This window comes from Urocitellus parryii, chromosome 3, assembly GCF_045843805.1.
Source record: "Urocitellus parryii isolate mUroPar1 chromosome 3, mUroPar1.hap1, whole genome shotgun sequence".
NCBI lineage: Eukaryota > Metazoa > Chordata > Mammalia > Rodentia > Sciuridae > Urocitellus > Urocitellus parryii.
The window spans coordinates 151,413,486-151,534,507 of NC_135533.1; the positions used below are offsets into that span (position 1 = coordinate 151,413,486).

Sequence of the window (121,022 nt, forward strand, 5' to 3'; positions counted from 1 at the left end):
ATGGATGGGTGGATGGATGGATGGGTGGGTGGATGGATGGGTGGGTGATGGATGGATGGAAGGATGGATAGGTGATGGGTGGGTGGGTAGGTGATGGGTGGTAGGTGGATGTAGTGGATGACTAAATGAGAGAGGAAAACATAGAAAGATGAAAACAGTCTTGACTATTGTGCATTCTACGAGTTGGGGAAGGAGGCAAATAAGTTTCTGTGGAGGCCAGGAAAATGTCAGAGACCTGCCTGCGAGACCTTGATCCTGCCTCTCAGTGCCTGACGAGATGTTGGAATCTTCTGGAAACGGATCAGTTCCTTCAGTGAATCATCTAGAGGAGGTGTTCGGGAACTCAGTGCCTCACAGGACTAGGACGGGTCACTCCCCACCAGGCCTCCATACAGTCCCCTGCCAGGGTCTCCTCAGAACTCCAGCTCTTCATCCTCCCTGTCCACAAGGTGAAGTCCAGCGATGACAACTATCACCTCCACCACAGTGACCACAGCACTGTCATCACCACCATCGTTGCCACCGTAACTATTGATATGGCTCCCACCGCCATTATTGTTTCCTAGTATAGGGAAGTACGATGGAACGCAAGGTTGGGCCACCTCTGGCCACCTCGTAGGGCCTCTGTCACCCTGAAGGAACGAGGCCTCGCATCAGCTCCAGAGGGTCTCTTGGAAGAGGCCAGTTCTAGTGACACGTCAAAGGTGGCTGGGGACAGAGTGCTTTCAAGGGACAGGGCAGCGGGACTCTTTCTGCCCTGGTTGACGGGTCCTCTACATTGACTTGGATCTGGACTGTGCCTGGCCCTCGGGGTCCCACCTATGCAGGTCCACCAGGCTCCGGGGAGCCTGGTGCAGGAGGCCGAGCCTCCGACGGACACCCCCAGCCTGAGGAGCAGGCTCCCTGGTGAGCATTGATTGTTCATCACCAGCGGCGACAGTCGAGCTGGGCAGTTCACGTTGAGTCCTTGTTAACAGAGCAGCAGGAGATGTTTCACCCTTCCCTCTGAAAAAGCAAGAAGAGAAAACGCAAAGGTGTCATCACGGGGGGAGGCCGAGGGCTGAGGCCAGCCTTCCGGGGGACAGAGCAGAGGCTGCCGGAGTTGAGGAGCCAGCGCTCAGGTGCCCCCCACGTGGTCAGGGCCTCCTTCCCACACACAGGCCAGGAGGAGAGCCAGGCCTGGAGGATGGTGTCCGTGGCGCCCTCTTAAAAAGCCTGTGAAACTGGACGTGCCCATCATTGCGGCCTCCTATGGGCTTTCCGTAACTGTAACACATTTCCCAGAATATCAACAGGAAAGGTTGACTGGGCTCACCGCTGCAGAAGTGTCTGTCCCTGGTCTCTTTGGCCCTGTGGACTTTGGGCCTGCGGCAGAGAGCGTTTGGGAGGAAGCTGCTCACCTCCCGATGGCCAAGAAGCGAACGAGAGAGAGGGAGAGACCCAGGTCCCCCTGTCCTCATTGGGGCACATTCCTAATGACCCCACAACTCCCAGTGGCCCTACCTTTTAAAGGTTCTCCCCCTCCCAATAATTCCCAGGGCTGGGGACCCCAGAGGCCTTGGCGGACACTTATCCAGACCACAGCAAGACTGATCAAGTGAAGATTATAAGACGTCCGTTTCAGAGGAGTACTAGGCAGCTAGGAAAAAGGAGGCAGCATTCTGTGAGAAGAAGGTAGGACCAGTTAGCGCAGTGGTGTGCTACCACCGATGTTCAGGAAGCCATCTCTGTGGTCCATGTGCAGTCGTGGCGGGGGTGGCTTGGTGGTAAAGTGCTTGCTCAGCATCCCAGGACCTTGGGTTCCATCCTCAGTACCTCGAGGAAAACAAAGACCAAAGATATTGAAGGGTTTGTGCAAAGAGTCACACCAAAAAGACCATTCACAGTGGCGCTCTCTGGCGAGCGGGATTACAGAACTTTTGATCTTCATCTCCTGTACTTTTGTAATTTACTTGCCTTTTTTCTGGGTGTAATATTACTTTGATAATTTTAGAAGATGAAACATAGTAAACATTCGTTTGAAAAGGGATACACCACAATTTCCCTTTAGATCCTTCTCCATTGCTGGAATTTTTTTTTTCAACCAACCATTAGGTCTTTAAATATGAATGCAACCCAGAGTTTAAAAACAAAAACCAGGAAAAAAAAAATCTTGGCTTTGGTGTCAAGCAGACCTGATTCTTGTTCTTAAATCTTTCCTTGGCTCGCTGGGTGACGTTAGGCAAATCACTTGACCTCTCTGAGTACCAGTTTCCCCGTTCAGTAAAATTGGATCTTAATGGGAAGTAGAGAGCAAGCCTGCGGTGAAGAGTAGCTTTATCATGATAATGATTATCCTCCCCTCAAGGGAGAGAGCGAACCCTCCTGTGTCATCCTCCAGGGTGAATTAACGTCATCCTCGCCACAGACTCTGAGAAGCTATTTACAATGTTGTAGACGGGGTCCCGAGGAAGTTTCTAGAAATGCAATTCAGTTAGAAATGAGATCTTGGGTGGAGACCCTGGGGGTGTAGAAACAGGGGCCGGGACATTTTACAAGCGTTTGAACTTGACATTTATACCCAGGGCTATTCTGCACCCGGCCCCACCTCCACTTGGTGACAGTAACCTTCCTCTGGGAGATTATCCCACCCCGTCCCCTGCACAGAGGTGGCCTGGTCCCAATGCCTGAGGCATTGTCCAGCCACAGGGAGAGTTCAGGGGCCAGATCATGGCTACCAAGGGCCAACTCTAGAGAAAGAAAAGGTCCTCCTCCCCCTGCACTTGAGCCTGAGATATAGGTGCGGTCAGCCTAGAGCTGCCAGAAGCCACCCTCAGAGCCTAATGAAGCCAATACTGTCAAAGATGGATCTGAGGGACAGACCTGGTGACAACTGGAACAAGCCCCTGATCACACTGTGCCTGAAGCTGTCTCTTTGGAATTTTTTTTTTTTTCATGTAGGAACCATCATTCTCCAGACATTTAGTTTTTCTATCGCTTGCCCCCCCCCCAAAAAAAAAGTTAAATGATGTATTTAGTTATAAAACCAGTTAGGAATCACATCAAAGGCACTTTGACAGAAACATTTGAAATCAAAAGTTAGGGCTGATAGCCACTGTCTTATCTCAGGTCTGCATCCAATTTACTTCTATTTGGCTTTGGTTGCGCAGTATCAAGAAGATCTCGAGGCACGGTGAGTGTCTGGTGTAGGGCTTCGGAGCCAGACTTCAGAGAAGGACCATCTGAGTGGAAGTACTCAGAAGCTGTGGGTTGTGGGAGAAGTTGCTTGACCTCTCTGAGCCTCGGTTTCCTAGCCCTGATTTCACTGGATGGTTGGGAGAAGCTGAGGGGATCTACGTGAAAACATTGAGCTAGCGCCTGCCACCTGGTTTGGGAAGACTCTCATTAACATTCTGCCACATTCACTGTCTCTGGAGCACCTGGGTGCCACCCTGGGCTGACAGCGTCCCCAGAATGAAACCTCTGCTAAGTCGGCTTCATTGATAAGCCTTCGGGGTGGGCAGGGAGCACCCTCATAAGACACCCTCGCCACTGCGCACCTCCGGCTTCAGGCATGGCTGACAGTGACCTCCGAACTCGCTGGCCGGGGATGGGGAATCGCTAGAGAAGTTTTGGGGACATGAGTTGAGCTCCGCCTGGGGACCGGGCCGGCCTTGAGCAGGAACAGGGGGCTGGGGGAGGCTGAGCTCCCCACCAACTCAGGTGGCCACCCACACACCATCTTGCTGAGGACACTCTCTGCCAGTCTCCGGGGAACGGTTGTCATTTTTAAAAGAAGGTCCAAGGTCAACACTTAGTGCTAAGGAGTGGTTTCTAAGGGGACCCTTGGGCACCTTTGTATCTTCCCTGTCCCATGGGGGCAGAGTAAGGGGAAGGGACACGCCCCGCCCATCTCCCTCCGGGGGGCTTCAGACCACGGCAACAGTACTGAAGAGGCCAGGTAAGCCGCAGACATGGGATCTCATTTCTTCTCACCTGGGGAGAGGTTTGGAGGTGGACAGTCCTGCCCATTATCCTCCCACATTCCCACACATTCACCAGGACTCCTAGGCCTGCTCCACCCACAGACTGGAGAGCAGAGGCGGGTACCAGGGACAGGGAGGCAGGTCAGTGGAGTGGTCTGCACAGACAGCCCGCGGTCCTCTGTGCTGGGAGACGGCATGGGAATAGCAACCGTAGGCCCTGGAAGGTCCCAGCCGCCTGGAACAGAGGAAGATCTCTCCGCTGAGCATTCTCTGTGCCTAATGAGGATGGCGGCATTGATTAATGCCTGCTGGGCGGCGCACCTGGCTCAGCCCTCCCTGAATTTCTGCGGGGCGGTAGGGAGCCTCACTTGGCCATTTTGATACGAAGCTTGAAGCTCAGAGGAGCAAAATCTGTCGCCCAAACGGCGGCGGGCGGCCTGGCTGGGCTCGGAGGTCCTCCCGCCTCCTGCCACCCCTCCTCCCTAGGCCTCCCCAGACCTCCAAAGTGGGTTCCTGCCCATTTCACAGGCAGGGAAACAGAGGTCCCCAGAGGCACCCTGGACCTAGCCCCTAGTATCAGGCCGATCAGGACCCCCCTGCCCAGTGCCGGGGACCTCCAGTCCTGGGGACTCCCCTGTCCTTGTGACCTGGCTGAGGAGACAGACGGGGTCCTCGGGGGTCCATTTCCGGCTCAGGGGACAGTGTGCACCGTGGAGGAAGCAGGCTGCAGACCCCCTCTTCCTTTGCAGCCCCAGAATCTCTCCCCCACCCCCACAGGTGCCACTGCGGTAGCAGATGAATCATTATGTCCTTCTCTTTAAGTGACATGGAAAATGCTCGAAAAATGAAAAGCCACACACGTCATTTGTGTTGGATGTGTGTGTGTCGCTCTCAACAAAGTCCTCAAGGACTGTGAGTTGTGGGAGAAGTTGCTTGACCTCTCTGAGCCTCGGGATTGAACCTAGGACTCCCCAGCCTCAGGTTCAATTCAGGCCTCCATCCTGGAGGCTGGCAAGGCTCACCAGGGGACGAATGGGCCCTTCCTGCCCCACCCACCCCACACACCTCCCCTGGCCCTCTGCTCCTCCCCGGCCCCCTCACCCCTCTTTTCTCTCTTCCCAGAGAGCCCTGTGGGTGCCCTGCGCAGACAGGCCCTTTATAAAGCCATGTTTACTGCAAGGTTCTGCCTGAGCTCAGAGCTGCGCCAAGCGCGATAGTAACTGAAGGCTGATTACTGATCCATGTAGATCTAGGATGAGGCAGGCCTGGGAAGGGCCTTTGGTCCAGACTTTGCTCCATGCCTCAGAGAAGGCAGGTGCTCCAGCCCTCCGGGGCTCAGCCCGTGTCCAGACAAGGCCTGGGCAGTGGCCACAAGGGGTGGTGTGGGTTGGCAATTAGACCCTGGCTCACCGGCCTCCGGGAAACAGTAGTGGGAAAGGAGACTAGCTTTGCTATGATCATTCCTGGTCTTGTTGCCCCACCGTGGCTGGTGCCTGCCTTCTCCCAGGCAGGGTGCAGGGTTCACAGAGATGGATGGATTTCTCCCAGTGCTTGGGCTAGGGGAGGTACATATGTCCTCATGCAGAGAGAAATGATAGCCAGACTCCAAGTGCAGAAGTGGGACTTCCAAGGCTACGTCCGCAAAGACACTGCGGCCTCTGTCAATTCTCTCTTTGATCGTTTGCTTCGGGGGAAGCCAGCCGCCATATTGTGAGGACCCTCAAGCAGCCCCGTGGAGTCTCCTCACATGGGGGAAAATGAAGAGTCACCTGGGGGACTGGATCCTCCAACCCCCAGATTAGGTTTCCGATGGCTGCAGCCCCGACCAGCATCATGACGGCAACCTCAGCAGACTCCAAGCCAGGACCTCTCCAGTAAGCCACTCCAGCTGCTCAACCCACAGAAACGCTCAGATACTAAATATTTATTATGTGAAGTCCCTCGTTTTTAGAGTAATAATTAACTCATGCAACCTCCAGGGGAAAGGACACATAAAGAAGTCTGATAAATAGGGAACACAAATTATCATGGCAAGAACATGTCTCGTCAGTCAGGCATGGTGGTGCATGCCTGTAATCCCAGCAACTCAGGAGACGGAGGCAGGAGGATCAAAAGTTCAAGACCAGGACTTGCAATTTAGCAAGAACCTCACAACTTAGCGAGATCCTGTGTTGAAATTTAAAAAAACACAAAAAGGGCTAGGTATGTAGCTCAGTGGCCAAGTGCCTGTGGGTTCAATCCCTAGTTTGAAAAGAAAGGCCATAGAGTCACAAAATTATGTTTTATCTATCTATCCATCTATGTATCTATCTATCTGTCTAATATATAGATACACTGATTGATATAGATATGGATATAATGATGATATACATTTTATACATGATAAAATCACAATAAATGTGAATGAGTTAAATTCATTAATTAAAAGAACAAATATTATTCTCTTCTTTTTTCATAATAATCCCATAAGATAGGCATTATTATACCCACTTTACAGATAAAGAAGTTGAGGCTTAAAATAGGCAAGAAAGTTGCCCAATCCATCCCAATTCAAGAGTGGTAGGATTGGGATTCAAACCCAGGCTCTTCCGACTGTACAGCCCAAAGACTTTTAACACCATACTGTATTATTATCCCCTTTGGGTAGAAACGGAAGCAGAGACTCAGAAAGGGTGAGTGACTTTGCCAGTGACTTTGCAAGTTGATTCAAAGGTAGAGACAGAGCCAGGCATCCGGCTTCTTATCTGGTGTCTGCCCAATGGCCTTTGGAGTTCTGCGATCAAACACATAGATGTCAGGGGTCCTGTGTCTCCCTGCTGGTTTAGGACAGCTGAGCCCCTTGACCATGGCCAGAGACACCCTATGAGGCCAGGGGGTAGGGCCTCCTCCGGGGAGGATGCCTGCACAAAGCAATATGCAGGGGTGCAGGGCCAGCGGGGTGGCTCGATGCATTGAGCTGAGCTCCAGTAATTACATCAAGGCCAGCAGTGTAATTTGTATCTGGGTGATGAATGTCTGTGTTTTCGGGCCTGATTGCCCTATTTACATTTGGAATTTGCTGATCTATTATTAATGTCTCCTGGAGGCCAAGATGATGTTTATGCAGCTGGGGAGCCCCAAGCCCCTGGATCCAGGGGGATCGCTCTTAGGTCCTGGCTACCCAGAGCTCACACCACTCCCTCCTTGTGTGACCCTGGCCTTCCCACGGCTCTCTTCAACCTACTGGCAGGGAGGCTGGCCTGGACTGAGATCTGCCACCTTGTCAAGATCTGTACACTCACTCTGATGTGCATACACTCAGGCAGGGCAATTGCACACACACTCACAGGTACACAGCCACCCGCATCCTGTATACCCACAGCACCTGCACGCTAACATGTTGTACATGAAATGCATGTGCATGGGTGTGCAAAGCCCATGTGTTCGTGCACAGCCAGGTGTGTACACATGCACATGCACCCCAGCCTTATACCTGCCACGCTGGGAGCAGCCCAACAGACTGCCAAGGTCTCCTGACCTGAGTGATAGTGGCTGGATCCATGGACATGGGCCCAGATGGCGTCACCCAACTGTGCCACTTACCAGCTGTGTGACCTGGAGCAGTTTACTTCACCACTCTGTGCACTTCATCTCTCCTTAGGTAAGATGGGGATGCTCACCTCACCCATCTCACAGGATGGTTGTGAGGCTCAAATGAGTTCGTGGAGCCCACTTCCTGGTGCACGGTAAGCCCCAGACACCTACTTGCTACGTCATTACTTATTGTCACTTACGTGCCTTTAAGGTAGTGGTCCTTTTGTTGAAGGGATCAACATACTCTTTTCCACACCCATGTAACCACACAAGTGCACACGAATGCGTGCACACACACAGTCCCCTGCCTTTCCCTGCCCCTCTTCCACAACCTTCCATCCATCAAGCTCCGCCCACCGTCTCCTCCCCCTGAACCCTCACACCTCCGGGTCCACCTTGAGGCTGCCGTCAGGGGGACAGTGCTGCACGTGCAGTCCCTAAGCTAAGAATCAGAACCAAGCTGTGCCTACCATGGGCATGTTGGCAGCAGGACCCTGGGGTCATGCTAAGCCTCAGTTTCACGGGGGTGGGGTGAGGGTGGGATGGGGGTGGCGACTGCTCTTGGGTGGATGGCCACTAGTGGGGGCGCAGAGCGGAGGAGGTCAGCGTGCTCTTTCCCTGGGCTGAGCCCTGCTGGGAACAGGTTGTGGGGGAGTGACTGCACTGTCATGCAAATGAGCATGCAAATTAAGTTGGTTCCCTGAGACAGGGAAGCCAGAGACCCCCTCCCTTCTCCACCCAGCTGTTTGCTTAAAGGCGCAGCAGCTGCAGAAGAGCGCTGGGCAGGGAATCCTGAGACGTGTTCCATGGATAGTAAGCACAAGGACAGTGTATTGCAATCATACCCCACTCGCACACGCAGGGACACCCGCACTCTTCTCTGTTGACTTCATGCAAACATGGGCATGCACCCACGAACATGCGGATGCCCCAGGCGCAGCCCCGCCGAAGAGCTGGAACTTGGAGGAGGTGTCACTGTGTAGCCTGGCCTGAGTCTCTGCACCTCTTTAAGCCTCAGTTTCCATCCTTGTAAAATGCAACCAGCCACAGCTGTCCCCTACTTGGTTGTAGTGAGACTGAATGAGGCAATGGATGGCCACGGTGCTTGGTATACAGGAAGCACTTAATAAATGGCAGCCGTATTATAAGGGAAACCAGGGGTACTCCACCATTGAGCTACATGCCTCCCCCAGGGGCCGCTTTTTATTTTGAGACAGGATCTCACTAAAGTGCCCAGGCTGGCCTGGAACTGGAGATCCTCCTGCCTCAGCCTCCTGAGTAGCTGGGATTACAAGAGTTAGCCACCTGGCCCCCCTTCCAATCCGTTTAGATCTCTTGTCAGGTCCTCGTAGGCAGGAAGTGGAGACAAAACTCAGGCTCAAGGTCACCAGGACGCGAACTTGGGTCTGTTTGACTCTGGCCTTTAGTCTCTGAGCTCCGGTGTCTCCCCAGGGAAGGAAAGCACAGAGATGTGGGTTTGCACACGGCTCCTGGGGACCCTGGGAAGGAGCTCGTGGCCCGGGGAGCCACAGCAAGAATGCCCTCTGCGCCCTCCAGAAAAGGCCCCGCCCGGTCTTCCCGCCAGGCAGGGGAAGGTCGGCTGCAAGCACATTAAATAAGGCCATAAATTTGTCATGAAGGTCTGGAAATGAACGGAGCCTTTATCATTTATGGATGGAATAATTAAGCCACTACTCTCAGCGGGCTCACCCAGGCCTGCGTTTGGATGCCAGGCGCTGCCAGCAGATGAGCTGGGGACCAATTTGGAGCCTTCGCTTGTCAACCCCTAACCCAGAGGCTCTCACACCAGCCCTGGGGCGCCGAGTCTCCGCCTGCGGCCAGTGCTCTTCAATAGGGCTGCCCCGCCCCCATGATGTCATAAAAGCCTCGGCCAATCCCAGGGAGACTCCTACCTGACGCCCCGCCCACGTGTGGGCGTGCCCACCTCCTTAGAGGTGGTGGGATGGGCTCCTTGGGACCCAGAGAGGCCCAGAGAAGTGAAAGGGATTTGTGGGGAATTTGGCCCAACCTGGGTTCCAGTTGTAACTCCGTCATGCTTCGGCTGTGTGTTTCCGGGCTAATCACTTCTCATCTCTGAGTCATATGCCTATAATCCCCATGGCTCAGGAGGCTGAGGCAGGAGGATCACGAGTTCAAAGCCAGCCTCAGCAACTTAGCAAGGCCCTAAGCAACTCAGTGAGTCCCTGTCTCTGAATAAAATACAAAATAGGACTGGGGATGGGGCTCAGTGGTCAAGTTTCCCTGAGTTCAATCCTGGTACCCGCCTCTTCCCACGAGTAAAAGGGTAAAACAGACAGGTGTGGTAGCGTGCCCCTGGAATACCAGCGACTCAGGGACTGAGGCAGAAGGATCCCTAGTTCGAGGCCAGCCTCAGCAATTTAGCAAGGCCCTAAGCAAGTTTATGAGACCATGCCTCAACAACAACAACAAAAAAAAAAAAAAAAAAAAGAAAGAAAAGAAAAGAAAGAAAGAAAGAAAAAATTTAAAAATGCCCCTGGGTTCAATCCCCTGCACAAAACAAAACCATGGCCAAAATAATGTCTCATGGGTTGTATGTGGGATCAAGTTAAATAATAACTATAAAATACTCTGTGAGGGTATGGCATGCAGTACTACTCCACAGATCCAATATCTCATTGCTTTCTCCCAACGGAAAGGTCAGGCAGTACTTCAGAGTTCAGAGAGGCAATGAGACCTGACTAAGGCTGCACAGCAAGTGAGCACCTTCTGGCTTTCCTCTGGCTGGTCAGCTGTCACTCAAGACCGGGCTCAGCCCATTTCCCAACAGAAGACTGAGGCCTGCGTCCCTTCCCTGCGCCCAGGTCAGTAGAGAAGAGAGATCACGGTAAAGGGGATCATAATTGGGAACCTCTCTAGAGCTCTGGCCGTGGGCTGGACACGGGCCTAGGTGCTGGGCAGTCATGATTCCATTTTGTTCTCCAAGCCACCGTCAGAAGTGGGCATCATTGCTTTTCTTCCCATTTTGAAGGTGAAGAAATTGAGGCTTTTGCTTGCTCAGCCCCTTGAGCTGAGCCACTCGGTCAACAAGTGGGATTTGGGGGATCCCTGGGCCCCGGGGGTGCTGGGCCTGGGGAAGACGGTGACTCAAAGACTGTTTGGACTGTGGGCTCCTGCCACAGGGGGAGCTCTGGCTTGGATGTCCATCCTCCCTGAATGGGTTGGAGCCTCGTGTCTCACAGACGGGAAGACTGAGGTGCAGCCACAGCACTCCCTCGGCCCCTGTTTCCTGGGCTCCAAGCCATCCCGGGTGGACACCAGGGTTGGTGGGCTCAGAGGTGGCCTCTGCCACCTGCCGGGGGGAAAGGTCTCACCGTGGGCGCCTTCTCACCCCACCTACCCTCCGTCGCTATGGCAACCGCGCAGGTGAGCCTCGTGGCTGCTAATCCTCTAATTACCAGCCACCTCTTCAATCGGCTGTAATTACTTTGGGGACACAGTTAACCTCTCATTAGGAACGCACGGCCGCTTTCTCCAAAAGCGCAGCAGTGACATGCCTAGTAATTTACCGCCCCGGCTCCCGGGGCCGCTTTGTGTTTAACTCGGGCACCATCGCATCCCTGTCATTACTCCAGCCTGGTTGTCATGACGATTAATCATTCAATCCCTCATCAGCAACTTTTGCCAAATGTCACCCGGCTCCCGATCAAAATCCATCCTGCGGCCCGACACTGGGGGACTAATGACTTGGAAATAGGCTTCCCGGTTCCCGAGAGCCTTTCCCCCAAGACCCGCCTTCAGCCCCCTCCAGGAGAGGGAGAGGGGGAGCCGAGCCCCGGGGGGCAGGCTGGGGGCTGGGGGCTTCCTGGGTGCCAGGTGCCTGAGGGACACGGGTAGGCTTCACCTGGTGGAGACCCACTTCCTGGGAGGGAGAAAGTGAGGTTTGGGGGAGCTGAGATGCTTACCCTGGCTCCAGGACGGAGCTCTTTCCACTAGACCTTGAGCCTCTGCACAGCAGCGTCCCTCCAGCCCGAGTCCTGCATCGAGCTGGTCCAGGACGCTCAGGGCACAGAGCCTTAGGACAACCCTGGCTGATCCACAGTCCGGAGCCCAGGCCGGGGCCAGCAGCTGACTGTCACAACACCTGTGCCTGAGCAACCCGCAGCCACACTGCCTCACAGCACCTCAGGATCCCGAGGGAGGAGATGGAGATTGTTAGCAGTCAGGCCAGGAAATTGTCTGCACTGAGAAATTCTTTTTTTTTTTTTTCTTTTTGGTCCTGAGGATTGAGCTCAGGGGCACTGACCCCCGAGCCCCATCCCCAGCCCTATTTTGCGTTTTATTTCGAGACAGGGTCTCACTGAGTGGCTGAGGGCCTCACTTTTGCTGAGGCTGGCTTTGAACTCAAGATCCTCCTGCCTCAGCCTCCTGAGCCACTGGGATGACAGGCGTGCGTCATTGTGCCCGGCTTCGCTGAGATCTTTGGCCTAGGCTCTTGGGGCTTCATGCTGGACGTCAGTGTGTGAATTGCTCCTCTAACACATTTCCCTCGGCTTCCCCCACATCCCTATTCTGTGGACGGGAACCCGGAGGCCCAGGGAGTTCCAGAGCAAGGCAGGGAGGGGACCACAGGTTCCCGCAGGAGAGATCACCAGCCAAGGAGGGTGGCGCAGGCTGCAGGCTGCGGGGTGCACCACTCCCAGTTTTTTTGAGGACAAGGACATGCCGGGCACCCCTCTCTGGGTCCTGCTAGATGAAGGGGGACATTTTTTTTCTCCTTCACAAAGGCCTCCATCCCCGGGTCCCCAGGCTCCGGAGGACATGCAGCCCTCCCACCCCGCTCCTCCCAGGACGGTCCCGGGCTGCGCCACCAGCCTGTGAGACGTGATGACGGCACGTGGAAAAGGCATTAGCAGACTGTCACAGCAGCCACACGGTATCAGCACACGGCTCCGTCTTCATCCTGCGGTCACCACAGTCCCCGGGCTGCGTGCTTCCCAAGGGGTCGTCTCCAAGGTCCAGGCTGCAGAAGTCTCCCGATGGGGACGACAGGGTGGGGACGGCGGAGGGATTCGACTCCCAGAGGCCTGGAGATGCTGCGTGGCTCTGGGAAGGCTCAGCAAAGAGCTGAGCGGTTCACCTGGCTCCGCGGAACCTTCTGTAGGGGAGGAACTGACCTTTATCTGGCAGCGAATCCTGTGCCAGGTGCCCTTGAATGTCACCTTGCGTATACCCCATCGCCACACCCAGAAATGCCATCCCCCACTCCTTCACCGAGGCTCAGAGGGGAAAAGTGACCTGCCAGGGTCCTTTCAGCAACTGAGTGACAGCTCTGCCACACGCCTATAGCCTCAGTGACTCGGGAGGCTGAGGCAGGAGGATCTCGAGTTTAAAGCCAGCCTCAGCAAAAGTGAGGCCCTAAGCCACTCAGGGAGGCCCTGTCTCTAAATAAAATACAAAATAGGGCTGGGGATGGGGCTCAGGGGTCGAGGATCCCTGGGTTCAATCCCTGGTACCCACCCCCAGGAAAAAAAAAAATCAAATTAAGACCCATGGTCCCAGAACTTGGCCTTTTCCATGTGTAATGTTGCCGGCTTGGAAAATGCTTTGATTGGCTTTCTGCCAATAGGTGACATAGCCTTGAAAGTAATTCCCTAAAACCTCCAGCCCACAGGAAGTTACTGGCCCCTGAGCTCTGCTCAGCAGGGCTTCCAATGGCCCCCTGTAGTCACAACGTAGCAGTGAGTGAGATGATAAGAAATATTTTGCATTTCCATCCAAGTTGTCCTCTGATTCTTTGTAACAAACCCACCAGGGGAAAAGGAACCATTAGGTGTATTTGAGACAGTTCAGAACTAAGGCCCAGAGAGGGAAAGCAACTTGTCCAAGGCTCCACAGCAAGTCTGGCGAAGAAGCCGGATGAACTACCTTTATCTCCTAGTTCATCCCCAGACCTGGTTATTTTCCACAAGCCCCCTGAGAAAGATGTCCTGGAGCCGGTGCTGGGGAGAAGGAGCAGGCAGACATTCACGGGGTGCTTCCTGCCCTCCCACCTGCCTGGTGGGCGGTGTGACCTATGCTTTATCTAAAGGCCTCCAGACAGCAGGATGGGCAGCCTCTGACGGGTGAGCAAATCCCTGGCTGAGCGGGTCATATTTTATCCAGGACACCACCTGCCAGCTCATTTGCTCACAGACACAGGTGCTTCATCTGGGAGGAATTAGCGGTGACTTAGCCCAGAGACCCGGGCGGACAGAGGGGGTGGGGCGGGGGGGGGTGCTGTGTGGGAGGTCCCCAGCTCCTGCCAGGCCCCTTAGTTAGGGCTGCTCAGGAGCCAGAGCAGGAGTCAAGGCCCTGAGGCAGGGGCCTCGCTGAGTCAGGGGAAGCCCATCCCGGGGCCCAGCCTCATCCAGATTCTGCAAGTTCCCCAAGGCTGGGTGCCAAGATCCCCGTTTCCTGAAGGTTCCCAAGTTTTCCTCTTACTCTGCCAACAGTAATGATCTCGTAAATGGACCAGCCCCAGGGCAAGTGTTGATGCCCACGACCTCAGATACGTTGCCTCCTTTAATCCAAACCAAGAAACAGCGTGCGTTTATAAATGCCCAGTCTACATATGGAGAAACTGAGGCTCAGAAACACAGAGACACTGGCCATATGGAGTATGGGACCCCAGGCTCTCTGTTTCAGATCTCTCCTCCCTAGCAGGACCTAGTGCCACTCCCAGGCTGGTCTCCAAACCCTAACCTTTGGTTTTTTTCAAAGATTATTTACTTGTTTATCTAATTTGCTTTTCTTTCTTTCTTCAAAATATATTTTTTTTCCTGTAGTGCTAGGGATGGAATCCAGGGCCTCACCCATGCTAGGCTAGTGCTCTCCCTCTGAGCTACACCCCCACGTCCTTTTTATGTTTTATTTTGAGACAAGGGCTCGCCAAGTTGCTGAGGCTGGCCTCCAACTTGTGATCCTCCTGCCTCAGCCTCCCAAGGACCTGGGATCATAGGCGTGTGCCCCCGTGCCTGGCTTCCAAATAATTTTTTAATTTCAGATTTGCATTATATAAACGGTACAGTTTCCAAACACTCCGCACCCATTTCCCCTGTTATTGACATCTAACATTGGAATGGTCCGTTGGTCATAGGAATGGACCCATCTTGATGTGTGCTTGGTTGGCCCAGGACACATCTGCCCTCTGTCCCTCCTCCCCCTTCCCCTCGGCTCTCCCTGGGGATCTCTGTGTCATACTTGAGCTCATCCCCTCCTCCGCTGCACCTTCTAAAGGACTCTGGCTCGGTCCTTCCTTGGTTTATCAGCTTTTCCCCAAACAATCTGCTCGCAGGCCGTCTCATTCCACGGGGTCTTAACAGACAATCCTCTTAAAATAGTTTCTGGAAGCGAAGCATTTGAGGCCCCAGGGTCAGAGACTGGATCTGGACTGCAGGACGCGTCAGATCGTCCAAGGTGCTGATGATGGGAGTCGGTTAAATTAACCCCGGAGCCCCATCCCCAGCCCTTTCTATATTTTATTGGGAGACAGGGTCTCACTGAGCTGCTGAGGGCCTCGATAAGTTGCTGAGGCTGGCCTTGAACTTGCGATCCTCCTGCCTCGGCCTCCTGGGTCGCTGGGACGACAGGCATGTGGCCTGGCGAATGTAAGTGTCTGTACCCCTGGATTTCCCCAAGGCCCCGGGTCTGCAGCCCCTCGGTCGACCTTCATGCTGGGCTCCAGCAGGTCGGTGGGAAATGACAGACACCTTGAGGGACCTGGGAAGAGGGAGGCAACAGCCCAGGACGGTCACACCTCTGCATCCCTGCTCCCAGCTCCAGGACAGTCACACCTCTGCATCCCTGCTCCCAGCTCCAGGGGGCTCCCAGCTGACACAGGGCAGGACCCAGACAAAGCAGAATCCCAGGAAGCCAAGAGCAGGGCGACTTGAGGCCAGATGTGCCCTGTTCATGTCTGTGCCCGCCCTGGTGAGAGTGCGTGTGCGCACGTTTAAAGATAGAGCGTGTTTGATATAGCTGCCTGGGTCGCTTCCAGAAAACGATTTGAAGTAGTTGACATTAAAAAAAAAAGATGCTGCCTAGTTAAAATGACAGCATTAAAATTAGAAATAAAATAAAATACAAGGTCTAAGTATAAAGGGAACTGAGCGCAGAGTGGTTGCTGGCTCTCACCTCTGCAGGGGGAGCCCGGGAAAGGCCGGTGCGCTCAGGCAGGGGTGAGCAGTGTGCACCCCAAAGGGCTTCGCTCTCCGCCTGGCTTCTCCCTGCTGTTCCTAGTCGTACAAGATCCACCTGTTCCCCTGGATGGTATTTAAAAGAGCCAACGGCTATGGCACACACCTGGCATCCCAGCTACTTGGGAGGCTGAGGAGGGAGGATCGCCTGTTTGAGGCTACCCTGGGCAAATTAACAAAAAGTAAAAAAGTGGTGGTGTGCCCCTGGGTGAACTGTCCAGTATGGTGTGTGTGTGTGTGGGGGGGGGATTAATTATTTAAAAAGCACCTTTTTGCCAGGTATGGTGGCTGGTGCACACCTGTAATCACAGCAACTTGGAGGCTGAGGCAGGAGGATTGGCAAGTTCAAAGCTAGCCTCAGCAACTTAGCAAGGCCCTGTCTCAAAATAAAAAATTAAATTAAATTAAAAAAAAAAACAGTCTTAGGATGTGGCTCAATGGAGACTGATGGATTGATTCAATCTCAGGTTCAATCCCCAGTACCAAAAATATAAAAAGCACCTTCTATTTATTTCTTTATTCATTTTAGAATGTATTTGTTTTTTCCTACCAGCATCGGAGAAGATAAATGACATCAGAAAACCTACCAAGGTAAATGAGAGCATCTATGTGTAAAGTGATCCTGAGCTTCCTAGCAGCCATGGGAAAAGAGAAAACAGGTTGGTTTTCCTTGTATGATTTTAACTAGGAGACTTTTTTTTTTTTTAAATGTTAAAAAGCAAAGCACAAAGTAAGTAAAACCATGAGCTTTTGAGAAAGAGATTATCCTCGGGTGCTGCATCCTGAGTGCATGTTCTCTGGAGCCTTCCAGATTCCACACGGCATGGAACGGCTTTGGTCAGAGTGAGGAATCAGCTTCTGGACCACAGATTGGCCTTCCCCCTGATTCTCTCTCACATCAGCCCTCTGACTGCTCAGGGCTCCAATCAGCCTGGGCACTGGGGGCAGTTCTGGGGAAAGAGTGATTTCATCAGACTTGATCCAGACTCCAAGCCTCGGTGATCCCAGGGCAGAGGGTGGATGTCCTCTGCCAGTTGCAGCAGATAGGACCCTAGCACCCTTGGGAACCTCTCCCCGAGGCTCAGGGTCCCACCAGGGAGGCCAGGCCTTTAGTTTCTTTCTGGAAAGGCACAGTCGGGGCCGTTACCAACCCGAGAAGGCCTCCGTCAAATCAGCTAGGATGAGTCTTCATGTCGGTCAATCAAGACTCTCAAGTCCTGCCGCTTCAAAGGCACAAGCCTCCAGGGAGGCTGAGGCAGGAGGATGGCAAGTTCAAGGCCAGCCTCGGCAATTTAGACAGGCCTTCAGCCACCGATTGAGACCCTGTTTCAAAAAACAAAAAAACTCAAGTCCTGGGTCTGTCACTAGCTGTGTGACCCTGGGTCAGTCTCCGGGCCTCCTGAGGCTCAGCTCCCTCGCGGGTGACATGGGGACAGTCACTTCCCCTCGGGGTGGCTGACGGCCTTGGTGGTGTAGGACTCAGCAGAGTCGATCCCAGTTCCCTCACTTTCTTCTTCTCTGCTGGTCCTGTGCCCTGTGCCCTGACGGCCCCCTGTGGGAGAGCAGAGCCGGATGAGGAAGGACGGGCAAGTGTGTGTGAGCAGGTTTGTGGGGGTCGGGTCCCTGGTTCTATCCAGGCCCAAAGGGCCCCGTGGCCCCGAAGCCGAGGCACTGCCCTGAGGGCGGCTCTGCCTGTGGCCTGTGGTCCTCGGGCCTGGCCTGGCTTTGCCGTGGGGAGGGAGAGGGCCCCACCTGGTTCTGAATATCTAGGCCGGTGCCAGGAAATAAGGCCCAAAGTGTCCCCAGTGCGTGTCACGGGCCCACGTGGCCGCACACATGACGCCCTTCCACAGTCCCGGAGCTCTGGAGTGGAAGAGCTGTTATGGTCCCCGTGCTGGAGAGGAGGAATCCGAGGCCGGAGGAGCCGGTGGAGGGCACACACAGAGCTGGGATGTGGACCGAGGGCGGGTTTATTCTGGAGCCCGAGCTCTTTCTGTGGTGTCACAGGGGACTCAGGCCGTGCTCAGGGATCTGAAGGTGGGAGCAGGTCCAGGGGTGCCGTTATCCAGGTTGTGCACTGCCCAAGGACGCCTGGTTAAGGAGGAGGGGTTGGTGGTCAACCGCACTCGAAATCCAGCCCGAGGTCCACTACCAAAGCTGGTGCCAAGCGCCTTCAGCGGTCTGGATCCAGGGCGGTCCAGAGCCACTTGTCCTCAATTCCTCATCCTCCCCGTCCCTCCACCCCAGCCTGATTAATTCCCCCGAATCTGCCCTGGCACAGTGACCCAGGACCCACTGATTGGCACTTAGAAACCTGACAGAGAGCACTGGAGTCCAGGGCTGGGCTGGGTGAACTGCCACACCCAGACTCAGGACAGACGGAGGGGCCTCTCCTCAACACCTCCGGCTAACCCAGCTCTCGGCTGTGTGACTTGGAGCAAGTTGTCTCCCTCTCTGGTCCTGGCATCCAGATTCCTACAGAAGTATCCAAACGGGGTCAGGCCTCCAGCCTCAGAGCCTCAGTTCCCCCACCTTCAGCCCCATCCAAACTGCCCAGTTCCAGTGGCCTTGAACCGACCGTCTGGAGGGAGGGGTAGGCATCACAGCTGGGCGTGCGAACGTCCGTTTATTACAGATCTTATTGCTATAAAGGACGTGGAGCGCCCGATTTGAACTCCTAGTGGCCTCGGGTCTTTATTGTCCATCCTGCAGTGCCCGTGGGTGCTCCTCCAGTGTCTCTATTGGCTTTTACCCATCTCTGGTATCAGGAGCCATCGGACGGCTGGAGGTGATGGACAGCGCAGGGCGCGGGCCTGAGTCCTGGCCCGTGTTCTCACCTCGGTGTTGACAGGAACTGAAAGTGACAGGACGGACAGGGACGTCAGAGCTTCACCCATTCATCCCTCGTGAGCGACCTCTTCCCTGAATTGCATGATGGCCTTTGAGCACTGAAAAAAATATCTCCTTGATTTCTTTTTTTGGGGTGTGTGTGTGTGTGTGTGTGTGTGTGCGCGAGCTCTTCACCTGCAGTGACCCTAAGACATGCCTTATAAGTTTAATCTCTGCTGTCGACATTTTCTCCATTACTTTCTAAGCTCAGGCCGTTGACCCAGCCAGGCACCGGGCCCTGGTTTGCAGGCCACCAGTTGCTGTGGTGTGAATATTCTGGGTTCACACCACCAGCATGGGGGCAGTGGGTGATAGAGACGGATAACGGCGAGGACGTGGGTCATGGCGAAATGGAGTCAAACACTGGGAAATTGCCCGGCGAGGTGGCCCATACCTATGATCCCAGCAACTCAGGAGGCTGGGGCAGGAGGATCGCCAGGTCAAACCAGCCTCAGCAATGGTGAGGCCCTGTCCCTAAATAAAGTACAAAACAGGGCTGGAGATGGGGCTCCGTGGTTAAGCATCTCTGGGTTTAATCCCTGATACCAAAATGAGAAAAGAGAGAGAGAGAAAGAGAAGTAAACCCCAGGCTTATCCAGAAAAAGTGTGGAGAGAGCCGCACCCAGACACGTGGTTAGAGCAGGGCTGGTGCGCAGCAGACGGTCCCTGGACAGCGGCTGGGTGAGGGTGAGTCAGGAGGGGATGCGGCCTTGTGCACTTGTTGATCCTGCACACCCCGTACGTAGAGGGAACTGTTTTCTCTTTCATATTTTCAGCCTTATAAAGCATCATTCACATTCAACAAAATTGACTGACTTTAAGCTCCTATTTTTGATGAGTTTTCCTACAGTGAACACCACCCCGGGCACAAGGGGGAACACTTCCCCCCAATTTCTGCCCCCCTGGGGTCCCAGCTTGGCCTCTTTCTGAGTTCCAACCCTAAGAAAGGAAGTGGGCAGACCCCTGGCTCCCTGGAGGGCTGCCGAGGCACCCGAGTGCCCCTGAGAAGGACCTGGTCACCCCTGCAGAGTGTGAGGGTCCCCCTGTGGCCAATCAGGGAAGAGATGCTCAGAGACGGGCAGGACTAGGCCAAGGTCACACAGCTCAGACCTGGGGAAAGCTGGGACTCCTCCTCCTCCTCCCCGGAGCTCAGCTACGGAGCTGCCTGGAGGTCCTGCAAGATTCAGGGCGAGCCGGGAAGAAGACACCGGGAAGAGGTCAAGCCACTGGGGATGAAGGGACACCGCTGGGCAGGGACACCCTGTCTACTCCCTGGGGGAGAGCGGGGAGCCGGAGCGCCCCCATTTCTCTGGACGACGTCCACCTCCTCGCTGCCCCTGTGAGCAAGCCCCAGCTGGCTTCAGGGTAGGAACAGACTCAGGGCCCCCCAGCAGGGGAGACCTTGGGGTGGGAGGAAGGGATCCTGTAGGTTCTGGAAACCCCTGATGTCCCCACGGCTGGGCTCGAGGACGCCAGACAGCAGCCTCTGGCTGTCCCAGATCACGAGAGACGGAGGGAGACCAGGGAGGCCCGGGGTGCACCTGGGGCCAGGGGAGGTCCCCCCTGCCACTCACCTGGGCAAGGAGGAGGCCCCCAGGCCCTGGCCAGGGCTCCCAGGCTCAGAGGCCTGTTGGAGGGGGGCTGAGGGGCGCTGCCTACCAGGAGGGGACTTCAAAGAGTCCCCTAATCCCTGTGACATTTCCAGACCCAAGAGTTTGCTTTCTTACGCTGCAGATCAAAGCTCAGAGCTTTACAAACAACCCTCCATAAAAGCCCAGGGTTAGTGGAGTTGCACCAAAAGTCAAGCATTTGGGGCAGGAGAGAGGATCAGGGACTAGCTAGCCCCCAGCCCTGCTCTGTGTCACCGGATGTCCCCCACCTCAAACCCCCGGGTGAGCCAAGAGCTGGAAGGCCAGAAGGCAGGAGCCTGGGTGGCCTGGGTGGGACTTGAAGCCCCACAGCCACTCCCTGCAACGCCTTGACACACCTCCTGGAGCTGGCCGTCCATTCATCTCACACTGGTCACTTGTTCACCGTGTGGGTCAGCCAGTCAATCAACAAACGTTTCCTGACACCGTTCCCATGCAAGGCCCCTGACCCAGGCAGGCTGGGGTTAGAATCTCCGCATCCCCCCTTCCTAGCGGGGTCCGCCATCACCCATGGTCAGCTGTTTCAGAGCCTGGTCCTGCGTTGGGGGCCTCCTAACCACATGTCCTGGAGCCTCTGTCCTCCTATTTGAGCCTTGAATTCCTGATCTGTAAAATGGGGTGGAGGGGGGTCTGCAGTGAGGGTGGGAATACCCAGTGCCTGGCACATAGTAGTTGCTCAGTAAACGACTCTAATCCCTTTTGCTTTTCTCCAGGGGGATTCCCAAGAGGAGCTCAGCACCAGTGTAGGAGGAGCCAGGGGGGCAGCTGGGGAGGGTCCCTGGAGCTGCCCAGGGCCCCTGGTCCCCATGGATGTGAGGTTGGGAGGTGGGGGAGACTCTAGGCTGCCTTCGGGGCCAAGGAGGTGAGCGCACCTGGGCTGGGACCAACCGGTTCTGGCTCATTCCAGACCGGCTCTCCCGCTGCTCCCGTGGGTGCCAAAGGTGGGCAGCCCAGGGCCGGCGTCTCCTGGTGCCGCCATCGGGAAAGCGAATGAGCCCCCAGAGCTGAGAGGCTGCTCTGTGTCGGGGGACTCAGATGTCCTGCTGCCACGGAGCTGCCGCCCGCCCGGTGGCTCTCTGCAGACAGATGGGGTGGTGGGGAGCTGGGAGAGACGGGGTGTGGAGGGCTTGACCCCTTGCCCTGGTCACTCACTCATTCAGTGACAGGGGAGTCACTCGTCCAACCAGCCTTTAGCAGGCCTACCACGGCCAGGGCACCCCCCCCCCCAGGCTCAGAGAGGGTGAGTGATTTTCTCAAGGCCACACAGCTAAGGCATTTTGATTCCAGATCTTCCCGATGAGCTGTTTATCTGGGGGCCCTCCCAAAGCTCCCGGGTGGCACCCTTCTTGGTCAGTCACCTGCCCTCACTGAGCCTTAGTGTTCTCATCTGCAGAATGAGGGCCCTGGGGCGCTGGGTGAGCCCCAGGCACGCCCCTCAACCCCACCAGCCACGTCTCCCGCCGACTCTTCAGGGCAGGTGGCCTGCAGCAGGGGCTCTGGGGAAGGCACTTTGTCCCAATTAGGGCAGAGACAATGGGACCCCCCGGGGCTGTCTGGCCTAGTTGGCAGCGGACCCCAGGGAACGGTGCCAGCTCTGTTGAGACCATCTCAGGACTCTGGAAACACCGCCGGGTGTCCTCCAAGCCAGTGTCGGGACTGTCCACCCGTGGCCAGAGGGTGGCCTCCGACACCCGAGGAGCCCTCTCCCTGCCAGGCCCACGCTGGTGCCTCCCAGGGGACGCCTCTCCTGACTCCTCCTGTGGGCTCAGCACCTCAGGGCCCAGCGGCCAGGGGTCCCCCCAAGGATGGGGTCAGGCAGCGCCCACTGGGCCTTGGCATGTCTCGAGCAGTTCTTGAGGAGAACCCTGATGACCGGGGTCTTAGTTCCCCCATTTGGAAATCAAAGATGATGCGGCCCACCCCATAGGCAGGGCACGGGCCCTCCCTGACCCTCAGTTTCCTCTTCTGTAAAGTGGTCTGCATCTGACTTGCCCGTTAGTGGAAGAGCTGACCGCCCAATCGTAACAGTCGTGCACAACTACTGAGCACTGACTGTGTGCTAGTACTGGGGACTCTGCGTGGTGACTTTCCATTCCCGGTGACCTGGGGAGGAGGTGGTTTTTGCCACTTTCTGGGTTTTACACCTGAGCAGACAGCGGTTCCGGGAGGTGAAGGAGCTGGTCCAAACACAGACCCAGGGCTGGGCCGGGGGAGGCCCCAGAGGTGAGCTGTGATTTCTGCTCCCTTCTCCGTCAGACCCTCACTCTGTCCGCCTTTCTTCTAGCATCTTCTAGCTCCATGGAGACAATGACAATGGGGGGGTCCTGTCCAAGTCCTCCTGGCGCCCGGGTCCTGGCAGCGGGGCTGAGGTTGGCCTGCGGGCTGCCATCTTCCTTAGGGCCCCGGGATGCCAGGCTGTCATGTGACCCTGGGGGAGGGGCAGGTCCTCGGTGGCAGGGTCTGGCGTGGGCCACAGCACCCCCTTCCCCGCCCTGCGCGCACCAGCCCCCCAGAGCCGCTGAGCGGTTTCCTGCGGCCGCAGCCTCATTCATCATTCCGAGGGGGCGTCGCTGCTGTGGGGTCCCTGGGGACAGCTCGCCACGGCCCCATCTGATTGAAACCCAGGCCCAGCCGACACTCGGCGTGGGAAATGGCCGCCTGGAACCCGGAATAAATAACGCGGCGGGCAGGAGGCACAAATCTGCCGCTAATTACGGCACATCCTGATTAGATGGGGTGCGCAGAGAGAGAGTTCAGCTCAGAAGACGGATCCGCCCCAGGGCTGCGCGGCCAGCCGGGCTCCAGCCCTTCCTCCTCCATCCCTCCTCAGAGGGGCAAAGGACAGGGCCCTGGCTCAGCCTCCTCCACCCTCCTTCTGCGCCTCAGTTTCTCCTTCTGCAAATTGGGTGGATGTGGAGAGGCGATGGGTGCTCTGAGCCGGAGGCACCTGCCATTGATGGTGACCAACACTGCGCACTGGAGTGCTGTGGGTTATTGTCACTAAACGTGGTGGCAGAAGACTCAGCCTGGACAGGGCCCACGCTTTCCACCCCCCCCCCCCCCGCCGCAGCCGCCTGTAAGTCCTGCTAGAGATCTCTGTGCTGGCCAGTCACAGATGCCACCTGGTCATTTCCTTGAGCAAAGCCACACCAGGATGGAGGGCCCAGGGGAGGCGGGGAGGAGGGAGAACCATCCTGGAAAAGTTTAAATCAATTAACTCCCTTCCAGAAAGCCGGCTGGGAGAGGGAATGGGGAAATAGTGACTCTTCTCCCCAGGACTAGATGGCACAGCCCAGGCCCACAGAGGAACCGGGGACACAGGCTCAGGGGGCCCTATTTTGGATGGCCTAGGTGGCCTTGGGAAAGTCTCGGTCCTTCTCTGAGCCTCCGTTTTCCCCATTTAGCAGGAGATGGCATGAACCGGCGTCAGGAGTGGCTGCTTGGTGGCACCCCTCCCCCACCCCTCCTTGCCGGTGGCAGGCATCACCGTCCTCCCGGAGCCCAGGAGGGCCAGCCAGACCCGTGCAAGCCAATGCTCCAGGCGGGCATTCCCTCTCAGGGGTCAGAGTTGGCACAGAGGTTGGGTTTACGACTTGGTCCCCAAGCCCTGCGCCAGCCTGGGGCCGATTCTCAGCACAGGGTTCTTATGGCTCTCAGAGACCGGGCGGCCACCCTGGCCCTGATGACAAAGACGAGCATTCCCCAAGAGCCGCGAGCCGAGCTCGGTCCTACCTGATCTCAGATATGAACTCTCCGCAACGTCGTGACCCTCAGACGAGGCACCCGTCCCACCCGTTGTCCCTGCGAGAGCCCCCGGAGGGTGCCCATTATCCTGGAACTGGCGGCGCGGCGCCCAGGACCATGTAGAATGAGTGGCCGGTCCAGCCCGAGAGGAGCTCTGAGTTCAGGGCCCACCCGACCCTCCCACACTGCCAGGCTTCAGAGGCCTGAGCTGAACCCCTGTCCCTGTCCCTGGCTGACCCACCTGCTCTGGCTACGTGACCTCTCCCCTCTGCTCTTGGCCCCGGATGACCCTCAGGGTTTCTGATCGGGGTCCAGATCCATCATCCCCCAGTGGACTGACCCAGCCCCGCACTCCCCATCCATCTTCCTCATGCAGCTTCGGAGGAGGGGGAGGGGCGGCCTGGACGGGGAGGGGACGGTCCCACTCCCGGAGTCCTCACCCAGTGTCCCCAGGGCACCCCCACTCCCCACCTGCAAAACACCACTGACCCCAGCAGACAAGAGACCCCCCAGGCAGAGGGCTGTCCTCGGTGGGCGCCGGGGTCTGGGGACGCTCCACCCAGGGCCTCTCTCTGCAGCGCCCCACGGGGGGTTCTAGAAGCCACAGAGAGAGACTGTCCTCAGGCCAGCAGCCACCGGCTCCCTGTGACCTGGAATCAATCTCTTCCACTCCCTGGCCTCAGTTTCCCCATGGGTGACAGGAGAGGTCTGAACCCAGGCGCTTTCCAGCCTGCACTGTTGGAAAGCCGTGGTTGGGACAGTAGAGACTTCATAGTGTGGATTCCCCTATGGAAAGGGTGAACTGCCACCTGCCCCGGGGTGGGGTGGACCCCAGAGCGCTCTCTTTTCCTCTGCCCTTGGCCCAGCCACCAACCCATGACCCCTGAGGCATCTTCTAGGACCCTCAGGTTCCTAGAAAGATTTAGAAAATACAGGAAGAGCTATGATCCGTCAGACACTCCATCCTGAAAATGCTCAGACAGAAGGCAAAGTCTAAAGATGTTTCCAACAAACACTTAGAGCCCCCCCACCTGGGGCCCCTTTCATACGGAACTGTACTCGCTTGATCAGGTCGGGGCACCCTCTCGGCTCCCTCAGATCCCGTGACTCCGAAAGGGCTGAGCTGGCAGCACTGAGTCCTCGTGCCAAGCTCTGGGAATGGGGCTGTCAATGCCAGCTGCTGTAACAAGCAGACCCGGGCGGGTGGGGCGGAACTCAACAAGAGTCGGTTTCTCATGCTACAGTTCAAGGCCTGGGTCCAGGTGATTCAGGGGTCCAGGCTCTGTCTATCTTGTGGCCCTGCCCTTGAAGGGTCGATCCTCCTCCTCCTGGAGTGGACGGGGAGGCTGGTGGAAAAGAGGCACCTCTTCAACCACGCTGTCCTGCACTTCATTGGCAAGAGCACCCATTCTGCCCCGGGACCAGGTGACCGTTCTGCCTTATCCACTGTGGCTGTAAGCCCTGTCCCAACGTCCTGAATCATCTGTCATCCCCAAGGGGCTCTCTGCAGGCCCAATCAGAGAGGGCCTGTCCAGCTCTTCTGAGGGGTTTCACTTTGCCCAACAAAAACAGATTAAGCATCCCAGCGGCTGGGGAGGCTGAGGCAGGAGGATCTCGAGTTCAAAGCCAGCCTCAGCAACTTAGCGAGGCCCTAATCAACTTAGCGAGTTGATAAAATGTCAAAAAGTGCTGGTGAGGTGGCTCAGTGGTTAAGCAACCCCGGGTTCAGTCCCCGGTACCACTAAAAAAACAAAAACAGAAACAAAAAAATAAACATGAAGCTTTTACTAAATACCTTGCATCTTTCTGCTCCGTCAGGGTGACCGCTGGACCCTGTAGTGAAAGAGACACAAGCTAGAAAAGAATTCGTTGGTCCCTCAGCTCTGCGTGTCCCCTCATTTCCTCCACATCGACTGGCCCATGAAGTTGGTGCTGTGCTTCTTGCCATTTTACAGCACAGGAAGCTGAGGCTCAGAGAGGTGAAGTGACCAACCCGAGGTCACACAGGCGTTTGGTTTCCCATCCCGGTCTATGGAACCGATTTCAGGCACACCGCGACATATCAGTGGTTTTGATGGCTGACCATATAGGCAGCAGGACTGGTCCTCATCCCAAGGATGGTTTGAAAGGCGAAAGGAATGCCCTCTCCGTTAACAATGGCTTGATGGTATTTTAAGGCGACTTTGAGTGATCGTGGTTTACAAAACGGCTGCCAACAGTTCAGCAGATGCTGTCACTACTGGATCCCAGCCAGAAGGGGGCAAGGGCAGGGCACTTTCCTGCAGCACTCTGGGTCTGAGCCCGGAACTCGGGATCCAGTAGGTACCCCCCGGGAGAGGGGGGCTCTGGGCAGGAAGTAGGGACCCGGCCTATTGACCACGGAGGGCCCAATCAATGCTATCTCTCGGGCCATGCCTGGGCAGCCATCGATTTCCGAGGCTGCTGTTCATCCCCTGTTTATGTAACGCCTGAACTTTGCACAACTGAACCGTTTAATGTGCGGAGAGGCCCGTTACCATGAAAACCAGCCGCGCCTGGCAGCCGGCCGGGCTCCCTGTGTTACTGGCCGGCACGGAGTGCGTTTCAACCTTGATAAGTCAATGACTTTTTGTACCAAAGGAGATCTCCCAGGAGGGCTTGGGGGGACCCAGGAGGGCTCCGTTGCCCTTTCTAGGTCAGAGGGGAGCCAGGGGTGGGCGGGGGCTTTAATCCCCTGGAAGCCCCCCTGCCACTCAGAGCCGGGAGACCCGGGCCCGGCTGGCCAGGGGACAGAGCCCACCTTGGGCGTGGGGTGGGGCGGGGGGCGGGGACCACCCCATCTCCAGCCCCTGTTCCTGGAGTGCTAAGGCTCGGGCACAGCCACTGCATGGCACAGAGACCCTCCAGGATCCAGAGCCAGGCTCCACCTGCTTGGGAGCTGTGACTTTGAGCAAGGCCATGGACATTGGCCGGCCAGTCCGCTCGTGGGCCTGCTGCCAGGTGGATAGGTCCTGTGGTCACAGCAGCTGGGGCCGTGCCTGGTCCCCAGCGGATCGTGGAGGGATGTGATTGGTACCGTGGGTCCAGATATTTCACGATAATGGCCACTGGTTGAATCTGCAGATGCCAAGAGGCTTGGGACGTGCTCTGCCCGTCGTCGGCTCCTCATGGTCCTTGAGATGGGCGGGGCTGAGGGCCACAGCCCCAAGTTTCAGAGGGGGAAAGGGAATTGAGTTGTCTTGTCCAGGGGTCCCATGATCAGAGGGTGGCGCAGGCCGGAAGAACCAGGCTTCCTAACTCCCAGCCGGGGGTTCTTTCAAACTCAAAAACACGAACAGAGGAACACGTCGCGTGAGTTGCGGGTTCTCGAATCTCCAGTCCGAGATGCGTGACAGACATCACCAATCAAGGGCAGCACCGTCCCCCTGAGCTGTGTTTGAAATGGGGCTCACATGGAACTCTCTGCCCCTGCCAAAGGCTCTGGGTTCAAGTTCCACCTCTGGCCCCCACTCACTGTGTGACCTTAGACAAGTTCCTTCCCCTCTCTGAGCTTGCTGATTCCCCACAATGAAACAAGAGGGACATTTAATGTTTCCTGGATTCTCTGAAGGGGTCTCCCAGGGTGAAGGGACCCCTCAGTACTTCCAGGTTCCCACCCCTGTCTTCCTCTTGGATCCCCTGGAACCTTCTCCGACAACCTACTATGTGTCAGCCACTGGGCAAGGTGTTCGGGACACCCTGCAGAGAAGAAATGACCAAGAGTCTCTTCCAGAACAGAGTCGAGACAAGGAGACCCCCAAAATGAGCCGAGCCAGAAGGGCTCAGGAGGTAACGAGGGCCAGGGAGGAGGGGATGGCTGAGGGAAAGACCACGGATGGGGGTAATCAGGGAGGGCTTCTCTGAGGAGGTGCCGCCCAGCTGGGCCCGCTGGGCCCAGAGCAGAAGGAAGGGAACAGCTGGTCCAACAGCTCCAAACAGCCCAGAGAAGGCTGCAGTGGCTGGAGGGGTGCGGGTGGGCTGTGGGTGGGCCACATGGCAGGGGTCCGTCCCCCGGCTGCCTGGGCCTCCTCAGTCCCTCGCCACTGCCTTTCCTCCCCTGGTCTCTTGTCCCCAAGGCCCGGAGGCCCGCCCCCGCCCCCAGAGGGGCTGCAGGCGCTGGGGGGCAGGGCTGGAGGATGACAAGGTTACACGTGCCCCTTTTCTCTGGGAGCAGCATAAAGAGCTCTTTCTTTCCTGCTTATTAATAGCTCTGATTAAATTATCTCTGAGCAACCTGCGTGGTGTGCACCAATGGGGGCCCAGCTCCCTCCAGGCTCTGGCCTAGATTACCACAACCAGGGCAGGTGAGGTGACGGGGGCGGGGGAGCAAGCCCCGCTTTCTTGGCTCTCCCCTGAGACCCTGCTCAGCCCCGGACACCCCCGCACCCCCGCTCTTGGGAACCTCTCTGGGTCCCTCCGTGGGAGTGCCAGGCCTTTGAAGGGGCGGGTCCCCTGCCAGGGACACACCTCTTTCCCCACATCACCTGCCTTCTGCTGGGTTAGGTCCCCGAATGACCCCGGGTTCGTCTCCTGGTCTACGTCCCCATGAAACTGAAGTTCCGTAAGACCTCTTTTTGGACCGGGTCACTGTAGAATCCCCCGTGTCTGACACCAAGTGGTTTCTTAGGAAATAAATGGACCAAGGAATCAGCAGACGTGGTTGGGCAGGGCCAGGCCTCAGGGAGGGCGTGACCACTGGTCCCGAGGTGGGAGGGCGGGAAGCCAGAGCCGTGCCTAGGTGGCAGTCAAGCCTGCTTCACCGATGGGGGGAACTGGGCACAGAGAGGGGGAGTCACAGCGCTGGTGACCCAGGCCATCGGATTCCACTCCCTCCTCTTCTTCATGTTCCTCCTCTGGAAGAAAAGAAGGTGGTGGTCAGGGAAGGCTTCCCAGAGGAAGCGGAGCCCTGGCCGCCATCTGAGGGAGGCGCATCCTGGACGGTGGGAACCCCTGTGCAAAGTGCCAGAGTCACACGGAAGCCTGGGTAGGTGTTTCGGCAACGTTGGTGTTGGGAACACCAGGCAACGGTGAGGAATGAAGTGTCCTCCGTCCCCCTATCCTTCTGGGGCCTCTTGACCCCTGTTGGAGTCAGTGATCGGGCTGCTTCATGGACTGTGGCAAATGCACCTTAACACAGTCTCGATCACGGAATGCAGAAGTACTTTTTTTTTTTTTTGGCACTTGACCCCTGAGCCCCATCCCCATCCCTATTTGGCATTTTATTTAAAGACAGGGTCTCGCTGAGCTGCTTAGGGCCTCACTGTTGCTGAGGCTATTTGAACTTGGGATCCTCCTGCCTCAGCCTCCCGAGCCCCTGGGATGACAGGTGTGCGTCACCACGCCCAGCCATGCAGAATTACTGGACACAATCAAGAGCAAAGGCATGGGGCCCTCACCTCAGGGAGGCAGGTGTCCTGGGGGGCTGTGAATGTGTGCTTGGGGGGCATAAATGTCGGCCCTTCTGGTGCATCCACTTGCCTGGGGGCTGGGGGAGGCAACTGGAAGACACCTTCCAGTAGCTACCTTCCCTCTAAAATCCCACCATTAGCACAAAATGGACTCCCCAATCTTCAGAGAAGGGGGTCCTTCCAGATGTTGCGAACCCCTGGTTGTCAGCCCTGTCTACACTTTGAAATCTTGGGGAGACCTTTGGAAACGACTGACCCACCCCCCAGAAAGGCTGATAAGCAAACTGAAGTTCAGAAAAGAGGAGAATCTTGTCCTCTTAGTGGCTGTCACGGGATGCAATCAATCAAGGTCCTGGGAACTGGTGTTTGGGATCCAGTTCTGTCATTGTGTGACCTTGGGCAAATCAGGTGGCCTTCTTCTACTATGTGACTAGTAATCCTATGTCCCTTACAAGTTTGCTGTGAGAGTCAAAGGAGATGGGGGTGTGTAACGTAAACAGCACGGAACACACACCCAGCACCTAGTAGGGGTCTGTCAAGTCACTGTGACCTACAACAGGAAAAAAAAAAAAAAATCCCAAACTTTGGAAAGATGAGGGTGAGGCCCTTCCGGCTCTTTTTCTTTCCAGGTTTTGGTTGACAGTGTCCCTCCTCCTCCTGTCCCCAGCTTGAATCGGGTCCCCCTACCTGTCCACACCCTGGGTCCACCCAGCGAGTCGCCAGGCAACCGGCCCTGACGTCAAGGCAGCTCTGGCAGGTGGCCGGGACCTGCAGCAGCTGGAGGTCGGGTCACATTTCCAGGTAAATCCCCGCCCCCAACCCCTCCCCGCACTCAGGGTGGGGGGGGCGGGTCGCGGAGAAATAGAGCGGGGCACCGGGGCCAGGAGCTGGAACCCGCATGCGTGGCGGCTCCTGGCCTAGATAAGGTGGTGGGTGGCCTACTTGGGACGGCCTCCGAGGTCCCTGGCGGGTTCTAGGCAGGTGCGGGATGAGTCCTGAAAGTAGGCTAGGGCACCATTGTAATCAGCACGTCCTGCTGGATACACTCCCCAGCCCTCCAAAATGGAAGATCCCTGGTGGCATTTATTAAGCGCTTCTAGTGTCCTTGGCATGCAATGATTCATTTCGACCTCACGACAAGTTTATAAGGTGGGAATTAAGATATCTTATCCCCCCACCCCCATTTTGCAGACAAGAAACGGAGTCAGTTTTATACAGGCCAGGCGTAGCTGTCAGGCAGACCAGGTCAGGACTTCCGCAGCCGCTTAGAAAGTGAAAACCACTGCAGAGTTTGACAGACCCAAATCTGGACCTCAGGTTGACGTGACTCTGTGCCTTGGTTTCCTAGTCTGTCAAGTGAAAGAGAATACCAGGGCCCTGCCAAGGTGATGGCACATATCCATAGCCCAGGCACCCGAGGGGCTGAGGCAGAATGGATGGCTTGAGCCCCGTATGCAGCTTGAGAGCAGCCAACACTGCCCAAATTGTGCCTTGATAAAAAAACATTGAAGGACACTTCAAATCTTATGACCTTAGTTTCTTCTGTAAGTTGGGAGTATGATCACAATGCCTACCATATCAGTTTTCTCATCTGTAAAATGGGCGTGGTGGTACCTATCTCAGACGATTGTGAGGAATAAGTTTGTACCGTGCTATGTAAGTGTGGTAGCTGCTACTGTTACTGACTGGTATTAGTGTCAGTGCTGGGGATTGAACGCAGGACCTTGACCACCTATGCGGTACCATTGAGCTACCCTCCTGATACTTTTTGTGATTATTTTTAACACATTCCTCATAGGGTTGTTCCCAAGGTTAAATTAAACAATGCAGATAATGTACTTAGCATAGAGTCTTGCCTCAAATATGAACTCTATAAATGGTAATTAGTTTTTCCATGCCGGGTTCCTTGACAAAGGGACTACAAGTACCAGCATGCCCTGAGCCCCTAGCCGGGTCCCCTCCACCCGGTGTTAGCGCGCTGCACGCCGGGAGTTGCAGTCCTCGAGAGGTAGGTCCCGCCTTGTCCCAGCTTGGGGGAGGAGGTTGGAGAGCCGCCCTGCCGGCCTTTGAATTTTGCCGCGAAAAGCGCGCGTGGCGCCCCTCGGCCCCGCCCCCTGGAGGACGCTGCGCCGCGTCACCGTGGTAACCGCCTCTTGGTCCCCGCTGATTGGGCTGGGATGCGGGGGGCGGGTCGGGGGCGAGACGCTGCGGCGGCCGCCGGCGCTCGCGCCTGTCAGTCGGGCCAGAGCGGAGCAGCGGGCAGCAGTGCCGGGCCGGCACCTCCGCCGAGAGGCTGCGCGCGCCGGCCGGGGGAGGCGGAGAGCCGGGCCCGCCGCCTGCGGGGCGCGGCGCGCGGCACCCGGCCCTCGAAGCAAGGCGAGACGCCCGCGCGCACCAGGCGGCGCGAGGCTGCGGCCCCGGGAGCCCCCGCGCGGCGCCCCGGGCCATGGGCGCGTGAGAACCCGGCGCGCGCCGCCCCTGCTGCAGTTCGCGAGCTCGCACGCTCGGTGCAGAGTCCCCCGGGCCGTCTCCGCTTCCGCCCTGCGCCACCTGGACTTGCTATTCCTTGGCGCCGAGGCCCCTGAGGCTGCATCCGAGCCTCCGACACCCGCTGCCGCCCGCCACCGCTGCTCGCCGGCTTCCCCTCCCCCCACACCCGGGGCCGGGAGCCGGAGGAGGAGGGGCCCGTGCATTCTCGCCGCTGCTCTTTGCAACCTGCGGGGGCCGGTGCATGCCTGGCGAGGAACCGGGGCCGCTGCAGGTGCGTGCAATCCAGGGAGGAGACGACCCCACCCCCACCCCCCGGCGAACCCGGGGGCTGCGATCGGCGGGCGGGCGGGCGAGCGAGAGGAAGCAACAAAGACAGGCTGCAGCTGGGGCTGGCGAGAGGGGCAGCAGGCCGCCCGGCTCCCTGCGCGGACGGAGAGGGCGCCCTGGGAGCGGCGTGGGGCGAGCTGCAGAGGTGAGCGGGGCCCCGAGGGGAGGCGCAGCGCCTCCCGCCGGACGCGGCGAGCACAGACTCCGGCGAGGATGCGCAGCCTGAGCGCCCTCGCGGCCCGGGTCCCGGGCGAAAGCGACCCTCGCTGAGCAGAGAACCTCCCAGCCCGGACTTCGGACGGCGCGCTCCGGAGTCTGGATATCTCTCACCGACAGCATCTTTTTCCACCCGGAGAGAAGCATCGGCTCCCGAGCGGAGCTTCCTCGGGCAGCCTCTGCCACCTCTGCATGGCTGCAACCTGTCGAGTGGAGCGTAGAGGCCGCTGAGACCGGGTGCCCTACGACCCCCTGGCTGATCCGGTGAGTTGCGAGGGGCGGGATTCCGGGCTAGAGCTGGGGGCATCTCTTGGTATCAGGGCAGCCCGACTAGACCTAAAGGGGACCTATATTGTTGGGGGTGCTGCGCCCCTAGCGTGTCCCTTTCCCTTCCACCCACAACTTGTTTGGACTGGTCAGCTGACTTGAGTGGAGGCTGGGGTCCCCTGGTGTCCCCCGGTGTCCCCCAGGACTAAGGTAGTGCAGATGCCAGAGAGGAAAGGTCACTCCACCCATAAAGCTAACAGACAAAGGTAGTGGCTCCAATGTCTGAAAATTCCCGGGGAACTCCCGCATCTTGGAGGAAATGAGGGGGCACCCAGGTTGGGACAGCATTGAGGGTCTCCACAGCATCGTCTGAGATCTTAAAAGGGAGGGTCAGAAGGGAGGTATGAGGTCCTGGCTACATAGAAGATTTTGCCCTCTGTGGACGGACAGTAGGGTTCCCCCCATTCTGGCAAGTGTTCCAATAAATAACTTGCAGAGACACCTGGTGTTCAGTGGCCCTGGGAGGAGACGTCACTGCCCAGCCTCTGATGTCACTGGAGTGGTCATGGCAATGAGACTTGCCTTGACCCAAGGCTGGAGGAAGCAGGGCCAGATGCCTTTGGGTAGTGGAGAGGTAAAGGCTGGCTCCCCCACCCTTGCAGTCTTCTGACCTAAATCCCCAGCCACCACATGAGGTGGGGGAGGGGGACCGTGCCAGCTGTCCCTGCTGATGCTCCTCCCTCCAAGGACAGGTATTTAGAACTTTGCCCATATAGACTGGCAGTGCCTGGGGGTTTGGGACTCCCAGATAGAGTAACTTCTGCTTTCAAACAAGATGCTGAAGAGGAGACCTCCCTGAACCCCACCATATACCTAGCCAGCAGGCTAAAGCTCCCAGAGTCCCTAGAGAGATGTGGGCCCTCAGCCTTCCAACAGGCCACTTCCGCTCAGGAAAATGTGAATGCCTGCTCCCAGCCAGGGAAGGTGCAGAGGAAGCGCTGCCTGCCATGCTCCAAGTCCAGGGGATCCCCTGCTGTCCAACCCCAAGGGAAAGGGCTTGGCCCAGCCCGTCCCAGGCTCCCTTTGGTGTTTAAGATGATTTTGACAAGCCTAGTGTGATGGATGCTCATTACGTGAACGGAGGACAAGTCAGTGGTAAGGTCTGAATCTGTCTCGGCCAGGGCCGGTTTTGATGAGCAGAGGGCACCCACCCTGTTTTCCCCTCCACACCCTGTCACTGGCCCTTAGTTTGCAAAGACCCGGAGAACCCCCAGCCAGCTTCCTGCTGGGGGCTCTGAGATTCTCCCATGTCCCTTCCAGCAGTTACTGCCAGCGTCGGCTGTGGGTGCAACTGCTGCGACCACATTTCTAGGAAAAGCTTTGAAAACCGTGTCATGGCTTCAGCCGTGTGGGGCGGGGTGAGAGCCGAGAAGTGTATGTGGGGGGCCATTCTTAGAAGCGAGGCCCCTGTCTCCGTGCAGTGAGCATTTCCCCTGCTCTCCTACCAGACTCTAGCCAGATTAACAGGTCTAATAAATACTGGCGGAACTGCTTTTGGGGTCTTGGCAGGGAGATGGTATTTCCAGCTGAAATGGTGTCGTTAAACACACAAGCTTCAGAGGACACAGGAGCAATAATAGCAGATTGGGGGAGATGTGGGCAGAAGGGCTGTTTGCACTGCCTCTCGACGCTTCCCAGTTTAGAAACAAACTCAGAGTGTGCGCCAGAGATCCACAAACAGGCAGTTGGAGGCCCTCCTCGAGTATTTACACTTCCTCAGCCAAGGCGGAGGGAAGGGCTGTCAGAATTGGGCAATTCCTTCTGTTCTCTTCCCTTGGCTCCCTGGGCTTGGCAGTCGGTGCCAGACGAGGAACGGGGTGGGGAGTACCGGCTTCTCCGGCGTCTCCCTGTGCGCCAGGCATTTTACTCCAGGATCTCCTTGAAGTGGCTTATGAGCTGTGGCCCATTTGATAGATGAGGAAACTAAGGCTCAAATCAAGAAAGGGATGGTCTACAGCCAGGTAGCTGCAGAGGTTTGGCCCTGAATTGCCCTGGCTCCAGATCTCCAGGACCTCCCCGCCCTCTTGCATGGGTCCAGGGGAGCTTCCCCTGCTTGCCGGAAAGGGGTCCATGCAAGAATTAGGAGCTCTTGGTAATGGAGGGAGGCTGGCTCCACCAGGATGCCTTGTCCACACCAAAACCCAGGTTTCAATCCTGGTTCCCCCTGACCTGCAGGCCCGGGTTGGGCAGAATGGCAGCTTCTGCCCTGGGCCTTGTAGGCGGCCTGCCCCCCTAACCACTGGAGCCCTCTCCAGGCCTGGGTGGTGAGGCCACCCTCAGCCATCCCAGGGACCCTGTTGGTGGAGCCGGTGGGGAGGCAGGGATGCAGACAGCAGGGACACCAGACCTAGCACAAGAGTGGGAGGGGCCCCATGGAGCGGGTGCCATATGAGTCTCCAAAAGGACCCCTAGGGCTGCTCCAGTCAGTGGGAGGGGCAGGGAGCAGAGGAGCCTGCTGAGCTCAGTAGGGACAGGGTGGCCAGGAGGGGTGTCCTGGAGCTCTGGTCACAGGGGAGGTTTAAGCAGGGAAGGCTCCCTCTACAGGGACCGTCACCCTGGACATCCTTTTGGGCCAGAAAGGGAGGTCTCCTCAGTCCTCTGGGCAATCTCCTCTCAAGGTTGGCTTCCCATCCCTGTCCCCAGTAATCCTTCTCACTTGGCTAATTCCGCATAAGTGCCTCCACGTTCCTCTGAGCCTCCAGGTTGCTGTGGACCAGGACCTGAACTGGGCCAGGCCCGTTTGCTTACACCCCTGGTAGAGAAACCTGAGGCTCCCTGGTGAGCAGTGGCTCCCAGGAACCCTGCCCCGCGCACTCGCACTCGCTGACTGTGTGACCTTGGGTGAGTAGCATTGCCTCTGAGTTTGTTTCCTCTTCGGTGAGCAGCAGCTGCTAACAGCACCCCTTGCCGAGGGTTATGATGAGGATTCAACTGAGGGCTTAGTACAGGCTACAGCATGCAGTAAGCGCTCCATAAATGCACAGCCTCATGGCTCCTCTTAGCTTTATCCTCAGAACAGGGCCTTGCATGACTCTCCCAGTGAAAGGTAGTAGGCTTCAGCCCAAGGCAAGCATCTACCTTCCCTTCTGGCCTGCTCTGCACCAGGGCACCTCAAGTCCGGGGGGGGGGGGGGGGGGGGGGGGGGGCACGTGGTGCGCACACGTGGCTCCCATCTGAGTTCTGGCGGGGCTGGGGCCCAGCCGGGGCCTCCCCAGGCTCCCCTGCCTCCCTTCCCTCGCAGCCAGGAGGCGAGCTAGCAGCTCATATTCATGAACCGTAATTCAATCAGGCGGCGACTCCTCTGGGCCCGGGCGGGGGTGAGAACGAGGAGGCGCGCACAAAAGGGCCGCTTTATTACCTCCCGCGGGCCCGGGAATTGCGGCTCTCCCCCGGCAGCGGCCGGAGCCGCCTTTATTGTGTTAACCCATTTGCGTGTCAAGAGCTATTGTGCGCTCTCCCCGCCTGTGCGGGCGCCGGGGAGGAGGGCTGCGCGGGCGCTGCCGGCCGGTCACCTCCGCGGGCGCCGCCCGCCGCCCTGATTGGTTGCTAAGTGATTTGCATCCAAGGTAATCACTTTTATCTCAGAAGGATGTCGACTATAATTATAAGCTACTGACATCTTTTGAAATCTGCCTAATGACTATTTTAGTCTGCCCGGGCTGGGGGTGGGGAGGCGGGTTCCGAGGGGGAGGGGGATGCTGAGAAGGGGGGGATGGATTCCTTCCACCTGGACCATTGATTCCCCAGTTGCCAGAGACATCTGAGGGCCTCGAACAAAAGGCCAGGAGGCTGAAAGGGGGCTGGCATTCCTGTGGGCGGAGTTAGTGCCATTTTAGAGATGGGGAAGTGGAGGCCTTGGGACGGAGCCACCTGCCAAGAAGACACAGCCCTGACCCATAGGTACCTACCTCCGTGGGCTGCTCTCTTAGTTGGGGAACACACGGGAATAATGGTGGTGGTGCCTGGTAGAGGGCAGTGGTCGGGTACCTTCCAGGGTGTTGGTATCCCCGTTTTACTAGGGAGGAAATGGGCACAGGGTAGGCATGTCACTGCCCAAGGTCACACAGCCAGGGAGTAGCAGAATGAGGTCAGGGTGGAAGGGGTGGCATGGGCAGCCCTGGGGTCCAGCTCCCCAGCCTCTCTCCTGCTTCCTGTTGCCCAGCCTGGCCAGGGTACCCAGGTGCTGGCCATGGTCAGGTGGCAAAGCTCTGAAGGTCCACAGCCTCCCTGCAGCCAGCGGGGTCCCTGGGCAGAACTGGCGTGGGGCTGGGAGGAGGGCAGACTGCAGCTGGCCGTCGAGGGCTCCTCACTGAGGGGCTGAGGTTCTGAGGACTGAGTGGATTTGCCCCCATGGGAGGGATGAGGAAAGGCGGGGGGGGGGGGCTTATCAAAGGGCAGAGGTCAAAAAAGGTGATAAGCCAGGAGGTACTGGGGGCCTTGAGGGCCAAGCTCAGGAGTGGATGTGGTCCAGAGGAGGAGGAGGACACCTCTCAGAGGCCAGGCCGATAAGGTGTGCTGGGGGAAGGGCTGCCCTATGCCTGGGTGCTGGGTGCTGTAGAGTCAGCAGGGGGCTTGGAACGCTCTCAGACCTGGGCTCCCACGCTGTTGCTGCCTGTGTGTCCTCAGACAAGTTACCTCACCTCTCTGGTCCCTGGTTTCCCCGCTTGTTGAAGAGGGTGATTGCAGTTGCCTTATGGCTTTCTAGATGGGAAGACCTTGTGTGTCTAGTTCCTTTGAGCTCTGGGGACAGAGAGGGACAGAGAGGAGGGAGGGGCACAGCAAGCTGGGTGACATGGGCTCAGACACAGGCCCTGGCCATCCCCCTGGCCCCACAGCAAGTCACTGTTCCAGCTGCAGCAGCTGTTTGGGGCCCTGGGAGCCCCTGCTATTGTGCAGAGAGCACAGGGGACAAAGGCCTGGGAGGTCAGGGGGCCAGGCCATAGCTGGCCGTGAACAGGCTCCCCTGGACAGGGACTTAATGACACAGAACTTAATGACCCAGAATCCATGGGGAGAAGGGCCTCCCTTGGAGGAAGAGAGGCGGGGGAGGTCAGCCACCAGCTGTCTGCCCCGGGATTCACTGCCAGGGCAGGGACACCTGCCTCCAATGTCCAGGCCTGAACTGGGCACTGGAGGAGGCCGAGGATATGGTCCTCCCAAGGCCTGAGTTTGGGCTCCCACGTCTGTGTGACCTCAGTCTCCCAGTTTGTCAGATGGGCTCAGGGCCCACCTGGGAGGGTGTGAGGCGTGGCAGTGCAGAGAGGAAGTGGGCAGGAGCCAGGAACCAGGAACGGCTATTTCTGCTCTTTATGCGTGCATTCATTCAGAGGTTTGCTGCTCCGTGCCAGGCTCCCTGCTAGGCTCCCTGCCAGGTGCTGGGGACACAGAGATGAACAAGAGCCCCAGTTACTTTGAAAGGTGGCATGCACCGAGGGAGAGGCTACAGACAGAGTGGAGGGGGCGGATCCACCACAGAGGAGTCCACAGTGGGCGGCTAGGAGCAGGGACCCAGCAGGGTTGTGGTCCCTGCCCTTGGGGACCCCGGACTCTCAAAGTAGGCTAGAAATTGGGAGGGGGAAGCTTACTACTATCTGGGGTGACCATGCAGGCTCCCCGAAGGGGGAGGGACTTGGAATGGCTGGCTTTGGGACTCCCTTTAAACCCTTGCCTATTAGGAGAATCATGGGACACTGTTGACATGTACCGTGGGCCACCGAACTCCCTGCCCTGGCGTTTTGTTCTCATGTAATCCTCTAGCACTCTGCGATGGGTGTGTTTATCCCTATTCTGTAAAGGAAGAAATGGAGGCTCAGCAAGATGAAGTTACCACCCAGGTCCTGGGCCCCATGACAAGGTCAACACACTCCTCTTTATTGTCCACAGGACTTTGGCCTCTCTTCCTCCTCTGGGGGCACTGAACATTTTTTTGGGGGGGGAGGCAGGTAACTGGGGATTGAACTCAGGGGCACTCGGCCACTGAGACCCTCCCCAACCTTATTTTGTATTTTATTTAGAGACAGGGTCTCACTAAGTTGCTCAGTGCCTCACTTTTTGCTGAGGCTGGCTTTGAACTCGCCATCCTCCTGCCTCAGCCTCCCGAGCTGCTGGAATGACAGGTGTGTGCCACTGCACCCAGTTTAGGGCACTGAACTTGCAAGGTACTCTTCTGGGAGGGTCCTTGAGCAGGCACAGAGGGAGCCTGTTTGGGGCCAGCTGTCTCCTTTGTGAGCTGCATGCCTTTGAATAAGTCACACCCACCTGACCCCAGCCTCAGCCATGTCCTTCCAGAGACATCAGCTGATGGCAAGTCCAGGCAGGCGTGACCTCCCTTATACTGCTGTGCCCTTGACAGACATTGCCAGTCAATTGCTGCCCTCTTCCCTCGCTGAGTTCCTCCCCTGACCTTGGGTTCTCTCCAGGGCTCTGGGCAGGCAGCACCAATCAATCAGCAGGGCCTATGAGCTGAAACCGGTCGCCTGCCTGGCCTTGATGCGCTCCCGGGTCCCTCTGCCACCTTCATGTGGTTTGGAGGACCAGAGTAATCATAGCAAGGGAATCTGGGGGAGCTTCTCTAAGGATATGAGGGGTTCTTCAGCCACGAAAACCATTGAAGTATGAGAGTCAATTACCATTTTCCAGTTCTGACTCAGGTCTGTCCATGTGCAGATTTCAAAGTCTATAGTCTGGAACTTATTTGCAATTAGCATTCATTGAGCTTCTCCTGAGAGAGAGGTCCTTGGTGGGCGCCCTCTGACTCCCCAGTGGACAGAGCCTTTCGGCACCTCTAGCCCATGGAGAGATGAGGAAACCGAGGCTCAGCACAGTTAAGCAGAGTAGGTTCGGGAACTCGCGCAGCGGCTGAACTGGCCTTCAAACTTGTCTCAAAGTCCCCAGCCTGGGGGTGGCAGGCGGACGGGGCAAGCCTAGACAAGGTGTCGGTCCTTGTGACACCCTGAGGGCTGGTGGGCTTCTAGCAGACAGAGCTGGGCAGGGTGGCCTGGGTGGAGGGAAGAGCCCAAGAGGCAGAGCATCAAGCGTTTCTGTCGAGGGACCAGCGAGTGGACTGATGTGGCCAGGATGTGACGAGAGGGGACTTTGGAAAGATCCACAGCTGTCCTTGGCATTTGGACTTTGCCCACTCACCATAAGGTGCCACAGCTGCTGTTTGAACAGAGGAGCCATGCGGTCCCATCTGTGAGAATCTCTGAACCCAGGGTGGGGTGCGTGGGGCTACCTGCCTCTGACCTACTGGGAGTGTTAACCTGGAACGCAGCAGGCAGGCGCCCCAAAAGTGTCTGTTCAAAAAGAGTGAATGCTCCCCCGACTAAGATGCTCCTGACCTGCCTCCCCAGGGGCTCAGCTGCCAGGAGGGAGAGACGCCAGAGTTCCTTTCTCCAGGGACAGTGGAGCAGCAGGCCTGGTGGCTAGGGACACGCAGGTACCCTGGCAGGAGCTCCCCTCTCGGCACTCTGCTGCTCCCCGAGACCCTTCCAGACCTTCCTGTGGGCTGTCCACGCCTCACTAGCCACGCCTGGCGGGCAGCGTGGGCCCAGTGCTTGGGGGGATGAAAGATGAAGGTTCGTGACCATTTTTTAACTCAATAAAGGGAGAGACAAGCGGCAGGCTGCAGGCTGGAGATATAATTAGTTCGCAGCAGTGGCGCTTTCTTGATTTAGCTTCTGCGAGAACAAGACAAGGATGTTATACCCAATTAGCAGTAACATCCAGTCGGAGCCTCAATAGGTGAGATAACAAGCTATTTTTATGACTTTTCTTACACAGCTTGGAGGGGGCGGGGGAAGGGGGCATGAGGGCCTTATTTCTTTTCATCGGGGAACAATTATGAGCGATCTCAGGATTTCCCAAATCCAAATGATGCATTTGTTAACCCAAACAAGCAAGCCTCCCAGGGCAGCAGCGGCTGGGGTGGCCAGCGGGCATTTTGAGCCCAGGGGGTGCGGCCCCTCGTCCACTTTCTGGGAGCCCCGGGAGAAGGCTGCCCATGCGGAGGCCATCAGTTTGGCTGGGGAGATTCAGCTACTCAGAGATTCTTAGTGCCTGCCTTGATGGCCCTACCTGCCTTCTAAGGGACGCAGGAGGCCGGGTGGACTTTTCTAGGGGTGAGGGAGGAGCCAGTTCTGGCCCTTGGCGCCCTTCCTGGTACTGCCCTCAATCGCTTCTGCCAACTGGGCCAGAGGTTCTGGCTCTTCCACCCGGAACCTGCCAGGGCACTCTGCCTGGTGGGCCCCTTTCATGGTGCGCACTGCCTACCCACCCTCCTGCCTGTCCTGGGTCCCAGATCTGTTCCCTGGCAGGTCCCAAGTGTGATTAGCTGCACTCTCTCCACGCTCATTACCCCACAGCCGGGCACCCCATGTCGGCCAAGTCCCCGCTGGGCAGGGAAGCCCTGCCAAGCCCCACCTCACTGCCTGGCTGTATCTGACTTGGGGCGAAGGCCAAGGGATGCCCAGAGAGGGGAGCTGGCCCGGCTGCTGCCACACCCCACCATGCCAGGACCCCAGCCTCCCCCCCCAGCAGGTTGGTCCTGAGGAATCTTGCGCCGCCTTGTCCTGTGCCGCCTCTGTCGCTGCGGAGCTCATGGTTCAGATAACTGACAAATCCAGCCATGCAGAGTGGGAGTTTAATTGCAAACAGTTTTTATGGATCATGGGCCCATCTGTGCCACCATATGCAAGAGGGAAAAGTGCCCCCCTCTTCCCCCCCCCCTCCCCATCTCACTCTCAGACTAACTCCAAAAAAATATGGCAGCCTTTTCTGAGGGCTTCCAGAAGGCAGGATGTTTTTTTTCTCTGAGCCAAGCACAGAGCAAGTGCCTTCCCAGAAGTGAGACCTTCTCTGGGCCTGGGCGTGGGCCTGGGCTGGCTCAGCCTTTCCCAGCCACCTGGCTGATGCTCCTCCCCTGGCCTCTGGTGGCCTCAGCCCGGGGAGCAACACTGGGTGGGAATGTATGAATGACTGGGCTTGGAGGGGCACTTCCCCTCCCATTTCTAGCACAGGAAATGGAACCCCAGGAGGATGGGGCTCCCCAAGCCTCTGACTCCCTCCTTGTCAGTGGCACCTCTTATCCTGGTGCTCAGCCTGACTCTGCAGATGGCCCCACCCAGGATGCAGAGGCCATCCCAGCAGACAGCACTTCCCCCAGGGCCTGAGGGCTGGTCTTGGTCTCTGCAGACCTCCCTCGGAGGCTATGGCCTGGGTTTAACCCCTGCAGTGCCACATGCCAGCCCGGTGACTTCAGACTATTTCTCTCTCTCTGCCTCAATTTCTCTCTCCGTCAATCAGGGGTGAGAGTTGATGCATTGCTGCCCTCGGGTGCGTTTGTATCTGTCCTCTCCCCCCCCCCCCCGCTATGAGGCTGGGGGCCTTGTGAGTGAGGGTCTTTGCTTTGTTCCCTGGGACACCCCAGGCCCCTGATGAGGACGCTTGATGGCTGTGGGAACACCTGAGGGAGTGACTGAGCCAGGGAGGGGACACGGGCCTCGGCTGGCCAGCGATTCAGGGATTCTCCTGCCGTTCTCTCTGGAGTCTGCGGGGTCATGAACTCCATTCTACCCGCGAGGAAGACCAAAGCTCGGGGACAGGAAGGGACTCTCTCAAGGTCATGCAGCTGAAGAGAAGCCAGAGCTGGGACCGGAAGCCTGGTCGAAGGGACTTCCAGCTGACCGGGTCCTGCCCTGCACATGACAGGTGAGGAGGGTCAGGCTCAGAGTCGGGGAGGGACTCGGCCCAGGTCACACAATAAGAAAACAGTAGCCAGGGTTCGAGGGGGTCCTTCCTGTCCCTGTCGTACAGATGAGGAAACGAAGACCCTGTCTCCACAGGGCCAGGCCAGACTGGCCCCGCCTCTCTCCTTTCCCTGCCCCCTCCCCTGGGCCTGGGGGCTTCAACATGAGCCTTCTAAACTGGCAGCTTGGGAGTGCGGCAGCCAGGCCCTGGGCAGGAGTCCCTGTTCCCCACTTGGGCACTGGGTACAGCCCACCCACAGCAGGTGGCAGGAAAAGTGGGGCACGGGCTCCGTCCCCCGGCCCCGGAGGAGCCCAGGCCCATTCCCCGCCGGTGGTGATCACCAGCTCCTGTTGTAATCATTAAAACTATTAGAAGGAAACGTTCGCTTGAAGCAAGTGTCAGGCTCCGAGTTGTGCTTTGTAAACGCTCACAATTAATGCCAATCAGGCCCGGAAAAAAGCCGGCCCGGAACCCTGTCTGTTTCGTCTCATTTGTCAGCTGGTGCGCGCCATGTTGCACATTTTCATACAATTGCTATAAACATAAAAGGGAAACTCCACAGTGTTCCCGGGCGCCCGGATGGTGCGCGCAGGCTTAATGACTTGGTGTTCCGCTGTGCACTTGGCCGCCCAGAGCAGGTGGGAGGGAGGGAGGGGGACTTTGTGTGGCAGGACGGGGACTCCTGGGGTCAGCCAGGGAGGTGAGTTGGGGGGGGACCTGGGCCTCTTACCGCATGCTCTGCAGGCTGTGTGGCCCCTAGAGCCTAGGACATCTGGAAATTAAAACCCCTGCTGGAAAGAGTCGGTAAGCTCTTCACAGAGAATAGCGGGTCCACCGGGCCTGGCTGCGAGTCCCCTAGGATGTCCCCTAGGATGATGGCTCGGGGTTTGTTGCTGCCCCATCACATCAGGCACCTACCAACAGGGCTTTGGTTTTCCCCTGTGCAGTGGGGGGACAGCCCGGGGGTCAGGGTTTCAAGCCAGCGGGGGCCTGGGAGCATCACCAAGTTGTCTATGTTGTCTGACATGGTTGCTGCCTAAACTCTTTGAGGGTGAACCGTCCCTCTGAGCTACAGGGAGTGCAAGTCCGTAACCATTGTACCACCCTGCCTCATCCTCCCAGGGTAGCCGTGGGTTTAGTCCCAGCACACAGTAGGTGTTTAATAAACAGTAGCCCCTGTCGTCCCACTGCCTGGAGATGGCCTGGGGCAGAAGAGACCTCAGAGCCTCAGGGTCAGCACCACCAGACGTGGACCTTGCCGGGGTGGAGGGTGGGGGTAGAGGGATCTAGAAAGGGGCACTGTCTCCCTTCCCAGGAGGCTGGGCCCACAGCCTTCTGGGGTGGGACTGAGGAAGGAGATGCTGAGGACATGGCTGGTCAGTCTCCAGGGCTTCCTGCCCACCATCCCTTTCCAAATTTCACACCAAGCCCCTCGTCACCTCTCTGAACCCCCTGACAGTCCAGAAGGTTGGCCATGTTGCTGTCACAGCGCCGAGGTCCAAACCAAGCCACGGGTACACAGCTACCAGGTGGAGCTGGGGGCAGAGCCGCACCTAGGCTTGGCACCCGGGGTCTTCCCTGCCTCGCTAACCTGGGCATGAGGCCTCGCCACACATCTGTGCTCTGCCTTCTGAGCTTTCGGCTCTCAGTGGACAGGGTCCTCTGAGGCCAGCCTGGCCCGGGAAGGACACACTGGCCTTTGTGTAGGCTCCGGCCAGGCTGGGCGGCCAGCAGAGGAGGAGAGGGCGGTGTGGCCCGCTGGCTGGGACAAATGCACACAGAGGAATAGAGGCCCCTTTGTGTGGCTCTTCGTGGGGGAGGGGGTGCTGCCAGCTGCCACCCCGTGTGACCGGGGAAGCCCGAGCCCTCTGTCAGGTGGCCCCCCAGCCCCAGGGGACCATCCAGGAAGCCTGCTTTTGTGTGTGGTCCTCTTGTTTGGAGGACTGGCTCTGAGAGGAGCTTCAGGCGGCCACTCACCTGCTCTGCTGTGGGCCCACTGTGTGCCAGCACGGGGCCCACTGTGTGCCGGCAGGGGCCAGGCACTCTACAGGCCCTGAGGGTGAGGTGCAGTAGTCGCTCCTACAGACTAAGACACCGAGGTCTTTGTGCAGAGCGTGGCTCACAGTAGGCCTTCAACAAAGTCCCGGCCCCCACCTAGGGGGAGAAACAGGTCAGTGACCAGGCCACGTGTCCAGAGGGGGTCTGACACTTTCACAGTCTCTCGGGGCTCCTGGGGCCCGGTTGCAGATGAGGAGGGACCCTCAGAGAGTCAGGGACCCGCTGGGCTTCTGCAGCTCCTGAGCCTGAGAGCCCAAGGCCAAGGCCAAGGCAGGTGCACCTGTCCCTGGGAGTCACGGCCTCGGTGCTTTCAAGGCTGACAATTTTCTTCCCCTAGAGACCTTGCAATGAGAATCTGAGGTAGGATTTTAGTTTTGTTGGTTTTTTTCTTTTTAATGTTGGCAACCACTTTTTTTTTCTCTCTTTTTTTTTTTTTTAAATGCAGCAACAGGGCAAAGAAAGACGTGTGTGGGCAGGGATTCCCGTGGTGCTTGGGTGAGGGGCACGTCGGGGGTCCCCGATGGCTCGTCTTCCCCATCCCCGGCCAGAAAGAGCCCTCGGAAGCCACTTGCACCCCCGGAGCCCCTCCTCACACCCCCAGCGGCTCCTTCCCCGCCCGAGGCAGGAGGCAGGGCCCGCGCCCGCGCGGGCACCACCCAAATAGCTATAATCAGCAGCCTCGCCAAGACTTCAAACTCACCCAATTATCCTGCGAGGGAAAAAAAACACAAAATGAAAACAAATTAACATGTTTGCATAGAAGCCGCCGCGGCAACACACACAGACGCGCACGCACGCTGGTGCTGGCGCGCGCCCCAGCCAGGCTGGGAGGCACCGCCGCCATCCTGTCCCCAGGCCTGGCACCCACCTGGACCATGCCAGCCCAGTGACCAGATTGGCCCTGAACCTGGGGCCACCGGTTTCCTGATTCTTTTCCTGCAGCGTTGGGGACGGAGCCAGGGCCCGTGCACGGGAGGCGAGTGGCCCTGCACGAAGCCCGTGCCCTGCCCTTCAATCGCTGCCTTTTTTCTACTTGGCAAACTTGGGTGTAGGCTGGAGTCCCTCCGCGCTGAGCTGCAGCTAGGTGTACCGTGAGCCCCGCTCTGCAGACGGAGACGCTGAAGCCCAGAGAGGCTAGTGGGCCCGCCCCATGCTGCACAGCCCGCAAAGAGAAGAGCTGGCTGAGGCGCAGCCTAGAGGGTCCAGCACCCGAGTCTGTACTGTGACAACTGTGCCTTCTGGGTGGCTCCTGGTCCGTGGGTGATGTGCCAAAGCTACAGCCTGGCCTTGGAGGCCAATCCGTCCTGTGGCCCTCTCTCAATCGCCCGGGAGGCCACTTCTGCCCTGCAGGCCACTTCTGCCCTGCAGGTGGCCCTCCTGTGGTCATGGTCCTCATGTGGGGTCGACTCCTCGCTCCAGCCCACCCTTACCAGGTGGCTTTGGGCTCTGGCTTCCCCTCTGTGCCCTGCTGGGTGCCCTTCAGGCACCACGCCTTGCACAATCCGTTCTGGCCTAGTCCCCACCCTGGCCACTGAGGGAGGCGTGGCTGGAAGGACCACGGGGGACAGTCCCTCGTGGGGCTAGAGTAAGGCCAGCAGGATGCTGTTGTGGTGGTGGCCTCCGGGTAGCCCCTTTGACATCAGCCTTGAGTTGGCCTAGAGTCATGCCAGCAGCCACTTGGGGCAGGGCAGTAGTCAGAGGTGACCCAATGCCCACCCCAGGAGGGGCCACCCCTGTCCTGTGGGTTGGGTGCCCAGTTGGAACCCAGCCCTCCCTCAGCATGGCCATATCCTGGCTCTAGAGTTCCAGAGACCCAGGTTCCCATCCAGACCCCAGGAGGTAGCCAGGGACAAATCCCTTTTCTCTCCTCCCTGAGCCCCTGCTCCCCCAAGAGGACAGGAGCCTTGGATAAACAAATAACGGGCTTAGTGCCCCGTGCGCTGAGGCACGGCACCCAGCAGCCCTGCCCAAGCCTCGTGAAGTGGAGGTCCTTTCCCTCTTCCAGAAGTTTCTGGACCCTGAGCCTCCGTGACACAGCCAGGGGCTGGGGTATGCACCACCTCCTGCCCCCTGCCCCCTGGCCCACTGGCAGGTAACCAGGGCCGAGAGGAGGCTCTTGCCCACCACTGACAGCCCGGCCCCCTGCCCGCCTTGATGAGCGCTCTCAGGTCTGCAGGGCCTGGGGTTCCCGGGGGGGGGGGTGGGGGGGTGGAGAGAGGCCAAGGGCCAGACCAGGTGACCAGAAGAACCGTGAGCTCTGGGCCACACAAGGGGCCAGGGGAAAAAAGGTCCCAACCCTCCCCTCTGTTGTCCCCCTGGGATTTATCGAGCATCCGCTGGGTGAGCCGCGTGGCCCGGCTTCCTCCATGCCGGTCCCCTGGGTGATCCGTGAGGCCTCTCTGGAGTCAGTGTGCTCACACAGGGCTTCGGTGGCAGTCACAGCAAGGTAAGGCTCAGTGCCAGGTGCCTGAGAGCCCAGGAAGGGGAGTTGCCCCCCACCCTGGAGTAGGACAGGGGCCACTTCCAAAAGTGACCGTGGAGCTGGGCACGGCGGGGTGGCCCTCTCCGATCCACCCTTCTGAGGTTGTGGAAAAGAGGATTCTTCTTGCTTCCGTTATGAAAGTAGTACTCAGAAATGACAAGCTCTGCTTCATGTTGGGGACGTTCTGCCAGGTGCTGGGCATTTGGGCAGTGTCTGGTCTCACCCTGGGTAAGTGACCAGCCTGGACAGGCAGGCTCCGTGTGCTGGCGTGGGCACGTTCTGAAGTGGACTCGGAGCCACCTGCCCAGCAGCCCGGCCGTGGGTGCGGAGCCGCCGTTGTGTGCACACATCTGAGCCTGTCTCTTCCCCATCAGGTCATTTGTAACCGTCACCAGGCAGTCGGGCCGTCGCTGATCCAATCTTGGCTTTGTGCTGTCGCAGCCGTTTTTCTGTGCCGGGCTGATTTTCAAAGGAGGCCCATCTTGTGGCCCACTTTTCAGAAGTGGGGGGTGGACCCGGGAGCTGTGTGTGCGTGTGAGTATGTGTGAGTATGTGTGAGCATGTGCACACGCTCTCCTCCTCCTCTGAATGCCCAGAGTGGGATTTGGGGTGAGGTAGGCAGACAGGGTCCCCCCAGGCCTGCTGCCTCCACTGTCACCCCAGCCCCTACCACCTGCCCACTTGAGCACCTACTATGTGCCCCGCTTGCAGATAAAGCACAGTCTGTGCTCTGGTGGAGGAGAGGTACTCAGCCACTCATCAATAAATAATCAAGGTAACCACAGTGAATGAGCCACAATGGTGACAGAGTAATTGCTGGGCAGAGGCTGCCAGTCCACAGGGTGGTCAAGGAGGGCCTCTTGGAGGAGGTGATGTTTGAGATGAGGCATGAATGAGGAGATGGGGCTGGCACAGAGGGTGGTGGGCAGTGGGCAGTGTTGGGGACAGCACAGCTGTGCACTGGCCACAGGTGGTTACTGAGCATGTGCAGGGAGGCCAGGCTGAACTGAGGTGCCCTGTGGGTATACAGTGCACCCTGGATTCCAGAGATGTAGTATGAAAAGAACACAGAATGTCTCACTGATAACTGGGAATATCAATGACATCTCGAGGGGGTACTAATTTGGATCTATTGAGTTAAATAAGATACATTATTAGATTTAACTTTCTGCTAGAAAATTTCTGTGTGGTGTTCCTTCTACTGTGTATTTTCCTTGGCCAGCACTGGCATCAAGACAGAAACGTAAGTGCAAAGGCCCTGGGGTGGGACTGAGGTTGTCCTATTAGAGGATCAGAAGACCCCGTGTGGCTGAGCAGAACTAGGAAGGAGATGGGGACAGTGCAGGTAGCGGTGGGGACGGGGTTCCCATGGGGCCTCCGAGGATATTGTTACAAATGCCAGGAAGGGAGTTTTGAGTGGAGAGGGATGTGAGACACACATGACCTCTAGGGTGGGGAAGGGCGTGGAGGCCAGGAGCCCCAGGTCTCATGGACAGCAGGTTCCATTGCAGAAAGCATTGCTTTCTGGGAAGATCTCCGCTTCCTGGTGGTCCTGGGTTTCCGGGACTTACGTCCCCTCTCCTCCCACCTGTCCCCTCCCCCTCCCCCGAAGCTGTTCCCTGTCACATCAGGGAATTTACCATGAGCACCAGCCTCCTGTCAGGTGGACAGAAGTTGAAATCCCTTTGAAACGTCCCTAAAGATAACCAGAACACTGTAGAAAAACACAAAACACAGACAGGCACGGAGAAGGAAAATGGGACTCCGGAGATGAATGGTCCCGCGGTGGGCAGCGGCAGACGGTCGGCCCTGCACCCCAGCACTTTGTAAACCACGTGCTCTGTGGCCGGGTGACACATGAAGGGGTCAGAGACACCCCCGTCAGCTCACAGCCAGGGTGAGGGCTGGAGACTGGCCCGTATTTGAGGGATGCGTGTTTGGCCCTCAGAGGTTTAGAGACAAAATTGGAGGAGACCACTCCAGGGCGTGGCCCTGACCTTGAGCCTCTGTCCAAAGCCTGCATCCGTCTTTCTCCCAGCCCCAGAAGCGTCTGCTGGCCTTGGCTTTGGGCTACAAGTCAGAGCTAGCCCTTCCCAGCCTCTGTCCCACTGTCAGCTGCCTGTCCTCCGGACACTGCTGGACCTTTCCTCCCCGGGGTCCAGTCTCCCCTGCCCTGGGTGTCTGAACCCTGACCTTCCTGCCTTCATCAGCCCCCTGCCGTGGCCCTGGAGGCCGCTCCCGCCCTGCGTCTCCTCCCGGTGCCACACGGCTGTCATTCTCCAGGTGGAGCGTGGGTTAAGTGAGGTGGCGTCTGTGGAGTGCGGAGCCCGTGGGGAACACTAAAAATAAAGATCAGCGCTCACTATCGCTCTTACTACCGGCCTGCCTCCTTCCCGCTGCCTGGTTTAACCCTGAACTGTGGGTGCAGGGCCGGGGGGTGGGGGGTGGCTGGGACACTGTCTCACCTTTGCCCTCTGCACAAGGTGCTCCGTCTTGGGGGACCCCTTACACCTGGCCTCACCTCATTACACTTTTGTTTTGGTCTCTGTTGACATGTTGCTCCCCCAGAAAGCAAAATGCCCTCCCAGAAACCTGGATGGGGGGCCCCTTCCTGCCAAGCCCCCCCCCATTGTGGCCTCACAGCACGGTCTTTGGTTTTGATCCCCAGCTTCCTCCACCTTTTTGGGAAGGTGACAATGGAGACTTGGCTGCCACTTTTCACGCAAGGGCCGAGACCAGGACGAGGAGAGGGGAGGCCTCTCTAAGCTTCCCACCTTGGGGTCTGGCTCCCGGAAAAGGGGTGTCTTAGGAGGTGACAGCTGGGTAGGAGGCTGAGATTTGGGTCCCCTCCCCCGCCAACTAGAACCTGCCACCAGAGGCTCCTTATATGAGAAGGAGGAGTCCCCGCATCCACTCCAGTGTCCAGTGGCCAGTGGCCACGACTGCCCCCAGCCCTGGAGGGGCTATCGAGCATTCCTAGGAGACCTGATTCCTATACCGAGTCCCTCCCTGCCCTAAGCCAGCACTGAGGGCTGGGGGGGTCTCTGGAGTTGGGAGCTCCCCCTGGATGAGGTGCTTTCAGCCCCTCACCTGGAGGGCGGCTCCTGCTGCAGCCCGAGCTGTCTTGGGGCCTCCCCACTCCTTTCCGTCCATCCTCCGTGTGCTCCCCGTGGAGTGCTCCCGTCATCTTTGCTCCTCCCCCTGCGTCGCTTCCTGCTCGCCAGCTGAGAATGATCCCACGTGATGCTCAAAATGGCTACCCTTTGCCACGAGGACCTGGCACTGTGTGTGTACAAGTTCCTGGTCAGAAATTAGCCTCCTTTTCAGATAAAGAAACTGAGGCTCAGAGATGATGGAGGGATGTGCCCCAAACCAGAGTTCAGGGATAAAGGTGGGGTTTAGGCAGAGGAGAAGGCTCAGGCATCTGGCTCCAAAGCCGGGGACTGGATGCTGTCACTCTCCTTGTGAGGCAGCTGGGGTGTCACCCCCTTGACACCCCTGGGCCGGGCCGATGGTCCCATCATGGCCCCTGTCTCCTTCCCGCCTTCCAACGGCTCTTACCCCATCAGGATCTGTGACTGCCCAGCATGTGCACAGGACCTGGCACACAGTAGGTGCTTGTCAGGCCACCATCACGTCCCAGGCTAGTTCCCGTGGTGAGCGAGGTCCCTGTGCTCCCAGACCCACCCCTTCTTGGCATGGTGGCTGGGAGCTGGCCGTGGTGCTGATGGGCTGCGGGACAGCCACCCACCCCCCAGAGCCAGCCCTGTGTTCCATCCTTCCTGAGCCCACCTATCCGTCAGGAGCTGTGTTTCTGGAACCTACAAAGCACAGGCACCGGGTCAGCCTTGGGAGCCCGTGGAGGAAGGGTCAGGAGGCCACATGAGGAGGAATCCGCCCCGGCACCGTCCTAACACACTCACAGGCACATGGGTCTTAGGAGCCCTGAGGACCCTGGGCTCCTGGGAAGCCCAGGTGGATTCTTAAGGGGGAGGGATCACACAATCCATGGCCAGTAAGCGAGCCTCGCCCCCAGGGATGCCCCACCGAGGACCCGGCTGCAGCCAGAATTCGGGATTGTCCCAGCACCTCTAGCTCTAGTGCCCAGCCCAGACCCAGGCCTCGGGGGGGCTGAGAGAGCTAGGTCCAGGCTGGCGTCTGTCCTGGAGCAGATTTGCATCTTAGAGCCCTGCCTTGGAGGATTGGATGCAGCAGTAACTTGTGGGGAGATGAGGCCTCTGGTTGAAGGGCACAGTGCTCCCCCACACCAACCTTAAAAGAGAGTAAAAATCCCCTTCTGGTGCTGCGGCCCAAATAGCGGTGGGAAATAATCACTTTTCACAGGCCCCTTATCCACGGCCGAGCCCTGCGCGGTTTAATCAGCAGTGCCCGGGTGACTGGAAGATTCCCGGCTGGAGAGATCAGGAGAGGGGTTAAAGAAAATTACCCTGGCCTCCTCCATGCTAATGTAATCTCTAACCAGATCTGCCTAGCCGCAGCTCAAATTGCTTTTTAGATTAACATTTAATTATTAACAGGGTCCCCTGGCAGGCCTGGGGCTCTCAGCACAGGGATGGGGGAGGGAGCCGCAGGAGGGAGTGGGGGTGGGCTGGGCTTCAGCTCTGGCTGCCTTGCAGAGACAGGGTTGGGGGGGGGAGAGGGGAGGGAGGAAGGAGAGGGTGAGGGGTCAGGCCAGGAGCAAGACAGACAGACGGCTGGAAAGGAGAAGAGAGGCACAGGGGCAGGGTTGGAGCCTGAAGACAGAGGAAGAAATAGAGGGTGATCTTCCCATCGTGGGAACCCCAGAGGGGGGCGGGAAGAGACTGTGCACCGAGATTCCCAATGACTTTTTTTGGGGGGAGGGGTACTGGGGATTGACCACTGAGCCCCAGCCCCAGTTCTATTTTGTATTTTATTTAGAGACAGGGTCTCACTGAGTTGCTTAGGGCCTCACTGTTGCTGAGGCTGGCTTTGAACTGGCGATCCTCCTGCCTCAGCCTCCTGAGCCTCTGGGATGGATGACAGGTGTGCACCACCGTGCCTGGCCCAGTGACATTTTTGAGCAAGGATCCTGCACCCTTTCTCCCTTGGCACGGGAAGGCTGGTTTCTGGCCCTTTGCTGTTCAGAGAGGGCTGTGCTTTCTGAAGGTTTGTGCTGGTTCAGCTCATGATGCAGGGACCCAACCAGACATGTGACCCCCTCGGGTCATATGGCCAGGGCTGACCCAGATCCTGCATGTGTTCTCCTCCTAGGCTCGGGCTCCCCACAGCACTTCAGGATGTACCCTAAGTTTGGGGACAGCTGGTGGCCAGGCCAGGGGATGGAGGTGAGGTGGGGGGGTCCTGCCCTTCCCCATGCAGGTTGGGAGGCCCTCGGGCCGAGGGCAGATTTCTCTTTCACTCAAGTCCTCACTGGCCACTCGGCTCCTTGTAGGAGCCTCTGGGTTGTCCCAACTTCTTGTCCCATCTTCACTTCCAATTCTAAGCCTCTCAAAGGTAGGGACGGCAGCCACGTGTGGTGACCCACGTCTGTAACCCCAGTGACTCGGGAGTCTGCAGCAGGAGGCGCACAAGTTTGAGGCCAGCCTGGACAACTTAGTGAGACCCTGTCTCAAAAACTAAAAAGGGCCGGGGTGTGGCTGGGGTGGAGCCCCCCGGGTTCAGTCCCCAGAACCACCAACAATTAAAAAGGAAGGGACAAGGGGACTGCATGTAGAATCCTGAGGGTACGCCGGTGCTGTGGGTCGTGTCTGAGCCCAGTGGTGACGTCCTCTCGTGGTGCGAGCTGGGCGGTCCTCACATGTCGGCTGGCTCTCTGCCCACCCAGGGTCAGTTTGGGAGGCAGAGACTCAGATGCTGTGGTTTCCTCAAGGTCACTCGGCCAATAGGAACCCCCATGCCGGCTGGTGACACAGGACCTCTGGGGCTGGCTCTCCTCTCTGGGCTCCGAGTCCTGTGGGACACCAGGAGGGGCCTGGTACGACCTTCCTCTTGAGCCACAGCCGGTCTTTGGCCTCGAGTGGAGCCTGGCTGCTCTGGGGACAAGGGGGAGGGGGAGGGCTGAAAGTGAAGGCCACAGCGTTGTCCTGCTGCCTGCTCCCAGGACAGCCCAGCCTGGCTGGGAGACCAGTCGCTGATCTGTGGCCCTAAGGGCAAGTCCCGCCCACCCAGTGCCTCCCGGGACAACGCAGGGGGCAGGAGGGAGGGGCTGGGAGGGAAATGGAGCTGGATTGAGCCCTGGAGGGTCAGTTCTCCTGGGGTATTGCCCGGGGGCCTTCTGGCAGGACACTCTTAGCTTCTACCATGCCTGGCGTGGGCTTGGCCTCCAGAGGTGCTTGGCGAGTGTCTGCCACCTCAGTGGAGGGGTGAGTGAGCGTGTGCATGGGTGTGGAAGAGCCAGGGCCTGGGCCTTGCTGTCTCAGGATTTTTTCGGGGCGCCGTGGGATGCTGGGGGTTGACCCAGGGATGCTCCACCGCCCCAGGCCTTTCATTTTATTTTGAGACAGGGTCTCACCAAGTTGCTGAGGCTGGCCTCGAACTTGTGACCCTCCTGTCTAAGCCTCCTGAATCAGTGAGATTACTGGCCTGTGCCAGGGCGCCCTCAGCTTCCTCTCAGTACCGCTGTGCCCAGGGCACTGGGGTTGACACCTTGGCCCGGGCCACCTCAGAGCTGTGTGACCTGGTACAGATTGCTTCCCCTGTCTGGGCCCATTTCCTCATCTGTGAAATGGGGCTAAAAATAGACACCCGCCCTGCAGAGCCTGCTCTGGGGGTGCACCCAGATGAGGGCCCCAGGGCACGGGGGGTGTGGCCCAGAGGGGACACTTGGGAAATGCTCGCTGTTGGTCTTGGTACCAAGGTGCACATTGCTATTTCTGAACTTCCCCCTCCCGCTGGTTGGGGGGCTCCCAGACACCCCCTGCAGCCAGACAGGCAGAGAGAGGTGACAAAAGACAGTCAGGACCAAAGGCCCCAACTCCCTGTTCTTTTAATAAAAATAAAGATGGCCTGCAGACATCCCTTTCTCATTGTTCTGCCAAGGCAGGCAGCAGGCCCGTCCCTCCTTGGACTGGGGAAGTTCCTTCCTTTCTTTCCCGTCCCCTGTCACATTTCCTTTATCTAAATCCTCAGCCATGAAAGGGCATATCGACAGCTGGGGGGCGACAGCTGGGGGGCGTTATCTGGTGGATGGGACCTTTTCCTCGGGTGTCTCTGAGATAAGGCGTCTTATCAGCCCCCGTGTCAGGGACGGTGCCAAAGCATTCTAATCATTGAGGCTTGCGACATTTTTCCTCCCTCCCTCTCACCCCCCTTTTTATTATTAAAACCACAAAAGACCTTGAGCTTATAAACAGTCTGATTTGCAGATAGGATTTCAAAATGAGCAGCTCTCTGGATGGTCCCCAGCCAAGCTGGGGGAGTAATGAATCCATGTGGGGACGCTGGGGGACTGGCAGTCTGCAGCTGGGATGGTGCCAGGCAGTGAGGGGGGTAGGGTGGGGGTCAAAAAGATCATGAGTGCTTTAAGTGCCCACCCAGTCCTGTCCCTGGCTTGCCGTGTGGCCTGGTACAGGAGGCTTGGCTTCTCTGGGCCTCAGTTACTTCACGTGCAAATAATCAGTTCATTGATGGAGCCATTCAGTTGACACCTGTTTATTAAATGATCACTCTCTGCCAGGTACAGGGGACAGAAAAACAAATAAGACACGCACAGTCCAGTAGCCAGAAACAGATGTGAAAATTGGCCATTGCAACGGGGTGTGATCAGGGCTGTGGTGGGAGCCAGGACCCAGAGAGGCAGATCTGAGCCGAGATGGGTCTTGGTGGCAGCGCAGTCCGCCCAGGGGCCACACAGGTGACTGTCTGGAGGCCTGGGTGGCTAGCAGAGGCCAGGGAGACGGGTGGGCAGGCCTAGGGCCTTGTGTGCCCAGTGGAGACGGTCAGGCTGGGTTTGAGGCCCAGGAGAAGGTTCCGGCTTGTCTGGTTTGCAGGTGTCCACTGGTGTTCCGTTGGGACTGCCCTGGAAAGGCCAGGTGAGGCCTTACCTTGGCCACCAACTCCTCCCAGAAATCCCCTCTGGCCCCTGAGCTCAGTCGCCTGGTCCCTATCGCTCTCTGCACTGCCCGGGCGTCCACTGCTACAGCTCCGGGACAACCAGAGCCCCTGGGGTGCGGCCCTGGGACCCTAAGGGGCTCCGGGGGAGGCAGCCTGAGCCTGCGGTGTGGTCCCTGCAGCACTGGGGCCAGGTCTGGAGAGGGACTGAGTTTCTGGCACCTGGTGAACAGCTGCAGGTAGAAAGAAAATGACCTGGGGGTCCAGAGGGACCATGGAGTGACTTCAACAAGCCAGAGAGGGGCAGTAGCCCTCCTGGGGTCGCTGAAGGGCTGGGATGGAGGACACTCAGTCTCCCGCCCAGGTCCACGGCCAGTGCCTTCCTCCCCCGCCCAGCACTGCCCACCGTGGGCGGCAGCAGAGCCTTGTGGTGAAGGTCAGGCTCCCCGGCGCTGCTCTGGGTGCCCTGGGCTGGGCATTGTCCCTCTCTGGTCTGCGTTTCCCATTTGTTAGAAGGGTGGGCGCAGGCTGGCTTTCTCTGGCTCTCCCCACAGCCCCCAGCGCCTGAACAGGAGGGCAAGAGGTGGCCACCTCTTGGAGCGGGAAGTGGCTGCCCAGCCTCCCTGTGGACCTCCTCCCTGCAGGTGCCCAGGAGGGTGTCACGGGCCCTGAGCGGGAGCAGAAGCCCAGCTCTGGGTGGGGCGGAGCATGCCTGGCTGTGTCCTCCAGGCCTGTGTCCAGGGACACAGGAGCAGTGGCCCAAGCCAGGCCTGCTCCCGCCACCTGCTCATGTCCCAGGTCCCAGAGGGAGCAGTGCCGCGTGCCACTGTCAAGGACTTTCCTCCCGCCATCAGCCCACTTCACTCCCTTTTGAAACTGTGTCATTGCTGCTGATTGTAATGGCATATTTTAAAATTACCAGAAATCAAAGCCGGGAAGTGGATACTGCGGCTCTGAGGGCCTCACTGGCGATCGGGGAGGGGGGAGGCTCCCCTCCCCTCCCCCACGCCACCCCCCACTCTCTCTCTCTCTCTCTCTCTCTCTCTTTGAGACAGTAATAGGAGAAAATTGGTTTTGAAACTGAATAAAAGTCCCTTTCAGAGGAAATCATTTCTTTCAGGGTACCTTGGCTGAAAGTAAAATAGAACATAATGAAAGGTGGTTACTGATTGTCTTTCACGTACCAAGAGGCCGGGGACAGACGGAGGCTGCCACCGTCTCGGGGAAATACAAGATTGGAATAATTGCGCCCTAACAAGGAGCTTGTTGTGAAATTAGTATCTTAAGAAAGTGGCGAGAAAAGGCTTCTCCTCATGAATACTTCATTATTAGAAGAAAGCGGCGGGATTCGGGCTCAGACACCTGTTTAGTATTAAATAACTCCCCTCTCCCTGCGGCGCCCCTCCCCTCCTTTCCTTCTCTTTTCAAACCAACATGAGGGTGGAGGTGACCTGGCCCAGCTGCTGGGGACCTAGCCTGGGAGGGGATGGCCCGCCTGGGTGGCCCTTAGGGGTGTCCCAGGTTGAGCTCACACCTGGACCGGCCTTCTCCACAGAAGGCAGGCAGGCAGGCAGGCAGGCAGGCAGGGAGGGAGGGAGGACAGGCCTGGCAGGAAACCGTCCACCTCTCCTGGCGGCCTACCAGGAGGCCTGTCCACACCCCGCTCCTCAGGGGCTCCTGGGAACGTGCCTCAGCCTCCAGTGTCCTGCACATCTGGCCGCCACCTCCCGGGGAAGGACTGCCTGGCGGAGCAGGGCTGCCGAGGGTGACAGAGATTGGGCTCAGAGCAGCCTTGGGGGCCTGTGGCGCCACCAGGTACCCCCCAGCTTCTCACATCCCGGGACCTCTACTCCCGTGGCCCTGGGAGGATCCCCCAAGTAGGGACCAGACCAACACCTGGACCCAGTGGGACGGTGAGAGGCCCCTGGGGTTTCCAGGGCAGCCCTGGGTAGATTGCAAAGATGAGCAGATGCAGGGAGCGTCCCTCCCCTGGGTCAGCGGACATGCAGGGTCACGTGCAGCTGGAGTCCACCACCACCAGGACAGGACAGCCTGCCTTGGGACACACAGGGCAAGGATCTGTCCCATCTCTAGGGCTGTCAGGGCAGCCGGCTAGAGGAGGGGACCTGCAGAGGCACACCTGCCTCGTCCTGGAGGGAGGGAGACACCCCTCAGGAGGCCACAGGAGAGCTTCCATGTGCGGCCTGGTCTCACTTGCCCGTGGGGAAGGGATGTCTGCCTTGAGTCTCCCTGGTCTTGCAGGATGCTGGGAGGGTGGTGGAGGTGGGCATGGGGTTGTCCTCCAATGACAAGCACCTCGTCTCCCTCCCCACAGGGACCCTGCTGCAGAGCGCACCCGGCGGGAACCCCGGCACAGCCATGCTGGCCTGTCTGCAGAGGACCCAGAACCCTCCCGGCCAACACCTGGCCTGCCCAAGCAGGAGCCTGGAGCTGCGCAAGTGTGAGTGTCCTCGCCCAGCCTCCGCGCCCTCTCCCTCTGCCTGCTCTGAGTCCACGGGCTTGCTTTCTGTTCCTCAGGCTTCCAGGAAGCAGGTCCTGGCCTAGGAATATCATTTGCGCCCCTGATGCCAGCCAACTCCATCTTTTTGGGGATTGAACTCAGGGGCGCTCGACCCCTGAGCCCCATGCCCAGCCCTACTTGGCATTTTATTTAGAGACAGGGTCTCACTGAGTTGCTTAGCGCCTCGCTTTTGCTGAGGCTGGCTTTGAACCGGTGATCCTCCTGCCTCAGCCTCCCGAGCTGCTGGGATGACAGGCAGGAGCCACTGTGCCCATTACCCAACCCCATCTTAAAGCCTGTGTGTTCTCTGAGGCCTCTAAGCCTTTGCCCATGCTCTGCTGTCCCCTGTGGGGGGGCCTCCCTCCCCACAGTGACACCCACTCCCTGTCTGGCCGACTCCCACGGGGCACGGCCTAATCTCCTTCCCTGAAGACTCTCTTCCCCGCACCCACACCCGCACCGAGACCCAACCTCGCTCTGGGACGCACCGCCCAGCATGTCTGTGTGGCTCTCTCTCATTTTCCTGCATTAACAGAAGGTAGCACAGCCCTGCAGCCAGAATCATCCTGGACAGGAGCCCGGCCCCGGGCCTCTCTCATTGGCTGTGAGGTCTTGAGCATGTCCTTTCCCTGGGTCTTACTTTGTCAATGTATCAAATTAGGGAGCTGGACGTGGTGACCTTCAGGCGGTCTGTCCTCCTTGACCATTGAGCACCAGGTTACTAAACTCTCTGACAATTTTTAGCCTCTACAGGGTTGTTTTTTTTTTTTTTTTAATTTTTGAAGTACCTGGAAACAATTCAAAACAGGGAGATTTGCATAAAGATCTGGATTCTAGTGTTTCCTGGAAAACCTCAGAGGATCTGGTGACATGGGCCTGTGCAGCTGCTGGTTAGAGCTCAGCTGCTGCCTCTTTCAAGGCGCCATTCACCTCCAGCTCGCCACAGTCCCCACCGCGCCCTATCGCTTCTCCTGGAGCTAAGCGTCGGTTGTCACATGACGCTTCACATTTTTCTTGTGTCTGCTCATCTCTAGACGAGGTGGCCTTCTTGTCCAGTATTTACAAGGAAGGAAGGGTGTGCAGACAGAGCTGCCCTCTGCCAGAGGTGGCCAGTGCCATCAGCTTCCTGCATGTCCTCCCGGATGTGCTGTGTCCCAGCAGACGTGTGTGCGTGAATGTTTTACACATCGTCTTGCACCCTCCTGCTTTTTTTTAGTTGTAGATGAACACAATACCTTTATTTATCTTATGTGGTGCTGAGGATCGAACCCAGGGCCTCAGATGTGTGAGGCAAGTGCTCCACCACCGAGCCCCAGCCCTGCACCCCACTTCATTCCTATATGTCCGCTTCTAAAGAGCTTCCTCATTCTTTTGCTGCATAGTTCTGCCTGGCAAGGGTGGACCACAGTTTATTTGGCCAGTCTTCTATGTAGACGTGCCCCACCCATTGCCATTTTGAAGAAAGTGGCAGTAAACACCCTGTGTCACAGGCTGCGAATGCACTGCACATACTGGGGTGGAGGTGTGTGCCTTTGTGATTTTAACAGATGTGGTCTGATATCTTTAGATGTCATTTCACAGACACTCATCTCCTTGGTCCATGTTTTCCACTCGGGGGTTGTCTTGTCCTTTCTTATTGATTTGTAGGAGTTCTTTGTATATTATGGAATTAGACCTCTGTCTTGTCGTTTGTCTTTGGTTCAACCATGGCGGGATTTTCTTTGAGAAGTGAGATTTGTCAGTATTTCCTTTTATGATTTCTGGATTTTGCATCACGTTTACCAAGTCCTTCCTCCAGCTAAAATAGTAACAGTAATTACTGTTATGACATTATAATAATAGTAATAAAAATTATTATCATTATTATTTGAGAGGAGGTCTCAAACTTGTGGGCTTAAGTGATCCCCCCACCTCAGCCTCCCAAGTATCTGGGATGCAGGTGCACACCACCATGCCCAACTTGAGATTATTATTAAAAAAAAAAAAAAGGAAGAATTCCCTCAAGTTTTCTTCTAGTTCTGAGCCCCAGTCCTATTTGGTATTTTATTTATAGACAGGGTCTCACTGAGTTGCTTAGGGCCTCGCTGTTGCTGGGGCTGGCTTTGAACTCGTGATCCTCCTGCCTCAGCCTCCTGAGATGCTGGGATTACAGGTGTGTGCCACGTGCCCAGCTCTCTTACGTTTTTTTTTTTTAAATATATGATCTATATATTTTCAAAAGCTCCATCTATTTTTATGGTATTTTAAAAAATACCTGGTCTCTGTTTTGTGGTTTATCTGGTATGAAGGGTGTGACGTGGATCCCACTGGATTCAGATATCAGTGCGACACTGTTTTCATTACTGTGGTGTTATGATACGTTTGAACAACTGAGCGGCTCTATTGAGATAGGATTCACATACCATTTACCCATTTGAGGTGTCACAACTCGGTGGTTTTTAGTATGCATCGAATGGTGGACACCACCACTATTTTAGAATATTTTCATAACAAGAAGAAACTCCATGCCCATGGACAGCTTGTCCCCCACCTTGTCCCCCACGTCCCCCACCTGCCCCCTCTTCCTCGACAGATTTCCCGATTCTGAACTTTCCTCAGTGTGAACTCAGATAGTCTGTGGTCTTTTTGGCTCCTGGCTTCTTTCACTTAGGGTGATGTTTTTAAGACTCACCCAGGTTGTAATCTGCATATAATACATGTTTCTAAAATTATCTATTTATCTTATGTGGTGCTGAGGATCGCCCAGGGCTTCACACATGCCAGGTGAGCGCTCTACCAGTGAGCCCCAGCCCCAGCCCTAGAATACATTATAATATATGGTGGAGCTTGTTGCTCCTTGTTATTCCCACCTCCGAATCTCCAGCTATATTTATTTTCCCGTCTAGACTATGGAATCCATTTATAGAGGAAAAACAAAAATCCTGTTTTTTTACTGGTATTACATTATACTTACAGATGAATCTGTGAAGAAATGTCCATTTTACAAGGCCATCTTTTCCTCCAAGAATGTGCTACGCCTTTCGGTTTTATTTGGAATTCCTTTTGATGTTTGCCTCATTTAGATCTTGCACATTTTCTGGTTATGTTCACTTCTGCGTAGGTTTAGCTTTTTTTGATTCATTTTCTTCTTCCATAAGTGGAGGCTGTTTCTAGGAAGGCTGTTAACTTCGGCCACTTTACTGAATTCTTTTTATTGTTTATAATGGCTTTTCAATTTTGTCTCTGGGGTTTTCAGTTTATCATTGCAAATGATAAATTTGCCTACTACTTTGTTCTATCCCTTCATTTCTTTGTTTTATCTCATAGAGTTGGCTGTTGCCCCTGGAACAGTGAAAATAATGGTGGTAATGCACATTCTTACTTTGCAGTTCTAGATATGTCTCCATTGAGGAAATGTGACTTTGGGCAGGTATTTTATTGGATGAAGTAAGTCTTCATCTAGTCCTGTTTTGTTAAGGCGTATTAAAATCAAAAGCATATGTTGAACTTTGCCAAATGATTTTTTCATTTTATGAAAATGACCATGCAGTTTCTTTAAACTATTAATACAAAGGACACTACTAGAGTTTTTCATATTGAACCATCCTTGCATTCCTGGTTGAGCTCCACTTGGTCATGGGACCTTTATTATTATTATCATTTTTTATAAAATACTTGCTGGGTTGGGTTTGTTATTTTACACAGACTTTTGCTTCAGTTTCATCAGAGATTGTTATTTTTCTGAAATGATCTTTTGTTGGGTTCTGCTGTCTGCAGTCTTTTTCCTGTGCTTTGGGACAACTTGAATAGACATGAGATGATCTGTTCTTTAAAGGTTGGTTGGTTCCCCCATGAAACTGTCTGGAATAGTGCATTTATTTCTGGTGGGTTGGTAGCTCCTTGATGCTGTCTTCTATTTCTTCTGCAATAATTGGTTAGTTTTAGTTGTCCTACTGCCTCTTGAATGAATTTGGTAAATTATGTTTGTCTTAAAAACTATCCATTTTATTCAGGTATGCGTGTATGTCTTTTTATAGTCCTAGGGATTGAACCCAGTCCCTTGCACATGCTACTACTAAACTACATCCCCAGCCCTTTTTATTTTGAGACAGGGTCTCACTAAGTTGCCCAGGCTGGCCTGGGGCTTGCCATCCTCCTGTCTCAGCCTCCCCAGTAGCTGGGTTTATGGGCGTGCACCACCATTCCCCACTCAGGTTTTCAAATTTGTTTCCATGAGACTAAATAATTTTTTTCAGTTCTTTCAAGTGGTGATTTTTATCCTTCTCTCTTTCGTTCTTTCTTATTTCAGTACTGGGTGTCAAACTGAGGACCTTGCACATGCGAGGCAAGCCCTTTACCACTGGGCTACATCCCCAGCCCCATCTTAATTCCTTTATTGTGTACTTTGTGCTTTGTCCTCATTTTTCTTGATTGGGTTAGTTAGCTAATGATATTATCTATATCCCTTCCCCAAAGATCCATCTTCAGGATTTTTTTTTTTAGTAATTATCTTTTTCTGGTTTATAATTCATAAATTTATACTTTTAGCTCTATTAAGACTTTCCTTCTGTTTTCTTTTAAATTTTATTAAGTTACTTAAATCTTTACACTTATAAACAGAAAAAAAAAAACAAAACAGGGAAAATTAAGGCTGTCTCTGAGCCCTTTAGCCATGTCCTGTAGGTTCTCATATGTCATGTTTTCAATTTTATCATTTTCTAGATACTTCAACATTTTGGTTTAAGACTCATTCGAGCCCCACACGTCTATTTAGGTAGTAGATGCTTTTCAATGTTTCTGATTTCCAGCATTTTATTTTATTTTGCATTATGAACAAAGAATCTTATCTATTTCTGCTTGTTTGGAACTTTATGGAAGTTTTCTGTGTGATATAATCTTCAGTAATTTTTGTGTATCACATGGATTTTTTTTTAATGGGGACTTAAAAAAAAGGTGTGGCCCTGCTTTTGGGATTCAGAGTTTGGTATCTACCGATTATATGTACCCCAGTAATCCTGTTTATTAGGTCTTTGGAATCTCCCCCATCAGGGATGAAGAAGGAATCAGACACCTTCTGCGAATGTGTTCCGGTCTAGTTCTTGTATCACCTGCAGCTTTGGCCTTATGAGTGATGATAAGTGTTATTTAGTGCTTAACTATCAGGGCCTTAAATCCATATTGTATTTTATGCTTTTTGCTCTGGATTCAGTATTATCCATTAAAATGGCAACCTGGCCAGGTGTGGTGCTGTAGGCCTGTAACCCCAGCTACTCAGTCGGCTGAGACAGGAGGAGAGCAAGTTTGGGGCCAGGATTGGCAACTTGGTGAGACCCTGCCTCAAAATAAAAAATGAAAAGGGGCTGGGGATGTATCTCAGTGGCGGAGCACCTCTGGGTTCAATCCCTGGTACTAAAGGCGAAAAAAAAAATAGGAACTTCTACTGTTTTATTACATTTTTCTTGAAATCATTGCCAATCCTTTTATCTCAGCCTTTCTGAATTAAGTGTGACTTGTGTACTATAGAGTGGGATTCAGCTTTGTGATCCAATCTAAGTACCTTTTCCCCCTTAATATATATATATATATATATATATATATATATATATATATAAAATTTTTTAGGTGTAGATGGACACAACACAATGCCTTTATTTTTATGTGGTGCTGAGGACAGAACAGGTGTTCCGTCCGTGCCGGGCGAGCGTTCTACCGCGGAGCCACAATCCCAGCCCTTTTTCCCCTTTTAATAGGAGAGTTTAACCCATTTACATTTATTGCTATGACAGATGTCTGGCCCTAAGTCAATCATCATGTACTTTGAGTTTAGAAGCCTCTCACTTCGTGATCTGTGTTCTCTGCTTGGTTTCGTGTACCTCCTCGCCATAGGGCAGGTTGGTGCTTTTGTTCTGGTAGCGTGATTTTAAATAACTTTCCCTGAGACAGACAAAATGATGAAATCAGTGTCCTCCATTTTCCTCTTGACTTTGTAATTTCAAACCTCTGTTACCTGACAGTAGCTTGAAACGATCCCTTTTGATCCTGGCTGCTAAAGATGAATCTATCATCTACTTTACCATCCCCCTGGTGCCCTGGCCTTTCCCTTTGATGTCAGTGATGCCATGACTGCCTTATTCTCAGGGCTTAGAAAGTGGGCAGTTGGCTACATCCCCACATCTGCCTCCATCTCAGTCTCCTTGATAAATAAGCTCAGTGCTTGCCACGGCTCCATGTGACATCCTATCGTTCCAAGTGGGCCCTCCCGTGTGTAGCCGAAGCCTCCTGTGAACACCACTCCTGCCCATGTGGAATGTTCTGTTTCTCGTCTTTCTACTTGAACAGGTAAAAAGAAGAAGTGGGTCACTTGGTTTCCTTGAGGATTTTGTATTCCTTGTTCTACTGCCTTCTGTGGTCACTTGTTGTAATGGAGAAGTTGAAGCTGATTTTTCCTCCTTGAACTGGATTTGGATCTTTCTGTACCTTTCACGGCCAGTTACTTCACTAGGATACTCTCGAGGTTAATCACCTTGGAGTCTGTTTCCTCTGGAACATGGTACTGTGCCCCTTGAGCCTGTGAATCCGGGGCTTGTACTATTCCGTTGAAGACTCTGGTTAAGCATACACTGGCTGTCTTTCACTTGTCTTCCCCGGGGACCCCCCCTTCTAAGGAAGCCTAACTCCCCATTTCCTTTTAACTCATTTTAAAAATGTATTTTGATTAGGTCCTATGCTGGTCTAACATTAATTACTTTTCCTTTGGAGGAAGTGAGTTTTTCCCAGCCCTGCTATGTGCAGGATGTTCAGGTTGAAGAAAGGCTAGAGCCACGTCCTGGAGTTCTCCTTAGGACTATGTGTGAAACTCGTTCTTTATTTCCCTCCAGTTGCCTCAGAGACAAATAGGTTCCCACAAACATGGCTTCTCTGTGTGATTTCTTGTGCAGTCCCCTCCTCTGTTCTAAGCCAATTGGGTCTGTCACCAGCCAATCCACCCCTACTTTTGCTGCTACCAATAAAGGGTTTAGGTTTTATATCTCGGGGTATACACCTCACTGTTGGGAAATGCACTACTGACTTTTTTTTGAAGGCTATAGCTGCAGGATCTTTCCGCTGCTGGTTCCCGCAGCCTCACCTGACCTCTGCTGCTGTTTGGAGCTTATTCACCTTGTTGGTTTAGGGGTTTATCAGTATTTTGCCGCAGGGCTTAAAGGATGACGTTTGACTATATCTTTACTGATGAGCACTGAGGTTATTTCTAGTCTCTCAGACTGAATCCAGGGTGCTCTACCACTGAACTCCATCCCCAGCCCTTTCTATATTTTATTCCGAGACAGGTTCTCACCAAATTGCTGAGGCTGGCCTCAAACTCTCAAACTGTTGATCTTCCTGCCTCAGCCTCCCTTGTGGCTGGGATTACACATGTGCACCACACCCAGCTTCTCTCAGTACTCTAAACATCTTTGTGCACAATAATTGTGCAAAAATATATATATATATTCTCCCAGGAGGAACTCACTGCCTCCAAGAGTCATCGCGTTTCACTCTGGTTGCTGCCGTCCGGCTGTCAGGGCCTCCCCACCTTGCCTTTTGCTTCCGGAAGCTGGAGACAGGAGCTGAGCCTTGTGACTTGGGCTGGACCTTCCCTTCTGCTCCCAGGCTGGAACCAGAGGGCGTGAAGGGTCACCACCCCGGGCACGGGTCCTTTCTCATCTCTGCGCTGATTGGAAAAGACAGACTCTGCCTGTAATTGAAAAGCACAGGAAAGAGGGAGGGAGGAAGGGAGAGACGCAAATTGAATCCAGCGCCCCGCTGCCGGTCAGTGCCTGGACACTGGGCGGAGGAGGCTCCTGCCCCTTTCTTCTGGGCATGACCCTGGGGTGATGGAGACCTTTTGCCCTGGGCAGAGCCAGGCAGGAAGGAAGGGCCAGCCCTGCCGCTTCCCACCAAGGGAGAAAAGTCCACCAGGCCTTGGGCAAGTCAGTCTGCCTCCTGGGCCTGTGTTCCCCCTTCAGAGGGTCAGGCCATCAGAAGGTCAGATAGGGTGAAGCAGACAAGCCACCCAGCTGTGCCCATCTGTGGTGACAATGGCTAAAGGTCAGCTGGAGAAGGGGGCACTCTGAGACCCTGTCCTCCTTTTCCTATAAAATGGGGGTCAGAGCAGTCGGACCCCACAGAGCTCCCGAGGACCAGCTTCCGTGCATGCCCAGAGCATGGGGAACCAGACCCGGCCGCAGGTCACACCTCTGGGAGCTGAAGGTGCCTCATCCGTGTGGCCAGGAGCCTATTCCAGGTGACCAAAGGAAGTGGCCTGGAGAAAAAGAAGAAGAATTCAGAGACAGGGGAAGTCCCTCCCCCCCACCTCAGGCCTTGCGCTCCTCCCAGCTGGCCAGAGGCCCGGGTCCCAGGCAAGGTCTGCCCACCCCTGGGACAGAAAATGATTGATTTCAGCTGCTTCAGAACTTCCCACTGATAAATATTTGGCTTTCTCATCGTGGTGTTAATACACAAACTGTGAGTCACCACTGCTGAAAGACAGGCTGCGCAGAGCCCCAGGGAGGCTCGGGGGCCACGGACGGGGATCCAGGGACTGGTCTCTTCCGCATCTAAGGGGGCTGGGGGCGGGGCAGCTGCCCGGGAGGCAGGTGGGAGCTTCCTCTGTCCTCTGCTGGACTCGGGCAGTGGTGCGGGCCTCCAGCCTCAGCTGCTCCTCAGTAGGAGGGGGGTGCACACCTGCCTTCCTCCCGTTGACCCCCAGGGCACGGGCTTGCAGGCTGAGACAGGGTCTAGGGGTCAAATCTTGGCTGTGCCTGAATGGGCACCTGCATGGTCTTGGGCAGGTGAGTGGTTGGGCCTCAGTTTCCTTGGCCATGATGTGAGGACAGGCACGGAAGAGGAGAGCCAGCGGGCAGCCAGCCCCAGTGTGTGTCCACCCATCCCCCAGGGCTGGGAGCCCAGACCAATGCCCGTACTCAACAGGGGGACGTGGGGCCCCCTGACCCATCTCTCATCCTCAGTGATTAGACCAAGGCCAGCTCATGCCCAGCGCCCACCCTCCCCTGACCCCTGCCCTACAGGCCCCCGAAGCCCCCAGCTGGAGCTACTGCCCAAGTGGACCAGAGCCCCTGAGCATCCGAGCAGGACCACTGCTTCCAGCTACACTAATAAGATATGGAAGAAAGGGGGCCATTTAAATTCCAGTAAAATTCAGAACAAACCTTGGCCTCTGCAGCAGATTCGATGATGCAGCTGCTGCCAAGTGCAGCCCGAGGGCCTCACCCGGCCCCACTGCAGGAGGAGGGCCCAACCCCCCTGTGACCTCACAAGTGAAAATAAGCTCTGAGCCAAGCCAACCGAGAGGGCAGGCAGCCTCCCTCATCTGCCACGGTGTCGAGCCACATCCACTAACCAGTACTCCTGAGCAGAGGTCCAAGTCATCACCTGTCCACACTGCAGGAGTCCCAGCCCGCGCAGCAAGGCAGGAAAAGTGAATTAAAAGATGGAAGGATCAGCCAGGCAAGGTGGTGCACACCTGTCATCCCAGCAGCCTGGGAGGCTGAGGCAGGAGGATCGCCAGTTCAAAGCCAGCCTCAGTAACAGCGAGGCCCTAAGCAACTCAGTGAGACCCTGTCTGTAAGTAGAATACAATATAGGGCTGGGGATGTGGCTTGGTGACCGAGTGCCCCTGAGTTCAATCCCCAATACCAAAAAAAAAAAAAAAAAGAAAACTATTTGCCTAGGGAACCCAAGAGAATGAGACTTCAGGCAGATCATGAAACCAACGTACGAACACAATTGCACTGTACCACAGAGGTGGGCACACATTCGGTGCAGAGTACATACTTTCAGCCTTGCAGGGCATTTAGTCTCTGGTAGGACGTATTGAAATTTTAGGGTCCAGCAGGAGACAGGCATAGACTCCATAAATGAACTGTGGGTGTGGCTGTGTTCCAATAAAACTTTATTGACACAAACTGGTTGCAGGCTGCAGTTGGAGTTTCTATTCTTTCCACCGAGTCATGCAATCTCCCCACTCTGAAATTCAGGAACGTTTTCTCAACCCCGAGAACTATTAAGTGGTCACTCCCCATTTCTCCCCAGCCCCCTCAGCCCCAGACAACCACTGAACTACTTTGAGTCTCTACAAAATTGTCTGTTTTGGACACTTCTATGCTAATTCCTTTATCATTTCCAAAGTTCATCCACATCATAGTGTGTATCAGCACGCCCTTCCTTCTTATTGATGAATAATTCCATTATATGGTTATGCCATGTTTTATTTATCCATTTATCAGTTGATGGACTTTTTTGTTGTTTGTTGTGAATTACGCTGGGAACATTTGTGTACAGGTTTCCTATGGATGTATGTCTTCATTTCTCTTGTGTATGTACCTAGGAGTGGAACCGCCAGCTCACGTGGTCACAGTTGACTTTCTGAGCAGGCGCCAGGTCTCCAGAATGGCTGCCCTGTTGCCTGTTTGATCGGTTTCTGCACACCTTCACCCACACGTGGCATCCTCTGCCCTTTTGTTTTATGCCATCTTAGTGGGTGTGAGGTGGCGTCTCGATCTGCTTTGAATTCACATTTCCCTAATGACTGAGGAGGTTGAACCCCTGAGCCGCATCCCCAGTCCTTTTTACTTCTTTATTCGGGGACAAAAGTCTTGTGAAGTTGCTGAGGCTGGCCTTGAACTTGGGATCCTCCTGTCTCAGCCTCTTGAATGGCTGGGATTACAGGTGTGGGCCACCACCCCTGACTTGTTGCCCCTTTTAAATTCAGGTCTCTTTCTTATCAAGTGATAGAAGGTTTTCATGTTTTCTAGATACAAGTCCTATATTATACGCCTGATTCACAAAGATTCTCTCCCATTCTGGGGTGATCTTCTGCATTTTCTTCATGGCACCCTCTGAAGCACCAAAGTCTTTAATTTGGACGATGTTGAAATGTCGCTGGTCACGTGGGTTTTTAGCGTTTTATCTGAGAAGGCTTTCTATAATCCAAGGTCCTGAAGATGAACCCCAGTGGACCCCGTGTTTCCTCCCAAGAGTTTTCTGGGTTTAGCTCCGCCCTTTAGGTCTTTGATAGATTTGGGGTTAGCCTGTGTGTGTGGTGTAGGAAGGCTGCCCGCTTCCTTCTGTTACCCGTGGATACAGTTGTCTCAGCACCCTTCCTGGAAGAAACCAACTTTCCCCCCATGGAGTTTTCTGGAAACCTTGGCATACATCACCGTGAGGGTGACGGTTTATCTCTGGTTCTCTGTTCCAATGTTCTCCATTCCTGTCTCTGTCTTGATGAGTGTGACTCTGCAGTCAGTTTGAAAGTTAGAAGGTGTGATTCCTCCGACTTTGTCCTTCAGATCTATTTTGGCTGTCCTGGGTCCCATGAATTCTAGGATCAGTTTGTCAATTTCTGCCAAGAGGCCAGGTGAGATTCAAAGAAGGGTGGCCCTGGGTCTGTAGATGAATCTGGGGAGAGCGCCATCCCGACACCAAGCCTTGCGATTCACGTTGGCAAGGCATCCTCCCACTTATTTAAATGATTTCTTTCAATAAGGGTTTCAAGTTTTCAGATAACATCTTGCTCTTCTTTTGTTGAAATTTATTTGTACTTTATTATTTTTGATGCTATTATAAATGAAATTGGTTCTCTTTTTTGTCTTTTTTCTTTCTTTCTTTTTGGGCTGGGGATCAGATTCAGGGCCCTGTGCATGCTGGGCAAGAGCTCTGCTACTGAGTCACAGCCCCAGCCCTGGGATCATTTCTTTTTTTTTTTCTTTTTTTTTTTTTTGTGGTGCTGGGGATTGAACCCCGGGGCCTTGGGCACTCGAGGCAAGCACTCTACCGGCTGAGCTACATCCCCGGCCCTTTTCCTGAATTTCATTTTTTAATTGCTCCGTGCGAGTGTGTAGACGATGCAGTTTCTCTTTGTGTCCTGCAGCCTCGTGGGACTTGTGTATTGAAAGGGTGTTTGCGTCTGTGGATAGAGATGCCTTCCTTCCTCCCTTCTCACAGGAGGGTCCTTCCTTGCTTTTCGTCTTATGGCCCTGGCAACGGAAGCCCCCTGCAGCACACGTGGGACACAGGTATCTCTGTCTCCCTCCTCATTCCGGAGGCCACATTCAGACTTTGACCATTAGGTATGAAGTTGGCCGTGGGGTCCGCCCAGGGTGTCGGTGTCTTTGACTTGGAAGGATGTGGAGGGGGACAGGCTTTTGCTGCCTCCACTGAAGTGACTGTGGGGTAGCTGCCCTTTATTTCTGTGGATCTGGTGTTGCCTTAATTGATTTTTTGATGTTGAATCAACCTGACATTCCTGGGACACGTCCCACTTGGTCACGGTGTGTAGTTCTTTTTTATGTGACTGGATCTGGTTTGCTGGTACGTTGTGGATTTTTCTGTCTCGTAACGCAGAGAGGTTTTATGTATATATATATATATATATATATAGTTCTTTGTGGGGAGAGGGGGGTCTTCTGTTTGGGTACTGAGGGAATAATGCTGGGTTCACAGGATCGCTTTAGGAGTGTTCCCTCTTCTCTTTGGGGAAAGAGTTTATAAAGAACTGGTAATAATTCTTCTTTAAACCCTTGATAGAATTCGCCAGCAAACCCATCCTGGCCGGGGCTTTGCGTGGTGGTGGGTAGTGTTTTGATTTCTAATTCACGCTCTTGCTATTAGGTCTGTTCTGATTTCCTGTTTCTCAAGTCAGCTTTGGTAGTTTAGGCCTGGGAATGTGTCCATTTCATCTAAGTTCCTGGTATAACATTTAAAATTGTAATAAAATAAGTCGGCAGAAGACGTAAATGGCATTTGTACAGAAAAATAAAAAAGTTTATTCAATGATATCTTTAAAAGGCCTAAATAAACTTAGACATGTGCCATGCTCAGGGACAGAGATCCAAGATAGAAAAATGTTCAGTCTAATCCCTACATCATTTGTTGTTGTTTTGGTACCAGGAATTGAACCCAGGGGCACTTAATCACTGAGCCATATCCCCAGCCCTTTTTTAGATTTTATTTAGAGACAGGGTCTTGTTAAGTTAGTTAGGGCCTCACTAAGTTGCTGAGGCTGGCTTTGAACTCACAATCCTCCCGCCTCAGCCTCCTGAGCTGCTGGGATGACAGGTGTGCACCATGGCGCCTGACCTCTGCCCTACATCTTAGGTGTGTTTGTGTGTGTGTGTGTGTGTGTGTGACTTGAAAAGCTCACTTTGAAGCTGAGAAGGAAAGACCTAAAGTCCAGCATGGCACTCTTGACAGGGTACGGGGCTGGGAGCTGGGCTCTACTGCCGTGGTCGAAGGCTGGGACAGAGCAGGACCCACAGCCACAGTGAGCTCCATCTAGGAGTCAGTGGGCCCCAGTGCTGAGACAACTGGTTGTCCTTCGGGAATAAGCGATGGTGGAGCCTCCCTCGCACCATACTCACGGAGAAACCCCAGTCAGACAGCAGCTCTGACAGCCAGAAGGCAGACCTCCCCCTTGTGGAAGGACAAGGGTGGACAGTGTCATCTCCAGGGTGGGGAGTGCTTCCAAGAGGAGAGAGAGGCCACAACTAAAGGACGCGTCGGACCACATGAACACTCAAGAGCGGCCACACATCAAGAGAGGTGTCCACAACACCGCCATGGTCCGTCTCCCGGGAAAGAGCCCCAGAAAGAGAAGGATGGGGACAGGCCCAGAGGAGGCTGGAGCCCGAGGCCGGGTGGGAGGGGCAGACAGGTGCCAGGCCGACACAGGCGTGGACAGAGACCGCGTGACATATGGCCAGAAGGGGCAGAGACCAGGCAGCAGCGGTCCCTGAGCACTGGGGGAGGGGGAGTGGGACCTCCAAGACCGAGCCCAGGCGAGGGCTGAAAGTCAGGCCCAGGGGGATGGGAGCACCCCCGGGCTCCCCTGCAGGGCTCCTTGGCCACCCCAGGGCTTCCGCTGGGGCTCCAGTGAGGAGGCGTGTGTGGGTGTGGGCGGGTGTGGGGCACCCCTGCCCCCCTCTGTCATGTGCAGGGTCCCTGAATATCCGGACTCATGTCTGGGCAGCGGCCTCTGCTGAGCACCTGCTGTACACCAGCCTTCTGACACACACACACACACACACTCATTTGATCTCTCCTTCCCCCAGAGGGACAGAGGGCCGTGGTCACCTCCCAGAGGTCCCCTCTGGTGACTAGAACAGCTGGATTCAAACCAGGTCTGGCCCTCAGACCACGACCCCGGTCAGAGGCTGGGGCAGGCCGTGTCCCTGGGACGTCCAAGGGCTGAAGAGCCGCCCTGCCCCTCCAGCAGAGGCCAGGGAACAGCTGCGTCTGCCCTGGCCAGGCGGCCCCTCCCCCTCCCGGGCGACCTCATTAGGGATTCTGCTGGTGCCACCAGCTAATTAGTGTCACATTAATTGAGCATTCAGGAGGCTGCCACCTCCAAGGGCGGAGTGTCACCTCGAAGGGGAATGCAGATGTGGGGCCGCTTCTCCCTGGGGGCTGGGCCAGGCCCTGTGCCCAGGGGCCCCTTCTGTCCTGAAGCCTGAGACTCCCTCGCTCCCCCGTTCTGACCCAGATCACACCCCGTGTGTCCTGGAGAGCCTCTGTGGAGGAGGCAACAGGTCTGAACACCTACTATGTGCCACGCACACCTGTCATTGTCTCCTGTGGGACAGTGACAGGTAGCCCCACTCTACACCCCAGGACCTGAGGTCACCCAGGGAACCGCTGCTCCGGGGTCACGCTCTGTGAGCCACTGGGAGCCGGGGGGCCACAGAGCCATCCAGGAGGCGGCTCTGGAGCCTGCTGCTCGCCACTCCCAGCCCTGGGCCCTTGGGCTAGGGACTTGTCCCCTCTGAGCCTCAGTCTGCTTCTGTCACTTGGGGCCAGCTCCAGAACAAAGGGTGGAGAGGGCTAGACAGAGCACGCCTCTCCCTGAAGGGACAGACCCAGGTCCATGGCTGGTGCCTCGGCCTCCCCAGGGGACAGCGGGGCCAGGAACGCTGGGCTGGCGTCCCACCACGCCCTGGATGAGCAGTTCTGTTGGGTGCTCGGGGGGCATCGAGCGCCACAGTGATTCAGCATCCCCCGTGACAAGGCCACCCCTTCGTCCCTTCTTGCAGATGAGGACTGGAGGCTCCCAGGCCCAAGGTCACCCACAGCAAGTGGCAGAACTGGTGACTGGACCCCAGCGGAGCTCAGCTTCTCACCACGGTGGTCGGCACCCCTCCCCCTCCCCACCTCCAGCAGGCAGCCATGCAGCCAGGCCCCTCCGTCTCCCTGTGGCGACATTAAATCCCACTCAGAGGGCTGGTTTTAATTGGCTTAATATACTCGTTAATAACCGCGTCTATTTAACGCACCTGTAAAAGGCCCATAACATTAACTTAATGGCGGTGACGATCCGCGGCACTTCCAGCCAGCCTTTTACATTTCCTGACAAGCCCTTAGCGGGGGCCTCGGTGGGCACAGACGGTCAGGGTGAGGGACAGCACGGCACCTTGGTCCTGCACACCCCAGTCCCCCTTCTCTCCAAGTCACAGTGCGCCCTCCAGGGGCCTGAAGGAGAGGCACCTAGGGGAGGTCTGAGCCCCGCAGCCCGAGGTGGTGCTGGTGCTGGTGGCTTCAGTGAAACCAACACCAGCAACACCCATGGTGCCCGTGGGCCTAGGCACCAAGCCAGGCCAGCCCTTTACGCTCCCCAGGAAGCCCCCCCACCCCCGCAAGGTCTGCAGCAGCACTGACCCATTTTACACAAGAGAAAACTGAGGCTCAGAGAGGGGCATTCACACGACCGAGGTCACACAGCAAGTGCGTAGCTGAGCTGGGATTTGAACCAGGTCCGTGACTAGAAGTCTGCATGCCACCCGACCCCTCAGGGCCGTAAGGCTATCTGCCACAGCCTCTCCTCTGCCCTGAGCAGAAGGGGCAGCTGGAGTGGCCAGCAGGCTGCTCGAGGCCAAGAGTTGAGGATGTGTTTGGAAGAGGCCAGATGCAGAGGTTAAGAGCATCCCCTCCCCCAGGACCCAGGGGGACGTCCCCCATCCTGAGTCAGTTGCGGTCATAGCTGGCCACTGGTGATGACAGAGAGGCAAAGATGAAATTCCCTTTGGCCTTGGGATGCTCTGCCACTCCCCTGTTGACTCGGGGGCGGGGGCTGTTTCCTTCAAGTCCTGGTTCCACCTTGGAGAGGGACGGAGGGAGAGCAACGCCTCTCTCCACCCACCTGTCCCCCACAGTCCCCACCTCGTCAGAGCCTGGGAAAGCCCACTCTGGTGCCCATCCGGTCCCTGCTGCTGGCCGGCTGGGGGGCCCCTCCCCCATCACCAGCCAGGTCTTGTGACTGGGTCTTCCCTGGAGCTTCCAGCAGCTCCTCCATGGGGTCCACACCCAGGTCCCCACAGTGCCCCGAGGTCCCCACACCTCTAGTCTGCCTCCAGCCGTCACCCCAGTCGCATGGGCTTTATAGCGGGCTCTGGAAGTCGCGTCACTTCTAGGCTCTTCAGTGGAATCCAGCAGCTGCGCCAGTTCACGGTCAAGTCAGAGGGCCAGGCTCCGCTCTGCGGGAGTCACGTCACTGGTCCTTCCTGCTCGTCCCCGTTGGCGGGATGGATTGCTGCCCCCCACCCCCAGATGGCTGGTCCCCGAGGCCCAGTGTGCTGCAGGGGACCAGGAGATGGCAGGCAGGGCCTGGGGGATGGCTGCTGGGGCACAGGGAGCTGCGGGATGGTGCACCGGGTCATGGCCTCACCATTCATTCCCTGTGGGGTCCTTGAGCATCTGCTTCGTCCTGGGAGCCCTGGGGACCCAGCGGTGCACAGCAAGGCCACACAGGAGCCCGAGTCTGGAGGGTGTGGGGGACCGCTGGGGTCTGTCCAGGTGGGACTCTGCTCCAGGCTGCCAGAGGGGCGGGGCAGGGCAGGGGCCTGGGCAGCGGTGACAGCTGCCTGACTGGGGGGCTTCCAGCGGGTCACCTTCCTGCCCCCGCCAGCCCCTGGGCTGACTCTGGTCCTTTTAATTCTATTGAAGAAGAGTGAGGCTCAGGAGTCCCCGGGCTCTCCATGGGCCCTGCCTGAGTTGGGCAGGGTGACCGTGACCCAGAAAGTGGACAGAGGGCATCGTCCCAGCTCCGCCCTGCTGGCGTCCTTGCCTCATCTGTAAAGTGGAGACCCTGGGTGTCGTCTCTTCTGTGTGGCAAGTGGCTCCAGAGCTCTGAGGCTTAAAACAGCTCATCCTCTGTTCTCTCCCTTGCCTTGAGTGGCTCGGCGTCTCTCAGGAGGGTACGGTCAGCACGTCACCCCGTGCTGCCCTCTGACCTGGAGACCAGAGGCCTCCACTCATCTCCCTGTGGGCCTCTCTCCAGAGGCTGCTCCCGCATCCGCTTGTGACAGAGGCTTTCCCCTAAGCAAGTGATGCAGGACAGAGCCAGAGGCGGCCACGACATCTCTTGTGACCAAGCCCCGGCAGCCACACGACCCCATCCACCGTGTTCCGGCCACACGGTTCACCAGCCCTGCTTGGCGTGGGTCCGGGGTGCCACATGAGCGCGTGAATTCAGGGGTCAGGATCACTGGGCAGTGGTGGGTCTCGGGGGCCAGTTCCCGAGTGCCAGGACCTGTTTCCTATCTGTGACTCCCAGAGCTGCCAAGTCCTCCAAACAAGAGCCACCAAGAAGAGCCCTGGGCACAGAGGCTGGCATCTGTACGTGCCTGCCAAATGGCACCATGTCCTGGCACCACGGTCACCTTCCACAGGAGCCAGAGGGTCCGCACCACCCTCCAGGAGCCCAGCTGGCCAGGTGGGGGCAGGATGTCCCTTCCTTGAATGAGTAGAGGCCGGGAACACTCGTCGCTTTCTTCCCCTTCTTAAGGTTTTAAACACCTAATTTATTCCATCCATTAGATAGATTTTGTAGATTTAATCATTTTCACAGTTGGTGGCTCATTGGATACTCAAGATAAACTCCAAATGGAAGTATAATGGTGAGGACAAATGAGTTTTCACACCACAACGGCAGAAACTTGCTTGGGAAGAGACTTTAAGAGGAACGAAAATACATACAGATATAATTTTTTCCCCGGCAGCTGGTTTTGCTGACTCTAGTCGGGTTACCACAGCTAATTTCACCAGTTTTGTTCATCTGTAAAATTGCATAAAAGTGACATTTTTGTGCTCATTATAGCAACTGCTGATTTATGGCTGGCAAATGAAGAACGGGTCCCTTTTTTGAGGGACTCTCCGAGCGGCGCTAAGTGTCCATGAAATTGCTTGTATAATGTAGTTTAAATCCAATCTCGGAGAAAGATTCCCCCGTTGGCCAAAGTGACATTTCCATTCTCCACACTGAGTTTATTTGAGGCCACTTAGGAGGGGGCTGCCCCAGGCGGGGTCGGGATGGGGACCCACCGTGGACTCACCTGCCCTGCCCAGGTTAGGACAGAGGGACACGGCCCCAGCCCCGCGTGGGGTGTGATGCCACCTCCTTCCCTTCCTGCTGCCGGACTCCGCCCGTGGCTGCCCGCTGCCCCCAGGCAGGGCTTCTCCATCCCGCTCCCGCTGACATTTGAAGCTGGGGGGGTCCTGGTGTGTGGGGGGGGTCTGTGCTGTGCATTGTGGGACGTGTCTACCCACCAGACGCCAGCAGCACCTCCACCCCCTGCTGTGACAACCAGACACATTTCCAGATGTACCAGTGTACCCCTGCAGCGAGACCTGCTGCCCCCTGTGAGAGCCCCTCCCTGGCACCTATCCGACCCTCCTACTGCGCAAGCCTTCTTGATGAGGAAACCAAGGTCCAGAGTGGTGACCTCATTCCTCCAGGTCACCCTGCAGACCCATTCCACAGGCTGGGAAACTGAGGCTCAGCTGGGCAGCCAGCTTGCCCGGGGCCACACAGTCCCATCCAGCCCCAGAGCCCAGGGTCCTTCCATCTCATCAGCCCCTGTCCCTACTACCTCGGCCCGGGAGGCTGTGAGCTGCACCCGAGATGTCTCGGGACCCAGGAGGGGCTTTAGAGGGGTGGGGAGCTCCACCCATCATGACCCACTCCCCTGGGGCAGGGCCAGTTGTGCCCACCCACTGCTAATAGCAGTGAAGGAGTGAGGCAGCCCCAATGAATCTCACCACTGTTAAGTGACACAGGCAGGTCACACAGGTGCCATGTGGGGCTCCATCTCATTACTGACGGATACCAGAAAAGAGCAGCCTGTCCTGTTAGGGCTCAGGCAAACTCGGGTGTGACTGGAGACTTTAGGGGACACAGTGCTGCCTGTCACCTAGGTGTGCTCCATTTGTGACAGTCCACCAAGCCCATGAGGCCTGCACTTTGCGTACATCACAGCTTTAATTTTGGAAGGAGTGAACAGACAGGGCAAGGGGGCTGGGCGGCCCGTAGCTGTTCGTGGGCAGCAGGAGGGTGCAGTTTCTGGGCCTCACCTGTGCCTTTGTCCCCGCAGGTGAGACGGTGGCCAGCTCCATGCATTCCTCCCGCTACCCGAGCCCGGCCGAGCTGGACGCCTACGCCGAGAAGGTGGCCAACAGCCCGCTGTCCATCAAGATCTTCCCCACCAACATCCGGGTGCCGCAGCACAAGCACCTCAGCCGCACGGTCAACGGCTACGACACCAGCGGCCAGCGCTACAGCCCCTACCCGCCACACAGCAGCGGCTACCAGGGCCTGCTGGCCATCGTCAAGGCCGCCGTGTCCTCCTCCAGCGGGGCCGCACCCGCCGGGCCGGCCAAGGGCGTGCTCAAGAGCGTAGAAGGCAAGCGGACCAAGCTGTCGCCTGCCACCGTGCAGGTGGGCATTGCGCCCTACCCAGCCCCCAGCACTCTGGGGCCCCTCGCCTACCCCAAGCCCCCCGAGGCGCCTGCCCCGCCACCCAGCCTGCCCGCAGCGGCCACCACGGCCTCGGTGATCCCCCTGCCCGGCCGCGGGCTGCCCCTGCCGCCCTCCAACCTGCCCTCCATCCACAGCATCCTCTACCAGCTCAACCAGCAGTGCCAGGCCCCCGGCGCTGCACCCGCCGCCTGTCAGGGTGTGGCCGTCCCCCACCCCAGCCCGGCCAAGCACGGCCCGGTGCCCAGCTTCCCCAGCATGGCCTACTCGGCCACCGCGGGGCTGCCCGACTGCCGCAAGGGCGCCGAGCTGGGCCAGGGAGCCACGCCGGCCCTGACCCTGGCGGGGGCCACCAAGCCCGCAGGCTACGCCGACGGCGGCCTGGATTACCTGCTGTGGCCCCAGAAGCCGCCCCCGCCGCCGCAGCCCCTGCGCGCCTACAGCAGCAGCAGCGCGGCGGCCAGCAAGTCCCCCGAGGCGTGCGGCGGGCGGGCCTACGAGGGGCTGCCCGCCGGCTTCGCCGTGGGCCAGTACTTTGCCGCCCCCTGGAACAGCGTGCTGGTGACCCCCACCAGCGACTGCTACAACCCGGCGGCCGCGGCGGCGGTGGCGGTGACTGAGCTGGGGCCCGGGACGGCGCGCGAGCTGGCGGGGCCCGCGGCCGACGGCCTCTCGGGCCTGCCCAGCAAGAGCGTGTGCAACACGTCGGTGCTGAGCAGCAGCCTGCAGTCCCTGGAGTACCTCATCAACGACATCCGGCCGCCCTGCATCAAGGAGCAGATGCTGGGCAAGGGCTACGAGACGGTGGCCGTGCCCCGGCTGCTCGACCACCAGCACGCGCACATCCGCCTGCCCGTCTACAGATAAGGCCGCCCGGCGCATGCGCGGACTGACGGCCGGACGGGGCGGGACGCAGGCTGCAGTGGGCCAGGGGCGGGGTCAGGGGCCGGCCCTGCGCCCGCAGAGCCCGCGGGGAAGCCAGGCCCGCTGCCGCCTCGGTGCCGCGCGGGGAGAGGCAGGGTGACCTCGGAGGCCCCACCCCATCGGCTACCCCAGGACACCACGGGGAGGGTCCGGGATGTCCATGGCTCCCTCCACCCAGGCCGGCAGAGGCAGGGGGAGAGAAGCCACCTCAACGCAGGAATGGTTCTTTCTGGGTCTCTAGAAGAGGGGCTCAGACCACCAGGGTGGGGTGCAGGAGGAAATGGGGTGCTCCAGAGTCTCTTCCCACAGTCTCCCGGAAAAAGGAGCAAAGGGGGGCCTTTAGGAAGTCATGGGGTCCAAAGGGTCCCCCTGCCAGTTGATCCAGGTGAAGACCATTCGGACCCCAGAGTCCTACCGTCACCCCCACCTCAGTCCCTCCTCCCTCAGTCTCTCCCCCCCCCCAGATTTCTTAATAGAATTGCAGCCCCCACACACACACACACACACCATTCTCTGTACCCTGGACCGACATCTACCCCCCTTCCCTCCAATACATCTTATAGGGCTGCTGGGCACAGTTGTGCAAGCTGCGCACTGCACAGGGGACCTCCTTTGAGGACACCACCTGCATCTTAGATTTGTATATTTATTACAATTTTCTGCATCCTGAGGAAGAGGCACCATGGGGGCTGGCGATGGGCCTGCAAGCTTAGACCCCACTCAGAGGGACCCCACTTACCTTCTTTGGAGGGGAGTTTCCTGGGAGCCAGCGAGGGGGCAGCCTACCGATTGTATTGGGAGACCCCCATCCGACTCCTTTCTGGCAGACTGGCCTCCAGGGCCTGGCCCCCTCCATCATGGGGGGAAGGGAGGCAGGGGTCCCCAACAAGTCCCCAAGGCCTGAAGTCCCACACGTCTCGGCCCTCCTGGCGCTTGGGCCCGGTACTGTATCTCTCCAAGGCCTGTTCAAGCACTAAGTGCATTTACGAATCTCTGAGAATGTTTTTTTTTTATACTAAAATTGACCATTATATTCTACTGTGAGAAGTGCGCTCCGCACTATATTGTTTTAAAAATGAAGAGAAAGAAAAAAAAAGAGGAAAACGCAGAGTGGTGTCTGTGCCGTCCGCTTGCTTTGGAGCTCTGGGCTGTGCTGGCTCTTTCTTCCTGCCCTTGGGGGTGAAGCGGGCTGTGTCCTCCCCAGCTGGGCTGACTTGGCAGGAGCCCCAGGAACAACCCAGGGGACTCCTGCTGTGCCTGGAGCTGGTTTGGGGAGCCTCAAAACCACCTTGCAAGCGGGGAGGTGTCTGAGAGTAAGAAGCTGAGGCTCAGAGACATGCATCAATCTGTCCAAGGTCACACAGCAAGTCTGCACATCCTGTCTCTGCTTCCCCAGGCTCTTTCCCCTAGGCTTACCAGCCCAACATCTGGGCCAGGAAAACTCAGAACCTCCCCCAGGCTGAAGCCAGGCATCCCTCTTATGTGCGGGGGCCCTGTGGCCAGCTGGTAAGTCCAATGCAGAGGAGGGAGCGTCCACCTTCCCAAGACCAGGCCCCCAAGTCTGGCAGCACAGGGAGCCAGTCCCCAGGAGGGTACTGGGCTCCAGACCCTGGGTTCTCCAGCAGCTGCCCAGCCTCCGTGGAGGGGGAAACCGAGGCTTTGGGAGGAAGCAGCCGCTTCGGGTAAGACCCAGGCCCTTGGGAGCTGGTCAGTGAGGCAGCCCAGCACCCAGCTGAGAGGCAGAGCTGGGGGAGCCTGGGAAGGAGCATGATAGTGCATCATTAGCATCGGCCCCGGATGCCAAAGGGACTTTATGAGCCACTCATTTGTATCTCAAATCACCCTTGACATCCCACCCATTTACACATGGGGACACAAAGGACCTCGGGCCACCATCAGGGCCAGCCCAGTGCCAGCTTGTTCTCTGGTTCACCCAGAACCCACCCATCCCGGGCCCACCTGGAGAAGGGCGGAGGCAAGACCGCAGCCGAGCTCATGGCCAGGTCCCTCGCATCCGAAGGTCTGGACAGTCCACCCGCTTACGTATTGGAAAACCTGGCCTTGCCAGGGTCTGTACCTGCCCCGACATGGACTCCCTGGGTGCCTCAGTCTCCCATCTGAACCCTCTGGCACGGGTGCTGTTCCAGCATGTCTAGTCCTGCCCCGTATTTCTACAGTCCCTGGGGATTACAGGGTGGGACATTGTTGCTGTCACCAGCACAGCCCAGGGCTTGTGCAAACAGTCGGGGCACCAGGCTCAGAGCTGAACAGCACCTAATCCTCTGGTCACTCAGCCCAGCATGCTGCACGGTCGCGCTTTACACGCGAGGTCCTGAGGGCTGGAGAAAGACCTTCACTTTGTCCAGCTGAGGCCCAAGGACGGAGAAGCAGCTGGCAGAGGACACAGGCCTGTCCAGTTCCCAGCCTGAGCTCTCGATTGCCGCGCTCTGCAGACGACATAAACCCCCAACCCCTGCCCGTGGCCGGTTCAGCTCCAGAAGCCAGGCCCATGGGTCCGCAGCCCGGGCACCCCGACATCAGGCTGATGAAGGGGCTCCCTGGCCCGCCCCTCCTACGGAGCCGCACCCTCCTGTGTCAACCCCGACCTCCTCCTCCCCAGGGAACCCTCCTGGGCTCAAGCCTTGGTAGCCAGGGGTGCCCGCACCTAACGTCACTATTCCTAACATGTGCCCACTCGGCCACCAGGAGATGGCCCCGTCCTCTGGCAATCAGAGCTGCCCCAGAGCAGAGGGCAGTGGAGGGACCCGCGTCAGCAGGCACCCACTTTTCCAGGGTGGCTCCTTGTTTTCTGGACTCAGATCCGTATCTTAGACCTGTCCCCCAGGAAGCGAGGACAAGTTCAGGCTCCTGAGCTTGACCTCCAAAAAGCAAGACCTTGAACTAGCGCCATTCGGCCTCAACTCCAAGCCCAGACCCACGAGCCCCCGCGAGGTCCCATGGGGCTGTGTGGCCTCTGAGCCGCCAGGAGCTCTCTGAGGGGCGTGGCCTGCTCCAAGGGGCGTGTCCCGCTCCCGGGGGCGTGGCCTGCTCCAGCCCGCCCCCTGGAAGGTGGGGCTACAGCAGAGGTGATTTTCTCTTTAAATCGCCACCATCACCAGCTTACTAGAGTGGCAGGGGGGTGGCGGGAGGCAACAAAGCTGTCCTCGGCATCCCGCCACCACCACATGTGACCCTGGACAACTTGGGGGACCTCTCAGAGCCTCAATTTCTAGATCTATCAGAGGCAGAGGTGGCACCTGAATTAGTACAGTGAAAAGGGCCTCCCCAAGGGCACTGGGGCTTAGTGGTCAGACCGAGCTAGTCTGCCCCCGTGAGCAATGTGGCTTGGGCGAAGTGATGGTCCCTCTAGCCACCTCTTTGTCAACTGCAACCTGAGGCTGATCAACACATGAACCCAACTCACCATGGCTACATATCTTTTTTTTTTTTTTTTTTTTTTTTGGTACTGGGGATTGAACCCAGGGTGCTCTACCACTGAGCCACACCCCCAGCCCTTTTTATTTCAAGACAGGGTCTCACTACGTTGCTGAGGCTGGCCTTAACTTGCCATCCTCCTGCTTCAGCCTCCGGAGTAGCTGCGATTACAGGCGTGAGCCACCAGGGGGAACCTGACAACCTTACAATTTTTGGACTTTACAGGGGTGCAAGAACCTCAGGCGTGCAGTAGAAACTACTTTGAATTTTGATTCTCTTCCCCCAGTAGACTTGAGGAAACTGAGTTCCTTCTCTTCAGGCCTCAGTTTCCCCAGTTGCAATGATGGGGTTTATTTCTGGGACTTTCACATCCTAACTGGTCTTCATCCACCACCTTAATCGAGGCACAAAGCAGGGGAAGACCCTCAGGGAGAGTGAAGAAACCCACCATTGAGAAGTGGGGGGTGAATACCCCTTGAAAAAGAAAACTGAGGTTCAGAGAGGGGAGGCAACGTGTCCAAGGACACACAGCAGTTTGACCCTCCAGAGGCGAGTTTAGGCCACCTTCTGTCCTTCTCGGGGATGAGGGTATTTCCTGGGTCTCACAGACGCAGCTCACCTAAGAAGGAGCTCAGGAAGCTTCTTTCTGACGAGGTCCCCAAGTTCCAAGTTCCCCTCAGGTCTCTTCTGCGGAGGCCCCCAGGTGTGACCACAGCGACCCCTGGTGGCCAGTCTCCAGATCTCAGCAGCCCCGCCCAGATGGAGAAGGGCAGATCGTGGGAGTGCGGTGCCTTGGCATGTGGTGCTGAGAGCAAGCAGGACCCTCTGACCTCACAGTCCGACCCCTGCTCCAACACTAAGGACCTCAGGGTGCTGAGAGCTGTGGCCCTGGTTGAGTCCCAGCTCCACCCACCCTAACACAAAGCCCTGTGTAGAGAAATGGCAAGTGGACACATTAGGAAAGGCCACCGACACTCAAAAACAATCCTACCACCCCCAGGAAATTCATATTAAGGCATTCTAGGTTAATACCAGGCTTCGTTTTCTTCATCTGTAAAATGGGTAAAAATTTGTGCTTGCATCTGTATGATTTTAGCTGATAGAAAATCCAGATTCAAATGAGAAAGACAATGTATTCTCTCAAGTAATCATTAGAAGATATAAGGTCAGGTGGCCAAAAGATGGCTAAATTCAGCAGCTCAGTAATGTCATCAAGGGCCCCAGTTCTTGTCATTCTTCTGTTTTTCGGATCCTCCTCATGGCCACAACATAACTGCTGCAGTTCCAGGCATCACATCACATCAGACCTGACAATTTCGAGGAAAGAAAACAAGTCTTTTCCTTTATTCTTCTTACTTTCTCAGAATTTCTCCTCTCCTAGTAAACGTATCCTCTTCTCTCATGGATCAGAACTAAGACATGAATGCCAGCACCAAGCACAGCACCTAACATGAGGCAGGTGCCTGATCGGGGGTTCATCGGCTTCCTCCTTTCTGAGATTCCCTTGAGAATACAACACCTCCTGGGCTGGAGCTCCCTGGTCCCGGCGGCGGCGGGGGGGGGGGGGGTCCCCACTGCCCACACCTCTCCCATCCCATCCTCTGCTCCATCACCACCCTTGTTTTTTTGTCTCTATCTCAAAATCCTGGGATGAACCTTTGTTCTCCATTGTCCCCAGTGACCTTGGATTCCTAAAAATCAAAGGCAGGAAGGCAGCGTTGGGTTCACACAGAAATTCTTCTGCCAAGAAGCCAAACGTTAATCACAGCCTGAACAGAATGATCCTCGTACCCCGGGAATCTGGGCGAGGCGTGGGGCCTGACTGCCCACTGCACACGACCACATCCAGGAACTTCAGAGGGTGCACCGTTCAGTGTGGCTGTGCATCATCCGCAGCATTCCTCTAGGACAATCATAACAGCGAGTGATCACGGGGCGTGTGGGGAGGAACGCTCTGCAGGCACGAGAGGTGATGGTTCAGTGAAGACCTGGGAATCCCTGAGACTGTCTCTCCGGATGGGATCCCTTTGTTTCTGACTCGGGGACCACTGGTGGTTTCCCAGGGGCGCTTTACACTCAGGAGGGAAAACCCTCCTGTCAAGTACGACGCACAAGTCCTTCATCATGATCAAACACACACGCGCACTTAATGAGAGACCCTTGTTGGAAGGCAGCGAGGGGCACATTCAAAGGCAAAGGGCACAGAAGACAAGCTGGCAGGGACTGGGGGAAAGGTGGCAGGTGACAGCCAGGGTCTTTGCCACAGAAGTGACAGTGCCATCACCTGTCACCCCTCACCTCCCCAGCATGCTGGGGCTCGAATCCCGCCAGTGTCAATTACCAGTGGGATGTCCCGGAGGGGGGGGTTCACTGCTCTGATGTCCGCTAACATCCCAATAGTCACACAGGTCACATGATCAAGCGCAGGTGCGGGAGACTAGGCTGTGACCCAGCGAGAGGGCAGCACCCAGGTGGGACTTTTAGGGGTGGGAGTGAAAAGAGGAGTGGGGGACTGGGGCTACTGAAGCCACCTAGAGCGGTTAGTACCATTTCGACTTTCCTTAGGGAGCATCGTCCGGCTGCTTTCTGTGCCTGCAGAATAGGAAAAGCCAGTCCCACCCCAGCTCTGACCAAGTAACTCAAGTCTGACCAAACAAGATTCTGCTTCCCGGGAAACAGTGACCGGTTCAGAATAGACACGTGGGCGAGGGACGTGGCTGGCAAGCACTCTGGAAACACAGTCCAGTCCTCAGCACCCACACATACACAGAGAAAGTAAACACGGGACCCCAGCTGGTCCTGGAAGAGGCAGAGAACAAAGCTGACCCAGGAAGAAATAGACACAGGTGATGAATTAGTCCTGTGACCTCATTCAAGCCCCTGGATCCAGCCATACCTGAAGCTACACATGCCTTGATGTTCTCCTTAATGAGAGCTAATTTGTATTCAGATTCCTTGTCAAATGCAAAAACAAAACAAAACAAAATGACTGACTAATGCCTGTGGGCAGGGATAGAGACTGTATTTAAGAGTTCCAACTTTATAGTATCACTCTGGCTTCAATGAGGTTATATATGTAGAAGCACTAAGGTCAAGCCTGAGACACCTGAGACGTTCATATAGTGCAAGTGGGGTTTTATCAGCTATTGAGTGAGCAATTAAGAAGGGGACAATGGTGAGAAGTCATGCAGGCAGAGAGGAGTCCACACCTGGACTCAAATCTGCATTCACTAGGTAGCTGTGTGACCCTGTATGGGTCATTGCACCTCTCTGTGACTTGTTCATAGAGGGAATGAAACCTCTTATTCCCTACCTGCCAGGATTATTCAAAAGACTGACTGAGTGAGGCGTAGTGGCACATGCCTGTCATCCAGTGACTCTGGAGGCTAAGGCAGGAGGATAGTTCAAAGCCAGCCTCAGCAAAAGTGAGGCCCTAAGCAACTCAGTGAGACCCTGTCTCTAAATAAAATACAAAATAGGGCTGGGGATGGGGCTCAGTGGTTGAGTGCCCCTGGCTTCAATCCCTGGGACCCCTCTCCATTAAAAAATTTTTTTTTTTTTACTTGAGGGCACTATTAATCTCGAGAAACATAGCTTGCTTCAAACAGGTCTTATAACTGAAAAGAAAAAGAAATTCAAATGTTTTAAACTACTCTATTCTTCCAGAAGTTCAAAGCCAAAAGATCCTTCACTATTTAAAACAGAGATAATTTAAAATAAAACCCAGAAGTACCAAACTGAGACCTTGACATAATCGGGAGACACAGATAATTGGGAAAAAAAAAAGGTTTTAAAATGCAATTTTGGAACAACGTGTCACCTGAAGATATTTTGGCATATAGCCAGTACATGTCCACAATGGGAAAGGGCATTTTAAAGATCTTACTGGACTTAAATCTCAAAGACTTGAAAACTTTTAAATTCTCTTAAACAGCTATTGAGTCAGAGATGATTAATAAGACTAAAATCCTCTGATTTTTTTAATTTGAAAAAGTTAATATGTGGCTAAAAGTGTATTCATAGGAAAATTCATAGCCCACATTATTTCATTGTAAAACACAAATTATGCACTGAAGGAGTCGCTGTATCCCGGGGCGGGGAGGGCTTTTGACCCTGTGGGTAGGCCCAGGCCATGGGCCCCTAAAAAAGTAACCTATTGATGGCTCCACAATGAGCCTCAGACCTTCTTGGTGACAGTGAGGGCACCCCACCCCTCTGGAGGACATTTGGAAAGAGACCACAGCAGACACTATGGGTCGGCCAGGCCATCTGGGCATTCTCCTGCATCACAGAGCGCGGCCTGTCCAGGGTCACTTCCTTCCTCCATATTGCCATCTGCTTCTTTAGGCCAATTGCTACTTCCTGTCTGGCAATTGGCTGGAGCATGAAAGAGATGACAAATTCTGGCCAACAATAGGAGAGGGGAGGAACTTTAGGGGAAAGTTTCCTTCTCTATAAAAAGAGAGAAAGGAGGAGCCAGCTCCCCTTCTTCCTATGGAGGTAATTGGATCTGGACGTGATGCCCGGATTTGGGGCACCACCTTGTGTCCCCGAGGGAAGCCAGTGTGAGGGAAATCCCGTCCCTCATCTCTAGCATCCACCTTCCAGGGAAGACCCAGGCTGCCATCTTGTCTTCTGACCAACCCAGGGCCAGGGTCCAGCACCAACAACTCAGGTAGGAGAGTGTTTCCCCTTCCCAGGGGTTGAGGAAGAAGGAAACTGGAGTTCTTTTAGGGAAGGGGCAGGTAACTGAGGATTGAACCCCTGAGCCCCATCCCCAGCCCTATTTTGTACTTTATTTAGAGACGGGGTCTCACTGAGTTGCTTAGGGCCTCACTAAGTTGCTGAGGCTGGCTTTGAACTTGCGATCCTCCTGCCTCAGCCTCCTGAGCGGCTGGGATGACAGGTGTGTGCCCCAGGCCCGGCCATGAAATCTCCTTTCTGTCCCAGGGTCCTTCCAAGCTCTTGGGACTCAGAGCCCAGGGGTTCCTACCTGGATCCTTCCTGAAGCCTGACCCGAGTGAAAACCACTCGTCTGTCACCTCCCGAGCATGACCTACCACTGTCACCATTCTGGTCGGGGCTCCCCGTGGTCTGGGGAGGAGGGGCCAGGGGGGCCATCCCCTTGCTCTGGACACGGGACACTGTGCCCTGGAGGAGAGCCCCGGGCTCCGGCCGCCCCGGGCAGGGAGACGAGAGCTGGGCCCTGGGGGAGGCTGGCTCCTTCCCCTGGAGTCGGTACCTCTGTCCCTAGCTCCCCAACCGCCATTCAGTCTCACCCCATCTCTCAGGTCATCACGGCCACCACCACCACGGCCGGTCCGTCCCCAGCCCGCTGATACCTACTGCCACCTGATCCTTCCAGCACGGGCAGTATCTACTCTCCTGCCTCCCTAGTGTCACCCCCAGGCCGGTCACCGTCGCCCCACGCCCACCACTGGCCCCGCCATCTCCACCATCAGTGAGTGGACGTTTATTGAGCACCGACAAATCCCAGACCCCAGGACACACAGAGGGCTCGGCCCACCCCAGGGCCCGACCCCCGCGGTAGGTGCTGGTGCGAGGAGGGTGGGGCTGGGGGCGTGGCCGGTGGGCGTGGCCGGCAGTGCACCTGCAGCCAGGTGCTGAGACCTCAGGGTTCCGCGTGCAGGACAGGGTTGGGGGGTGGGTGGCACATGGCTTTCCTGAGAGGACAGCAATAAATAATGGAGAGGGGGCAGGTCTGCCCCTCTGGGTGGAGGTGACTCCATGGGAGTGAGACAGGCGGCCAGGAGCCCGTCCCCAGGGGCAGGCGGAGCGGGGACAGGAGCCTGGAGACCAGACGGGCCTGGGGCCTCCCAGCATCTCCATCAGCCCTCGCCTCTAGGGGTCACGGGAGGGTGTGGGGACACCTGGGAGGAGCTGAAATGCAGGTGGACAAGGCAGGTGAAGGGCGGGATCAGGCTGCAGGCGGGAGACCCCAATCCCGCCCGCGGCCCCTAGAGGGGTGCATCGTCAGTCCTCCACTTGGGGGGATAACTCTGCTGGTGGCTGTCGCAGCTGGGGTTCCCCAGGTTGTCCAGAGGCACCACCACCTCATCCGGGCTCGAATTCTTGTTCAGCTCCACCACGCGGGGCACCACCGAGGACCAGCGATCTGGGCAGGGGGCACAGACGGGGAGCGGCGTGAGCTCGGAGGGGCTCGGCACGTGTACTGAGCACCTACGTGAACTGGGCGCTCCCGATCCCATGGGGGGATTATTATGCCCATCTTAGAGGAGGTAGAAACTGAGGCTCAGAGAGGTCAATGCTGTGATGGAGGATGGCACAGGAATGCAAAGAGGAACCAAGCTCCAAGTCCAGGTCAGAATGCCAAGTGCCCAAACTCCAGGTTTAGTGGAAAACAAGGGTTCTCCACCCTGGGGCTGGCCCAGGGGCTCATCCTGCTTCCCAGGCCAGTTTGCATCTGGGTGCAGGGAGGGCCAGGATGAAGCCACAAAGACGGGGTGCCCCAGGCATCCACAAAGCAGCAGAAGAAACCCACTGCCGGCCCATCCCACAGCCCCATCCTTTGGACCCTGAGTCCCAGCTGGGGACAGGGCCCTCTGGGCACACAGGTGACAAGCCTGGCGGCCCCTCGGCTCCGCGGCCTTGCTCACCCCTGCGGAGGCGGCCCACGGTGTGCGAGAAGCCGTAGTACTGGTAGGTCTCGCTCTTGCCTGGATCCTCATTGATGATGCCCAAGTTCTGGTTCCAGTGAGACCAGTTCACCTCGTCCACCCTGGTGGGGCCCAAGAAGAGGGTTGGGGAGACCCCGCCCCAGACTTGGCAGCACGCCCTCCTCCTGTTGTTCCTACTGGGGTCAAACACATACCTACCTGGGTTCTACAGTTGGGTCCATTCCCGACGCTGTGGCACCAGCACTCCTACCTACTTCCAAAACCTTCCCATTGCTCTAAACAGAAGCTCTCTGCCTAGTCAGCAGTAACTCCCCGTGACCCCTCCCCGAGCCCCTGGAAGCCCTGGGCCTGCTGAGCGGCCCCTGCCCCCCACCCCAGCACCCAGCATTCGCTCTCTGGTTTGCCCCAGTTCCCAGCTCTCTCTGTGGCCTCTGCTGAGCATGCGCACGGGCCCTGGGCGGAGGCCTTCCTACCTAATCTGCTTTCTGTTTTACAGTGTTTGCCTCCTCTGGAAACTTCTTACAAGCGCCATCACACAACCTTTGCCTTTTTGTGTCTGGCCTCTTTTATCTGGCATTATGTTTTCCAGACACATTCATGCTGTAGCAGGTATTTGAACTTCATTCTTTTTGAAGGCCAAATAATATTCCAGTGTGTGGATGTACCACATTTTGTTCATTCATTCATTCATAGATAGACATGCTGCTTGATATTTTTACTTCTTATTGAAAAACTCTGGTGAAGTCAGATTACAACCTCTTGGGTCAAATTAACCCAATATAATTTGTTTTTTTTTAACACCATTTTTAAAATTATTTCTCATACAATCTCTCTCTTTTTTCTTTCTTTTCTTTTTTTTTTTTTTTTTTTTGAGCAACTGCCACATGTCAGAACTTGGCAAAGAAGATGCATTCATTTCTGGTTCCTCCTGTTTTACCGATGAGGAACTGGAGGCAGTTTGGGCGGCTTCTGCAAGGTCACAAAGCTGGTAAGTTAAAGGGTCAGGATTTGAACTTTGGGTTCAGCGTCAGCAGAACTGAGCAGCTGACTTAGGAGGTAGTTGCCATTGTCCCCATATCACAGATGAGGAAACTGACTCTGCCTGATTCCAAATATCGCCCTTATCTTCTCTGCTGTCAGTCACCAAGGAATGAGTCATTTTAGAAGAAAATACCGTGTGTGTGTGGGGGGGGGGGGGGCTCCCCGGGGAAGCGGGCTTTCTCCGTCACCTGGAGTAGGGAGTCGCTCTCCACGTGGATGGGGTGGGGTCCCAAGCCTTGGAGGATGCCCACTCCTGGGTTTCCCCACTAAGCCTCGGCGCTGAAGTCCCCGGGTTGTTTGTGGATTGGGGACGATGCCCTGAGGTGAGACGCGGGCGGGTCTCTACTGTCCTGTCCCCACGAGGGTCAGAGGTGCCCTCGGCATCCTGACCAGCACCTCTCACAGGCTGCACAGCTGGCCAGGGAGGGGCACCATCACGGTCCCCAATCCACAGATAAGAGTCGGAGGCCAAGGGAAGCCAACCAGTTTGCCCAAGTTCACGGGGTGGGACCCTCGGTGGGCGCTGAGCAGGGCCTCTGTGGCTCCGAGGTCTCAATGGATCCTCGACCACTGGGCTCTCCCGCGCACGCTGCCTCACCTGAAGCACCACCTGCGGTCCGGAGTGCCATCGGAGCTCTTGCCCACGGTCACCATCTCCCCGGAGCGGAAGGCCTTCCTCAGGAACACGGGGAAGGAGCGCTCGATGTCCAGGATGGTGGTGGCCCACTACGGAGAGGGAGGCGGGGGCGGGATGTAGGGGAGCCAGCCGGCCGCACCCACTGCCCTAAAGGCAGAAAAGAGGGTGACAGGCCAGGGTGGGCAGAGAACTAAGCCTTCCAGGTCTTACTGTCCCTAGGAAGGAGCTTTGTAAACTCAAACACCCAAAGTGGCCGGGGCGCAGTGGCGCACACCTGTCATCCCAGTGGCTGGGGAGGCTGAGGCAGGAGGATCACCAGTTTAAAGCCAGCCTCAGCAACAGCGAGGCCCTAAGCAACTCAGGGAGACCCTGACTCTAAATAAAGTTCAAAATCGGGCTGGGGATGGGGCTCAGTGGTCGAGTGCCCCTGGGTTCAATCCCCAGTATCCCCCTGCACCCGGCAACCCAATACCCAGGTAGGAAGGCCCCGCCCAGGGCCCGTGCGCATGCTCAGCAGAGGCCACAGGGAGGCTGGGAACTGGGGCAAACCAGAGAGCGGATGCTGGGTGCAGGGGTGGGGGGCAGCGGCCGCTCAGCGGACCCAGGGCTGCCAGGCAGGAAGGCGGCCCAGCCCCGCAGGGCTGCCCACTGCTCACAGAGGGTCAGAACTTTTTGACTTTTTATATGGAGTCTCTTCATTTTTAAAATGTTGCATTCACCTTTTTTCTTAAAATATGGAAAAAAATGAATCTTGGGTGGTTGGATCCAGTTCCCATCTCGTGGGTTACTCTTGACGGGGAAACTGAGGCCCAGTGGAGTTCATGGTTGGGTCAAAGTTCCGGGGTGGGCCCCACCACGTCCCCTCACACTCAGACCCAAGAGGACAGACGACCTTGGTCTTTGCTTCTGTCTTAGTTTTTTTGGTACTAGGGATGGAAGCCGGGGCACCTGGGCCACATCCCCAGGCCCTTTGATTTATTTTAAAATTTTGAGACAGGGTCTCCCTAAGTTGCTAAATCTGGCCTCAAACTTGTGAACCCCCTGCTTCAGCTTGAATCACAGCCAGCTGCTGACCGTGGTTTAAAAAAAAAAAAATTAATACCTTTATTTTATTTATTTATTTTTATGTGGTGCTGAGGATCAAACCCAGGGCCTGGCACATGCTACCTGAGCGCTCTACCACTGAACCCAGCCCCTGACCAGGGTCCCAATGTTTCGGGGGGCTGCTTCCTTGAAGCCCTGAGTCAATGTGAATGTGGGTGCTCTGGGGCTTTGGGATTTTTTTTTTAATTTTAGGGTCAGGTGAATTCATAGGGGTGGGACCCCACGGTGGGACCCCCTGTTGGCCCTAGGAAGTGGGCAGTGGCCTTTGGTGCCCATTTTACAGGCAGTGAAACCGAGGTGGAAGGAGATGCCAAGGCCCCCCCAGAGAGGGAGGCTGGGGGATCCTGTCTCCCCGGCTCCCCACCTGGGAAGGAAGGTGGTTGGGGGCAGGGCTGGGAGTCCGGGGCCTCACCTGCAGCTTCCAGATGTGCTTGCTCTCCTTGGAGACCTGGCCCACCGTCTCCCCCATGAGGGCGATGAGCATGTTCAGCAGCAGCACGAAGGTGAGGATGATGTAGGTGACGAGCAGGATGATGAAGACCACGGGGTACTTGGTGCTGCTCAGCATCTCCAGGTCGCCCATGCCGATGGTCAGCTTGAAGAGGTCCAGGAGGAAGGTGCTGAAGGTCTCGCTGTCGCGGCACGACGGGTACGTGGGCACCGTGCAGTTGGTCTGGTCCTCGTCGCACACCTTCATGTTGGCACACGGGTGCAGGAGGGAGACCAGAGCTGCAGCGGGGGACAGGGGTGGCCTCTGCTGAGTGGGAGGGAGGGAGTCAAGGCCAGAGCGCACCAGCCCCAGGTCACCCAGAGGGTTAGCCAAGCCAGCAGTCAGCTGGGCCCGCGAGGCTGCAAAGCCTCTGTCCTTTCCACAGACCCCCCCCTTATAAGGACAAAGCTTTTAGGATCTGGGCCAGGGGCAGTCTCCTCCCCAGGGACATTGGACAATGTCTAGAGACACGGTTGGTTGCTGCAGCCGGGAGAGGGGGTGCTCCTGGCATCTAGTGGACAGAGGCAGAGGTGCTCTTGAACACCCACAGGGAACAGTTCAGCTCCTCACGACAGGATCGTGTCTGGCCCGGCCAATGTAGCCTGTCATTCATTGGGTCTTGGATCCACTCCGAGGGACACACTGTCCCTCCACACCAACCCAGGTGCAGATCCATGGTGTCACAATCCTTGCTCAACAAAGCTCAGCAGCAACAACCTGACCCTAAACCAGCCAGGGCAGGGGTTCCAATTCATATGCTAATATTATTTAATTGTACCCTTAAACCTTGTGTTGAGAAGGAATCTGAGACCTGGTCTAAGATGCATCAGAAAAATGACTCTAGGATCCATTAGCAATGTCTGCCACGGGCACAAAAATGGGAAGCAGTAGTAGTCCGTGTGCATCGTTTGTGTCATGTCGGCCTCAGACTTGGGATTCAGTGACCCTAGACAGAAGCAGCCTCGGGACCTAGCTGATCACCTTAGCCTCCATTGCTTCTGCCTCCTTTTCTATAATTAGGACTTCAGTGGGGCTGGACCCCCAACCTGAAGCCCATCCTGCTGCTGAACATTGACTCGGCCAGTTCTTCCCGGCCCCTCCTCTGTCCCAACCGCCACAGCCAGGGCTGTCCAGCTCTGCTTCCTCCAAATAATCCACACAGAGCTTCAGGACCATCTGGGATAATATGTCTCCACCATCAGGTTCCTGCTGCCTGACAGGCCCCCCCGCGAAGCGGCTCAGAATTTAGTGCAGCCTGGTCCAGCCTGAGTTGGCCACTCCCCATGGGATGTGGGGCATTGAGAGCAGATCAGCCACTTCTCGGGGACCAGTCCAATGACTCGGTCAGTTTCCCCGTCCTCAGCCCCTCCTGCATGGCCTGTGCCAGTGAAGTCCCAGTGTGCCTCAGGTGGGCCTGATGACATCACCGAGAGGCACACTGGAGGAAGCGGACACTGGACTTGTATCCACGCCCCTTCAGTGTGGCCCTACGGCCCCCCATCAATGACTGGAGTCGAGCCAGGTACAGTGTAATCCCAGCAGCTCGGGAGGCTGAGACAGGAGGATCACAAGTTCAAGGCCAGTCTCAGCAATTGAGCAGGACCCTGTCTCCAAATAAAAATATTTTTAAAAGGGCTGCGGATGTGACTCAGTGGTAAAGGGCCTCTGGGCTCCATTCCCAGTACTGAAAAAAAAAAGTGGAGTCTATTTCCCCACCTTCTGACTCAGAGCTGACCTTGGAGTTGCTTAACACAGTGAGGCAGCCGGAATGCCCAGCCAGGCACTGGCCTTGAACACTTCTGCTCACTTTCTTGGGCCCCGAGACCACCCCCATCAACAAGCCACCCTGGCTGGAGGATGAGTGACCATGTGGAAAACAACCAAGGCCACCCTGGCTATCCCTGTCTGTCGGCAGCCAGCCTTCCAGGCGACCACAGACGCAGGGGCCCACGAGACCGGCCAACCCGGCCCCAGTCGGCACCGCCACCCAGCTGACCCACAGACTCGGGAGCAGATGGCTGTCGTTTGAAGCCACTACGTTTCGTGGGTCTCCCATTTTATCACTAGCTTTTGAAGTTGGTCAAATTATCTAACCTTCCTGAGCCTCAGTTTCCTTATCTGTGAAATGGGAGAATAAGGACAGCAGTCTCATGGGCTTGTCGGGAGGACGGGACTCGGCCCCGGGGCCAGCGCACAGTGAGAACCCGTGATGGCTGCCTTCCAGGCCCTGGCCACCCCCTCCCCCCAGGGTTCCCAGAACTCACCTGAAGCATAGCCGATCATGAAGAGCAAGTAGACCAGCAGGAAGCGGAACAGGTCTTTGAAGAGGATCTAAAGCCCCCCCGTGGGATCACGGAGGCAAAGAGGAGACAATGGTTTCTTGGTCTGCGGGCACCTGAGAGGGACACCCAAGCCCAGGGGACCCTCCACCCCATACCTTCTGGATCATGATGCTGTAGGTCCCCGTCAGCTTCAGCCCCCGGGTGAAGTACAGGGCATTCATCCAGCCCAGGACCAGGGCAAAGACCATCACAGCCAGGTAGGCCTCGATCCCCGCCAGGTAGAGGGCCGCGGACACAATCACCAGCACAGAGTAGATGAAGCTACAGAGACCACGAGGGGGCCAGAGGGAGTGGGGACAGTGAGGCCCTGGAGGGGGAGATGTATCTCCACGCCCTCCAGTGTACCACAGCATCCCAATGTCATCTAGAGCCTCAAAAGAAAAGCAGAATGGATGAGCTGGGTTCCCCAAAGTTGAAGGCTCTGCTAACAAAACATTAGTTAATTAGCAATGAATCGTACGTGTGATGCCCCTGAGGCCCTAAGAGATCCCAAGGTGATGACTTTGGAATTGCTAGAGAAAGATTCGGTGGTGTTCAGTGGAGATTTTTGTGGCCAAGTGGATTTCACTATCTTGTAGCTCTGGGGGAAGGGGAAAAGACTAGCAGAGCTGCAGGGACCCTCAGATCCTGTGCCCTGTGCAGACATCACTAATCGATCACAGCTCTCTTTCCCAGTAAACCCAGACAGTCTCACACCCCTTCTGAGACCCAGCACTCCAGGCAGACATTAGCAATCCATCACTGGCAAAAGAGGCCAAAATTTTTCTATGATTTTGGTACCTACGGTAACCCCTTAGGAACTACCTTCAGATTCCAATCTGTAAATGGTACTGAGTCACTGGCAGTATTTCTTTAACCAGAAGACTCCACTTTGCTTTGCCCAGTTTGGATTAGTGCTGCCCAGCTGAATGAATTCCTTCCTAATAGGGTTACCTCTCCCCCCAGTCTGGATGGCCCCAAAGCCCCACCCCACCGTCCCCACCCAGACGCTGTCCTCCCGGAACTCACTAGAGCAGCTGGAAGGAGCCATCGATGAAGAGAGAATTCACGCCAGGACATTTCTTCATGAACAAGTCTTTGATCTGAAAGAGGGGAGGGAGGGGGCCCGTGGCAGGTGGATCAGGGAAGAAGGTAGAGGACAGGAGAGAGGGAGGGACAGAAGAGAGGGAGGCGGAGCATGTGACAGAGAAGGGACATGGGCTCTTGGTTGCAGAAGAGAACCTGGAACTGGAGAAGGAGGTGGAAGAGGAGCAGGAGGAGGAGGCTGGGCGGGCTGGTGGCACGGGGACCGAGCACTCACGTTGGTGAAGAAGAACAGGACCCCGGTGAAGAGTGTGATGACCTCTCCTGCCAGTCTCAGGTAGTCCATGGTGGTGCGGTAAGGGTAGGGCGGCTGGGGAGCAGGGCACAGGGTCCTCACCCGCCCTCCACCTGGATCCCGCGCCACCTCCTCCCTCGATGTTCCCACAGGTCTCCCATCTCAGAGCCACCCATGTAGGGGCACCTCCTCTGCCTCTTGCTAACCTTCCCCGGGCCCTTCCCCCAGGGCACCCAGATGGCTGGAGCCGCAGCCCCGCCCCAGCGCTGCCCGACTCCGAGCACTCACAGTGCCCTCTAGTGGCTGGTAGTAGGCAGTGAGGGTAAAGATGACCATGGCACACAGGTAGGAGACCACGTTGATGTAGAAGGAGACAGCCCCGAATTTGCGCCACTTGTCCCGCAGCAGTTCATTGATGGGTTCCACGGCCAGCATCTCATGGCGGTTCTGTGAGAGGCAAGAGGGTCGTGGCCACCTTCTGAGGCGGGGGATCCACAAGGGCTGACTCCAGTATGCCCTCCTCCACCCTCCGCCCCAGAGCACTTCCCCTCCCCTCCCATTCTTCAGCTCTGCTCAGGATCTGGGCGCAACTGTACAGGTCTTCAGAATCCACCCCAAACTCCTGGGCTCAGCATCCAAGACTCTGCCCACTCCTGCCTCAACTTACCCTTCCCACCCCAGTCTAGTAGAGCAGAGCTGGAAAGCTCCTTAAAGAACATGTATCCTGGCTGGGCACGGTGATGCACATCTGCAATCCCAGTGACCTCGGGAGGCCAAGGCAAGAGGGTTGCAAATTCGAAGCCGGCCTCAGCAACTTAGCCCTAAGCTACTTAGTGAGACCCTGTCTCAAAACATAAAAATTTAAAAAAGGACTGAGGATGTGGCTCAGCAGTAGAGTGGCCCTGGGTTCAACCCCCAGTACCAAAAAAGAAAAAAAAAAGCAACTATCTTCAAATTTTAATCTGTGAATGGCATAATGAGTCAATGGCAGCCAAAATCCCATCTGCTGCTTGTTAAAAATCAAAGTAAAAATTCCCAGGCTCCATCCTCAGAAATTCTGATTCAGGGAGCAGGTCTGGGAAATTGAGCTAAATGATGCTGAGTGATTAACTCATCACAATGCTCCAATTCGCAGTCCAGGGCAGACATCAATAGTTGATCCCTGCACAATAGCGCTCTATGCACTTGCCTGGTAGGCACTACCCATCAATCAGAGTTTGCACCAGAGATGCTAAACCTGCAAACCTCAATTTAAATCAAGTTGACCACTAAGTTTAAGAATGGGGTCCTGCAAGGGAAGCCAAACTCACAGAGCCAGTAAGCCACAGGGCAGAACTGGAAGGGAGGTCATTTGTACCCATTCCAGCTGCCCCATTTGATTATCATCCTTTCTAATGACTTGAGTTTCTTCCTAACCATGGATCTGTGTGACAATAAAGCCATAAAGATGTAATTGTAGCATTTTCTTCATAGTTAGAGGCTGTAAACCCAAACAACCAGCAGTAGGAAAAAGGTTCATTAGAATGGGGTGCATTTCATTCAGTAACGATGCTGTGCGAGGATATTCAGCAGCGCAGAATGATGTTGGTGAAATGCTTCTAAGTGAAAGAGAAGGGCTTTCAGCACTTCATAGGACGCCCGCTAACGATAATGGCTGGCACATCGTGGTTCATCTCACCAGGCTGTTCTAACATGAACCCATTTGGTCCTCCCCAAAACCCGATCGGAGAGACATGATGCCTCTCTTCAGTTTGCAAATGAGGAAGCTGCACCTGGAGAGGTTCAGTCGTTCATCCTGAGTCCCACAACCCGGAGGTGACAGAGCCAGGATCCCAACCCAGCCTCCCAGCTCCACAAGCCTTGGTTACTTGGCTAAATGCCAGACACCATTCTGGGCTCTTCGTCGGCACCAACAGACCTGCCACTCTGGGTCACAGGCACCCACCCACGACTCCCAGCCACCCCCCCTGCTCCCCCTGTGGCCCAGCCCCTGCCCCGGCGCCCACCTCGATCTTGCTGTTGTACACCAGGATCTCCAGCACGGAGACCTCCTCTCCACACGTGTCCAGGGAAGAGAGGTCGTACAGCGAGGAATACACGGGCCCGTAGGCCCAGTCCTTGAACTTGCGGGACAGGTGCCGCGTGTCCTCGTCTGTTACCTCTCTCCGGATGATGTGCTGAAAGATCTGCATGGGAGCAGGATGTGGAGTCAGAGGGCCCAGGGGAGGGGCCCCAATGCTCAGCCCTTGGAGTCAGAAGGACCCTGAGGCCAGGCACACGGAGCACCCTCCTCACCAACAGGCTTGGAGAAACGGGGCTTCCCCTGAGGCCACACACTCAGTGAGCCTAGGCTGGCCTTAAACATGGAGGTGACAGTAATGAACACCTCTGCACAGCCTTGGAGCAGCAGCAACTCCATCTTGTTAACAGACCAATCAGAAGCACGTTGATCCTATTACCACCCCTTTATCTTTGGTTCACACACAGGGAAACTGAGGCACGAAGAGGGAGTGGGAATTGCCCAAGGTCACACAGTGTTGTACTAGGACAAAGCCAGAATCTAAACACAGACCTGCTCTGCTGCCTGAGACCTTGGTTTAAGCCAGGGGCAGTGGTGCACACCTGTTATCCCAGCAGCTGGGGAGGCTGAGGCAGGAGGATCTCGAGTTCAAAGAGCAAACACAAGGAGCTAAGCAACTCAGTGAGACCCTGTCTCTAAATAAAATACAAAATAGGGCTGGGGATGTGGCTCAGTCATCCAGTGCTCCGAATTCATTCCCTGGTACCCCCCCTCCCAAAACAAACAAACAAACCTGGTTTAACTGTGACTTTAGTATTTTTGCTGTGTTTTTAAGAGTCCCATCCCTACCATTTATGGAATACCTGATACCTGTCCCCAGCTCTTTGTGGATGGTCTTTTTTACTGGCACAGTGACAGTCACCCAGAGGGCACTCTTATTAGCCCCATTTGATAGACAAGGAGACTCAGGCTCAGAGAGGGGCAGGGAGGTGCCTGAGGCCGCGCACTGGCAAGAGGCAGAGCTGGGTCTGGACCAAGTGTTCCTAACTGACTCCAGGGTACTCCAGGCTTGGCTTTCAGTCCTGCCGATGGAGTCCCCCAGGGGACAATTTGGCAATATCTGCAGGCATCTTAGGTTGTCACAAGAGGGTGTGCCACCAGCATCTAGTCCATCAAGGCCAGGATGCAGCTAAGCATCCTGCAATGCACAGGACAGCCCCACAGCAAGGAGCCCTCCAGCCAGCGGGTCCCAAATGTCTGCAGCATAGAGGTCAGGGTCTTGCTGAGTTATTAAAGCTGGCCTCAAATTTGTGATCCTTCTACCTTGGCCTCTGAGTTGCTGGGATTACAGGTGCGCACCACCACACCCAGCTCTGGGAACTCATTTTTATATCAGTGGCTTATCCTGGCAGGTGAGAATAGGGAGGTGAGTATCTAGTGAGGTGGGAAGAGGTGAGAGGCTCTGAGAGGAACTTGAGCAGCCTGGCTGGACAGTAGGGAGCCTTAGCAGGTTCTTGAGCTAAGACGTCTGCAGGCTGGGGTTGGCATGATGACTGCCGATCACACCCTCGTCTCTGTGTGTGTGTGTGTGGGGTGTGTGTGTGTGTGTGTGGAGGGTAAAGAGTCAGCTCCCACTCACCCCAATCTTGCCCGTCTTGGCAGCCATCATGAGGGGCGACAGGCCATCGTTGTTGAGCACGGCCTCCAGGTTGCTGTCAGGGAAGAGGCGGGCACACTTGAGCAGCAGCAGGTCGTACATCTTGGTGACAAACTTGGTGTTCTCGCGGGTGTTGTCAGCGATGGCCACGAGCGCGTGCAGCACGGTGTTGCCCCGCGAGTCCTGCCGCCGCATGTCCGCCTTCTTGTGCGGGTTCTCGGTCAGGTAGTTGACGATGTGAGGCTGGTTGGTGCAGGCAGCCAGGGACAGGGGCAGCTCCCCTGCAGGCCAGGACACACGGTCAGGGAGAGGAGCCCGGCGCGGAATCCTGCCTGCAGACCCTGGGGTGACAGGACCCCCCCCCCCGGGGGGGGGGGCGGATGGACACAGCGCCTACAGTCACGTGACCATGTCCCTGGGCCACTGTGCGCTTTCCTGGGGGATGCTAAGGAGGTGGGTGTGGCTACTGGGGGCGTGGCCACAGGGTTTGGAGGCTGCAGGGGATTGGATGGTGGAACTTCCTGTGGGACTCCGTCTCTGACCCCCACATAATGCGTGCCTGCATGTAAGAGTGACATTCAAAATATTTTGTTCCAACTGTGACAGTATGGAAGACATGGGTTTTGGGTCCCCCCATCCGGCCATTGGTTCCAAGATAAGATTAAAGGGCACACGCAATAAGGTGCGGGTGCTGACACCTAGTCACAGTCCGAGGGTCCTCCCGATGCCACTCTCCAGAGGGGGAAGTTGCGGCACAGGGAGAGGAGGTCACGTGGCTGGGGAGTAGCAGATGGAGGATTTGAACCCAGGTCCCTGACTCCACACTGTGGTCTTGGGAGCAGGACCCACACGCAGCCCTTGGCCAGCACAGCTCTGAACATCCTCAAGGCTCTGGACACCAACTGGCATTCTGTGTCCCCAAGCTCCTCCCAGGATCCCCGGGCCCCACCAGGGGGCGTGGCCACAGGGTTTGGAGGCTGCAGGGGATTGGATGGTGGAACTCCCTATGGGACTCACCGAAGTAGAAGTAGCCGCCCTCGTCCTTGGGCTGGAAGAAGCGGCCTCGGGCCTGGGCGTGCACATCGGCTCCCTGGGCCACCAGCAGCTCCACGTAGTGTTTGCAGCGACGCTCGATGGCAATGTGCAGGGCGGTCTGGCCTGGGGAAGGGGTGACAGTCATCCGGGGCTCCAGCAAGGCGGAGGCCTCAGCAGGCCTGCTGGGGGTATAGAGTTGGGGGGCGCAGGCCAGAGCCCCGGTCAGCCACCAGCGCCTCAGACGTCCCCCGGGTGTGGAATTTTGTGTGCTAGAAGCCCAGATCTGCATTAGAGCAGGATTTTTTAAAAATATATTTTTTTAGATATTGATGAACCTTTATTTTATGCATTTATTTATATGCGGTGCTGAGACTCGAACCCAGTGCCTCACACATGCTAGGCAAGTGCTCTACCACTGAGCCATGACCCCAGCCCATTATAGCAGAATTTTAAATTCCAAGGAGGCCCAACTTGTGGGATCCCCAGGTCTGGAACTTTCCAGGCGCGCATGCTGCTTTCATCCAAGAGGAAACAGCATCGTGGCCTCACTGAATTTTGGACTTGGGATATCGAATCCACGGACTTGGAATCTTAATGCCCAGGATCCTGAAGGCCAGCCTCGATTCATAGCTCGGAGTTGAGATCCGAAAAGCGTGGACAGGTGTGGCCTTGGCCTCTCGGAGCTGCTGGTCACTGACTCCCCCCCCCCCCCCCGCAGAGCCCGGGAGGTCAGGCCCCCACACTTTGCAAGTGCGGGATCCCAGGATCGCCAGGCGCCCTGCAGCCCAGTCTCGGGGTCTTGGATTTTGTGACAATGACCATCCGAGTGAAGGGTTGGGACCGGTCCCCGTCGGTTCAGTCCCTGACTCAACAGGCAGCTCCAGGGCACAGTGCAGCCATTTGAGACCCAACAGCCCTCCGAAGGGTCAGATCGGGTGCCGGGCCGTCACCCCTGTCCCCCGCTAAGCCTGTCGCCGCACCTCGGTAGTAGATGTCCCTGAAGGGCGAGTTGATGAACTCCCGCATGTTGCCCGTGCGCTCGGCGATGTCCAGCAGCACCGGGATCGTGTCGTTGCGGCCATTGCTCAGGTTCAGCAGGGCCTTGGGCAGGCACGTCTTCCCCGTGGACGGCTCTGGGGACAGAGCACAGGTGAGGGCCTTAGCCTGGGCCCTGAACGCTGGGCAGCGGGCGGCGCTCACAGGCCCCTACCCTGAGACTATGCCTCTCCCATCTGGTGGGGACACAGGACCGCCCTATCTGCCCGTCGCTGATACCGAGGCATCAAATCTCATGCAAGTGGAAATGCTTTGAAATGTAGGAGGCCACAGTCTTATTTGTGGGGATTTTTAAAAGGGTTTTGTAATCAAATCAATAGGAATGCAGGCTGGGGGTGCCACTGCCCGGTACAGCACTGGCCTAGGTGCACCCCAGGGTTCCATCCCCAGCCCTGAGGGTAAGTGTCCGCCATATTTTTTTACCGCAGGACTTCTCAGAGCCTTTATTATAATAATGGAGACTGTGCACCTCTGAAAGCAAGCACATCAGACAGCCTTTGCCCACCTTCTGGAACACAGAATCCTTTTCCAATTAAGTTTTTGTTTTTGTTTGGGGGGTTGGTTTGTTCGTTTTGTTACTGAGGATTGAGCTCAGGGGCGCTTATCCACTGAGCCGCGTCCCCAGCCCCTTTTTTTTTATATATTTTATTTAGAGACAGGGCCTCACTGAGTGGCAGAGGCCGGCTTTGAACTCGCGATCCTCCTGAGCCACAGGGACCAGCCTCCCATGAAGCATTTACACTAGTGCTTCCCCGGAGGAGCTGAGGGATACGGGGTCCCCGGAGTGTGGAGTGGATGCACAGGGGACGTGAAACTGCCTTCCCAGGAGCGGGAGCGCTTCTTGGGGTTCCGTGGACGCAGCAGGAGACTGACAGCCTCGTTCAGTCTCTGCTGGGTGCCACGGGTCCTCAATGCCTCTCCCTCCGCTTCTATGTCCCTGATGCCAGTTTCTTTCCCTTTTATGTTTACAGGGACTCATTTATATCTCAAAAGAATGTATCCACGAAAACAGAGCCCTGCACATGAGGCACGGGGCAGAGCCGGGCTGGGGCACAGGAATGCCCCGAGCTCAGGGGACATGGGTGCGGGTTGAGGGGACCATTCTGCAGCCAGACACCTCAGGGTTTGTGACAAGACAGTGGTGTGAACCTTCCTCCACTTAGTTCCCTTTGTAGTTAAATTGAGGCTGTGAAAGGAAATCGATGAGCTCATCAATACGCATCGATTAGCTCAGTACCAGGCAGATAGGATCCCTCGATGATCGTGACTGTCCTGGTTAGTCTCCCAAGGGAGGGACTTTAGATGCCAGGAAGCATGGGGTGAACTCGAAGCCTGGTGCAGACCCCCATTGCCGCCCCAGCACCCCCCCAGGAGCCCCAGCTGCTCCCCATCGAGCCCCAGTCCCCCGGCCCAGAGGCAACACCAAGTAACTATTTCTTGAATGAACAACTAACTGTAGTTGAGGAGCCGCCCCCAAAGCTGGCCAAGGCTCTCGGGGATTCTGTGCAGACACAGACACCCCCCCCACACACAGTTCAGACCCTGGGGCATCAGCCCATTTTATCAACAAGGGATGGTACCCCCACCCAGTCCCAAACTGTGATGTCATCTTAATCTCTGCCCTCCCGTCTCTCCTCCGTCTGTCACATGCCCAAGACCCCTCCCTGGTTGTCCCCCAGTCCCTCTGTCCTTCCTTCATCCACTCTCCACATGCCAGCTGCAGTGGTCACCTCAGAGGTATAACGGATCACAGCGAGCCACAGGGCCTTTGAACATGCTCTCCCTGCACTCTCTCTTAGATCTGAAGCACTCCCTGCTCTTCTTCTCACCTGGTTAGTACGACTCATTCACATAGATCCCAGGGTCACCTCCTCCAGGAAACTCTCCGAGATTTTCCTAGACTAGCTCAAGCCCTCCCACACAGCCTCTTGTTGACACCCTTTACAGTTTGTAATGGTGTGTTTATTTCTGTGACTGCCTGGCCCATGCCAGTCTCCCCTAGGAGTCTGGGAGCAACTTAAAGGCAGGGTCACATGTGCCTCACTGTCAGCTCATCACTGTGGGTCCCAACCTAGCACCGTGCCTGATGCTTCACGGGTACCCAAGGGCCATTGGCTGAGTTAATAAACATCCAATGAAGGCAGGAAGCTGAGCGCGCCACATAGCCAAACCACAGGGGGCCCAAAGTGGAACCAGACCCTGGATTGGGGCTTGTGCCCCCAGACACCGGCTAGAGTGGGGCGGGGGCCGCCAGCCTGGGAGTCCTGGGCTGAGAGCAGGAGCAGGACGTGCAGTTCCAGGGTCCGACCACCAGATGGCGAAGTGTTTCTGCCCGGCGGTGGGGGTGGGGCGCAGCAGCTGGAGCCGGGGCCAAAATTGGGAGTGGCCCAAGGGGAGCTTGTGAAGTGCGCAGGGGTGGGAGTGGGGTGGTCTCAGCCTCCCCTGGAAACGAGATGAGCTCATCCGCCTCCAGCCAGAAAAACATGCAGGGACAGCCAGGTTCTGTGGAGCCTGAGGTTTACACAACCCGGGGGCCTGTTTACCAAAATGGGCTGGCCATCCTAAATACCCACTGCCAGGACTCAGACGGCGCCTGGGCAAGCGGGGGCGCTGCACCTCATTAGCAGTCAGTCTCCCCTCCCCCAGCACACAGGGACCTCTGCAACTGCAGGTCCCTGTCCCCCAAGCCCAGCAAGTACCCCACCGAGCTCCTGCACCCACCCACCTGCCTGGGGTTTCAGGACCACCCGGGATGCCACCCAGCCCCCAGGCCTGGCCAAGCCCAGTTGGTGGGGCGGTGCCATGGGAAGCATCCATCCCTCGGGACCCACCCTGCCCCACAGTCCGCCCCACCCCCACTCCGCCAGACCAGTGCAGAAGACTGAGGGTGGGGGGTGGGGGGGAGTGGCATTTACCTCCCAGGAGATGGCTCACCCTGCCACCGAGATGGTGTGTGGGACAGAAGGACCCTTAGCTCCCCAGACTCCAAGCTTGTGCCCCCAGTCAAGGGCACCTTGGCTGGCCCAGCAGCAAGGACAAATACCTTTTAGATCAGTCCAGAAATTCTCTACTGATGGCCACAAAGACATTGTGTTGGATGGTTTTTGGGTTAAGAACCAAATTGAGCCAGGCCTGGTGGCCCAGGCCTGTCATCCCAGCGGCTCAGGAGGCTGAGGCAAGAGGATCAGAGCCAGCCTCAGCAACAGTGAGGCCCTAAGCAACTCAGTGAGGCCCTGTCTCTCAATAAAATACAAAATAGGGCTGGGGATGGGACTCAGTGGTTGAGTGCCCCTGAGTTCGATCCCTGGTACCCTATCCCCCCAACCCCCCCCCAAAAAAGAATCAAATTGATAAAGGTCTATGTGGAAAATGAACCATAGACTCTAGCCCCCCCCCCTTTTTTTATGTTGTTTGGTTTTGGGTTTGGTCTTGCGCATGCTAAGCAAGCACTCTACCACTTAGCTACATCCCCCAGCACTTCTTAAAATTCTGTTTCGAGACAAGGTCTTGCAAAGTCACTGAGGCTGGCCTCCAACTTGTGATCCTCCTGCCTCAGCCTCCTGAGTAGCCGGGATCACAGGCTGTGCCACCATGTCCAGTGGTCACCCTGTTCTGCCAATTATTATGCTTAAAGTACCTGAAGTCTTCAAATATGTCCTCTTTTGACCTTCTGGAAGCTTCCTTAGACCTAAGCCACAGACCACTCATGGCCAGCCTTTCTGAGACGGTCCCTTTTTTATGGGAAGTGCCACAATTTTGACATTTTATACTGGTTTGTGGCATCATCTGGCTCCTGGTAGCCAGCACATGGGGTGCAGCTGAGTTGGGCAGAGGGGCTCACGGGTCCAATTCTCAGCGAAGGCCCGGGGCAGTGGAGGAGCTGGTTCCTAGCCGGGCGGAGGCTGGGGTCTCTGAGCTGCTAGAATAGGGAAGGGGAGCTGGGGCTCGGGCCTGGGGAGGGGCAGAGGCACCTGTTGGCCCTGCCCAACCCTCAAAGGCCCTCTGAGAGGGAGCAGGGGCTCCAGGACTGCAGCCACCTTGTGCTCAGCTCTTCGAGGATGATCTCTCCTCAGAGGCCGGGACTCTGCTACCACTTTACAGCTGGAGAAACTGAGGCTTAGAGCAGCCACGCACCCCCGTGGGTCCTGGCAGTGATATTCAAACCCTGTGGGTCGACGCCGCTGCACTCACCCTTTCCAAAGTAAGGACTGACCGAGAGCATGAGTGGAGGTCGCCAAGGCCCAGAGAGGGTGAGCAACACAGCCAAGGGCACACAGGAGCAGACTGGCTGCCCCGTGCTCTTCAGGTGTGCAGAGGAGAGGCAGGGGGAAAGGAGAGCCCCAAAGCCAGGCCTCCCTCCACCTCTGACGGCGCCCCCACCCGTCTTCTCCCATGGGTGCTCACCCCGGAACTCCTCATCCGTCAGGCGCTTCTTGTGGGTCAGCAGGAAAGGGAGCAGCCCGTCCAGATCCGCGGTGGAGCCCCGGGACACGATGTCGAAGAGGATGGGCCGGTTGAAGACTTTAAGGATGGGGGGCGGCTGGGGGGCAGGAGCTTTGGGGCTCTGCGGCTGCTTCCTGAAGGAGACGGGAAATGATGAGAAGCGCTTCCTGGGCCTGACCCACTGCCCTGACCCCGGGAGATGTTCATTCAGTCATTCAACAAACACCAGTGGACACCGTTGTGTGCTGGGTTCTGGGGGTGGTGGGAGCTGAAGTCCCAGGGACATGGAAACACCAAGGGCTGTTTTACTTGGCAAACCATAGGTGGACCTACTATGCACTGGGGAAACAGACGAGCAGAAACACACAGCCCATCCACCCACCCACCCACCCATCCATTCCCACAGCAACCCATCCATCCACACAGCTGTCACTTACTAAGACAGACAGACTGAAAGACAGAGCGGGAGCACAGGAAGAGCAGACTGAACAATAAAGCATCTCCTTCATTCACTCCAACACTCCTTCATTTATTCATTCAACAAACGTTTGAGACCAGGGAGGCCTTGCTCTTGCTCGTCGGTACTTAGCCCAGGGCCCACCACACAGTAAGCACTCAATAAATGTTAGCTGAGATGAGACTCCTGCGTCTGCAGCTTGTGTGTACACGGGAGAGAAGCTGAGCGGAGAGGCAGGCAGACAAAGGACATGACCCAGAGAGGGCTGGCAGAGGAGAGGGGGACAGAGAGAAAGTAAGGAAGAAACAGATGCTAAACTGAGTGCAGTGGGTCACGCCTGTCATCCCAGCAACTCGGGGGGCTGAGGCAGGAGGATGGCGAGTTCGAGGCCAGCCTCAGCAACTTGGTGAGACCCTAAGCAACTTAGCAAGTCCCTGTCTCAGAGTAAAAAATAAAAAGGACTGGGGATGTGGCTCAGGGGTCAGACACCTCGGGGTTCAATGTCTGGTACCCAAAAAAAGAAACCCCGATGCTAAGAGGAGGGCTTGGAGACGTTCACTCAGTCACTCAACAAATGTCAATGGGGCACCTGTTGTGAGCTGGGTTCTGGGGGAAGGGCCAGGCGGGGACGCAGTGAAGAGCAACCCCCCTCCCTGTGCGTTCTCACCCGCACTCGGCCCCGGAATCTGTGAATGGAGAGACGGAGAGAGATGGAGGCGGAGGGTCTGGGGGGGAACAGGAGCGAGGAGGGGTAGAGGCCTGACCCACAGAGCTGAGGCCCTGAGGGGAGCGGGTGCTGCTGGGGAGACCTGTCTGCACCCAGCCTGTGTCACCAAGAGGAGGGGACAGAGTCTCTCCCTCTTCCCTCTGACGGTGCCCAGAGCGGGCTCTGGGGAAGGGGGTCTCTGGCACCAGCCGTAGGGGGAGGGGCTTCTTGGGCCTGGCCCAGAGGCTGTCACCCCTCTGATAAGTGGTGGCCCCCATCATACCCATCTCTGAACTTGGGCCTTTGAGCCCCAGAATAAAAAGAACACTGTCCCCACCAGACCTCCTGGGGTGGCCTGTTGGGTCTCAGCCGCTCGGACACCCCGGTGCCCCCTAACGCCTCCAGCTCTGCCTCCCAGCGGGGAGAGGGCAGGAGGCGGGACGGGGGTCCAAGGGAGGGAAAGAGGGACCCTGAGCCACAGCATCCAGCAGGACCTCAGGGCGTAGGGTGCGGGACGCTCTGCTGCCCTGGGCACCAGTGTCCCCCTCTGAGCAGAAGTCCTTGGACCCCGGGGCCCCCAACTCCCCCCACTTGACGGGGCTCCCGTCCGTGGACTCGCCCTCCCCTCCCCTCTGGACTGAGATGCTGTCCCACGCAGGGGTGGGGTCTAGGCTGCCTCACCTCAGGTGCCCCAGGGCCGACCCCGCGGCTTAGCACGTAGTAGGTGCTTAAGAAACACCACTAAATGAATCCAGGGCTCGGTGAATAGAGAGAGGGAGGGTCCCAACCGAGCAAGGACTGGGAAGGGGAACGGCCCCTCCGCGAGCGTCCGGAGGAGCCTGAGATCAGCAGCAGCTGGACACCTCCAGAGTGTGCTGCAGGACACACGCAGGGCACCAAGAAGGGCTGGCAGGGTGACAGGGGATACTTGGGGCAGCAGGGCAGGACCCAGAGAGGATGGTGAAGTGCACTTGTGAGCAGGAGCAGAGGTGCCTGTGGCATCCGCTGTTCCCACTGGGCTTCTTCCATCCTCCTGCTCAGCTTCCTGCCGCCCTGGGAAAGGGTCGACCCCCAGGCTTCCGACCCTTTGGTGGCGGGGTGGGTGGGGTGGGGAGAGGTAGGGGGATTGAACCCAGAGGCGCTTTACCACTGAGCCACACCTAAGTTTCGGAGGTTGGCCTCAAACTTGTGATCCTCCCGCCTCGGCCTCCTGGCTCCCTGGGATTACAGGAATGAGCCACCGTGCCTAAGGAGGCTTCCAACTCTTGGTGAGCCCCAGAAAGCCAGTGGGGGGCCAGGAATAAAGGTGATGCAGGGGGCACAGCTGGAGTGACAGAAGAAAGTGGGCGGATGGATGGATGGAAAGGTAGATGGGTGGAAAGATGGGTGAGTGAATGAAAAATGGAATGACTCAGTGACCCACAAATGACAAACAGCTGGAAATGAATCCGTGTTTGCAAGAGAAAGAGAAAGGGGGAAAGAGGGAGGGAGGAGAAGGGGAGGGCAGGGAGGAAGGGAGGGAGGGAGGCAGCTCTGGGCATCAGAAGTGCAGTGAGGGGATGGTTTCTGAATGGCTTGAAGCTGATGGCTGCGGGCTAGAAGGGGCGCTGGAGGGCTTGGCGGGAGAGCCGCCTGCTGCGCCAGAGCCCTGGGTTTGAGTCCCGGATCACCCAGAATAAGAAGGAGAGGAAAAGAAGGGGAGGGGCGGGAGGGGAGGGGAGGGGGAAATAGAGAGAGAAGAGAAAAGGAGGCAGCGGTGGACTGCAGGGTGTAGAGAGATTTGGATAAGCAGGTGGCAGAGGAATGGAAGGCTGGCTGTATGGGTAGATGGCTATAGACAGACATAACGGACAGACGAGCAGATTGATATTTGAGTGGATGACGGATAGATGGACTGAACAGGTGGATAGACAAGTAGTAGAAAGATGGGTGTCGGGGTGGATGGGTGGATGGGTGGTGGGTGGGTGGATGGATGGATAGATGAATGGATAGATGGATAGTTGGGTGGATAGGTGAACGGATGAATGGATGGATAGATGGATGGATGGGTGAATGGGTGGATGGATGGGTGGATGGGTGGATGGATGGACAGATGGATGGGTGGATGGATGGGTGGGTGAGTGGATGGTGGATGGATGGATGGATGTTGGGTGGATGGATGGATGATGGATGGTGGGTGGATGGGTGGGTGAGTGGATGGTGGATGGATGGATGGATGTTGGGTGGATGGATGGACAGATGGATGGGTGGATGGATGGGTGGGTGAGTGGATGGTGGATGGATGGATGGATGTTGGGTGGATGGATGGATGATGGATGGTGGGTGGATGGGTGGGTGAGTGGATGGTGGATGGATGGATGGATGTTGGGTGGATGGATGGACAGATGGATGGGTGGATGGATGGGTGGGTGAGTGGATGGTGGATGGATGGATGGATGTTGGGTGGATGGATGGATGATGGATGGTGGGTGGATGAATGGTAGATGGGTGGGTGGATGGATGGATGGATGGTGAATGGTGGATGGATGGATCCTGGGTGGATGGTGGATGGATGGATCCTGGGTGGATGGTGGATGGATGGATCCAGGGTGGGTGGATGGTGGATGGTGGATGGATGGATCCTGGGTGGATGGATGGATGGTGGATATGTGGATGAAAGTGAACAAACAGAAGCCTGGTTGAGTGGGTGGGTGGACAGGCAGTGGGGAACTGGAGGTGGGCGGGTTGGTGAGTGTTAAATATGGAGGAATGAAGCAGAGTCAGCCTGGAGGAGCTGGAGGACAGATGAGGAGCCACCGCAGGCGCTGCTGGAAGAGGGTGGCCAGTGGCTGGACAGAGGGACACGTGCAGGGATGGACTCGGGAGGGGAGGAGCCGTGGGCCAGGCAGCCAGCAGTACTCACTCCATGACCTTCCTCCTCCACCGCCTGTTGTCGCTGGGGTGGTGACGATAGGTGCCGTAGTCGAAGAGCGAGTCCATGGGCGCCTTCTTGGGCCCGGGGACCACCGAGGCCTCGTACAGCGTGGACTCCAGCAGGTCGATGGGGTTGGGCACGCCCTTGCGGAAGGCGCCCTGGAACTTCATGCGCAGGTTGGGTCGCCCGTCGCCGCCGGGGCCCGCGGGGCGAGCGGTGTCCGCAGGCGACGGGGACGGGGAGCCGTCCTCCCCCTCGAACAGGTTGGCCAGCGAGGACAGGGGGAAGGCCTCGCCCCCGGGGGTGCCGCTCTCCTCCCCGGGGGGCTCGGCCGGGTCCCCAGGCCCTGCGCGGGGACTGTCGCTGGGATCTGCCATGCTGGCCCGGACCCGCGGGCAGCGCTCGGCCTGCGGGGGAGGGAGAGGAGTCAGGGAGGCCAGCAGGGGCTCCCGGAGGCCCCCGCCCCCTGGGCACACGGCCCTGCCGCCAGCACTTCAAAGCCACCGTTGTAATGACAGGGGCTGGGTGGCCACTCCCAGATGTGGTCAGCGGCCAGCGCCAGGCGGGATCTGCCACAGGGGCCTCTTTCAGGAACCTGAGACGCGGGTCTGACTCGGCCCAGCTACCCCGGGCGCCCGCTGGAGGAGGACAGAGCCCCCCTGGACCCAGCCTGGCACCGGGGTCTACTCTGAGCCACCTGAGAGCCCCACAGAGCAGGCTCCAAAGCCACCCTGGACCTTGGTCCCCCCGCTCGGCATGAAGCAGCGCAGCACGGCCTCAGTTTCCTCACCTGTAAAATGGGGGCATCTGAGCCTCAGGGGAGGAGACGCTGGCCAGGGCCCCCACACACAGCCACCGCCCCCAGGTGCCCAGAAACCCACTCTGCATGGCCCAGGGGTCCTCGGTTTCCTCCTCTGGCACCAATGTTGTGATCCCAAGGCCCAGACCCGGGTGGGCCTCCCCAGCAGGGGGCTCCCGGGGCTGGCCATGCCCTCTCTGCTGGCCGACCCCAGCCCACTGTGCTCCCACACAAGGAGACTGAGGCTGCCAGAGGGGACAGTCACAGGACTGGTCAGTGGGGTGGGGACTCTCTCAGGCTCCCAGCCCCAGGACTCAGCCAGGAGCAAGGGCAGGGCAGGGAGGCCCTGGGTGGCTGTGGCTCCCGCCCTCTGCAGTCCAGTGCTGGCCAGGCAGCTGGGCACCCAGGAAAGAGTGCCGGAACTCTTCCCATTCCACCTGGGAGGCTGGGACAGGTCTGAGAGTGGCCCCTCGTGTGTCCCCACCCCACCCCCACCGCCTATCACGTGTGGAGAGGGACACCTTGGTTCCCACGTTATTTGTTTTGTGGCTTCTAGGAGGAAAACCTTGGACCAGAGAGGGAAAGACACCACAGGAGGACACACAGGACTGGGGCCAGCTCCCCGCTGGACCTCGACAGGGAGGGAGAGCCTGGACTTCGGAGTCATTTGGGTCTGGGTTCTAATCTCAGTTCTGCTAGTTAATGGAACGTGGCCCCGGGCTGGTGGCTTGAGCCACCAAGCCTCGTTTCCTCTCTGGGGAAGGGGTACAACTGTAGCAAGTGAGATCAGGCACAGCCACACTCCTCTCTGGGCCTTAGTCTTTCCACCTGTAAAACGGGGGTCACCACACCCCCTCCTGGGGTCCTTGGGCTTGAGAGGCACCCACCCCATAGGACCTCTGAGATGTTAGGTCTCCTGCCAGGCAGGAGAGCCAGGCCCAGGACCCCCAAGACACTGGAGAAATGCGGGGACACGTTTGGTCGTCCCAACTGTTCAGGGAGAGAGGGCTACTGGCATCCAGTGGATTGAGGCCAGGGATGTCACAAAGCATCTTCCAATACACAGGACAGCCCTGAGCCCTTCCACCCCAGCCCCCGCAGCAGTGTGTGCACACACACACACACATACACACACATACACACACACACACACACACATACACACACATACACACACACACACACATACACACACATACACACACACACATACATACATACACACACACATACACACATACACACACATACACACACATACACACACACATACACACACATACACATACACACACACATACATACATACACACATATACACACACACACATACACACACACACACACACACACAGCCGGCCTGCTGCTCTGTGGCCGTCCTGTGCTCTGTGGCCTGTCCTCTGGGCCAGCTCCCTCGCTGTCCCAGTTTGTCCTGAGGGCTGTGATCACACATTCCAGGCCCGGCAGGGGGGAGGGGGCCACCAGGAGAGCTGGGTGGGGACAGCCGGGGTGTCCTCTGGGCTGGTGTCTTTGTTGGGCCCCCGGCACCTCCCATGAGAGGGGCTCCGCAGCCAGAGCACCAGAGGCCACGCGGGAGCCTGGGGCGCCACCGGGAGGGAGGCCGGGTAAGAGTGACAGACCCCACCTGCCCACAGCGCCGCCGCGGCGTCCTGGGGAGCAGCGGTTTTCCAATGTTTTGCTTTCAAGTGTGCAAAACCCTTTTTTTCTTTAAACGCCAGCACCAGATGGGAGGGGACGCTGACAGGCACCCGGGCAGAAGGGAGGCCGGGCTCTCAGGCCCGGGCGGGATCGGAAGCCCCCTCCTGTTATTTGACAAAACTGTGTCGGGTGCCCTGTGTGCCAGGCCCGGTGCCAGGCCCCGGCACCCACTCCTGTGCAGACCTGGGAGGATCCCCAGGGCTGACCTGCGGGGGGGCCGAGGAACTGGGCCAGGCCACCCACCACCGGGTCACCACCGGGGTGCTGAGCACGCACTGGCCAGAGTGGCCCCGCAGAGGCGTGGGGGGCCCGAGCAGGGGCAGGAACCCGGTGCCCAGCCAGAGCCCCCGTCTTCCTAGGAGCCCCAGAAAGGAGGCCCGGGCTTTCCGAGGACATGGTGACGTCACAGATCCCAGGCACCCGCTGGGCGAGCTTGAGCAGGTCCCTTGGCCTTCCTGAGCCCTCTCCTCCCCTGCCCAGGGACCCTGGGCGCTGTCTTGTCCCCAGCAGGGCGGGCACTGCAGATCCAGGACCATCCCGACTGGGGCCCGGGCGCCCCGCCCCCTCCCGCCCCACTGCAGGAAGGAGGTGGCCCTGCTGACCCCACGGACACCCTGGCACCCACCTGCCAAATCCCAGCCTCCTGACAAGGGCCCCCGGGAGAGCGGCTTAAGTCGGGGCAGGTTTGGGCACGCGGACGGCACCGCAGGGGAAGCCTGTCAGCTCCCTCCCTCCAGGATCAGTCAGCCCAACAGGCAGCCATTGGGCACCACCTGTTTGCAAGGCACAGGGAGTGGGGCGGGGGCGGGCGGCGAGGTGGACACAAGAGAGGGGGTTCAGAAATCTCCGCCTCAGAGGGAAGGCGGCAGCCTGGACGGGGCGGCCTCACAGCCTGGCCTCCCCCCTGTCCGCCCCATCTTTAGCCATCTTTAGTGGTGGACGGGGTGGGAGACGCGGGGCGTGGACCCCAGGGCCTGGCACATGCTGGGCAGGCACCAGCCCTTCCACGGTCACACTTTGTTGTTGTTGTTGCTGAACCCAGGGGTGCTGAGCCACTTCCCCAGACTTTCTCATTTTTTTTTTCTGAGACCGGGTCTCACCAAGTTGCTTAGGGCCTCGCCAAGTTGCTGGGGCTGGCCTCCAACTTGTGATCCTCCTGCCTCAGCCTCCCGAGTCACTGGGATCCAATATTTAAACTTCCTCTATTCCCCCACTCATCTTCCTTCCTCCCCTCTAGTTCTAGGGCCAGGACGTGGGCACCGCTCCGTGCCCCCCCTGCGCCTGGCCTTCAGCACCATGAGGAGGCGGGCCAGGGCGGGGATGAATGTCGTTGTCTTGGTGGCACTGATCCTGATGGGAGGGAACCCGCGAGGAGCAGGGGTCCTGGGGTGACACCTGAGCAGGATGAAAGGGCCGACGGGGTGCCAGGGACAAAGGTGGGAAGGGAACAAGACAGGGGCACCGGGACCAGTGTGGCCGGGGCAGGAGGGACAGAGAGACAGGGGCGGGGACAGGAGCTCGGCTCCTCACTGATCCGTGGGGTCCGGCTTCCTGCAGGACCGTGGGCCCCACCTCCAGCTTGGCCTTGGAGTGGGTGACGTGGGTGGGAAAGGGACCGGGGGGACAGGGACCCCAGGGTCTGTGGGGTCAGAGTGACACCTGGTGTGTCCCCATGGCCTTCCAGGGAGGCCAAGCCACTGATCCATTGCGGGGCACTGGGTCTGGAGCCTGGGTGGCCCCGGGTCGTGGGTGTGGACCTGGGGAGGGGCAGGGGAGGGGCTGGGGGAAGACTGGGGGTCAGGGGGTGACTCCGAGGCCTTCCTGTGACCGGCCATCCCCCCCTGCAGCAGCCTGTGGGAGGGTTAAGTGTCCCCTGGGCCCAGAGCGCTCTCCCGGCCTCCTCGGCTCTCTTGCCACAGTGTCACAGACGGGGATGAGGCAGGTGACTGCCAGGGCTGGACAGAGCCGGGGGTGAACTTGGCAGCTGCCCCTGGGGCTGGAACTCGGCCCCTTGGCCGGTGTGGCCGCCAGGCTGCCCGTGGCTCCAGGGCCCGGAGGGCGGCAGCAGGGCACCGGGCCATGGCCGCCACCTTCCCAGCCGTGTTTACCCAGCAGGTCTCGCCCTGCCCGCTTCCTGCCTGAACACTGGCCGCCTGTCCCCGCACACAGAGCCCCAGTGTCCTGTGGGGTCGCCCCCACCCACCAGGGTGTCCCCCTCGGTGCTCACGCCACCCAGGCGGGGCAGGTGGGGTGACTCAGCACCAGGCCCCCCTAGAGGGCAAGGCCCTGGAGGTGGGTTCTGAGCGGGGTCCAGAGGCTCCCAGGGGACCCCAGGCGGGGGGTGGGAGGCTGGGGAGGTTGGGGAGGCTGGGGAGGCCCGAGGAGGCTGGGGAGGCTCAGAGGTGAGGAGCAGGGACGTCCTGCAGGACTCCAGGCCCTGAATGACCAGAACAGGCAGGAAACAGACTCATCACCAGAGGTGGGATGCGGTGCCGTGGGCTGGGGGCACGGGCTCCTTTCTGGGTGAGGAAGGGATCTGGAGTTGGACGGTGGCCGTGTCTGGGCCACCCCACCCACGCCTAGGGACGGCGTCAGACACTTTAAAAAGCCGATTTGTGTCCTATGTGAATCACAAATGAGCCTTCCAGCCAGACAGTGGGACACACCTGTCATCCCCACAGCTTGGGAGGCTGAGGCAGGAGGATCAGGGGTTCGAGGCCAGCCTCAGCAACTTAGGAGGCCCTGAGCCACTCAGCGAGACCCTGTCTCTAAAAATCTAGAAAGGATGGGGCCGGGGCTCAGTGGTTGGGCACCCCAGGTTCATCCCCAGCGCCCCTCAACAACAAGAAACCCAAGGACCTCTCCAGGCCCAGCGACCCTGGGCGAGCCACCTCCCACCTCCAGCCTCAGTTCTGCCACGTCACCGGATGCTCCAGGATGAAAGCCTGAGAAGGTTCAGCACAGGGTCCGCCTGAGGATACGAGGCCCCTGCCCAGGAGGCTCAGGGTCCTTCTTCCCCTGTCCTCCCACCAGACCCCGGCCCAGGTTCCACCCTCTCAGACTCAGCCTCAGCCTTGAGGCCCGTGGGGCCTCCCTCTCTTGGAGGATCACCCCAGCCCCCAGGGAAACCCAAAAGACAATTTTCAAAAAATTTTACATCACTGGGGATTGAACCCAGGGGCACTGAACCACTGAGCCACACCCCTACCCCCTACTGTTTTTTTATTTAGAGACAGGGTCTCACTGAGCTGCTTAGGGCCTCCCTAAGTGGCTGAGGCTGGCTTTGAACTTGCGATCCTCCTGCCTCAGCCTCCTGGTAGCTGGGATCGCAGGCCTGTGCCACCACAGCGCCCAGCCCAAGAGATGATTCCGTAATCTTGAAACGTCACCTGATCTATATTCTGCTCCCTGCCTGCCTCCTCTGGGTCTCAGTTCCCTCCCCTGTAAAATGGGTGTGATAATCACTACCATCTGGGAAGGGGTGGCCCCTCTTCGCTCCCTCATTATTTGGCGTATGGTACATTTAAATTAAAAAATAAGATCGCAGCTCCCACTTCCTCCAATGGCTGTCGGGGGAACTGACCACTCTGACTCAGGAGTCTGACCTCCCGTCCGGCACACAGTGAGCAGCAGCCGGGCTCGGGGCAGGGAGCTCAGGGAACAGAGAACCAGTTCGGACCCTCCCTGCCATCCTGTGCCAGCGGGGGCTGCTTGGAACTGTGCTTGGGCAGCCCCTAGGCCCCCTCCGTGGTCACTAACCGGGCAGCCGGGGCCACGTCTCCATTCCCAGGGGAATGAACTGAGTCCGGGAGGAAGCCAGAGGAGGCTGATGATGTTCCCCAACACCTCGCGCCTGCCCGGGGCCGCGACCTTGCTCATCAGACCCAGGCAGGACGCTGTCCCCTTCCACAGAGAAGCAGACTGAGGTCAGAGACCCAGCCGAGGTCACCCCGTGAGGGAAGGGGGTGTTCCGAGGGATGAGCACGGGTCTGAATCTTGGTTTTGTCCCTGGGTAGCTGTGTAACCTCAGGTGGGTCACTTCACCCCTCTGAGCCCCCAAACTCCTCCTCTCTACCAAGGAGCTCATGTCAGTTACCCAGCACGGGGTCACCTGGCACTGGGTGTAGAGCGGTGACACTCAGGAAAGTCTCAGAGGGACACAGACTCTTCTGTCCCCCAGGCCTATGATGTGACCTGGCAGATAAGGAGGCAAAGACTGGCCTAGTCATCCTCCCCGGGGCCACAGGCCTCCAGCTGAGCCTCTACCCAGGGAACCTGGCTGACTTTCTCCTTCCTGGCCCCCAATGGGCGGTTTATTGAGCACCTACTACATACAGGGTCCTCTGACCTGAGATCCAGCTGCTCCCTCGAGGGCCACGGCCATCATGAGTCCATTTTACAGATGAGAAAACTGAGGCTCGGCAAGGCCAGGACACGGCCTGTGCCCTAGAGGGGTTCCTTCCGTGGCCTGCCTTGCTGGTCTGTCTGTCCCTCCTCCTTCTCTCCCCCTCCTCAGCCCTCCTCTGTGCCACCGGGAGATGGAGAAGGACCAGGGGTCCCCACGCAAGGGCAGCAGCCCGGTGCCCGCCGTCCCTCGCACACCTGCCCACCCCTCACACACACACACACACAGAGACACGCACTCAGGAGCAGCCGTCCCAGAAGGTGGTCAGCTCTCCTGGTCACCTGGGTGGAGCCCAGGCCACGGCACCGTCAGGGAGAAACAGGCACCGGGGACACTGAGGAGCCCCTTGTCCCGGGCCGGCAGGGCGGGAGGCCGCCGTTACTCACCACCCCAAGAAAAACATGAGTGCTCCCGTTAGGCTGGGGATCCACACCCCGCCACCCTCTGAGGCCTTTCCAACACCCTGACCTCATCTAGAGCAGACCCACAAGGGCCGCCTGTGTGCCCAGCGCGTCTTGAGGGACCCTCCCTTACCAATGAGGAAACATGCTCAGAGAGGCATAGTGACTTCCTTGGGGTCACACAGCCAGCAGTGCCCAGAACTTGGGGCAAAATGAAGAAGCTGACCGTCAGGAAGGAACTCAGGGGTAGGATGGAAGTTAGAGTCATAGTGAAAGTGACGGCCAATCTCCCTTCCTCATTCCTTCCTGGCCAGACCACAGGATCCAAATGGCTCAGTGGTAACTCATGGAACACCAGGGAACTTGAGGCAGTGGGAGCCAGGCCAGTCCAGGGCAGTGGCATCCAAAACAATCTAAGTGCCCTCAATCTGGCGGAAGTCTGACCTCCAGGAAACTTTGGGTGGCAGCCCCAGGAACAGAGAGGTCAAGCCACCTCCTGAGGTCACACAGCAGCGAGTGGCAGATCTGGAAGGTAAACCAAGGTGGGGTCAGACTCCAAGACGGCAGGAAGCTAAAACAGTCATTGGCTTTTCTGGGACCCAAAGGGGTCAGAGTCACTTGGATCTGACTTCCAGATATTCTTTTGCCATGATCCAGGTGACTTGGTAAACTACTTCCTCCTGAGACTCAGGTCCCTCACTGTCACAGGGGTCTCAGCTTTCAGATGCCTAGACATCTCCAGTGGGGGTGGGGCTGTGTCACCTGCTCACAGGTGACAGATGTTGCTTATAAACTGAAGAATCAACGTGGGGCTGGAGATTGTCCGGAACCACCCCCACGGAGCCAGGCACTCTCCTGTCCCCACCGCACAGAGGAGGAACTGAGGCCGAAGTGTAAGGAAATCTGTCACCACGATCAGCCCCTGGGCCGCTGGACTCTGGCCCTCGCTTTTAAGCATTAAAATCCAGAAAGCAGGCAAGGCCGGATCCCTGGCGCGCAGTCAGCACCCTGGAGTCTTTGGTGGCTGAAGGAATCATCCTCTGTCCAAATGCAAGTCTAGCTCTGCCCCCGCTGGTGCCTGGCTCAGAGGGGATCTCGGAGGATGCCCACCTGGGAAGACACACCTCGCTGGAACAGGCCGGGGCCAAGGAGAGGCAGCACCGGGTGACGAGAAGGCCTGAGCTTCCGCCCAGGCCTTGGGCATCCTCGCAAAGAGGGGACCCAGAGTTTAGCAGAAGAGGAAACCCAGGCTCAGACAGACCAGTCACTTACCCCAAGCTCCCCCGACTCTGGAATCAGACAAACGGGACTCAGATCCCAGCTCTGCCCCTTCCCAAGTGAGACGCTCGGCCACCTACTTGGTCCCGCAGACACAGAGTTCCTCCCTCTGAAAAATGGGTACAATAACGGGTTTGTATCCAAGTGTACTCAGAGGGCTTGGCTCAGTGCCTGATGCACAAATCATTGGAGCTCCCATTAAATATCCACTAGCCCAGCCCAGGTTTGGCTCAACAGATCTGCATCTAGAGTGCAAGCGGTGGCCACAGGGGCCCGGGACCTCAGGACCTCCAGAGATAAGAATTAATCTTTAACCGAATTTAATTCTGCTCCAAATCAATGATGCAGAAATACATGGCCTGAAATACATGTTCCCTGGCTCCCTAGACCCAGGAAAACACAAAGAAAGTTGTGCTCTGGATCCCTGAAACTGGAAAGAGAGTCAAACAAGGAGAGACAGAGGCACACGGCGGGGGTCAGGGGGCTGTGAGAGGTAGAGATGCCACCCATGCTGGGGGGACCCCGTCCCCCTAGGAGCACAAGAAGGAGTTCAAAGGCTCAAAAGGATTTGTCCAGGGGCTGGGGACGGAGTTCCTAAGCTCCGTCCCCAATACCTAACCCCCAAAAAAGGATCTGTTCAATCAATCACAAAAGGGGTATTGCAGAGTCCCCACTGCGTGCCAGGCACCGTGTTTCCATTCCACCTCCGAATACCAGGCTCTCCCACTGGGTGACAGGTAAAGCCAGGTCTTGGCTGGTGCATTTCCTCTACCTCAATGCCCTTTCCTCTAGCTCTGCATTTGCTCTCTAAGGTACAGCGCAGTCACCACCTTGATCAAACGTTCCTTGACACCCCCCACCCCCGTCTGCCCCCCTTGCCTTCTGCCCCATTCATTCAGCAGCGCGCACTGACCAAGCACCTACCGCACACACGCACGCTCCTCTGCTCATCCGGGGCTCAGGGAGGGACGGCTCTGTCTCCATTTGTACCTTCTGGGGTACAGCTAGGCTGGGGTCCGGGCACCTGGGTGCCCCAGGGCCCAGCCCCGTTGGCCCGACTCTCAGGGAGGACTGGCTAGCAGCAGGGCAGGCCCCAGGAGCCTCTGAGGTCCTCCCCAGAGGAAGGTGTCTGCATTTCCTGTGGAATTCCAGTGTCCGTCCCGGACCTTCCTCTTCTCAAGGGGCCATTCATCCCCTGGTGAACTCCCTCTCCACACCTCCCACCCTGGTTTCACAGAAGGAGCCAGATCGGCCACGATGGCCTTTGGGATCCTCCCTGGGACTCGCCAGAAAGGTGGGAAGGAGGGGTCCCCAGGTCTTTCAGGTCCCCACCATCCTGCACACAAAGAGGCCAGAGCAAGGACAGGAAGTGACAGATTGTCTGGTCACCTTCTCCACTACTAACACGTGACAAGAACAAGGGGCAGCCCTGAGCCTGGGCCAGGCTTCTCACAGGACACTGCTCCTGTGTCGGAAGGAGGTCAGACAGCTGGGGGACCATCCCAAGGTCACCAGGAGGGACTGCAGAGCGCACCTGGAGCCCAACAGGGCGGGCTCCTCCCGTGGCAGGTGACAGGGCTCTGTGCCTTTCACGCCTCTCCCGGAAGAGACCAGCCCCTCACCTTTCTCAGGACAGGGCTGAGTGACCCCCTGCCCTGGGCCCCTAGCCAGGGTGGCAATGATTAACTCCTGAGCGGTCCCCAAACCAAGCTCCCACAGGACACTCCCTTAGAATTCCAGGGGTTCGTGGCCCCCCTCCCCCAGCAGAGGCCCTTGGTTTAGAAGCGGAGCCAGAAAAACCACAGGGTCCACCCCCTCGGGGTCACTTCCTGGGCACCCTGTGAGCGCCACTCTGCAGAGCTGGCTTGGGGACGGGCACCTAGTGTGGCGAGGAGGGCTTTGGAGCCAGTCCCTGGGTACAAGTTCACTTGGCTCTACCCCCACCCTGGAGCCAGCCTGAGTTTCCTCATCTGCAAAATGGGAAGGACAGAGGGCGTCTGGGGCCAGACTGGGGCAGTCGGTCCTTCCATCAGCCTCGGTGCTTGGTGTCCCCGGGCAGCAGGGATGTGGGTGGTCTCCCTGTCCTCAGGGGAAGACAGCTGAACCTCTGAACCACAGTCTCAGGGTGAAGCTGGGGGTTAAAGATTTTCCTGCCTCGGGGGAACAGGGCCATCTTTCGGGTACTCAGTAACCAAGAAGTGGCCTTTGGAAGGTCCATGTTTCTAGTTTCTTCCAACTTGCTCAGAGCCAAGGGCCAACTGCAGCTCCCCCTGCATCCCACACCCCGCCACCCCGCAGAGCGGGATCCCGCCCGAGTGGGCCACCGGGGCCTTTGGTTTGGGGACTTGGGGACCCGATCCCCACGACCCCAGGTGATTCGCCCGAGGCCCGCGAGGTGATGCGTGGCCCAAGGACATCCAGCCGCGCGCCCGCGGGACCCTCGCCTCCCCTCTCCTCCCGCGCGCCCCGGGGGGACTTTGGGGTCCTCGGGGGCCGGATCGGCCACGGAACGGTCCCCAGAGGCGCGAGGGGACCTCCGCTGGGCCGAGCCTCCCGGGCCCCGACGCACTCACCTCCGGGACGGCTGGGCGCCGGCGGCCGGGAGCGCGGCTTCCTGAGTCCCGGCCGCGGAGAGCCCGGCCCGCCTCCCGGCTCAGGTTCCAGGCCGCGCCGCCCCAGGCCACCACGCCCCCGCGCCGCCACCGCGCCCCGCGCCCCGC

General features: G+C 57.1%; 2 protein-coding genes across 7 annotated transcripts; one reads left to right on the forward strand and one right to left on the reverse strand.

Annotated features, from left to right (window-relative positions):
- The first annotated feature begins 31,870 nt into the window (after window positions 1–31,870).
- Window positions 31,871–79,469, forward strand: Fam222a (family with sequence similarity 222 member A). 2 transcript variants are annotated; one of them, XM_026409213.2, is made up of 3 exons: window positions 31,871–32,759; window positions 57,497–57,622; window positions 77,080–79,469. In XM_026409213.2, the coding sequence occupies exons 2-3, from the start codon at window positions 57,541–57,543 to the stop codon at window positions 78,327–78,329; spliced, it is 1,332 nt and encodes a 443-aa protein (XP_026264998.1). In that variant the 5' UTR covers window positions 31,871–32,759; window positions 57,497–57,540; the 3' UTR covers window positions 78,330–79,469. The 2 variants fall into 2 exon arrangements, with proteins under 2 accessions (XP_026264998.1, XP_026264997.1); XM_026409212.2 differs by lacking the exon at window positions 31,871–32,759 and adding an exon at window positions 42,474–42,530.
- Window positions 79,470–87,799: 8,330 nt separating this feature from the next.
- On the reverse strand, window positions 87,800–110,077 carry Trpv4 (transient receptor potential cation channel subfamily V member 4). 5 transcript variants are annotated; one of them, XM_077795587.1, is made up of 16 exons: window positions 110,001–110,077; window positions 109,689–109,895; window positions 105,585–105,757; window positions 101,105–101,257; window positions 100,107–100,247; window positions 99,072–99,370; window positions 97,419–97,598; window positions 95,701–95,859; window positions 95,395–95,487; window positions 95,103–95,176; window positions 94,190–94,355; window positions 94,017–94,083; window positions 91,675–91,991; window positions 90,120–90,247; window positions 88,460–88,581; window positions 87,800–87,957 (listed from the first exon to the last, which is right to left on the reverse strand). In XM_077795587.1, exons 1-16 carry the CDS (start codon window positions 110,075–110,077, stop codon window positions 87,800–87,802), a joined length of 2,514 nt encoding a protein of 837 aa, XP_077651713.1. The 5 variants fall into 5 exon arrangements, with proteins under 5 accessions (XP_077651713.1, XP_077651712.1, XP_026264983.2 ...); XM_077795586.1 differs by having other exon boundaries at window positions 109,689–110,077; XM_026409198.2 differs by lacking the exon at window positions 100,107–100,247 and having other exon boundaries at window positions 109,689–110,077.
- Between the last annotated feature and the right edge of the window lie 10,945 nt (window positions 110,078–121,022).

What these genes read in the sequence shown, in the direction of transcription:
- Trpv4 (XM_077795586.1), bottom strand. Translation starts at nt 110,077, where the DNA reads ATGGCAGATCCCAGCGACAGTCCCCGCGCAGGGCCTGGGGACCCGGCC. An exon ending in GACGGATGAGGAGTTCCGGG is followed by an intron (nt 101,258 to 105,584) that starts GTGAGCACCCAT and finishes CTCTGTCCCCAG; the next exon opens with AGCCGTCCACGGGGAAGACG. An exon ending in TGTACAACAGCAAGATCGAG is followed by an intron (nt 95,860 to 97,418) that starts GTGGGCGCCGGG and finishes TGCCTCTCACAG; the next exon opens with AACCGCCATGAGATGCTGGC.
- Fam222a (XM_026409212.2), top strand. An exon ending in GAGCCTGGAGCTGCGCAAGT is followed by an intron (nt 57,623 to 77,079) that starts GTGAGTGTCCTC and finishes TTGTCCCCGCAG; the next exon opens with GTGAGACGGTGGCCAGCTCC.